This window comes from Anoplopoma fimbria, chromosome 11 (genome assembly GCF_027596085.1).
Source record: "Anoplopoma fimbria isolate UVic2021 breed Golden Eagle Sablefish chromosome 11, Afim_UVic_2022, whole genome shotgun sequence".
Taxonomy (NCBI): Eukaryota; Metazoa; Chordata; class Actinopteri; order Perciformes; family Anoplopomatidae; genus Anoplopoma; species Anoplopoma fimbria.
Window position 1 is genome coordinate 16,019,192 of NC_072459.1, and position 142,393 is coordinate 16,161,584.

The window sequence follows — 142,393 nt, forward strand, 5'->3', positions numbered from 1 at the left end:
AGGTTCCTCTGATTCTATTTAGAATCCTGATCGTGTTTTCCCCATTAGATTCATTGCTGCATTAACTGTTCCATTCATAAAGAAGCCCAGCTCAAAGGTTTTGCTCACTGTCACCGTTGGATTTGCATAAAAGCCATACATAATATAGAGTCATAAACTAGGCCTGTTTAGGCTCAATGCCTGCAGCTTTGTCGAGTAGAGTATCAGAGAAATGAAAGACAGCCCCTATAAACAGATGAGGGACACTAAGCGGAAACTTTTGTTCGTCACAGCTTTAAAAATGCTAAATTCCCACACGTTCCTTTCATATTTTCCTTTCAATCTCTCCTCTATGTTTACTGTACCTGCACATAAGTCGTTTTTTATGTTTTGCATCAAATTGTTCGCTGTGTGTATTTGTGAGGGGGTGCTTTTGCATTTGTGTCTTTGTATGTACAGTAAATGTGTTTGAGCGCTTTTATGATGAGCATCTCTGAGTGTAGGGAAACGAGAACCTGCGCATGCAAAGATGGATTTTTTTATTTTATATCAAATGCATTCTTTTGTGAATTATGCAATTTCCTCAAGCAAGCCTTAAAAAATCTTTCAAGAACAGAGCAGGATTAGATTTCTTAAACAGGAAACTGTATTTTCCGTCGTAGATAAACTTAAGAAGCTCAGCGATGGAGGATTGAAACTGATGCTTTTTACCACTAAACAGCAGTGAATCTAGCTGTTTGTCATGGTAAAAGCGTCTGCCAAATCCCTTCAGGATGTTTAGAGGAAAGGGAAGGTGGATGAGTGGAGGTGCTGCAACACAGTCTGTCTTTTCATAAGACAACAGTTAGCTGATCGCACTAAAACAACAGTAAGGCTGCAGCTAAAGCCACTGCAAGGAGATGATCAGAGGAGAGAAAAAAACGACAAACCTGGAAAACATGTTTTTACCCTAGTAAACAAACTCATACAGCCTCTTCGAATTTTGCAAGCATTTTTGTCTGGTATTTCTTTATTTTTACAACATACTTTTGAATCGATACTGTAATTATCATTCTATGAGTAGAAAAAGGCTGAAGAGCAAACAACAACATGCATCTCCTCTCTCTTTGTACTTGAAGTCTTTATTTATCTTCCCCACCAAAAATGAATAGTGGTTGTGTCTCTTCAGAGCATGAAAAAATGACAAGCACATTTAAATTTTTCAGATTCTCAACAAAGCCAGGGCGATCAACACAGAGCTCAGAGTGCATTAACTGGGTGAGTCCGATCATAAACTATCTGCATTAAATATGTAGCTTCCGAGCTACAGCTTGAATTTCCGTCTCTCTATTTGCTTTGAAACGAAGCCTACGGCGCATGAGAACTGCATTGTGTGTTGACTCAAACTGGGAGTGTCCAAACAGAAGCTTAAAACGGTTCAATTTCAATAACCTGAGGTGTGGGTGTGAGCTGCAGCCCTTTAAACAGCCTAAACCACTGCATGACCAAGAATACAATCAACAATATAATACGAATACTTCTCTCATGGCACAGAATGGAAGTATACTCAAAAGGTGCCATTTGTAAATGCCTTCAACTACTAAATATGCTCTCAAAGACTGCCATCTAGAGGCCCTGTCTGATATCAAGCGTACTCACACAGTTTACAGCTTAAATGCTCTAAGCACTCAAGGCAAGTCGGGAAAAAGCACTAGATACCACAGTAACAGTAAAATGAAATAAAATGTATATAAACAGTGTTCATTGAGTTGGTTTAATGGCTTTAAGCAGAACATTTGTTATTGTGTCCTCAAAAGCCTCCTCATTATTAGCAGACAGTGGTAATAATATGGCTCCCCCTGCACTCCTGCTGTTCCTGGCTCTAAACAGTTCTTGACATCCAGCAGGGATTAGCTCACTCTGCATCTGCCCTGATGTTTGACAGGCTGGTAACAGGCGCCTGCAGCCCGGTCGTTGGAGCTCAATTACAGGCCTCCGTCTCAGTCAGGTTCCCCACTAGAGAATCTGGGGTAAAACAATGAATACATAAGCCAGGGTTGCACTGTTCTGCATGTTTTGTTTTTGAAAAAGTTCTGTGGGGTCATTTTTCGCAGACTGTCCATTATTAGTTTGGATGAGATGTGAGGGTCAAAGATCATGTTGTTCCCAGCAGGCTTTGTTAATTGTCTCATCGTGTTACTTTGTTGTTGTGTAATCTTTCATCGTGCAGATGTGTATCATGTAACAATACAAATAACCTGAGGGAGAACACTCTACAGTTCTTTCTCAATGCCTCTAAGGCTGTAATAAATATTGTTATCGAACGTAATTCAATTGAATGAATTAAACCATTAAAGAATGTTGGCATTTATGTAATCATCCGTATATCCCAATATTACTTTGAGGCTGTTTGAGCCATGTTGGTTTTTAAAAAGTTGACTTTTCAGAACAAAATGGATCACTTTTCAGTTGCAAATCTTACACAGATCTTTATTGGAAATATTTAGTTTTTGTTTGGGCTGAACTGTCCCTTTAACAAGAAATAAATGATCAGTGCAATGTTGTATGCAGACAAAAGACAAACAAAACAAAATAAGACTTTACAGATTTTTGAGAGAAACACACACATGGAATGAACCTTCCAACTGTACAGGGCACACATTAGGTCGAAGCATGTAAACTAAAGGACAAGAGCGGTGATTATCACATATACTGTATGTCATGGAAATTGAGCTGTCCTTGTTGTGTGAAGATCCAAGATAATAATTCAAACACCCACACAATGCTACTACTTAATGCTACTAAATCACAACATAATTCTAATTATGAACCCACAGAGAATTATTACCTGACTTTGCTGTTCCCCTCAGGCTACAGAGCTTTATAACAAGGTTCAGCTCATTGTTTCCATTATTCCAACCCGCACCTTTACCGTTCTCACAGCATCGCTTTCAGCTGTTCTCATCAAAAAGGAAGCATTAAAATCCTGCTGTACGATACGTGCCAATTACTAAACAATAGACAGGCTTAGCTAGTGAATATAGTGAAGCATTTAGCAGCTAAAGAGTCAGACTTTAGCGGATACATAAAAGAGAGTGAATATTGGATTTACATTCATCAGGAGTCCAGAAACCAAATTCCCAATGAATGCTTATGTTATCCATAGGTTACTTTGTGCTAACAAGTTTGCCATAACATCTTAAAAAGTGACATTATGTCAGCTTATTTCCGCTGCCTCCAAGTTTAAATTATCTGCAATTAAATAACTTTCTAGAGACTCAGACAGGTGATCATCTATTCAGCAACAACATCAACCACCAAGAGTAAGCTAGATTTCAACCAAAAGCCCAGCTCAGTGTTGCAGACTCTTTTCCAATTAAAAGTAGCTAGCAGCACCAGCTCCATAAGTCCATATATCTAAGGACAGCCCGTCCCTTCATGTCTCCCTCCAAAGCCAATCCCCCCAAATTATCATAATGAACGTTATTTTGCTGTTGATATTGTGCTTTGTTGTTACCGGTGGCAGCTTTTAGAGCTGGCAATATGCATTGTCTTAATTTCCTGATTCAGATTTTCCCAGCTCCCCCTGGTTGTTTCTCAGGTAGCTCTTCTTTCAAGTTGTCCAGCTGCAGCTCCTGTTTTTTTTATTTTTTCTTCAGGGATAAATCTTTCTGGTTCTTAATGTTGACCTTCACAGGCTCCTTCGCCGTCCTCGTAAAATAACTGTAATATATTTCTGCCTATTGTCCCTCAAATTATCAGCTGGTGGTGGAACAGGGTTGTTCATGCTCTGCATTTCTTTGAGTTTATTCTGTTTGATCGAGCAGCTGATGTCAAACCTACTCGGTGTCATCCAGCTGTAGGGTCAGCTCTGACACAGCAGTGCCAGCTGTCTGGATCTCGCACAACAAAGTAATTACTCGTGTCACACCGAATGACTCGCATCAGTGGGTGCAATCTTTTCATTTTCATCAAGTCTGGCAAAATTCCAGTCTGGAAGTTCTCCAATAAAGTAGTTGTAAGAAAAAAACATGTAAAAAAATATGTTTATAAATATATACATCTCTAAAACCAATGGTATATCAATAATTCATCGATATTGGACACAGACTCCAGGAAGCTGACTTTCTCTGGCCACCAGCTGTCATCATTGATGCTGCTGATGAATGCTCCTTCATAGGAACCAGTGAAGCTGACACTGTCAGCCACGTCTTATTCCCACAGCCCCCAGCAACACTATTAAGTCTGCCAAAGGAACCAGCAGTTGATGTACAGATGCCCTTACCCGCTGTCCTTCCAACCACTCTGCCAGGTCTCTTGGCCTTAACAGTCATCGGCTCCCTCGATGAGACGACCAGCAAAGTCTCCAGAGCCAAAACCTGTGACTGGAGACACAGCTGCAGCTTTTGGGTGCGATCACCACTGCAGAGAGAGAAAGGTCTCTGAAATCATCCGTCTCGGTTCTAGAAATATACAGTATATACATGTATACATGGGTGTGCCATATATATTTTCTAACATCCAAGCTAACTATACCTAACGTTAGATTTCCATTGTGGCATTGGTGGTTTGTTACTTTTTAATTTGTTTGAGGCAGCATGACCTCAAAGTAAAACTGAAACACTTTTTAGACTCAGTTCTACTTTTACTTTTTATTTTCATTATCATCATTGTTAAATTGTCAAGCTATAATGAGACAGGTGTATTACTGGTGCGTTTGCAACGTACAATTACTCTGATATTTAATTTGGTTTCAATAAAAGTCAGTTCAAAAGTATTCCTGGCTCCTTTTCCTCAATCTACAATATTTGTCCACAAAACTATCTAGCAACTTACTACTGTGAGCTTATACATAACAACATATATATCTGGAGAAATGTCCAGAGATGTTCCCTTGTCCATTACCGCGAGCAGTTCCAACCCCACAGCATCAAGTCATGCCACTTCAGTGTCAGCACAGATCGTTGAAACTGAGGCCCATGGGAATGTGTTCAGATCAGCTGAGTTGAGGCATCTCTACATGTTGTGTCATTGAGATGCAGCATTGCTGAGGGACAGGAGAATAACCTAATGGCCTCATGGACTCCCTTAAAGGATTCCTACTGATAACATACTCCACAGTACTGTTGCTATGAGATGCCATGAGCTACCAATTCATTTTGTATTGTAAGCTTTAACAGTGACTGACTGTAATTTTTAGCTATTAGTCTTTTATATATATATCATTTTACACTCCTTAAAACTCTAGAAACTTGCCTGAGAATCACTTTTAGGTTTTGTTCAGAATCAATGTAATCCAGTGCTTGTTGTCTTTAAATTCATCCATTGGTGCAAAAAACAGAAACTGCTATTAGCTAATTGTGCATATTATCAATGTTTCCAGTTTGCCAAAATGTAAACAGATATCAGGTAAAATAACGTTGTAGCCCAATCATTTTCTCTAGACTACACATATACGATTACAGATTAGCTTTTTGTCTCTACACAAAGATAAACAACTGCGGATCAGCAGAAAACTTTGAATTAAACATTAATATAACATGCAACCTTTTTTTTCTTAGAGATGGCAGTCTCGTTGGTTAAGTGCTGCTACTGAGACTATATCACATTAAACCAGTAGAGGGCAGGGTTTCCTAACTGAACACAAACTGATGTACTGTATATTGACCGTAGGTATTTCACTCGTTTACTGATCCCCCAAACAAATTGTTTGCTGAAACATTTGATGTAATTTGTCTTAAACAATTATGATGGATATTGTTTTTCCAATCATATCTTGCATTCTGGAATCAGAAATGTTTTTTGGCCTGATGTAACAGTAAGGAGTAACACAGAATTGAATGAGATCAGAAGGGGGTGGGGACGAGGATGACCCAACATGTAGAGAGGAAGAAGGTCACTGAACACACTTTCCCACCCATCCCTGCCAGACGCACACACACATACATACATACACACAAACACAGGCCCACCCTGCAGTGTTGTATTTGCCAGATGAGGGTGTGATACATGACTGCTGTCACTGCTTCCTTCACTACACCAGCACTTGTGCAGCATAGCAACTGTACCACAACATACTGCTCACTGAAGATACAGTGTAACACTACCTGAGGCACAAAGCAATGCCATCTGCACCGCACCCGAGGGAAAGGAGTGTTTAATCAAATACTGACAAAGGTTAAAGGGTACTTTAGCCAGGATGAAGCTGAAACGCTGTTAATGTATTTTAGTGAAGAACATGAGCTGAACTGAGTACAATTTGCTTCTTTCATGTTATGATTGGCTAAAACCAAATATGAACCAGCTCAGATGGCTTTTATTCCTCCGACAGTCTGGATAAATAAAAATAAGCAACAGCCGACAAATCCAACTCTAGATTTAATTATATAAAATATAAAACAGTATATCAAAATACATACAGTAAATGGTGTGAGAGTAGGCAGAATGTGTTCTCTCAGATGGTACAGTAAGTCCACTAAGTTCTGACAATGGCATAATTATAACACATTATATAAATACACATTTATATCCAAATCTGAAAGCACTTAACAATGGCTTTATCGTCATTCAAGACTGATCACAACATAACCACATTTTCACGATCCAGGCGAAAAGATAACACTTATATCTTTGTGTCGTTGCTCAGTGTTTATCGCTTGTCTGCACAGACAACTGTCTGTCTGTCTGTCTGTCTGTCTGTCTGTCTGTCTGTCTGTGTCTGTCTGTCTGTCTGTCTGTCTGTCTGTCTGTCCGAACTGGATGTTAATAAAAACTTTGCCTCGATTAGCTCATCATGTGATCATGAGGATTGTCTGTGTTTGGATAGGGGAAAGTGCTGAAGGACTGTTCAAAAATAGACAATACTAGGAAAATAAATCTCCCTTTCTGGGCGTACCCACTCATTGTGTCCCATCTGTAACCTCTGACCTCAAACGCTACGACTCACATAACCAGATCCATGCATCACGCTACACTCACTTTCCTGTCTTTATGTACACATTTAGAGGACCCTTTTCCTAGACCAAACATGGACACATACATGTATCAACTTCACACTGAAAAACAGTCTAAGTTGCACATGTGCTTTGCATACGTACTGTATATTGTCAAATTATGCATACAAACTGTACATTGTCTCGTTAATGGCTCAAAACAGGGTTAAGTTTGAGTGGCTGCAAAACAAATCGCATCAGGAGAGTTCAGGGGTTCAGTAATTGAAATGACCTTGTCTTTGATCAACACAAATACTGTCCAAAACAATGAGAGTCAACACATACACACATTTTGACTTTACCTTTGCAAGCTCAACAGCTTTTGTCATCATAACCCTGAATACTAGGTTCTTCAGTTAAAACCAAGCTCTGTTTACTGAATGGTTTGTGCAAATTGGATGTGACCAACAGATACATGTTCAGATCTCGAGTGGAGATGGTGAAAACAAAACGTTTCACAGTACGTTACAGGAACTTATTATAACATAGATCGTATCACAGTGTGACTCTGTTAGCATCGGGGAGGTTGTTATTGACAAAATCATTGTGATGCTACTGATGATATGACATTCACTCTTAATCAGTGTCATCTCCTCTAAGGTGTTCCTCCGTTGCTGATATCTCAGATATCTCATTACTCTGCAAGGTCACTGGTGAGATGAAAGCGCTGCTGCGGTGCGTGTGTAAACGAGCTGTAGCCTTCAGGTTGGGAAAGGGAAAACATGATATCCTCGATGATTTTTGAGCCAAGCAGAGATTTGGGATTTTCAGGAGCTGCCATCCCCATTTTTGGTTTTGAGCACCACCAGGCTCACCATGATGGGGATCAGGCAGATGGGAGTTATCACGAGGGCAAAGATGATGACTGGTGGTGGGTCGCTTAGCTCCTCTGAGGGACAATCTTTGAAAAACTTGGAGTGAATGTTCACAAAGGTCTGTTCCACCAGCGGGTTGGGCCATGGGATCACTAGACAGTCAGATATCTCCTCTGTGCAAAGGCTTAGGTTACTATATAAACTGCAGGGTGGAGACAGGAAGTGTGCAGAAGATGATTCAGACATCAGCATATATTTAACAATATTTTTAATGTTAAAACCAATTAACTGCAAACTTACCCGCTCACATTGCCCCAAGTGCACCAGTCAGTGCTGTTCAGTGATGCCATTGCCTCATTAAAATTGTTAAGACAGGTGTGGTCAAGCAGAGTGAAAAGGCAATCCATTGTTGGTGCACCAAAATAAAAATCACAGATGTGGCAGAAATCCGTACAATGGTGAGAAATATTCCCACAAGCTGCATGAAATAAAAGAGTTGGACAAAGAAAGACATATTGAAATTAGAAAATAACGCTAAAGATGTGCTAGACATTTTCAAAACATGCCCAGTAAATTCTAGGTCTCACAGAATGACATAAGGTTGTATGACTAGGATTATGTTTTAAAGTTATGTCACCTACCAAACTGCATCGTAGAGTTCCCTTGAGTGGCATCTTAAACACAGAGGAATAAGATGTTTAGATTGAAAACTTTACATCAAGAAGTAAAGGCAGTTAACATAAACCCTGTTTGAATCTGTCATGTAAAGTCTTTCTAATCTAGTTCATTAAATAAGTTCGTCAAAGACATACATCCTAGCAAATTCCAATGTTAAAGAGTATTTCAGTCTGTCGTAGCTCATGAGTTCCTTCACATGTCTAGTACTGAGGCAGGCATTTGCAGCTGTAGTAGGGAGACCACACACTCACCGCAGAGAAAGGAGAGGAATACCCCAATGAAACCAAGTGCTCCCTTCATGTCAGAAAAAATGAATAAAGGTGCGTTTTCCCCAACCGGCGACCATGTATAATAAACCTAAACTTCTTAGACTGTGTACAGCGAGGCATAACAGGAAACCCGACAGGATGGAAGAGACGCAGTGTAACCTTCGGTTACCAGATGTCCAAACAGTGTTACCCGCGGTTACCAGATGTTCTCCGAAGATCTGTCTGACGGCCCTGCGCCTTGGCAGCCGCTGTTCCCCTCTCCAACACACGTTTCCTTAGGATTTTCTTCCTTTTTTTAACGGGGTGGAGGCAACACAGATTGTCCTCTCCATTCTCCCAAATAAAAGGGAGCACACCCAAGCTGGGCTGGACTCACATCTGAAAACCCTTTACTCTTTAACTCTTGTTCTGCTTTTTAGTCTCAGTTTCTCACAGTCGAAGGCCTGGCCAGCTCACAGCATGTGATTTATTTGCCTTTTGGGCTGCCTCTGCCAAATAGGAAACATAAGTAAACATTTAGGGCTTAGCTTTTTGGGGTGGATGTAATCATGACTCTGCAGTGTGAGCTGTGTAGACAGCGATGATTTCATGTTAAGCTTAATTAATACAGAAAGAGTAGTTATTATTCAGTCCTGACCAGCTGTTTTAAAACTTTTTTTTCTGTCTGATGATTGTTCTACATCTGTAATGTAGTTTCTCACTGCCATCACCCACCACTTTAAAGAGCACTGTGAAAGAGGTGGTTTCATTGATTGAATGAAAAATGGAATGTAAGGTTGTTTTCTCACGACCAACTTGTTAATTTATGTCACTGAATCCACATGTTGGGCCTCTCACAACATCTGTTTGCCGAGCAGCATTTTGATTTAGTAATGACATCAGGAAATGTGTCTTTTCAGCAGAGGAGGAGCTCAGAGTTGGGGGAGTTGGCAGGGGAAGGAGGGGGGACAGTCAGGGGAAAGAAAAAAAAAAAAGAAGGCACAAGAGGAGGAACAGTGAAAGGGGCGCTGCTCCAAAGTTCCAGTTGTTTCACAACCCGGAGTTCATGCGTTGAACACAGACGTTGCATGGGGTGAATGACGAACAAATTCAGGAAGTTGAGCCAGGTGGGGTCTGTTCATAATGAGGTTTAAGTTAAACTTTGACCCAAAACCCTCCATGGGCCTAGTGTCTACTGCTGTTGACCCCTCACTGGTGGAGACCTCCCCAGGAGTTTGTGTTGGATTCTCATGATAGTACACACGGGGAGATCTTGGCAGAAACCAGTATCTCTGTGCTCTGTGTGTGTCAGTTCCAGGCCAAGCAAATGAGTTTAAGGAACTGATCCAAAACAATACCCCAGTGCACACAACTGTATAATCACTATTTGTAACTGTAAAATATAGAACATGTTAATAACTTTCATATATTTCTGTTAAATTATTAAAGTAAGATTAAATTTAAAGCCGGACGATTAGCAGATTTAAGTATTAAGGGAGCAGCAGACATTTAGTTCAGAGTCTATAATTAAGTGTAAAAAAGAAAAGAAACTGTAATCTTACTGGCAGTCATCATCTTTGTTGAGTGATACCCTGTAGAAAAAGGAGGTGATGTTAGTCAAGGTATGTGTGACCATGTAGCCTCATTAATTTTTTCTTTAAAATACACATATTGTACCTATCGTTGTGGTCGGTTGCGCCGCTAACTTTTCATCAACTAGGCAAACCACTGTTGTGCATCCTGCTTTAAGAGAAATACATTTCAGAACTTGTGAAAGTAGAGGAGGTGAAGGAAATAACAAGGAGTAAGCTGAAGGACGTGAACAGTCAATGCATCCTGCCTTTGTCCGCCACTCTTTTGAGGAAATCTTAATATATTCAACTTAAGGAAATTTCAATTTACAAAACATTCCCACAAGAAAAAAACCCATCTTATTTAATGAGTAGGAGCAAATAATAACGACAGAATGAATCATAAAATCAACTGTAATGACCTGGTGATAAAATTCTCAAAGGTTACTGTAACAAAAATTATTCTTGAAGAACAAATTTGTTGAGACAGCTTGGTCAACATCACTCTATGGCCTTTAAACCAAACTGTTCAAGTATAAAACTCAATCATGAGACCTGCTAAGCTCCTTTCTAAAAGCCACTCAATCATTGAAAGCCCCTAAGCATTCCTCCTGAGAGGTGAGATAGAGGGCAAGTAAAGAAGTTATACCATATAAGAGTGAAGAAAAATGGACAGTATAAATCGTCTACTTACCCCAGATGAGAAGAGTCAGAAAACACCCAGAAATCATAAGTGAGAAGCTAGTGGCTGTCATTTTGCCTGACAACGCTCTGTTCGTCTTCCCTGTTGGGTAGGGATAACATATCTCAACCTTGTTGCAGGAAGGCTCTATAAAACAACAGGAAGCCCTCATTTCCTAGGATGGGCGGATTCACACAATGGGACAGAGAGCCTCTGATAAGGTTAGAACTACTGTGGTCCACTGGTGCACCACCATCCCTCTCTCTCTCTCTTTATCTGTTTATTTCTCTCATCCCACCCTCTGCTTTACAACAGAAGGAGAGAAGTTGGGGAAAGCCCCACCCTCTATTTTTCTCTCTCCCTCTCTCTGTCTTTACCTTTGCCTTTGATTTATGCTTTAATCAATGCAAGCAATATTTGAAATCAATAATGGGTTCACTAACATGTGGACATATAGCATGTGAGCAGTCTTGGACTAAAATTATTCATATTGCAACTACTTATCATTTCTTATATAGATGTTTTAACTGAAATCTATTGCTTAGGAATTGCTCACTCCAATTTCACTTCTTGTCAGCTGAAGGCATCCACTTACACAGCAACAAGAAATAAACTGAGATACATTTGGAATGTATACGTTTACAACCACCAGGGTTGTTTCTTGTATCCGATTTTGTACGTCTGCTCTTCGCAGACGATGTGGTTCTGTTGGCTTCATCAGACCATGACCTTCAGCACACACTGGGGTAGTTTGCAGCCGAGTGTGATGCTGTCGAGATGACAGTCAGTACCTCCACGTCTGATGCCATGGTTCTCTGCCGGAAAACAATGGATTTCTCCCTCTGGGTTGGGAGGGAGTCACTGCCTCAAGCGAGGGCATGTAAATATCTCAGGTTTACTGAATGAGGGTAAAATGAAGCAGGATATGGACAGGCGGTTTGATTCTGTGTCAACTGTGCTATGGGCGTTGGACCAGACCATTGCAGTCAAGAGGGACCTGCACCGGAATGCAAAGCTGTGGTTTTACCTGTCAGGATACATTCCGACCCTCATTGTCAGAGCTTTGGTTAGTGACCGATAGAACCAGGTCTCGGATACAAACAGCCAAAATTAGCTTCCTTAATAAGATGTCTGGGCTCAGCCTTAGAGATGAGGGTGAGGAGCTCAGACATCCAGCGGAAGCTCGGAGTGGAGCAGCTGCTCCTTTTGCATTGAAAGGAGCCAGCTGAGGTGGTTCAGTCTATGGACCAGGATGTTTCCACCAAATGGTGTATGACATTATAAAAGAGTACTAAATCATAATTGATGCAGCAAAACCAAAGATATTTTCGTTTTTTTTCCTAACGTCCCACGGTCGGATTTTTAAACTTGCAGTCTTCAGCTCCAGCAATCACTGACTCAATGACATCACTTGAGGCAACTGATTTTGTATGGCTCCGTCTGAAGCCACTAAAAGGACTCTATAACTTAATTTACTTAGGCAGTAATACTCTCCAAGACCTACTAACAGACTTTCATAGGTTTCTGTTTCTGTTGCTGTAGAGCATGATATTTACTGTCACTGCTTGGGAGTGAAAGTATGTGTTTTTTGTGTTTGTTCTGTGTTACAACATCAGTGCTGATGACGAGCAACCCCTTCCAACCACGTCTAGGTCTGACGTCACGCTGAGCCTCTGTGGTAAAGAGAGGTGGCAGGGATCTCCAGTATGACACTGATGCACTGATGCACTGATGCACTGATGCACTGATGCACTGATCCACGTCACTGAAGGATGAGTGTGCTTCCTCAGCTGCTGGACTTGGGAGAGAGCCAGCTAGCGCCAAAATTACTTCCACATTTCACTTCAGAAAAAGGAGTTTACTCTTTTTTTGTATGTGACGGGAATTTAAATACCCTACAAACAATTGAATTAATCTGCATCAAACTTTCAATGTGAAGTTAAATGACTGAATGGATGTTCCTACAAGGAGGAGCTTGACATGTTTTAAAAAATTCTGTTGGGGGAAGCGGAATAAGTGAATGTTTAATTGGGACATCACTCTTTCAATTCAATTCAATTCAGTTTATTTTGTATAGCCCAGAATCACAAATTACAAATTTGCCTCAGAGGGCTTTACAATCTGTGCACATGCGACATCCTCTGTCCTTCCCTCACATCGGCACAGGAAAAACTCCCCTAAAAAAACCCTTTAACAGGGAGAAAAAAGGAAGAAACCTATGGGAGAACGACAGAGGAGGGATCCTTCTCCCAGGATGGACAGAATGCAATAGATGTCATGTGTACAGAATGAACAGCATAACAGAGATACAACACATTCAATGTATATGGCATAAATGATTCATATAATAAGACTACTTATAATAACAGCAGCAATTATTACAGTAGAATTATAGTTATGAAAATAGGGATAGTAATGTGATTAATAATAATAATCGAAGTAGCAGTGGGTGTCAGTCGGCTCACAGCAGGAGGCACGACTACGGTCCAGGTACCACAACGATTCATGGAAACCTGCAGAACGAGAAAGCAAAAGGGCTTCAGGGTGGAAGTAAAGCTAAAATGCTTAATGGTACAGGTAATAGTAATAGTAATGTGACTAGTAATAATAATGGTGGTAGCAGTCGGTGTCAGCAGGGCCGTAGCAGGATGCACGACCACGGTCCAGGTACAGCCACGATTTATAGAAGCCTGCGAAGCGAGAAAGCACAAAGACTCCAGGGTACAAGCAAGTCAATAAGCGTAATAGTACAGGCAATAATAATAGTAATGTGACTAATAATGATAGTGGTAGTAGTAGTGGGTGTCAGCAGGGCCTCAGTAGGTGGCACGATGACAGTCCAAATATAACCCCGATTCCTGGGAACCTGCGAGGCGAGAAAGCACAAGAACTCCGGGGAAGAAGCAAAATCAGTAATGTGCATAAATAGGAGATTAATACATAAAGATGGAGGGAGAGAAGAGGAGAGAGGAGCTCAGCGTATCCTAGGTAGTCCCCGGCTGTCTAGGCATATAGCAGCATATCTAGGGGCTGGACCAAGGCGAACCTGAACCAGCCCTAACTATAAGCGCTATCAAAAAGGAAGGTCTTAAGCCTGCTCTTGAAAGTGGTGAGTGTGTCTGCCCCCGGACTGAAACTGGAACCTGGTTCCACAGAAGAGGAGCCTGATAACTGAAGGCTCTGGCTCCCATCCTACTTTTATATACTCTAGGAACCACAAGTAACCCTGCATTGATTGAGCGCAGCTCTCTAGTTGGGTAATATGGAACTATAAGTTCCTTAAGATAAGATGGTGCCTGGCCAGTTAGAGCTTTGTAGGTAAGTAAAAGAATTTTAAATTCTATTCTTGATTTAACAGGGAGCCAGTGCAGAGAAGCTAATACTGGAATAATATGATCTCTTTTCTTAGTTTTTGTTAGAACACGTGCTGCAGCATTCTGGATCAACTGTAAAGATCTAAGAGACCTATTAGAGCAGCCTGATAATAAGGAGTTACAGTAATCTAGTCTAGAGGTAACAAATGCATGAACTAGTTTTTCTGCATCGCTTTGAGACAGGATTTGCCTGATTTTCGCAATGTTACGTAAATGAAAAAAGGCTGTCCTTGAGATCTGTTTTATATAAGAGTTAAAAGACAGATCCTGGTCAAAGATAACTCCAAGGTTCTTAACGGTAGTGCTGGATGCTAGAGCAATGCCATCTAGAGAAACTATATCGTTAGATAATTGAATTCGAAGGTGATCTGGGCCTAGTAGGATAACTTCTGTTTTTTCAGAGTTTAACATTAAAAAGTTACAGGTCATCCAAGTTTTTATGTCTGTAAGACATGCTTGAAGTTTAGAGAACTGGTTAGTTTCGTCTGGCTTAATTGATAGATATAACTGGGTATCATCTGCATAACAATGAAAGTTTACTGAGTGTTTTCTGATAATATTCCCCAAGGGAAGCATATATAAGGTAAATAAAATAGGTCCAAGAACAGACCCCTGTGGAACTCCGTGACTAACCCTGGTTTTCATCGAGCTTTCATTGTTTACATATACAAACTGAGATCGGTCTGATAAATACGACTTAAACCAGCTAAGTGCGGTTCCTTTAATGCCTATAAGATGCTCCAATCTCTGTAATAGGATTTGGTGATCAATGGTATCAAATGCAGCACTAAGGTCTAGCAATACAAGTACAGAGACAAGTCCTTTGTCTGAAGCTATTAGAAGGTCATTGGTAATTTTCACCAGTGCCGTCTCTGTGCTATGATTCACTCTAAATCCTGACTGAAAATCCTCAAATAAACTATTGTTATGCATAAAGTCACAGAGCTGATTTGCTACTGCTTTCTCGAGGATCTTGGAGAGGAACGGAAGGTTAGATATAGGTCTATAGTTAGCCAACACCTCTGGATCAAGAGTAGGTTTCTTAAGAAGAGGTTTAATTACAGCTAGTTTGAATGTCTTCTATGAATAAATGCTTCGTACATATAGTACATACAAGAATCCTGCGCAGACCAGCTGTGCAGGATAGTGGAGCACATCTTTAACTTGAGCTTGAAGCTGGGGAGGGTACCACAGCTATGGAAGACGTCCTGCGTGGTACCAGTCCCAAAGACCCCGGGGGCCAAGGACTTCAGCAGCTTCAGGCCGGTGGCATTAACATCCCACCTGATGAAGACCCTGGAGCGGCTGGTCCTTGTGCACCTCCGCCCCCTGGTGATCTCATCTTTGGACCCTCTTCAGTTCGCCTACCAATCTGGCATCGGGGTGGATGACGCTGTCATCTACCTGCTACAAAGATGCCTTTCTCACCTGGAAAAGGCTGGAAGCACTGTGAGAGTCATGTTCTTCGACTTCTCCAGTGCCTTCAACACCATCCAGCCTTTGCTTCTGAGGGACAAGCTGGAGCAGACCGGGGTGGACCACCACCTCACTGCGTGGATCCTGGACTACCTCACCAACCGTCCACAGTATGTGAGGATAAGGGAGTGTGAGTCAGATCGGGTGTCCTGCAGCACGGGGGCCCCACAAGGAACCGTTCTGGCTCCATTCCTCTTCTCCATATACACATCAGACTTCACATACAACTCTGCTACCTGCCACCTGCAAAAGTTATCTGACGACTCTGCAATCGTCGGCCTCATCTCCGCCGGCGATGAGAGGGAATACAGAGAACTGAACCAGGACTTCATAGGATGGTGCCGGCGGAACCGCCTCCAGATCAACTCTGGTAAAACCAAAGAGCTGGTGGTGGACTTCCGCCGGGGTAAACACTGTCCTCCGGAACCAGTGAACATCCAGGGACAGGACATTGAGATTGTGCAATCTTATAAGTACCTGGGTGTTCGCTTGAACAATAAACTGGACTGGACTAATCATACAAATGCACTTTATAAAAAGGGTCAGAGCAGACTCTATCTGCTGAGGAGACTGAGGTCCTTTGGAGTGCAGGGAGGACTCCTGAGGACCTTTTTCAACTCTGTGGTGGCATCAGCCATTTTTTATGCAGTGGTCTGCTGGAGCAGCAACATCTCAGCAGCCGACAAGAAGAGACTCAACAAGCTTGTCAGGAAGGCCAGCAGTGTGCTGGGGTGTCCACTGGACACGGTGGAGGTGGTGGGAGACAGGAGGATGATGGCCAAGCTGTCATCCCTGATGAACAACACCTCTCACCCCATGCGGGACACCCTGGCAGCTCTGTGCAGCTCCTTCAGCCACCGGCTGCTTCACCCCCGGTGTGTGAAGGAGAGGTACCGCAGGTCCTTCCTTCCTGCTGCTGTCAGGTTGCACAACCAACTGCTCCCAGCAGACCACATGACACATGACAATAAAAACATGACAATAAAAACCTGTGCAATACATTACACTGTGCAATAATAGTTCAAATCGTTTTTTCTGTCTGTAAATATAATATTTCAGTTATTGTTGATTTTCTACTGTTTTTTATTGCTTATTTATAATACTTGTTTTTTTATTTTCATTTTTTTTTTTTATCTTGTCTTTCTTCTACTATGTCTCTTGTGTGCACTTTACTCTATGCTGCTGTAAGCCTGCAAATTTCCCCGCTGCGGGACTAATAAAGGATTATCTTATCTTATCTTATCTAATATTTTAAATGACATTTTAAGCTGCTTTGTGACTCTTTTCATCTCCAAGCCTCTGTCAAAGATCATAAAAGCTGCACCATATTGAGTCCCACACTGACAGGTGCCAAGACCAACACACACTGTTTACATAGAACAGAATTAAAAACGTCCTGCTGATAACAGCCATGCTCCCCAAACTTATCTTCCTGTGTGTGTTTGCTTTTGTTTGAATGGAATGCATGGCATAAACATCAGAACCAGAGAGCAGCAAGGATCAAAAGCAGCATGGTGATCACAGAGAAACACACTGAAGCAGTCCTGTTGGTAGAGCATGATATGACACCATGTCGGTTTAGACGTGTGAATGAGCACATGTTGTGTCATGGGATGAAAAGTAGGTGAACAGTGCCATCTTGGGTGCCACAGGAGTAGCATTTCATTTATCTATTTAGGGATTATTTTGAAAAAATAAACAAGACAATAAACCAAACTGTTGTGAATAATAACAGCATAATGTGCATATTGACAGCCTGTGAAATATGATGGATTACATTTTTACAATATAGCCTACCTATATCCCTAAATCAACAACACAGAAACAAATAATAATAAATTAGTTATTTATTAAATATAAATATTGAGGGGATGTGCCCCTTGTTCTTAGTTAGGGAACCAGCATTGAGAAATGACACTTGCTAAATATGTGCCATATCTCAAACATCCTTAAAATATGCAGGTTTTTTTCTGATTGAGGTATCAAAATACATAGCAGATGTTTTCCTAATATCCTAAATTTGAAAGAGAAAAGATTGTGTGAAAATATCCATTGGGAAGAGTGACAGCAATATCACTTTTTAAGTATTTATGGACATCATTTTAGTTATTTGCAAATAGCTTTTGTGAAATGTATGTTTATTTATTTTCTGTTTTCACAGTGTCAGAAAAAGATGTAAGTTTGAATAGATGTATATTGCTCCTTCTACTACTCAGGTCGATCATTTATAAATACCCAACACAAACCCAAAACGTCCTTGTTGTGATGTTTTCCACTTAAGTAAATTAGGGTTTTACGTGGAGTACGTGAAGGCATCAGTGGCCCGAGGACCGTCATCCAGCCCACTCTTTAAAAACGGATGATAAAATGCGTCGGGCTCTCCCTGGAGGAGGAGTGCAGAACAACATCTGAACTGTTCTTCATTCGGTAGAAGTCCGCTGTAGGAGTTTTCAACTACTCAACATTTTTCATTCTCAAAATTTCTGGACATTTATTTAATCTTCACAATCTGCGCAATCGGGGTAATTAGAACTATTATGTGAATATATTTCCGTTTTTGTGAGCAATGTATTTGCCAATTAAAAAAAAAAAAACACTGAACAATTCATGTGATATTAATTTATGTATTTTAACAACTGCATTAATATGCCGATCAAAAAACCTATGATCTCAACCTATAGAGCGTCATGCCCTCGCGCATTTAGATGGCGATCTAGCACTCTGGACAGTTGCATCAGTTCCTGTGTGCGCGTGTAAATGGCTGTGCCGTCGCTGCTGCTCCACGCTACTTTTTTTATTCCCAGGACGCAGAATAGTCATAAATCCTCCTCTGCTAGAAAAAGGCTGCGATCATAATAAAGACGTCACCCTTCCTTGCTCGGGCTGGCTCGACAGTGCGCAGCTATTTGTAAGCTACAACAACAACAACCTCCAGCACCATGCCCATGGATAACGCAGGGATTTCTCTGAGATCCCCTCGCCGTGTGGATACGATATCTGCGTCAGATCCATAGCAGAGACAGCCCTTTAATAATTGCTCCGGATATCTCGACTCGACTGTTTTTAAAAAAAAAAAAAAAAAAAAAAAAAAAAAAAAAAAAAAAAGAGAGACAGGGACTTGATCGCGTTGCAACCTCTTTTCGCAGCGAATAGGACGCGAGCCGTGGATTTGAAGGTATTTAATAACTGCGACACTGGATGTGGAGGCAGACGTGCACACACACACACACACACACACACGCGTCCGCTGGAATAACGTGCTGTCATTGTGGTGGTCGGTGCGTACGTCTTTAAAGTATTACACATTTAAATGGATACTGTGTGTGGCTCGGTCTCCACGGGGCTGCAGCTACAGGAGGACGTAGTGTACTTCATAGCCGTGGCACAAAAAAAAAACGTGTGCACGACTCTCACAGTCCAGGAAAAAAAGAGCGCAGTTTTTATATTTGTACTTATTTTTTATTCTGTTTGAGCTCAGAAAGGGAAGTTGGTTTGCACTAAGGTACTTGTGAAACACAGGAAAACTGTACTACGCACTTTTCTGCTCCGCTTCATATTGGTTTTGTGAAGAGGCACGCCCACTCCTGAGCAATGTGGATCATGACCCGTGCTGTTAGATTATTACAGACCTCACTCATTTTGTTTGCACACGATGGGTCTTGTTTGTTCATTATTTGGTCAGTTGCAGTCTTGCCCTAAGCGATTTAAAGCACTAGTGTGAAACCTCCTTTTTGTTTTGTTTTTACATTAAATGTCAGTTTTGTTTTGCAAACAGAGGGGGGCACTCTTTCAAATGGACTTCACGTTCCAGAGAGGGCGAATGGGGAAGTTTTATTTCCGTGAGAGATGGGGAGGGGGGGGGGGGGGGTTGTACTGACTGTATTATGTAATAAAGACTTAATATCTAACATAAATTACAGAATGGGACTGTTACACCAACGTATACATTATGAGCATACCAACCTCTATTAGTGGTATTATTGAGAACTATTGTGACAGCATAGGTGGTAAAAACTGATAAAGTCACTGTCCACTTGCTATTGAGTCCCACAGGCACTTTGCAAAGCCTTATGGGAATATTATTGGAAATTACTCAAATAAATGTCAAAGATGCAATCACTCTTTTGATAGTGTCCCATGCACTTTTTAAACACCTCTAAGGACATAAGTTGAGAACAGAAACTATCCGGTTTAGTGGAAGATGAATCCTTGACTGTTTTGCCAAATAGTATCTCTGTCTTTTTTTAAGGGGTCATGGAGGAAACAGCTGCTGCAGCCCCCACGCCTGGCACCGGTGCTGCCACACCAGCCCCAAAACCTCAGCCTTCCTCCTTCGTACCCTCCCGCAGCCTGCTGGAGTGGAGACGGAGGGTCAAGTCTGAGTACATGCGCCTTCGCCAATTAAAACGCCTTAAAAAAGTAGAGGAGGTCAAGGTGGGTCAACACAATTATTAACATTTCTGTGTGGTGTCAGGGGCATAAACACACTTATACTGCTTCAAGTATGTTTTACATGCAGCAGTCACTCACTGTGTGTGTTTATGTGTCTTACAGGATGTGTGACATGCTCTTTGTTCTGTTTGATTCCAGACCCTGTTCATGTCTAACAGGCAAAAGATTGAGCAGCAGGCAAATCTCGTGAATGCAGAGTGGTCCAGGCTCAGGATTCAGTCCATCCCTTTGTCAACGTCTGGTGGAGCTCTGGCCAACAAGAAGGTGTGGAGTTAGTGCGTTTGTGTGTGTGTGCTAAAGAGAGTCAAATAATAGCCATTTCACTACATAGCTTCATATAACCAGGGCTATTATAGTAAACTGACACTAAAACAAAAATAAGCAGCCAAAATATATATTCTATAACTTTTATAATATAATAAACTGAAACTAAATAGAAAAAACATATCCTTTAAGATAAACTAAACTGAAACCATATTTCCTGGTCAAAACTAATAAAAATCAAATCAAAATGAATGTGTATTTATTACAGTTTTATATAATATATCTCTACCTAAAAAGAGACACAGCATGAACTCTTTTCTGTGATCAAAATTTGTATTGATTTTCAAGATATGCATTAGAATTCCCGTCAACTCTTGACATTGAACCTCAGAACCACAGACATTTAACAGACTTGACATTCCAGGAGTTGGCACTATGCCTATATTTCAGTTCTTTCTCTTGTTCTTAACCGCAACTACAAGCGTCTATTTATGCTTAAGAAATAAAAATGAAATGAAACTATTATAACTTTGCAAATACCATCCTGCATGTATTGTCCAGCTCTGTGTTCGTATTCCTGCCCAGGCTGCTCTGTCTTTACAAGTAATCCAAATTTTATATTATTGTGTGAATATTTTGTGAAAACACTCCTCATCTCCATCACAGAGCGTCCCCCTTATTAACACCAGTGTACTGCTCTGATTCCCACCTGGTTGTCAGGTGTTCCTGAAATATCTCAGAACAAAGCTGTGTGCCAGAAATGGATCATAATATGCAGCCTAAAAGTGTTGTCGAGCACTGTGGGAGCTCATAATACAAACAGCCTGAGGGCATGACAGCATTTTTCTCTTCCCCCGTGCCGTCACGGTCCCCTTTATTGTGTTTACTGGGTTTATTTTCCCTGTTGGGGTGTCGAGCAGAATGTGTATTCGATTATATAGTTATAAAACTGGCCAATAATACTGAGGACTGCTCTATTGTCTTGTCAACCCCAACTCACCTCTGGTTCTCTTACAGATGTGCACAGTGGAGTTTGGCTTCCCAGAATTCAAAGCTCAAGCCATTGCCATGAGACCACTGTCAACAGTGGCAGGAATCCCCTTCATGTACTCTTGGTCGCCTCTGCAGCACAACTTCATGGTATGACATCAAATAACAATGTTACTTTTGACATTTTTTTCGGCTGTATGTCCTCTGAAGCATCACGGGTGGTGGTGTGACAAGCGCCATCATCTGGTCGCGTACCTGTCTTGATTGGAGTTATTTGCTTCTCAGGTGGAGGATGAGACATTCCTTCACAACATCCCATACATGGGCGACGAGGTGCTGGAACAGGACGAGGCTTTCCTGGAGGAACTCATCGACAACTACGACGGTGTCCATGGAGACAGAGGTGTGTGCTGAATGAATAATGTAGTACCTGTCATACTTTATATCACTGCAACATTACCTTGGGACTTTTTGGTTGATATGTTCTGATGATGCAGCCGATGTCATCTTTTCTGGAAGCATATGGAAAATTGCATATTTAAGGGATTGGAACTTGTCGAGTTCTGACATGTTAACTGTGTCCCAGAGGGGGGGTTTATCAGCGACGAGGTCTTTAAAGAGCTGGTGGAGGCCTTGAGCCAGTACTCTGACCACGAGGAGGAGGAAGAGGAGGAAGCAGCAATGGCGGCGGTGACAGAGGCTGCGACGGAGGTGGCGGTAAAGAAGGAGGACGAGAGAGTGATGAGGAGGAGCTCGGTGGAGGGTTCAGAAGACGCCAAACCTGGTACTGTGGCATTCATCAGGAGGAAGAGGAGGAGCACCACTGAGGGTGAGCAAGTCAGACTTTGTCCCGTGTGAGAACGAGAGGGCCGCAGAACGAACAAGGCCGGTACTGTTCCTCTCATTACACTGTACAGCTGTCGCAAGGTCACCCTGCCACAGCAGCGTTTGCACGGGCATTGTTTACTTTTAAACTGCCCCTGCGTCCCTGCATGGGTCCTGTGTGTGAGGGAACCTGTTTGTCCATGACACTGAGTCGGCCCGGCTCTAATTACAGAACCTAATGACCTCTCGTACCAAGCTTTATGGGAAACTTAGTGATAGTGAAATGGAAGCACACCTTGCTACACAGTCACTCAGGCACTGCTACACAAACACATCCATGAATGAGGGGTCCATGAATAAAATATACTGTTGGTATTACAGTTCTGAAAACTGTTTTCAGTACTGTTGTCAGAACACATATTGCTAACTGGCCTTGAGCATTGGCAAATCTCCTGTACCGTTGCAAAATGTTTAAAAGAACACATTGCACAAGATTTCTTTGTATCAAAACACGATGTGTGGATTAAACTGTGTTATTTGTATAACCGACTCGTTTTCCTTCTGTCTCCCAAAGTGAGGGACTCGTCCAGCAGCAAGAAGGTCCCCAACGATAAGATATTCACAGCCATCGCCTCAATGTTCCCTTACAAGGGCACCACGGAGGAGCTGAAGGAAAAGTAAGAAAAAGTGCAGTGTGGAACTACGATTCTATGCGCACAATGCTGAACAGGCCGTTGCTTAGTGTTCACCATGGAGACGCTAGCTGTTAGGGAGGAAAAGTAATAATGGTGGCTCCCTCTCAGGCTCTCTGACTCAAAGGAGCAGTTGCATCAGCATCTGAAAGGGCTTTAGAAAGGAACACCTACGACTTCACTTCATAGCAATGCTGTGGTAAAGGAGTTTTACATAGGTGATATATTTCTACTAAAACCCTCCGCAGGTACAAGGACCTCTTGGAGCCCCCCCGCCCGGTGAAGCTGCCCCCACTCTGCACCCCCAACCTGGATGGACCCTTTGCTAAGTCTGTACAGCGGGAGCAGTCGTTACACTCCTTCCACACGCTCTTCTGCAGACGTTGCTTCAAATACGACTGTTTCCTCCACCGTAAAGGCTTGATTTATGTCAATTATTATTTCTCCTGCGGTGTGATGTTTCCCAGTGAGATTGTGATAAATACTTATTGATGCACATACCGATGCACAACAGAGAGTCAAAAAAAAGTTTTTTTTCTTTTTCACAAAGCTTTCCATGCGACACCCAATGTTTACAAGAGGAAGAGTAAGGAGATCCGCATAGCGACTGAACCGTGTGGTGTGGACTGCTTCCTGTTACAGGTACGCCAAACTCACAATTATTGTAACCTTATCATGCATTCTGTACGCTTTAGCACATGCTATATCTCAGTGTAAACACTTTCCCCTGTCCTCCTCTGAAGAAAGGGGCTAAAGAGTTTGTGGATCAGAATATGTTGAGGTCACAAAGGTCACGAAGGCGCCGAAAGCAGCAGCGCCCCACCAGCTCCAGCTGCCCTGGACCGTCTGCGTCTGCCGAGGAAAGACAAGAGGGCTGCAGTGACCATGAAACCACCTCCTCCTCAGGTAGGACTCTGATCTCACAGCCAGTGTGTTTGGAGCTTCTTTAGAAACCACCAGGTGCTTTGTCTATTCTAAGCATGTATGAGTGAGTTGAGGCATCATTTATCATAACCTCCCCCAAATCCCTCCCTTTCTGGAAGGTTGCCGGCCCCCTCTGAGTTGCGGCCCTTCAGAAAAGTGAATTTTGGCCGAAGATGATAGCTTGAAAGTCATATCCTACTCTCTCCTTTGTCCCCCTCCCTCCATCTACTCTAAATATCAGCTTTCTCTTGCCAAGCAAAATAAACCAGCCATTAGTTTTGCATGCTACAGCCCCAACATAAACATATTGTTCCCTCTTCCCCCTCCTCCTGCTGTGGTGGTGTTTTCATTTCTTTTGACATCTTCATGTGGAGAGCAGCAGGAGGGAAAAAAAGAGCAATCTCATCCGGCTCTTTTTATTGTCCCCTCCTCCCCTGGACCTCTTAGGTTGTTGTTCATCGCCAACAGTGCCTCACTGGAAGTCTCTGTTAGTTCTGGAAACCGCTCGTGCTCAGCCAGTGACTCAGCAGACTCTGTTTCACGTGTTGAGATAATATGTGGGGGGGGGACAGATTGTTGAGCAGATTAATAAAAATACTCAGTGCTGGAGCATGTGGCCGCGCCAATGCTGCATTCAGCCTGTTGCCAAGCAACATTCAGCTCTCTGCCTCGAGCTGTGGGTGTACAAGCATCAGTCTTGAATATCCCAAAAGCTAAATCAAAGCCACGGTTCCCTGTGTGGCTGTGTGTGTGCACATGCAAAAATAGCACCCAGGAATAGCTTTATGTGTGTCATTGTAGGGTTGTATTAGTATGACTGGGTGTGGGCAGGTAAAAAAAGCTGTCCAAAACCTTTTACCAAGACTAAGTAATAAAAAAGAGGTTTATGAACCGAACTTTTTGCCAAGAGCAGTGATACTAAAGTGTTTTTCTGTGTGTGTAACAGAGGGGAATTCGCGAAGCCAGACTCCCACCAAGCTGCGTTCAGGGGATGATGACGGGGAGCAGCAGGCGGGCTGTGTGGTCCAGTGGAGCGGGGCCGAGGAGTCACTGTTCAGGGTGCTACACGGCACATACTTCAACAACTTCTGCTCCATTGCTCGCCTCATCGGCACAAAGAACTGCAAGGAGGTAACATTGTTCACACACTTAAAGGAATACTTTGCCTACAAAATGGCCATCTGTATATCAACCACTCACCCTGTGTTACCTTTAAGTTTTGAAGAAAACGTAGTTGTACTTGCGTGCCTCCACATTAAGGAAATTGAGATCCCATTTACAACAGCAAGACGTGTTTTAAATATTAAGGGTATAGCGAAGATGCAGATGTTGCTAACTTTGATTTATTCATTCAACGTTAAAAAATGTAATGTGCTCTTACTGACTAATGACAGTACATGAAAAATTAGGGCTTAGATTTAAACAAATTATGTCACATATAGGATGAAAATCTGATTTATTTTTTTAAAGGAATGCTCCACCAATTTAGCATTGCAATCCTACTTTGCAACACAGTCAGACTCATAGTGGATAGTTTAAAAGAAAAACTAGAGATATTATCTGTTTTATTCCAATTATTCTTCTTCGCCAAAACCTGCCACCTACATTACCCACATAGCAGCTAAACCGCAGACACTTGGCAAACTCATTTCTTACCAAATGTAAATATCCCTATGATTATTTTTATTTCCAACTTGTAGTCTTCAGACCCAAACAATGTTGCCACTGGAGGCACAAAATACTTCATGTCATTAACAAGCATTGACTCTTTTCAAGTAATACTCCCCACGACCTGTTATCAGTTTTTGATGTTCCCCTTTAAAATGCCAGATGCTGGAGTGAGATAAAGGCTGGAAATAGATGTAACAACTCTTAACACCTTAGTAGAGCCGAAAGAACACACACACATATAATCCAAACCCGTGGAAAGGGCACAGTGAGAAATAGGAAATAGATGCAAGAGGAAATCTGTACAGCACTTGTGAGTTGTCAGTTGTTAGCTGTGTCATCTGTTTACTAGCTATATAAGTAATGAATTGTAGTTTTAATTGTTAAGTAATGAACAAAAAGTACTTTCTGTAACTGTTGCATAACTAGAGTAGGCAACATACTTGCGTCGCTGATTTCTGTTGTGTTTGGGCCGGTGTGAGTATAATAACTAAAGCATCCTGTGCCTGTGGTTTTGCGGTGTGGATAATTGGGCTGACTACAGAGAGAATGGCATGTGGCACCATAAACAGGGATGCTTACCAGATGTGACGTCGGCCAAATTCTCTCATGATGCAGTCGGTCAGCCTCTGACATTCCCAGACTTAAGTCAAATGAGTGTCATGTGGGCTGTTCATAACAAGGCCTGTGGAGAACATATTATAACTTCTACTGTTCAAAACGTTATACTTTGAAGCACAATACATACAGTAAAGAACAGGTAAAAAAAAAGAAGCAGCCTTGATTGTTTACATGCATCTTTGAAGCGCCTCTTGTCACATGGCCAGACCAATCCAGAGTCTGTATTGGACTGTCTGTCACGGCCATGCTGGTATCCAGAGGGCCACACCCACTGCTTAGCTGAGTGGAAATGCTGAAACCAGCTGCATAGTTATGTATGTATGTATGTATGTATGTATGTATGTATGTATGTATGTATGTATGTATGTATGTATGTATGTATGTATGTATGTATGTATGTGTCCTAGGGAGGAAGCCAAATCTGGGTTTTGGCCTCCAGAAGTGGTTGAGTGTGTTATGTGTGTGTGTGTGTGCTGCAGTGGAGTTTTGATAACAGAGGATGGAGGAGGACGGATTATCTGTGACGTAATCGCGGCGATGTGCTTTTCTGCTTGACGGGGCAGACAGAACATGACACAATGTTATTACAATGAAAGAAAACAAACTTTCTTCACAGTAGTGGACATTTGTAATTAATGAGCAGCATGTGTTGTTGTTGTTGTTGTTGTTGTTGTTCATGTCACTGTCACTTTCCACAGGTGTATGAGTTTGCAGTGAAGGAAGTCCTGATCCATCGTGTTCCTTTGGTTGACGGAGGCATCGCGCCCCAAAAGAAGAAACGGAAACACAGGCACGATATCTCCTGTTGATCTCCCTCGCCTGCCCAACCTTTGTTGAATGACGGAAACATGAAGATAACATGATCTCTTGAAAAAGGGATCTTGGCCCTCAGTGAAGCTCTCTGAATAGATGAATAGTTAAAGTTGTTGCGAATTAAAAGTATTCTGAACTGTTGCATTAGTATTTACACTTTTAGTCTTCACATTTCAATTATTGTTACTTAATAAGCCATGAAAAGTGAGTTCCCTGAATAGGTGTGGAATAAGTTAGAGGAGTTTTGACCCTGTCTTTGTGTTTGTTTAATGTGGCAGGTTATGGGCCAAGATTCAGCTCAAGAAAGGTATGTTCACCTGAATGATAAAAAAAAAAAAACGGCACAACACAACTATTACTACACTATGCATTCTGAAAGATGACGCTGATCACTGTGCCAGTCTGAGGGCTTTGTCCTCTGTTGCTCCAGATAACTCATCCAATCAGGTGTACAAATACCAGCCATGTGATCACCCCGACCATCCGTGCGACAGCTCCTGCCCGTGTGTGATTAGCCAGAATTTCTGTGAGAAGTTCTGCCAGTGCGAGCACGAGTGTGAGTGTCACCTTTTTCTTATTCACCAGTGTGAACAATCGGCAATGTGCTCTATGCTTCTTCTTTCTTAAACAAACAAGACATAAGTATCTTGTTCTACTAGTAGGGCTAAAGGGAAATTGTTTGTCATAACCACATTTTCCACTGAAAGCTTATTTTTCCAGGCCACAATAGAGCAAAGCAGCAGAATGTAAAACGATTCTGCAGTTTTCTGGCAGTGGTCAGAGGAGAAACTGTCCTCTGGCCCGGGATCGGTGGGTGTCTGTTTAATACAGAGCTGCGTTCACAATGTGGCGTTCGCTGCAGCAGCAATGACCTAGAACAGTGTTTCCCGAAATGGCCACATGGTGGAGAAATGCATTTTGTATTTTGCCCTCTGGAGACTTTGCAACAGAGAGAACGGGGACAAGATGTTTGCAAATATTTTGCAATGGTTTTGGGTGAGATGGTTTTGCCTCATTTGTTCATCCGATGAGTCTCCCTCAACTTCCCCCCCCTCCTTCCCCCTGCCCGACTGTTACCTCGCCTTTTCCCGTAGCAGAGGAGAGGAGAGGCCAAACAGGAAGCAGCCCCAGGTTGCACACGTGTGCGCTCTAAAGACTTGGAGAGAAATGAAAGGGATGTGACAGGCTCTGTGCCTGATATACAACATCATCTCCAACATCAGTATGAGTCAGGCTGCTCCAGCTAAACAATGCTTGATGATACAGTCACACAAAACACGCACTGGCTGGGGATGCGGAGGTTTAAAACGGCAAATACATAACGACAGTTTTCCCCAAGCGGAGGCTGCTGCAAAGACATTTCGGTTATTCCTGTCTGATCCTTCCTCTCATCTGCCCGGAGGGTGTTGTGTTTCACTCTGCAAAATTGTATTTCAGCATATCTGCCAGCAGAGGTCTCTGAGTGATGGGCTTCTCAGCTTTTACTCAGCCATTGAGTTTCTGTGCTGCAACTGCATTCAGACGTGGAAATATTTATCATAATCATAGTATGTGTTCTGCCATATCCTTTTAAAGCAGCTGTGTGTCCTAATGTTTTCCAGGCCAGAACCGCTTCCCAGGCTGCAGGTGTAAGACGCAGTGCAACACCAAACAGTGTCCCTGCTACCTGGCCGTGAGGGAATGTGATCCAGATCTGTGCATGACCTGTGGCACTGCAGACCACTGGGACACCAAAGCCATCTCCTGCAAGAACTGCAGCATTCAGAGAGGCCTGAAAAAGGTACACAGGGACGCTTGAAGGTCTAAATGGGTACATTTCAATGTTTCAAACCTGATTTTCTGTTATTCTACAGAGAAGTGGTTGGTGGTGTTTAGTTCACTAATGTATGACTCGTGGAGTCCTAACCTACATGTGACTTCTCCCAGCACCTGCTTTTGGCTCCGTCAGATGTCGCCGGATGGGGCACCTTCATCAAAGAGCCGGTTCAGAAGAATGAGTTCATCTCTGAATACTGTGGAGAGGCAAGTCTATGCAGTTTAGTCAGTTCAAAAAAATCTATTTTTAGGCTCTCAGCTTGATTGAAGCTTTGTACTGACAGTGATTATTATTCCTGTGTGTGTTCATGAGCAGCTGATCTCCCAGGATGAGGCGGACCGACGCGGGAGGATCTACGACAAATACATGTCTAGCTTCCTTTTCAACTTGAACAATGGCAAGTATTCCCCATTCCTCCACTGCTCATAACCACACCACTGTTATTTAACATATTCCTCAATGCACTGTATGTCTCTCGGTAGACTTTGTAGTGGATGCCACACGAAAGGGGAACAAAATCCGCTTTGCAAATCATTCAGTTAATCCCAACTGCTACGCAAAAGGTACCACTGAATCTGTTTGTTTTGCTATGGAGTCAAACCTGAATTTAATTTAGATGACTTTTGTGGGATGAAGGCAGATTTTTCATTGGCTAATGCCCTTTTCTTTTTGCCCTTGAAGTGGTGATGGTGAATGGAGACCACCGCATTGGAATCTTTGCCAAACGAGCTATCCTGCAAGGAGAGGAGCTCTTCTTTGACTACAGGTAGAGTCACAGGCCTTTTAGTGACTCCAGCAGGTTCAAAGTAAAATAAAAAAGCAAACAGGCCGAGCAGTACATTGTGACTACTTTACCAGTTTCCGTAGTTTCTGTACACTTACTCTGACTCTTCACCTTCCCTCCACAGATACAGCCAAGCGGATGCCCTCAAATATGTGGGGATAGAAAGGGAGGTAGACATGAACTAACTACACCTGCTGCCTACCTCCATAACCTCTCCTTTGACTCCTTCAGCCACCCACTAATGCTTCTGTCCCTCTCTGTAGCTCCACATCTAGCTGACGAGTTTCAGAGAGTCGCTGTTTCTGCCCTCTCTGCTGCACTTCTAAAAATAGAGAGTCCCTCCCTGCTGTTTGCCGGTGCTCCCGCCCTGCAGACACCATGCCACCTCCTCCAGTGCCAGCAGCCAGCTCTCCCTCTCATCTGCCCCAAACCCACCCACCCACCTACCTACCTGCTAGAGTGTATACGCCAAGCTTATGAAACTAAACTATTTAAAGTGGAAATACTATTAATCTGTATCGCTTATCGCATCAAGAGGATCACGTTTGTTTGTTTTCATCTTGTTAAAGCAAAGAGGTTGTGATTACCCATCATACAGTGTGTTACTCTCTAAGCAGTTTTGTTACCGTACTTATAGACCGGCTTTTTGTTTGACCTCTCAATACGTAATGCAAGCTTTTACATCGTACCTAATGATGATCAGTGAAATGCATGTGCTGTCTCTTGGATAGTTAAACCATTAAACGATGTTAGCCGCAGCATTAGCTTCAGTCAGATTCTGCTCCGTGCAGTCTCTCAGTATTATAGTGTGAGGTTATCCGCTGCCTGTTCTCCAGAAGAACTTGACCATGTTCGACAGCTTTGTCTGTTCTTCTGTGAACCATTTCAGCGGAGAGCGTCACCACCACATCTTTATGGCGAGATAAGTTATTGTGCATTTATATCATTGTTCTGCAAAAAAAATAGGCAACCAGACAAGAAACCGACTGACTGAATGTAACCTGTGGCAATGATGGTGAAGAGATCTCATCCCTCTTTTCATTTTACGCATTAATAACCCATTCTATTGGTACTCCGAGCAACGTGCATGCACGTCAAACGTTTATCATCATGTTTACATGATCTTGAGGACTTCACATTTTGTGAAGGAAATCATTAATACATTAACAAGTCGCACAGTAAATGTCATCCTTCTAAAAATTAAATAAGTGCCAAATGATTCCACACAGAAAAAGGCTGAAGAAGTGTGGATGTGTTGCATAATTAACAGAGGTGTATTAAAGGTAACCTATGCAAGGTTATGAGCATGAGAAAAAGAAAAATGATCAGTGTTTGACCAAATATAAAAGTCCCCCACATGTGAATGTAAAATATCTTTTTATCATCTTCCTTATTTTTTTTATACGTCCAGATTTGTTATCCACCCTGTTTTTCATTTGTAAAACATTAAAGCCCACTTTGAAAGGAGATCTTTCTCAATAGGGATGAACAAATTGGAGTTTACTGCTATGTACAGTGTCTGCCTATAAAAATAAAAGTTTAACTTTATACATTAAATCATGCTGTTGTAGTCTGTGAGTTTGTCCATGCAAGAAAACATCTCACCTAAAATAACACATTGACAATTTCCTTCAAGCTTCTTTTATTGAGGTGACAGTTTGGCTTTGCCTTGATTTACACAGTAATGGTCATTTACAGTGAAAGTATTACAAAACAAAAATCAAACAGGAAAAACTTAAATTTCAGTGTGATCACAAACACAACTGTAATGATCATTTCTGGTACCTGCTGAAGAGGAATTTGGTTTTCTGGTGCAGAGAAGTGGTCTGACCTGCCTTCTACTCACTCTGGTGCTTTATCGTCGGAGTATATATGATATCACAGGCTATCTGCAGATTCATAGAAGTATGTTAAAGTATAAAGGCCTTTATAACTTGTAATCTTGAAATAAAGTTAGACTCAAATCATGACTTTCTCATAGACCCAATTTAACTTCATGCCCCTTTAAATGTGTTTTTTTAATTTTATTTCTGATGTTAATCTTGGGTTTAACTCCATTAAGCATTAAACAACCCTCAGAAAGTTACACACTTGGGTTAAATCAGCAGATAGCCTGTCTGAGCTAATGACATCCTTCTGACCTACTCCCTCTACTGGCCATTTTTATTCTAATCCCTTTTATTCACAACCTTCAGGATCCATTCAGCAAAGATTCAGCATTCTTGAAATTAACAAACAACTGCAGTCTGAACATGGAGAGGCCGCTCTGAGCTACATCCAGGCCTTGTTTCTACGGTCGGTGCACGGCAATGAGTGAGTTGGATAGATGGTATCAGTGCACATGATTGCTTTTTAAAGAGAGTCTTTTAAAATCAGTACCTTCATGGGCAAACTATGAATACACAAACATCTAAACATCCAGTCAGTCACACCTACACACGCTCCAGGGACCACGCATGATTAACTAGTGATAGGCTATGAAGTGACACTGCTAAGCTGAATGTTTTTAGGCTGTTTACCAATGAGTACAGTGAGGTGTATACATGACACATAAGTTTACTTTTTCCTAACAGGCAACAAAGCATATTTCACAGAAGTTTGTTGCCTTGCTTCTAATATGAACTTTGAGTGGTGATTGTCTATTAAACAAAAACACAAACAATTCTTGGTGTCAGTCACAAACCAACAGCTTCACTCCGTTTGCTCACTTTTCATCATCACATTGCATCTTTCTTAAAAATATAGCCTGTACACGCCAGTTCTTGGCCCGAATCTATACATTTTCATACATACAAGTGCCTTTACTGTTATTACAGTTTTTACATCCTTGCACTGCACAATTTTGCACAGTTCTGCCCATATGTAATGGAAGAAACAGACATTGTTGTGTTTTGGAGGTGTATTGGTGCTACAGAGAACATGTTCTGTACTTTCTTTATCCTGAGCATTTCAAAAAGGTACCATAAATAAGTTTACTTTCAGCGCTAAGCAGCCTACAATGAAAACACCTGAGCAGGTCTTCACTGTAGCGTCCGCTCATACATTACACAGTCAGAGGATTTACATTCAGAGCACTCCATTCAACTGTATTCAACTTATTTTGTATAAACCACAGGAATATAAAAGTCGCTTGACACATTATTCGTATATTCACGTATACACTCATTACATCCTATTTGCTATTGTGCATCTGCAAATGAAACATTAACATCATTGGTGACTGGAAGAAGCTGATATTATTGTATGTTTCTGCAAAGTGCGGTCATGCTCTACAAATGCATAGCTGAAATGTTACAAATGTTTTACCTTTTTTTCACATAGGCCTACACAAAAGTACTTTAGCATCAAGGAGAGCTGCAGCGAGTAATGTAAGCCTGAAGCTTTGGTTGCATCACACATCAAACAAAATTTCATCTTGCCAGAGAAGAGAATTTCCTTGGACTACACAGGTACAATTTTGACTTTCCAATGAAAGCAGCTAAACAAGCAACAGCAGCAGCAGCGGTGACGGCGTGGACGGCTAACTCTCCTACAGCAATATGCAAAAATATTGAGTATGAGTTGGAAGTAAAATATTAGCATTTACACTCTTGTGGTCCTCTGTACATATGTCACTGTGTGTGGGCATGTCTGTGTTTATATGTGTGCTTCTGCACATGGCCACAGGGAGCAGATATTTCCTGCAAGATGCACATTATTGAGGTTGAAAGAATTGTGAGAAGAATGATTTGTTCCTTTTGTTATACTGTTTGTTAGACATATATGCCGCGTCAAACTCTCTTTAGCACCGAGCTATTGGCAGCTTAACATAATAAAAGCGACCAGAAGTAAGACAGAAGGATTGAGCGACTTGGATAAGTAGGTCACCCTGTCCCTGCTGAGCTTCATCATCTCATTGTTTGTTTGGATTCTGCAGTACACCAACAGCCTGTTAGCTCTCAAACCAAGAGGAGTTTCTACATATCATCGCACTCTTCTCTCCGAGGCCCCATAGCTGAGAATGCGTTTAGGAATCTGAGCATACTGTGATCGGCAAAGTCGCTATCTACTGACACTATGGCAATTCTGAACCACTTACATGGGCCATTCTGTATAGGTAAAGCACTGTAATAGGCTGCAATACAACAAATATAAGCTGGTACACCTTTTACAATCTCTATATGTATCATCTCAAAGCTCCATGCTTGTCATTGGGTTCTCACTCTGGATGGATGTTTTTATTCAGTAACGCCAGTTTTGTTTCTGAGATCTGAGTTTTCTTTTGCAGTGGTTTAGTCCACTAGTTCTCAGATGTTCTCCCTGCTCAAATATCAAGACGGATTATAAGGTATGATGTCAAAAATGGCTCCATGAGAGATTGTCATCAAAAGGTATATCTTAGATGGCAACAGATTCATACGGTAAAATATTTTTAGCTTTAATTGATCTCGAAAGTGGCTCAGGGAAAAAAAAGATATCAATAAAAGGGTTAGATTATATTCAACTGATGTTCCTGATCCCACTATGTCTAATCTATACTCTATGGGCTATAATGTTACTTCAGATCAAGCTCGCTCAGATGAGGCACTTCAGTAATTCACCCTGCAATACAGTGTGAGACTTGTTGGCTACTCACGCAATATGGGGCTTGATGTGAACTTTCAACCCTTACCAAAATACATACTATGTAGAGCACCAGGCATCTGATCCCACTCAACCCTGGGAAACAAACACAAACCAAGATGTAAAAAAAGAGAATGAAAGAATTAGAAAACTTAATACAGGTATCTGTGTTGAAGTGCCATTTCACTCTCCCCAACCCCCAGTCCAACCCCACCCACTGTCCCAAAGGTCCTGTGATGCTAGTCGCTCCTGAACTCCTCCTCAATTTGCGGGAGTTTCTTCTTTTCCCTCCTCAGGGTCTCCGTCAGCGGCCTGGAGCTGCTAGGGGACTCCAGGTTCTTGGGCTCGTTGGTGCGGTAGCTGCCCTTCTGCTGATACGCGTAGACGTAGATGCTGTACAGCCCTCCGAAGAGCAGCAGCAGCGCCAGGATGACAATGACTAAAAGTTAAAAATAGCACAGTCAGAGTTAAACTCTAATCCAATGAGGAAAGATGTGCTTCTCGCGATACTGATGAGAAGCAGACACTGTTTGAAAGCATTTTTAATGCTATGTTATTGCATTATGTCATCCAACCTGAATTTAGGTCAGATAACATCTAAGTCTGGTTTCTATCTGGTAGTCCTAATATCATACAGAGAAGTTTATACTTTGACTGAATCCAGCTATTTGTATTTCTACAAACATATTTGGTGCCATGAGATTTGTATTTACTTTGTTTATGCAGTTTACACATTTCAAAAAACACCTGTCATTGATGCAGACTGGCCAGTAGACTACTTGTACTCTCTTAGTGTTCATTGCACCTTTTCATACAGGTGCAGTTCAAGGGAAAAAGCAAGGAGGCTTTATCAATGGAACAGATTGAAAGTAAAGAGATGAGTAGTAAGTATTTAAAGAGCAGGAGAATAAAAAAGGTAGCTATGTAGCAACAATAAAGACAGAATAACATTCTGCCTCACAGGCCTCCACGGTAAACGGAGAACCCGAGCAGCACTGTCGCTTTAAGTACGTGCTCGCAGCGCACCTGCGCAAATTTGAGACGGCAGTGGCGGAAATATTTGAATTGTAAGATTTGGGCGATAATGCGTGTTTGGAAAGTAATCAGCATGCGAATGAGTGAATGAGACTTGGACTAAACTGCATGAGTTCGAGTTTGTAAAGCGATGTTTTGGTATATTTTTCCTGATGTTAAACCTGGCCTCCATTTACTTCTTAACATCAGTGACTTAACCCTTTTGGATTCTTTACTGTTGAGGCATGCGAGAAAAAACACAGTTTTCTTCAGGAATTCAAGGGAACAGGGTGAGTAATTGATTTGAACGATAATTTTAAGACCTAACAACGATCAGTCTGAGGTGTGTGTGGAGGTCTGTGTGGTTATACTGTAGCAGCCTGGCTTTTTAAGGCGATTTAATGAAGGTAAACACAGTGAACGTCCGTGCGTAAAGGCACTGCGCTATGACGCGGCACTCCTCGGAGACTGCGGATTTATCAACATATCAGCCCTCCAAAAAGTCCGTTTAGCATTCGATCGCGGGGTCAGTTAAAGTTTAATAATATATGTAAACTTGCCACAGAACAGTCGATACATAAACTTCACAAACGAGACACAACCTAACCATGTGCGCGCGTCATAGGTACATAAACAAATTGCACTACAACCCTTGTAGTCAGCTGTTTGGTCGACAGCCGGCTAACTTGAATACAAATAAAAATGTCCGAAGGTTGATTGTAAGTGAAGTCAGTGTGAGTACAAGTTAGAAATAACTTACTGAATGCAATCTCACTTGGTTTAGAGTAAGCTTTTGGGACATGAGGGAGATTGGAGCTTTGTAACTGAGAGGTCTGCTGGGTTTGTAAAATTCACAGCATCATCTGATATTTACTGGAGCCAGCCAGACCATATGATGTGCTCTGATCGTTTTGCCCTGGCAAGCATCACACATGAGTCTGATCTAAAAAAATTGTTCTCAGATGCTACTAATTCATACAACAACTTCATATATTGTTCAAGTTCATGTCAGCTTCCAAAATTAATCCAAGATTTGCCATGTGGTCACTTGTTTTATACGACTGTGACCCTGAGTATTCACAGAGCAGCTGCCTGTGAGCCAGAATTATTATTCAATTAAATATGAAAACAGGCCTCAGCCCTTGTCCTCTCTGTGTAGTTTTAATGTCCTCCGCTGTGTTTGCTTGTGTTTCCTGTCACAGTCCAAAGACATGCAGGTCAGCAGAGCTGGAGTCATTAAATTGCCTGTGGTTGTGTTTGTCTGTTTGTAAGCCATCATGTTCACTGTGCAATGGACTGGCCGACTTGTCCAGTGTCTCCTCGTCCTTTATGCCAATGCATTCTGGGAAAGGCCCCTGCACCTCAGATTCATACCCTCAATTAATGGATAAAGAGAACGGATCGATGCTGCTGAGAAGACATACAGCTCCCACACCAGAGCTTAGAACAGCAAAGGCAAACAAATTGTATTTAAATTGATATTGTCACAGGACAGAGGAAGGAAATATATGTGTCTACTATATCGTTGTGACAGAATTTGTTCAATAGCAGTTCTGTTTAACAACTATATTTTTCAGTCATAACCTTTTTATCCTGTGCAGTATATCAGACAGGGATGATGTCTGATAACCAGGGGCGACCATTGTTAGGATGATTGAAAGGTGCACCAATCCTTAATGGCATGCTGATGCCCTGCATTAGCATAATGCCTCTGAATCTGGAATGATCTATTAAACTGAAGCATCTATCAATGATGAACAGTAAACTGGGCCCATGCAGACTAAATATAGCTGATCCGGTAAAGGTCTCAGACAGGGATGGAGCAGAGAGTCTCTGTGCTGCAGTTTAATCCTGAGACTCCGGCCTCTCCTGCTCATCAGGGGGACCTGCTCTCATTTTTTCCATCATCTGTAATACTCTGCTGCAAACCGCTCATCTAATACCAACCCTCCTCCTGTAATAAGGTGCAGAGTTATCATGGGGATTAGATAGTGGAATAAGTATATTCAATTTTTTTCTCCAAAATCCATAGATATAGGGCCACGGTTAGTTTTGTCTCTTGCTAAGACATTTAGGTATAATTTACTTGAATTAATTTCATTCATATAGATTCATACTGAATGGAATCTCCAGTATGATAATAATGCATTAGAAATGTCTGGCTGTTTTATTTTTCAATTAGGATGTTTTTATCAGTTTTGTCCCATATGTAATGCATTTGAGTCAGCAGTCAGACACTCTAATTTAGGATTATAGGATTTTAGGAAAAAAGGAAAGAGAAATTCAAAAGGCTGATTTGTTTCATCTGGGAGAGGAGGGACGCACTGAGCAAAACAGAAACGAGGGAGAGAAGCAGTGCTTCAAAATGAATAAACTGCAAAGTTTCACACAACCTGCCTGATTTCTTTTTTTTTATGCAGCAATTCTATAAAGAAGCAGATCTTACCTGTTATCCAAAACAAGCCTAGGTCATCGTGGATATAAAAATACTCTGAAAGGGAGAGATACAAATATAAATTGATGAACAAGGAATATTTTTCTCTTTTTGTACAGATGCATTATGGAACAGATAAACCCACCTATGGTGGTAAACCATGGGTCCACCTCCCATGGTACATAACCCAGGATAGGAGGGAAGGCGCCACAGTTGGACTCGGATACGTAGCCTTGTGTCGTTACCGGAGGGTCGGTTTCATTTGGACGGAAGAAGGCCTTTAACGGGGCGTAGACGTCGTATCTCACCCCAGATATGCAGCCTATGAAGCCTGGAGCATTATGCCTTTGGATTTCATAGTCAATGTCACCAACCTCTGAAAAAGCGGAAATGGAAACAATAAAACGTCAACAGAGTTCAAACTTTAAATAATGATAATATTAATAATACTGGCAGCAAGATAAAAACATTAGCCCGCGTGTTCTCATCAACAAGTGGCAAATTGGATTTTTACCCATGACTCTGCCCATGAACATGGACTTCGGAGAGTCAAACCTGGCGTCCTCCACTATGATTATCTTTTCCACTATGGGCTCCATGTAATCCACCTGTGGGCAGGGCAAAATAAGACAGATTGTATTACCTTTCTGAGCCAGGCTAGCTGTTTCCAGTCTTTTTGCTAAACCAAGGTGGGTGCACACCAGTCTATGAAAATAACAATCCACAGATCAGCCTTAAACCTGTGTTTTGATGGTTCTGTTGTGTCTGGTAATGTTGACGTAGTGGGGGTATCCATCGGCCAGGTTTCGGTGAGTCAGTTGGAACTTGTGTGTAATGAGCCCCAGCTTATACCTCATATCTACACTACCTATAGAGAGAGGAAACAAAAGACATCAATAACATATACCATTTGTTTTTTTTATGAGTAAGTGCTTTACATCAACCTCTGTGAATTAAATTAATCTGCTGCCCTTTCTTAAGTAGGTCAGACAGATTGTTTCTGAGCTTCCCCTACCGTCCTTCTTGAGGATGATGGCAATGTAGTCTTGGACGAAAGAGCTTATGTAGAGCAACACGGCTGGTGTGTGAACGGTGCTGAAACTAAACTCGATGTCATCTGCTGTGTCATTGTATCCAAGGCTGAAGTTGTCGTAATGCGGGTCAATCCAGTTGGCCCATGCTGCTTCGTCTGATATGGGCTTCTTTCGTATGTTGTATCTCAGCCACGAGCCGATCTCAAAGTAGGCTCCAATGTCTAACAAAAGATCATTGTGAAATAAAATATCAGTTGAAAAGTATTTCTGCATATGATGTAATTTACTATGTGAAGGATTTTGTCATAAACATGCATGATCGTACCTTTATGACAATAGAAACCATCAAAAGCTGTGTTGTTACAGTCACAAGTGTAGCAAGCGTAGCCCTCTATACACTGGCCGCTGTTTCGGCATGGTATGGTCGCATTGAGACACTGTCCAGTACAGTTCCTCCTTATACCCTGCTCTTCATTTACTTTACCCTCAAGATCAAGAGGAACACCGTTCATCCGCAACCCTCGAAGACACCCCAAGAAAGGTCTCAGGGTGCGGTTGGCTGCACCTAGTACAAATAATACTTCAATCAGTGGCTATTCATCATTATTAAACGTTTAGAGAGGATACAATAAGGCCATTGTATGTCATGCCAAATATCCAAGTTCACCTCAGGCAACCTACCTACTAGGATAGGATGCGTAAACTTCATGGTGACGAAGGTCTGACCTGGAAAACGTGTGACAGCCCAAGGCTGATAATCAACCTTGATGCGGGCCAGCTTCACATTAAGCTCGGCTTGAACAAAGTGCCACTCGTTGTCGTTGAGTGGCACAGGGGAGTTTAGTGTCACATTTATGATGCCATCACCAACCATGAATAAAAACACAAGGTTATGGGTGGCTGTAAGACAAAAGATAACATGGATAGGATTTATTTTTTAATATAGTATTTGTTAGATACATCAGTTGTAAGACGAGAATAGCTCCCTGCTAGCAGATGAGTCAACTCACTATTCAGCTCTATCCGAATGAAGTTTCGCAGTTGGTCATCAGAATTCTCTAGGAACACGCCGTGGTCACGATAGGTTTTGAAGTGGAAGGAGATGTCAGCGCTGGAGCCAGGCCTGAAGGTCGGGAAGGTTATGTAGGTGGGCTTGGTGAAGGCTATGGTGTTCCAGATGTTTCCTTTGGAAAACATTGAAATACGTGTACTGTGTATGTGTATAAAACATATATTCTTAACCCTTTAACAAAGCTGAACATCACCGTGTGAACACAACCCATAATATTTAAGCTCACTGTCGCCATGGCAGCGTAGGGGCCCGACGGTGAATTGTGCTTCTGAGCCGGTCCTGTTGGTGTCCCCGACTACCACCTTCCTAACAGGCAGATGGTCTCTGAAGTCCAAGTAGCCCTTATCCGAGTACCTGAAAAGCCACAGTGGGGATGTTAAGGCTTCATCGCCAGTGTAACAGATACAAGATAAACCTGCACAATGTATCCCCTCTCTTACCATTGTCTATAGTCAGCATCACAGTTGCATTGAAACTTGGGATCGGTGCAGGTTTGGTTGATAGCGCAGCCACACTTTTGGACCTCTCTGAATGTTCCACCCCAGTAATAGTGACTCTCATTGTTACGACCAATCCAGTAACCAAAAGGTCTTCCGTCTATTTCGAAAAAGAAAAAATGATGTGTTAGTTTAGTATCTTCTTGTTTTCCATACACACACTACCAAATTAATAAACTGACTTACTTGGGGTGTTTAGGAGACGGGACTTGTAGCAGGAGTAGTCGATCCACTGTTCGCAGTACACGGAGGTGTTGGCTAAAGCAGAGACTTCATCCCATGAGGCGTTCCAGTAGTTGACATTTCCTATATACGGCCGGTCTATTGAACTCCCAGTCACCTTTGTACCATCCACACGGTCATTCAGAATCACTGTCCAGGCTTTATATGCTGTGACGAGGCAAAACAGATATACAGCATGATGATTATATGGTAAAAGAGAACAATAGTGGGAATATTAATGTTAAAGGAAGTAATAAAATGAAAGCAACTGAATTGTAAGAAAAAGACAATGCACACCTTTCCTACACACACCAAAACTGCGCTATCTTGTTTTAAAGCGTTTTTTCATTTATAATGTCTTTTTATAGCATCTTCAAATTCAAATTTCAGGACACATTTGTCATTACAGGAACTAAATAATCTGACTCTCAAGCTTTTCATTAACAAACCCTTGAGGATCCAGCAAATATTGACCACACAGTGCTGATGGAGCTGTATTTGATTAGTGACAGTGATTACTTACCCTTAATTTTGCAGTACACTTCAAATGGTTTCAGCGGCCCGCTGAGATCAGGATCGATAGTGTAGTTTCCAGACCAATACTTGCCGCTGAGTCTGTAGGCCTCACATGACTCTTTATAAACCGCTATTTGGGAAGTGAGATGATCAATTTGTTATTGTTAGGAAGAAATATGGTATGGGCCAAGTGTAATCAACTGCAAAGAAAAAGTTATTAAGGTGAAAAGATTGCCAGCCAGCACTTACACATGTGACACACCTCTCCTTTATAGCCTGTGTTCTCACACAGACAGATAAAGTCATCCCAGGACTGGATGCATCTGCCTTCATGTTCACATGGATTTGGACTACATCTGTGAACAAATGACATGCCTTTACTGAGCATTTTCGATGTTGCAAAAGAAAGACTTGTACTAAGTGTGTAATTTCTCTCTTTCAGTTCCACATTCTCTATTGTTGAGATTACTATTTTTGATTAGAGCCTTTAGATAAGGTTTCATGGGGTGAAACTTACAATGAGGTGGTGAATGCCATCAGCTCTAAAGAAGTGTCTCTCTCTTGAGACTCACAATTCAATGACAAACGCTTCACAAACATCTTGAATGAGATCACATTACTTTAACAACCCCATAAAAGAGCCAAGGCGATTTAGAACTAATGAGTCTTTGTAGGAATGTGTGTAATTTTAAAAGACTATGGTTAATAGGGGTTTATAATTGATAACTTTACAACTCCCATTGCATGAGAAGATAGTTTTGCAGTGCCATATTATATGTTTCCTAATGCAATTTTCCTGCCATTAATGAAACTATCCATATCAGTGATGTATGCTTTATGCTGCATATTCTAAATTTAGTGAAATTTCTTACCGGTCAGTGATGCCACAAGTGCCCAACAACAACTCAGCATAGCGCCCCCACTGTCGTTGCAGAATAAGGTCAATATCCAGCTGTTCATTGTCAATGAAGATATGCTGCATGCAACCGTGGAATCGGTTCAGCTTGGTCTCACACTTCCGTATTGTGTTATTGGTTTTCGGACAACCTAAGTACAGGAGAGGAAATGTATGTATTGGACCGTGCAGATGCTTAAGATCCTTTCAGGAGTTGTCAACAATTGTCATCCCCTCACCTCCAAAAAAGTAGCGGTCTCCTGTCCGAATTGTGAATGGATTGGTGATCTTAAGTGGAGAGCCCTCCTCCTCATCAATTGTGAGGGTCATCAGGTTGTCTCTGGCTGCCAAATCCACTGTGTGCCAGTAACCATCATTTAGCCGGTAGCCTAGAAATCGGAGAAATGCCTGTCATGCTTTGTTTCTACAATCAGATTCAGAACAAAGATCTCATGCATTACTTATCATTGCCTGCACCTTGCAGCGCTTAATAAATTCACAACTGTAAGCTAAACCCTGCCCCCAAACAGGGATTGTCCAATCATAGCTCAACATCCGTAACTATGCATGGCAGGTAATCATAGTAATCATAGCTTACTCTTTAGCTATGTTGGGTATCTAATGAGTTTGTAGGTAGACGTCTTTTTAACTTATGCGAAACCAAAGACACAAGCAAAATTGTAATGTGTTTTTATCTTCTCTAACATAAGCTTCAGACGTTAGCCTGGCCTAGCCTCAGTCTTTTAGCACAATACCATGTATATGTTTAAGACCTGTTTTAAAGGGCCTTTAAATCAACTGGGAACCTTAACAAATGTTTCAGGCATCTCACTGAGTTTTAGAGTTAACATTAGCTTAGCTAGCTAACCACAGCTGATAAAATATGTTAAGTACAGTGTCATTTCAGCAGACAAAATGTTGGCTAGAAATGAGAAGTGAGCTTTTACCTGGCATAGGAACAGTAACTATGGGGCGGGGCTTAGAAACAAATCCTCATGCTCCCAAATTTTGAAATGTTATAGTTTTCTGTCATATCCGTCAAGGCCAAAAACTGCATAAGCCCACCTGCAGCAAACTGTAGTTTTTTCTTCCCAGGCTGGAATATCGTGACGTTGATCTGCCCCTCGCTGAGTCCCAGCTCAAGGGCACCCAGGTCATCAGCAAATCGCGTGAACATCAGCAGCCCTGTGTAGTCCCATGAGCGGAACTTAAACTTGACAAACATGCGAGGCCTCCTGAAATAGCCCGGCACCTGCAGGTAGTTGTTGGGCCCGGCAAAGGTCATGGGTTTGAGCAGAATGTCCCTGCAGGCATAATGCATCTTTTTCTGGGGGTAAAAAAGAGAAATACGAGTTATAGTGCAAATAGTTTCTCTGATATTGTTATTGTTTTGCAAGCATCTAACAGGTGAAGTAATGCCATTTAGTTGTAATTCATGGAGGTTATTAGGACCAGCGATATTAATGGGATGCTGTATTATGGTTTGTATAAAGCCTTACCTTTCGTGGGATGCGGATTTCAGGTTCTTCTCTCTTAGCCTTGTAGATGATGTTGACATCATTGATGAAAACATTCTCCAGGCAGCCCCGGAAATTGGGTGTAGTGGGCAGGTGAGGCAGATTTTGCTCTATGACCCCTCCTACATATAACTAGGATACAGGAATTAAGGCACCCATCAACATCATCAATTACTAGAAAATGAATGCACAATATAAATAAATGCAAATATGTATATTTTAATAAAACAAATGTCCTTCAAGTTGTAAGAAAAATGCATTTAGAAGTATCCTCCAAAGAGGCATTTAGTACATGTATTCAGCATACAGCTCATTAATCATTTCCTTTACTTCTCATAGCCTTCAGTTAATATTTTATACTGTAACTACATATAGATGTGATCCCTTTATGAGGTACCTGCGTGTCCAGATCCAGGTGTGTAAACTCTCCTTTACAGATGGCTGTGACCGTGTGACTGTCCACTGTGAAGTTCACCTGGCGACCGTCGCGCTTTATGGTGACATAGTGCCAGTGCAGATTATCAAGAAGGCTGCCAGCAGTCAGAGTAGTCCGACCATCAACTTTGTGTATTACACTGCTTCCTGAAAAGAAAAAAGGAGGCAAGGAATGGGGGAAGAAAATTTTAAACAATTCCTCTAAATCAGCTTTAAGTAATGTTAAACAAATAAAATGCTGAAATGTGGAGCAGTCAACAATCTAACCAGAAATATATTGAGATCTCTCCCCCAGACAGCTTGGCTTTATTTCAGGACTGAGATAAACCAGCTTCTTTCTGAGATGGATGTCATTGTCACACATGCCAATATGTTCTTCACCCATAACTCAAGATCTCTTCAGTAAATTTCAACTTTATCTCTCCATCAGGCTGTACCTAGGCTGATGTGCAGGTAAAGACGGCCTCTCTTCAGCTCCAAGGTGAAGAGGTCTCCTTGAATCCCCTCACTGTGTAACAGCAGACCATCCTGCTCCAGAGTCTTGAAGTTAATGGCAATGTGGTCATGTAGTGTACGAGACCTCTTTTCCGGGTACATGTAGACCACTGAGTCATCCCCGTTGTACTGTAGTACATAGGAATCTGCAGACCAAATTTCAAAATACATTAAATAGTTCAAAATTCACAACAAATGATGTGATGTCCATATTAGGTAAAAGTCTTATGTAGCATTTTTTTTTAGGTTTAAAGGATTATCAGCGTAAATGCTTCATGGCGTATTTCGTGGAGCTCATCAGATGTGTTTGTTGTGTTTGCATCTAGCGAGTGAATAATGTTTCTGAGTATGAATCAGGTGATACTGGGCTTAATCATCAATTAACTAGGAACATATTGTAGCATATTTGGCACTTAGATTTAGTGGCATTTTATCAAATACGATTAAGCACTTGGATTGTAGAATGTCCCTGGAACTGAATCAGAGACTATAAATCCCTGGGTAGCGTCCATCAGTCATTTTTTACCATAAGAGCAGCCAAACAGCTCCAGCCTCACACCGATCTTCCCTCCGTTCTCTGTGTTCCACGCCAGAGGCAGCAGACGAATGTGTTTAGCAGTAAAGGCGTAATGGAAGACATTCCTCTTAATCTGATAATAATTCCAGTTTGCAGGCAGCGTCTGCAAACAGATGAGAGTGGGGAACAGGGGAGAGAGTTATTGAGTCACTGCAATGGCGTTGGCGCCTTATTAAGGGACTGGAGATGAACTGATGATGAGATTAGCTTCGTCACGGTTGAGAGGGATAATATGCTGCTGTGTCTTTGTTTCAGTGCCATTGACAATGAATTGAATAGAGCACCCACTGAATCAGCTGTAAAGATTACATTTGACTAGTAAATCCCCGCCCCATCCCCGTTATGGCCCTCATCCCGCCCCAACCACCCTGGATCAGTGACACCTACAGAGTTGCCTCCCTGCATGATGTAGGGCGTCCAGGAGTCCGGTCGGTCTCCATAGAGCAGGGTGTACTTGGTGATCCAGTCGTATGAGTTGAAGGTCCCCTGGGTGGCTATGGCCACCAGTCGATACTTTCTGCCCAGGTCGACCTGCAGCCATGGCTGTCTGTCCCTTGGGGATGGGGACCAGCCACTGCTGCCTGAAAGGGGATAAAGAGGAGAGTTTGACTGGAGGGGGTGACAGATACATGATGAAATCGTGACCAAAGAAATTGTGAAATCAACTGAACTTGTAACTCATGGCAGCCATTTTAAACTCCTGTCAAATGTGGGGTAGGGAACACTACATTACATTACATTACATTACAGTCATTTAGCAGACGCTTTTATCCAAAGCGACTTACAGGAAGTGTATTCAACATAGGTATTCAAGAGAACTACTAGTCACCAGAAGTCATAAGTGCATCTCCTTTCTTAAACAAGCGTCTAAAAGCATAAACCAGAGCAAAAGTATAGTGCAGAAGCAAATTACTACGAAAACAATAATTGCAACAGACTAATACGAATACAATAGGTGCTACAAACTAATACGAATAGGATAAGTGCAATAAACGAATACGAATACAATAAGTGCAGCGAACTGATACGAATACAATAAGTGCAACAACTAATACGAATGCAATAAGTGCTACGAGGAAGGCTCAGGGTAGTACTTCATGAAGAGGTGAGTTTTCAGCCTGCGCCTAAAGATGGGCAGTGACTCTGCTGTCCTGACGTCAGTGGGGAGTTCATTCCACCACTGAGGGGCCAGGACAGAAAAAAGCTCCTCTGAGCGACGGGGCAACCAATCGCCCCGAGGCAGCAGAGCGAAGTGGTCGGGCGGGGGTGTAGGGCTTGACCATGGCCTGGAGATAGGAAGGAGCTGTTCCCTTCACTGCCCTGTAGGCTAGCACCAGAGTCTTAAACTGGATGCGAGCTCTTACAGGGAGCCAGTGTAGAGAACGGAGAAGGGAAGTTGTGTGGGAGAACTTGGGGCGATTGAACACAGACATGCTGCAGCTTTCTGGACAAGCTCCAGAGGTCTGATGGCCGACGCCGGGGCTCCGGCAAGTAGTGAGTTGCAGTAGTCCAGGCGGGAGATGACCAGAGCCTGGATGAGCACCTGCGCCGTCTCCTCAGTGAGGAAGGGGCGAATCCTCCTGATGTTGTAGAGGAGGAATCTGCAGGAGCGTGTGACCGATGCAATGTTTGCTGAGAACGACAGTTGGTCGTCCAGGGTCACACCCAGATTCCTCACAGTCCGAGTTGGCGTCACCACGGCATCATCAATGGTGATGGACAGGTCTCGGTGCGGGCAACCCTTCCCCGGGAGGAACAGTAGCTCGGTTTTGTCCAGGTTGAGCTTCAGGTGGTGTGTCGCCATCCACTTCGAGATGTCAGCCAAGCACGCAGCAATGCGTGCCTCCACTTGGGTGTCGCCGGGAGGAAATGACAAGACCAGCTGGGTGTCATCGGCATAACAATGGTAAGAGAAGTCATGCGAGCGAATAACAGAACCCAGAGATGTTGTGTAGAGCGAGAAGAGAAGGGGGCCCAGAACTGAACCTTGTGGAACCCCCGTAGTCAGTATTCGTGGTTCCGACACGGCCCCCCTCCATGTCTGGTAGGATCGGCCTGTCAGGTAGGATGCAAACAGGGAGAGTGCAGAGCCTGAGACGCCCATCCCCTCGAGGGTTGAGAGGAGGATCTGGTGGTTCACCGTGTCAAATGCCGCTGACAGGTCCAGGAGAATCAGGACAGAGGAGAGAGAGTTCGCTCTCGCGGCGTGAAGCGACTCTGTCACCGCAAGGAGGGCCGTCTCTGACGAGTGACCCACCTTGAACCCGGACTGGTGGGGGTCCAAGAGGTTGTTCTGGTGGAGGTAGGAAGACAGTTGTTTAGAGACAGCGCGTTCAAGCGTTTTGGATAGAAAGGGTAGAAGAGAAACCGGTCTGAAGTTCTTGACATCAGAGGGGTCAAGTGATGGTTTTTTCAGAAGGGGGGTGACTCTGGCAGTCTTGAAAGCTGAGGGAAAGCATCCCGAGACGAGAGATGTGTTGATGAGGTGGGTGAGGAAAGGAAGGAGTTCAGTCGCAATAGACTGAAGAAGAGGAGAGGGGATCGGGTCAAGGGAGCACGTGGTGGGGCGGTTAGATGTAACAAGGTCGAGGACCTCGTTAGGGGAGAGGGGAGCAAAATAGGGTAAGATGGGGTGTGGAGAGGGAAGGGGGAGCTGAGGGGGAAGAGCTGGAGAGGGTAGAGAGGGAGAGGGTGGACAGGGAGAGGGGGCTGAGAGAAGGAGGATCTGATATCGTTTACCTTCTTGTCAAAGAAGTTGGCGAAATCATCAGGGAGAAGGGAGGAAGTAGGAGGAGGGGGTGGGGGTTGGAGGAGTGAAGAGAAAGTTTCAAAGAGTTTTTAGGATTGGAAGCAGAGGTTAGGATTTTAGAGCGGAAAAAAGCCGCTTTAGCAGTAGCTAGAGAGGAGGAAAAAGTGGAAAGGAGAGATTGGAAGTTAAGAAGGTCCTCCGGGAGTTTGCCTGTTCTCCTATTTACGCTCAGCCGCTCTTGAGCTCCGTCTATCAGTACGCACTAAGTCCGACAGCCATGGGGCAGGAGGAGTTGGGCGTGCAGGCCTGGAGGTGAAGGGACAGAGGTTGTCCAAAGAGGAGGAAAGGGTGGAGAGGAGAAGATCCGTAGCAGTATCGGGGGATAGGAGAGAGAAGGATTCAGGGTCAGGGAGGGCAGAGGTAACGGAAGAGGAAAGATTAGCAGTAGAACAGTGTCTAGTGAAGATAAGATCCAGCTGGTTGCCGGCCTTGTGGGTAGGAGGAGAAGAGGAGTAGTAGAGGTCAAAGGAGGAGAGGAAGGAAAGCAGTGGTTCTAACTTATCAGTCTGGATGTTGAAGTCGCCGAGCATGGTGAGTGCGGAGCCATCGTCATGGAAGTGCGAGACTAGTGTGTCAAGCTCCTCCAGGAACTCACCAAGAGGGCCTGGTGGGCGGTACACAACAGCAATGGTGAGCTTGACTGGATAAGTGACAGTAACAGCATGAAATTCAAAAGAACACGGGGAGAACTGTGGAGAGACAGGAGAGTATATCCCATTTTGGGGAAATTAGCAGGCCAGTGCCACCACCTCGCCTCGCAGCTCTGGGAGTGTGAGAGAAGGAGTACACATCTGACAGAGCTGCGGGTGTGGTAGTGTTTCCTGGTGTGATCCAGGTCTCAGTTAAAGTAAGAAAGTTGAGGGAGAGCAAGGATGCGTAGCCTGAGATGAACTCAGCTTTCGGCACTGCCGACTGGCAATTCCAAAGCCCCCCTGACACCGCTTGCTCACCATGGGCCGCAAGTACACGCTCTAATGAGCAGGTTGATTTCATCTACTGTACTGTTTTGCCTGGGATTGGAAAACCCTTTAGTATTTCGCAGATTACCCAATATAAAGCTAATTTATTTAGCTAATTGTAGACAACTATACTGTAGGCCTCTATCTGAAAGATAATTAACAAGCAGATATCCCAGATCATTGCCCACAGTCACTAGAAGTGTTCCTTCAGTTGCTAGATTATGTCAACTGAGGTCCTTATTTCTGTGTTAAAGTGAAAGTAGGTTATATCTATAGAGAGTTAACGGTCCCTAAATGAGTTTAGGAGTCCCAAACACATATTGCAGTATCTGTAAATTCATTTTTTGCCACTGGGAGAATTCTCCCGATGGGCATTTTGACTTGTAAAACACAAGTGTAACTTATGACATCACAGTGCCTGCACACCTAACTGGACCGGAGTGGCTTTCAATATTATTAGTTACTGTACACTTGTGCCTTCCCTGCAGTGATAAGTTAAACCAGATGCCGTTAGAAAGGTCTGTAAGGTGAAAGGTGTGAAATCATGGAAGAACTCAAAGACTCCAAAATTAGGAACTTACCATACAATTTGGCAAAATTGGCAGAGTAGAGGAAGTTATATCTGGAGGAGGCCAGGAAGGAGGAGGCGTAGAGGCTGGAGACCAGCGGATCAACACATTCTCCTGCAGTAACAATAAGGAAGACACCAAGGTCATGAGTTATTAAAAAGCACCTCTCATAATGCAGCATTCACATCGCTTTCAAAATGATACAGTTCTAGGCATCAAAGACTTTCACAGCTGCAAAACTTGATAAGAACAAAGCATTTGCAGTTTAATTAGAGGCTACTTCATGCTCCATTAGACATAAAATACAAATTAGTTAAGATCAATCCATTAAATTCAGAGCATAGGGCAAACACATTTAGTTTTTCTGCTGGTAAAGGTATACAGATCGTAAGGTCAAAGATTAATATTCCACAGTAAAGCACAGCATCTTAATGCCCCTCCTTTTAAGTCTAATAAATTGAACGTCCTGACATCTACTCTTGAGCGTGCACCATCTTTCATTTCTTCACTGGATGGGTGGGACGAGTGGTGAAATATGAGACTGAGAGCTACTGATTAAGAACGCCATCTCTGAGATAAACTGTTGTGAAAGTCGTGCAGTTACATCCCCTTCCTATTTCAAAAGAGGTCTGGCCCTGTGTAGTTTTGTGTTGTAGAGGCAGAATAAAGATGTTGCTGCGTCACATTCATTTCTTTGTGGGTGTGTGTGCGTGCTTGTCAGTGTGTCTATAAATATATTTCATTGTCTTTTTTTTTATTTTGTAAGTGCATACAGTTTCATGAGCAGGGAAGTCAAAGGCAGCCACATAATGTAATTTTGTCATGCTGAGATGTTGTTCTGCACGTGGTTATAAGACTGATAGGACCAACACCCATCTGCTCAGGCTCGTTTCTCCAGCCAACGGCTATTGAAACTGACCATAATTCTACCTAATCTTGCTTTTATCACTGCTGGGGATAATGTGCGATGCCCTCACCTCGAGCTGCCAGAGAAACACTGTCTCATTTTAAGTGCCAAAATTGACACTCCCAATATATTTAATATAGATATCTTATGGGTTTTACTAGAATATGAAGGTAGGCAGATAAATTAGAATGCTTTAATCTGAGTGGGCAAAGAACCAACAAAAATAAGGTGAATGTAAGCCGCTCCAATCTGTTCTTCCTCTTCCTTCTCCCTGATTTAAAAACATCCCCTCTAAACTTTTGGAGTTGTTAAGTAGTAAACAGGAGTTCTGTCATTGTAATTTCTGATTTCACAATCACAGAGGTCATGGACCCTTATGAAAAGGCATTAGATAGTGTGTTGAAACAGGAGACGTTAACAGAATTAGTATGCAGGCTGCAGATGGAGCAGGATGAGGAAGGTGCTGCATAGATTCAAATTTGAAATAACTTTGTGAGGGAGCAGAAGACCGAGTGGTCACCGCAAATCCTGCTGAAGTGAGGAAGTGGAGAGCTTCAATCCTCTGCCTTAAATTACACATGAAACATTTGTGGGCCATTATACAGCACAAATACACTGTTTTCTTTTCTTTCATAGTCACATGAGCACGTGTTCTTTCACCTCTCATGCAAGGACAAGCTGCTCATTCAGGTGGAGGAAATGCGCTGAGCAAGCGAAATGTGACCTTGACTTTCTGCCTCTGTCTGCCTCGCCAAGAGGATTTCTCTCCATCTATATCATACAGAATTCCCTGCTATGCTGCAGAAAATCGATACCAGATCTCTGCTGCATCACTCCATTACAACACTGTAGAGCCATTTCAAAGATCCACTGTTCAAATGGCTACTCAAACAAAAGATATTTAGATGGTGTGCTGCAGTTATACAGGCAAAGTGCATTTGCAGCTAATGGCTTATTGTGTATGGATTTGAATCCCTCATTTATTAGTGGATGAGAGGAACTTGACTTGAGCTGCTCCATCCCAGAATACACCAGGTTAACCCAGGCCACGCAGCTCCTCAAGCTCTTCCTCATGGCAAGACTGTCACGCATTTGACACCCCCACCTTTTCAATGCATAACTTCCTTGCCCTCCCTCTGAGTCCTCTCTCTTTTTTATTTCCATTAAATCAATCAATCAATCTCTCTAGCTCTCACTGCGTCTCATTACCTCATACTCTCACTCGTCGCCTTGATATTTTTTACTTCTCCCTGCCTCTCTCCCCCCAAGTGGGTATTGTCATGATGCAGCAGCCAAAGTGTACCTGAAGCCTGTGCAGAGCATCCAGTCATCAGGTTTTCACCCCTCTCCTTGTGATCCTGCATCGCCCTCCCCTCCCTCCCTTCTCTGCACCACACCACACAGAGCAGTTCCATTCTCCATTTATCATTAAGGGGCTGTGGGGAACAGTGTGGCTGTATGGAGCTCTAGCACCACTCTTGCTGAATCATCAGTCTGCTGTACGTGTAGGCTGGTCTGTCTGGGCTGACATGTCTTTACTGCTGGTTACATGCAGAGAGGCACCTCCTCTGCCCGTCACTAGCCTGTGATGCGTGACAGCTGAGGATTCAGACAGCAAACACTGTGTGTGTGTGCAGATGTCAACTGAATTCAAATGTCCACCAATAATATATCAAACTACTGCTGCAAATACTGCAGCAGAGCAGCGCATAGGGCTATCACAAATATATGATGCTCTGTTAAAGGGGTTTTAATAAATCATTCATACCAAGGCCAGGATCACAGTGGGTGGTGTCTGCCATGCAGCAAATCAGAATCACATTTAGACTGAAATTCAGGCCTCAAACAGCTTCGTGTTCTAGTCTAAAAGAACAAAACAGCCAACTTTCCACGCTAAGCAACATGCTCTTCCTTCTAGATATCAATTCCCGTAACATGGACCAAATCTCTTGCTGCTCGTGCTGCTAACCATGACAGATTGCACAGAGCATAAATTTGAGATTTATGCATCACATCTTCCCGAGTCAGACACACACTACTTACTGAGTGAGCCTCAGCCCCACCCCAGGTTAGGTCACTGTGCTTGGGACATGAGGCTCCATTTCAGTTTGGCAGTGCTCCACGGAGCAGATATACAGTCAGCCTGGCCAATAAAATAGCAACAGGATCTACAGCAAGCCAAACCCGCAGGCCCACACTTACTGGAAAGCATTCTGTGATCCAATGATGTTTACAATCTTCCACTCTATTGCAGTCTTTTCTGTTCCTTCATATATTATTAACTACAGTAAGATAGCACCCTTAACTTCTCAGCATGCCTTGTACCAGAGCTTGTAATCAACAGCATGGCATCATATGAAAACTGTTTCTATTTCCCTGGAATAACCTAAAAGAAAGGGCTCAGAAAGGTGCACAATATGTAAACACCCAGAATGTATACTGTGAACCAGGTTCAGCTGGAAAATGCAGTTGTCTTACAGAAGTCACATGACTGAAGCATCCCACCTCACTGATCTCCCACTGATATAAAAAAAAATGAGTCACGCAAAGCGCAGTATGGGGTTAATTAATTAGTCAGGGCCCTGTGAAGTCATCCTGACGCTGACATCACGCATGAAGCTTATTAGTATGCATAAACGCTCTGTAATAGAAGGGAGGATGGCACCTTTTCTTTTTCTCTCTAGCCCAAATTTAGCCCCAAACGCGGCCCCACCTGTGCCCAAACTAAGCCCACCGCATGACTGCTTCACTGATCTAACAGCGCGTCATTATTTCCCTGCTAGGTGAATCCAAGCTTGTCGTGTGCACGCATGATGCAGGTATTCATGTAGAGGTGCACGGGCTTCCCAAAAAAAAAAAACTACTGCAGTGGGCTGGTCCGGTCAGGACGCTGTGCCCTGCTGCCATCCCCAGCGCCACTTTGAAAACGTGTTCAGCGCATTTTTCACCTCACAAACAGCAACACACACGGTCATAGAGATTTGAAGATTATTATGTCAGAAACGAGATAGAATCTCGATCAGCAACGTGCTTTGCAAAAAAAAAAAAAAAAAAAAAAAAAAAGTGTTGAAGCCTCGCGGTGCAGAAACTTGCGTGCTGGCTGAGCGAAAGCACTGCAATGCAGAGAGTCCAGCGCGGTGGGGATACCCATGCGCACCTTCCGCAGGACCGACGCGGCTTGCAACCACACTTTTTTTTTTTGTGATCCCCACATAACAATGCTTTGCTGAAATAACAGTAGCCAAGACAATCAATGACATGTAATGATCTGTGCTTCGAGGCTGTCTGATTTCATCGCTTTTATCGTTGTCCTTTAACGATCTCAACACCTCAGGCTACACATTTTGCCCTCCAGTGGTATTTTCCACTTATAACCGCATGTTATCTCGCAACTTTTTCCTCATATGATCAAACGATAAACAATATGCAGATAAGGCATGCATACACACTTTCGCGTATTTTAATAATATTCTAGCAGCCGATAATAGAGGAACAATTGCTGTTTTACAAGACTTACGTGATGAGCAATGTTGAAAACCCAAAAATAAGAGGCATATGCTCAGTATTTTGCAAGTCATCCTTCACTTAGGACACGTTTCTCCGCACAGGCTATGTTAATAAAGATCGTAGATTGTCCTGCAGCGTCCTCACACCCCCCTTTAGCCCAACTTTAACTCGCGCAGGTCCAAACTCCTCTTCCCGGGATCTCGGGCAGCCTCTACCGGGGCGGGGACGCGCATCGGATGATTTGTTAAAGCAGAGTGCTTGTAAACCAGCTGGAAGTGCGATTGTGTTGCGCCCCTCCTGCAGGAGACTGGATGCACCAGGAGACAGGAAGGGGGGGATGGAAACTTTTACAGTCTGTCGCAGAGTGCTAGTATTATTCCAAAAACAATTGAGAAGAATATTGTCTTCAATTTTCAAATAAGTCCTGTGGAACTGGTCAAAAACAACAAATTTCCACCTGGGATGGATCATGCGCTATAGAGTCCTCTTCTCTTCTTCCCTGGCATCTCAAATCTTCCCTTGGCAGACTTTTTCTGGCTGCTAATTGGAGTGCACTGCGCAAGGAGGTGGTTAGGAAGTCTTTCTCTCCAGGAAAACAGATCTGACCATGAACCCCAAAATAAGATGGAAGTTTGATATCCTGTTTCAGAACCCTGTAGAATGATAATCACGGCAGGCTGCACAGCTCTGCAGGTCGTCTGTCTGACCTTGTCAAGGTACTCTGTTCATGCCAGTTCACAAACATGCCCAGAGAAGAACAGGGTACACAATGATGATGCCAGCTGTGCCTGAACTCAGACTCATCCCCATGCACACACACACACACACACACACACACACACACACACACACACACACACACACACACACACACACACACACACACACACACACACACACACACACATACAACACAACACACACAGACACAGAGGGGTGGGGGCGGGATGAGATTGAGGCATAGAGGGATTTGTGGCAATGGGTGGCACATTGACCACAAAATAAAAAGGCTTTGGGATTAAGAAGTGGGTTTATGGGACGGCAGCGGTGATGCAAGATTGAATGCCTGGGCCAGCGTGGGATTTACAGTGTTTTCAATCAAATCAGATTGGTGGTTTGTAAGCTCCCTGCCACTGGCTCCCCCCCTGAAAAACCATAAGAATATAGAATTATATCTGCAGAGAGGAAACAATAGTGAACAGAAGAAAATGACAGTGGAATGTAAATTCGGACATCAAATCTCTATTTTTTTTATCTGACAAGAGACAGAAACGAAATTATTTATCTCAATTGCTGTGGAAAGCAATTCCTCAAGTGTTCTGGATATATACAGATATTTTCTCATTACTGGTGTACAGTGATCCATATTATTTAACAGAAAGTCTAAAAAAAGGTGCAATGACATTTTTAAGTGTGTAATTATTCCACACAACTGTCATGTGACTTATCATACACTAATTTCCCCTATGTCAAAGGTAAAACAACATGCAAACAGCATTATTTTATTTCTTTAGTGAGTTGTCTCTGTTAGACTATTAGACAACATGACTGAAAGAGTTTAAAACCAAATGTTGTCGTCTGATAGCTGCTGCTCTGTTATCTTCAGACAACATGTGCAGTTCACACAAACACACAAACACACAAACGCCCTCTCTCCTGCACATCTGCACCTAGCTTATGGATGTGATTGTTGTGGTTAGGCTGGATTGCCATCTGTCTCCCTATTGACCTTTTATATTTGACCTTATAGTAACCATAGAGACCGGTTCAGAGGAGTCCTAATAAGGTCTGGTTGGGGTTAAACCACACATCTGGGGGAAAAACAACACAAAGGCTCAAGTGATAAACTGATTAACAAAAGCGACCAGGGGCAGGATTCCTGGCAAATGTAATTGAGGCTTTCCAACGCCCAACCTCACCCACAAAGTAATGTTTATTTTGGCATCGCGTTTGCTGTAAAACATAACCAAAATATATAAAAATCAGTCCTACAATCCTTCTTATTTTCATTAAAGGTAAAGTTCTACCAATGTTCACAATGTTTCAAGGCCAGAAGAAAAGAAGGTCTGTATAATATCTTAAAACAAATCAGAACACTTAATAAATTCACCTAATATTCAGTTATCACTTTAGGATTTATAAATAACTTATTACCATTTTACATACGAGTGGATAAGTAGCTTGTTTAAACCAATAAGTTAAGTTTAGTGGAAACATAGATTCAGTCTATAAGTAGTAATTAAAAGGAAATGTGAATCATAAGTAGATTCTTTTATTTTTAAACTAAAGTGGCATTTCTGCTGTTGTTACCGAGTTAAACCACAACTAACCACTAGATGTCAGATTAAGCTCAGACATGGATCTCTGTTTCTCACACATGATGTCAGCTGCTGAAGTACAACTCTCCCCCACCATCTATTCATCGCTTTACTTTATTCTGCAGGCCTTAAATGATGTTTCATGCTGCCAAAATGCATTAAAACCTGCACATTAAATAGACATTATTTAAAAATTCAGAGCATTAATATAGCAGCAAACCACTATTTGCTATCTAAAAATATAGGAGAGTAATGTCTACCTGAGAATGAAGCTGCTCTACCTCTGTATGTGTAGTAGTAGTATTCTCTGTGCTTTTATGTACATGGACAGAATGGCTGTGTGTGCTTTTGGTGCGTTTTCGTGCATGTGAGCTGGTTAGCTGACAGCCGCAGCTCGCCACTGCTCTCATATGGCAGTTGCAGCTGATAATGCTATCCTGACCCACACCTTTGTCCCAGAAGCCTAGAACACATCCACTGGTTTCCCCCCCAGGAAAACACTATTAGCTCTGTCAGCACTTTCACTGTAGTTTGCACTTTTTAGCGCTGCTAGCACCATCAGCTTTGATCCGCCGTCAGTTGTCGACATGTTGAGAGCCGTTGAGAGGCAAACAAAATTATCCCAATCTCGGCTCTTGCCCCTTTAATTCTAAATGAATAACGTTGTTTGGGTTAAGAAATGAGTCTGACAGGAAAATAGGGCAGATCGTTTAAAAGCCAAATGTGCCATTTGCGAGTTACTGAAACAAAGCTGAAAATATGCACATGCACCAAGAGATATGATCTACTGCTATTTTTATTCCACTTTAAACTAATTGAAACACACACACACACACACACACACACACACACACACACACACACACACACACACACACACACACACACACACACACACACACTCAGGTCATACTCTCTATCTTCCTCTAACTTCTTTTAAAAACACACACATGCACAAAAAACTCACAGGTGACCCGTGAGGGCCTTGTTTCTCACAGGGATTTTTTTTTTTGTGGGATCAGATTGTACTTTAGTTTGCCCCCATTAGCATTGTGTGTGTTTTTCCATGGGGGTGCTACTGTAGGCTACACTGCATAGGACATGTGCTGAGGGTACGAGCACGAAAACACACATTAACACTTTGCAACCTCACATATAGACATAAACCGCTATGCCCACAACCACTAGTACACACTCACAAACAGGGGTCAAGTTATGACTCAGGCCCAGATGTTTCCAAGAGATAGTGTTGCTGATGTGTTATTATGGCTGAGTGCTACTTGTCATGAAGATGATGGATGAAGGAAGTTTTGTTTGGTGAGCACTGGCTGTATTTATATGTACCTGATGTGTCAAACACAAAACAAAAATTTGGGATTTCAGCAGGATTGTTTTCTAGTTAGACTCTATGGCAGGTGTTTATTTTGGCCACCACCTATGGGAACCTGATGTCTCTGCATACTCGCGGGTGAGCTGCTGTAAACGGGGCCAATAAAGCAGCTTGCTCTCAGGTGTCCATACAACGGTATGACCTCCTGCTGGTGAGGGCCAATCTGAAAATAAGCCCAGCTGGGGAAGCCCAGACTGAAGATCTACCCCCAGTGTTAGCTCAACTGGTGTGTCCAAGACAGCTGCTACAACCTGTTCGACCACTCTGCAGGGTGGACAAACAAACAAACGTAGTTTAGGACACAGACCGGGGGTGATGGGAATGTTACAAAACCAAGAGACAGTTGCTTCTTAATTTATTGTATTATAGTTTCACACATTAAGGCACAAATAACAGCCTTAAAAACAACAAAAAAAAGACCCATAAAAGAGATTAGTAAAATAATTAAAATAAACTTCTGCTGAGGATATTAGCTAAAAGGAATAGTTCAATTTGGGGAAATACGTTTATTTTCTTTCTTGCTTAGAGTTAGATGAAAAAAACGAATATCACTCTCAAAACTACATTTATATTTTGCTGTTTTAATCTGGGTTTCTAGATTTATGTTCTCCCATATTGTAATCGTATTGTTTTGCATTATTGTCTCTCTTTTGTTGAAGTGATTTTTTGCAAATCACTTCAACATAAAGCCTTGTTTATATCATGACATTATAAGAGATTTAGCAGTAAGAGATCTATGTCCTCCATCCAGTTTGAAAGCTTATTCCTTTGTTTGTACCTAGCATCTAAGCATTCTAAACTCTCATCAGATTTCACTTAACTACGTTAAAACAACCAATTGATTTGTGTTGAAGTACAGGTTATGACACCCATTGCAGTTGATTTATCCACAGAGAAAGATATATGCACAGTGACAGCTCCACAAAGACTATGGCATTGACACCTGCATTAGGCTTAAATACCAAAAACAGCTGCGTTTAGTGGAGATGCATGGAGCTGAGACACTTTTGTTTCTCATGTTTGCTGCCAACATGAGCACAGACACACACACACACACACACATAGAAAAGCTCACACATACACAGATGCAGAGCCACAGCCAGTGAAACACACACACACACACACACCACTGGTTTGTGTTTCCCTCACGCAGCAGACAAGCCGCAGTTATTTAGTCTGCCTCCCAGTTTGTTTGCCCACTGTCTTCTCTCTTTTGTTGCTCTGCCTTGGGCTTTGTTTGATGTGAACTGCTGACTGTAGCAAATGACAGTTGCAGCTGGGAGGATGATGAGTGAGGATGAAAAAGGTCACGCCAAGTGACAGAGCATGAAGGTGTCCATGTTGGATAAACAGCCATGTTTCTGCGTTTGTGTTCAAAAAGCTGACTGGTTCTCTCATTCGGTTACAAGAGGACACTGGGAAGTCGTACAAATTAACTTGGAAAAGAGTTTTCTCACGTTTGCAAGCAGGCGTAGAAGTTCTGCTGGCTCATTTCTACAGTGTACTGTGTTATGCACACACACACACACACACACACACACACACACACACACACACACACACACACACACACACACACACACACACACACACACACACACACACACAAACACAGTGAAATATCTGGCAAGACATGCAAACTGTGTCTTTCCCTTCCCCAGCTCAGTTCCATGCAGTAAAGTACCTTTGGCAGCAAGGCAACAGAACGGCTTGTCCTCTCCATGTTGGGCCCCTCTCCACTCACAGCCTGCAGGTGGGGTGGGGGTTGAGGCATCAGGAGGGCAGTGATCCATACAGCTAAAAGAGGGGAGGACCTACTTCTTCCAACAGTTGTAGTGCAAGAACTAAGTGTTTAAGACCAGTTTGCAATGATGTCATATTGAAACCTTTCTTCAGAAAGTCTGAAATATCCGACCTCGTACAATCAGAAACTCCTCTGCTTCCTCCGGTCAAAAAGAGAAAGAGAGATCATTAGTTTGTGGTTGGAGTGGATATTGTGCCTGATGATGAACCATTGGTGAGCAGGCCAAGCCCATGGGGGAGTTTGTGGTGTACAGTATGTGAGTCAGGATGTGTGTTGGGGGGGTGCGGAAATAAAATACAGCCCCACTCCTTGCAGGGTTCAACCTCTAGCATCTATGAATGTTGCTCTTGGAGGTCACGGCGCCTAGCAACAGCCTGGATCAAGTCCTAAAGGAAAACTGAGACAACACACAGTCAGACACACACACATACACAGTTTATATAGTAGCATGCATTTTCCTAAACAAATCCAGATTGAACTAACTTTGTTGACATGCTATATGATGTGGACCCCGGAGTACAGAGTAAAGTGCGGGACAACAGTTTCACTTCTTAGTGTGCATGTGTCTGCATGACTGGTTATCTGAGAATGAATCGCTGCTCATCTAAAAGCCGCAACGCTATATCTTTTTCGTCTATTCACGGCCCTAGTTCTCTTTTTAGCCAATAAGCATGGTTGTGACTGTGTGGTCTAATGTGAGAAAAAAGCAGTTAAATAATGTATGTTTACATCACCTTAATGCAAAACTCATCGGAACTTAAATTTATAAAGGCCATGAACTGGTTTATCTACCAATGCAAGAGTGATGTATGTGCCTGAAAATTTTTTCAAACAAGAGAGGTAATTATGCAGAAGATTAGCTTCCGGTTCATTGTCACTGGCGCCTTGGTTTTCTTGATTCTTGCCTTGAGAGGTCCTGTATACCATAATGTTTTAGGAAGATCACAGAAGTGCGCAATTATGTTTTAGGGTGGGTTTCCCTGTAAAGACACCCAGATACATTCTCGCAAATTGGACCAAAGGAATAGCAGTTTACTCAGTTGCTCTGTGAAGGTCTGCTGCCCAGATTGAGGTAAAGCAGTTTTTTCCATATTCAGTAATTATACTGCTTGTACTGCTTAGAGCCACTCTCGAGGCTGATATCTAAACACAGGAAACAAGAGCGAGACCGAGCACAGACATACAGGGCTAGACTCCCTCACGAATAGCAGACCGTTTCCAATGATTCTACAAATCCCTTTGACATAACCATCTTTCAGTAGTTCTTGATGTTGAAAATCCAACACACAACTTTGCCATCATTTGCACATAAAGATATACGTACCCAGTTTTATCATTCTTAGCTCTGGGTGCATGAATGTGCTTCCGTGCAAAAGAGCACTTGTGCACATTTATAAATGCAAGTGCACACAGACACTTTTAATCCAGCACAGGTTCAGATTTTGGCAATGTTTCATCAATTCTGTGTTCAGCGTACTTTCACACAGTCAGCATCCTAAAAATAGCTGAAGGACTTTGGCTCTCTGCCCAGCCTCTCTAACTGTCAATAAGTTATCTCCCTCGCACGAACACTCAACGTTAAAACCTACAGTACCACAACCATTAACCACCTCAAACACCAAAAGTTAATTGTACACTGCCTAAAGTATGTGATTATACTCCCAACTTTCCTTAAAATCAAGGAAAAATGAACAGGAATAAGGACAGCTAACTTGATTGTTCACTGCCTTTTTAGAAATCCTTAACTAGATATAAGATAACTCATTGTGCACTGGTGTTTGGGGGAAGCCTATATGTTTTTGATTTATTTCCTCTTTGATGTCAAAATACCAGACAACATGAAGGCATATCTTTGCCGTTTGTTTGAGTTGTAGGTTGTTGTGTCTCCTCTTAAAGCTTTAGTCTCAGCTCTCCTGGTTTTTTATCTGCTCTGGCTGACTATCCATTGGTATCAATCCCCCATCTATCTCTCTGCCTCTCTGATTCCAGTACAACTCCTCCTTACTTGTCTTTTGATGACGGTTACAGATAACAAGGCTCCTATTATTTTCATTTTCCCCCCCATCCTTAGGTATGTCTGCTTCTCAAATGAGTTGTGGTGCAGAGCTAAAAAAATCTGAATTATGTAACAACATTAAATTTTAATGGATGGTCCCGTTTTGTCCAAATGCTTGCAGGCTTAAATCTTTTTAAAGGTTTATGATATGATGTTTCTTTGACATTTGCAAGGTGCTGCCCACCAACAGCTGCTCTAGACAAACAACCAGGACTTCTCTTAAACAAACACTCACAAGGACTATGTCACTGCTTGTGTTTTTTTCCACAATGTAGTAGAAAATTAGCTTGGTTCTGTAATATGAGGTCAATAATGGATCCATAGTTTAATGGTACCCAAGACAGATGCCTCAGTTATCGAATAACACTCAGTCTCTTAAAACTGGAGATGCCTCCTTCCAACACAAATGTTCATCCATTGCACAAGTTATGCAGGCAGTTTATGTGCTGACAGGCTGAGCCAGTGTGTGAGTGTCTGGAGCGTTAAGGGTTACTGTAATGAAGCCAGGTGAGGAGGGGAAGGGGGAATGAGAAGGGTTAACTGGGGCGAGAGGGTCAGAAGTTGAAGCTGGGAATGTTTTCTCCAGCCTGGCCTTTCCTTGACTGCCACACAGTACCCAGGCACAGATGTGCCCACGGGGTTGGAAACACCTCCCTGTGTTGTCCCTGATACCGATAAACACTGCTCCTGAAGAACAGTAAGAACGAAGGTGCTGGAAAAGGTATTGATGGGAACTCAGCTGCGTGTTTAACAATCTTTTTTTAATCTGGTAACAAGAGTCTGACTCTGCAGCAGGGTGTGTGTGTGTGCAGTTGAAAGCAGATCTTTCCAATTTCTTTATAATTCATTTAAATAGATGAATCTTCCATCATCATTTCTTCCCATTTTCCGCATTTAAAGCCTGTCTGTCACAAATGATCCACTTTCACAGCTGGATGTTTCACAGTGGGAACTTCAGGTCAAGTGGTGCGGTAGTTAAAGGGCTCCACAGCAGCCCTATCCCATTACACAGGCCGACAGCCGTCAAACAGCAGTCCTCTGTTCACTAACCCAAAGCCTAAATCTCTTCTGGACCTCTACACACTGGGCTTGGGGGTGAAGGGGGTGGTGGCACGGCCGGATGAGGGTTAAGTCCAATGCCGGACACAGCGGGGAGGAAATCCTGTCTGACTCTTGGGTGAGGGGTCGCTGGAGGTTAGTTCCTATCCTAAATCCTTAGTCTGGGGTTGTCAGATAAACTCTGACCTTGGACCGGTCTTCTGAAGAGAAAACTTGTGTAGATCACCATAGACAGAGCAGCTGTCTTGAACAGACACAGAGCTTGTTATTGATTTCTAAAGTATGTGCCAGCAGACCACATCGGAGGCCCAGTTTCAAATAGAACCTCAGATGCAGAAATCCCACAGCCCCTTCAAACATATCAAAAGATTTGATCAATCACCAGGGAACATAAGAAAGAAAAACTTAACACACAGCCACACAAATAGGAATCATGCAGGGAGCTCCTCGGCGGACTACATTTCACATCCCTTTCTGTTGACAATCAATCTGGTTCACCAACATAAGAGTGTGGCTGCGATGTGGGCTGCAGTGAAACAGGATCCTGCAGGAAGAAACTTTAAAGGGGAAAGACTGAGAGACACAGAGAGAGGGAGAGAGAGAGAGAGAAAAGAGGGAACAGTGCACTGCTCTGCTCTGTCTCTGATCAAGTTGACATGTGCGACTTGCGTCTACTCTACGTCTCCGTTGGAAACCCCACACGCCAATTTCAACAAGCGTTGTTGTGAGGAGTGGCAGGCAGGATGTGGGTAGGACCAGCCAGAGATTTTGAAAAAAAAAGGAGAAAGTCACATTAACACCGCAGTTAAGATACCAAAAGCAAAAGAGTAATGTCGACTTCTATAATTTGCAAGAATTATAACCTTATTCCCAATGTTTTACTCCTTGTTGGAAATATTTGGCCGAATTTCGCAGCTCCACCACATCCAGCATCAACATTCAATCGTGTTATAAGCCTTCAATAACTATTCTTGTATTCCAGATTCACACTTTCCTCTCATGTGGCTTGAGTTTATCCAGCCTGGCTTGTGTTCTGGGAGCCCAACCAAATAATTTGCCCTTCTCCTGATCTGGTGCCTCAACCTGACACACTGTATCAGGTTATCTTGCCTGTACCCAAATGTGTGTGTATGTGTGTGTATGTGTGTGTGTGTGTGTGTGTGTGTGTGTGTATGTTAATGGAGAGTCATGTGTCATCTCCTGGAAAGAGGGGAGGTGAACGACAGAGGAGGGGGAAGAGGAAGACAGTGAACGAGACTGAAAGACTAGGTGATAGTTTATAAGAGAAACTAGGAGAATATCTTTACTTTTTCTTTTTCTCACTCAATGATAAAAAGGCAATAGCAGACGGTATTTGGGTAATGGTTTTGTGACTGCGTTTTGAGGATTGTGCTGCTGACATGCTATTTGTATTGACTTCAGCTCTTTCAGAAACCGTGTGGAGGGAGGGCTTTTTCTCTTTTTTTCACTTTACTAGCGTGGGCTGAGGGAGTGCGCTCTAAAAATAAAACATATGTTCCTCCAGGTCTGTGGGAGCAGGGGCCCCCAGCGTATTGTTTTGGGATATGGGGGAGGACAGGGAGGATCTGGCCTAGAGAGAGAGATACTGCAGAGTGGATACAGGGAGAGGGGGCAGGGCTGCTGTACTTTCAAGAAAAGAGTTGAGAAAATATTATCTCTTGCATATGAATGTGTGCAAGCTCTTTTGTAATGCATACATGTCAAAAGAAAAAGGAAACTGTAATAAAGTAAATTCTATTCAGTTGTGCAAATAGCCTGCTCTCCTATCCTGTAAGCATTGGAGGTTGAAATGTGGGGCAGTGTGTTTGTTACTTGAAAGTGTCTGAGTGTGTCTCAGATGGGGTGAGGGGCGGTCAGGATTACTGTCCATAATGCTGAGGTGCAACCATGAGGCTTTTTATTGATTTACAAAGCCCTCAGGGATCCAGCAGGGATAAGGGTTAAAAGTATCTGAATGGGCAGCGTGCTTATTCATGCACACTTCAGAAACATATAGTGTGTGCCTATGTGGGGGTGTGTGTTTTGTGGGGATAACTGAATCAGAGGAGCGTATCCATCAAGCTAAAGTGGGAGGACCAGCAGCTTAGAGCTCTTTTTGGTGAGGAATGAGTTAAAGCCAGCTGACTGAGCTGTGTGTGGGGGAGTTAGCACAGAGCAGAGAAGGGGAAATGAAGGGATATTAAGGGAGAAATAAGCATGAGCGCCAAGGGGGCTGCATATACAAGGTTCGGATATATCACGTGTCTGGATTTAGCACCGGTCCTCCTACCTCCTACTGCCGAATCTTTGTAGACTGTTCAGCAAAGTGGAAGAGGAACGAGTGGGGGAGGACTGTGTGCATGTGCATCCATGTGTGCATATGTGCGAGGAAAAAAAAAAAGTACGAGAAAGAATAAGATATGCAGAAAAAATAAAGAGGAGCATGGAAGAGCTGTAACCAAATACTGGAGTTAATAAGAGATTTTGTTACACGATCATATCTGATCTCCCCTTCAAATAAAGTTTGTTTTAAAGTCAGTCAGTCATCCTGGACAGCAATTTTCACTCACTACTGATGTAGATTGATGTTAAGTAAGTAAAGTGTAGTAGGCTGTAACACTTTAAACATCTACCATGCAATATATCTGACAGCAAAGGGAATATTTATAGTGATATAGTGGTGGAAAGTCACTAAATACATTACTCAAGTACTGTATGTACGTACAATTTGGAGTCCATTTTATACTTTGTAATACTTCCACATTTTAAAAGTACTATTTACTCCATCAGCTTTATTTAACAGCGATAGTTAGGCTACCAGTCACTTTTACAGATCATGATTTAACATATAAACATGTGATCAGTTCATAGAATATGATGCATTTAATATATTAAACAACCAAACAAGTAAAGTAACAAGCTACTATACTATACTACTACTATTCAAGCACTAATTAAATAGCACAATAATGAAATAACACAGCATAATAATACTACTTCATATTTACAAACGTCTGTTGTGAGTGAAACTGAATTTTGAATGCATATTTTAATTGTAATGAGGTGTAGTACTGCTACTTTTATTTAAATACATGATTGAAATACTTCTCCATCATATTAGTACTGAATCAATGATTCTTCACTATAAAGTGCAATAAGGTGATTTCTAAGTTTTTTAATCTAGTCTTCATTCTAATTGTATAAAATCTAATTAAAATAATACCCTGTGTAAATAATACAGCAGTGATTTAAAAAAATATATATTCTTACTAATGAACACTACAGACATTATCAGGTGTTCTGGATGATTTGATTACTAACATCATCCGTAATAAAGGACATGTGACGCTCTGTCAGCGTGTCGTAGGCGTTTTCATTCCGAGGAGTGTCTGCGTTCAGCCAATCACAACGTAAACGTGAGGTCGGGGGCGTGGTCGCTCCTCCCACACTATCCTGTCCCAGCTGCAGCACGCTTTTGTTCAAACTCAGAAGTCAGACAGTCTGTCCTTTACAGAGGTGCGCGCCTTTACGTTTCTCACCAAACGTATTGAGAAAAACGCTTACACCCAACATCGTCGCTTTAGTCAGGGGCAATCAACGTGGTGTTCATTTTCAACCCAAAGTGCCAGTTTCGGAAACTAAATTTGTTTTTCGGTGTACTTTGCTCGCGTAAAGTTGTTCAAGCAGGGACATCAAAGGTGTCCGGTGTGGATTTTCCTTGAACCAGTTCTCTGTTGGTTTGGCTGGAGTATGACTGCTGCTGTCATGTACAGTTACTAGACTATCTTTGACAGAAAGAGAGAGAGAGAGAGAGAGAGAGAGAGAGAGAGTAAGCTTATGCTCCCCTTCATCCTCCTCGCTGGATATCTATGGAGAGGGCGTCCCGTGTGCTCTCACGCAGCTCTTGGAGTTACTTGCGGCCGAGACAGCACGGTAAATGTTGAATCCACCGACCTGGATACCAGAAGACGACACACGTAACCTCATTTGAATGCCTTTGCAAGGAGTTTGCTGGTTTCTGTGCTGCAGGCAGGGCTTCAGTTTGCTCGGACGAGACTATGGGGAGAAAGAGGAGGAAGAGTCTTTTGAATTGCGCAACAAGGAGGACTTGACTCCCAATGGAAAGGTAAAAAAAAAAAAAAAAAAAAAAACCTCCACCTGCACTATACAGCTCCTGTGCATGCATACTTTACTGACACAGTTCATAGCGTAATTTAATTGAATATATACATTTGTGATGATATGTAATGGCTATAAAACTGCCCTTTACAACCTTGCACACTATACATTGAACTTTTTCTAAAGCGGGTTTTGTGCAAACAGATGTGTTTTCAGTTCTTGTTATGAATGATAACTTTTGAAAAGTCAATATGTATTGGAACTTAAAGGTACTATAAGAAATGGAAACTGTGTTCATAAGATATTTTTTTTACTAAAGTTGCAAGCTACAGTGTCCACATGTTAGCTGTTAACTTTTTTTTTTTGTGGGAGTTATAAACTTGTTAAATACTAGCCTGTGATACTGATGCAGGATAGAGAATGTGCTGCTGCTGCTGGCCAGCTTGACGTTTAGCTTTGCACGGTCTTGGAGGCTTGGGCAACATTGAGCAATCTCTCTCACACACGCACACACACGCACACACACACACACACACACACACACACACACACACACACACACACACACTGATGCAAGCTGTAAAAAACCCAGTGTGTTGAAGTGATCCTGTGAGTTTGGCCTCCGTTCGCTCAATTGCAAATAAGACTGCGGCCTTGTCTTCTCTGTAATGTTAGTCATCTGATCGGGCACTGAGAGTTCAGCATTGTCCACCCACTTGTGAGGGGGCATTGTTGCCTTGAATTGAGGTAGGCTCTATCTGTATGACCCAACGTATAGCTCTTTATGTACAGTCTCTTGGAAAAATCACCCCTTTAAATATTTATTGGAGCCGTGTGCTTTTTCCTCACAAAAGACTCACTTTTCATAAGGAGAATGTTGGGCCTTTTTAACATGCATTATGTGTTGCATGGTGTCAAAGGCCTAGGTATTCTACACTAAAAGCATTGCCTTGTAGATGAAAGTAATAGCACCTAGAGGCATAACTTGCTGCTTATCTATTTACTGGACCCTTTTGTGTGCTTGCAACCAACCAGTGGAACACCACACAGAGATTTGCATGAAAACGTTGGGAACAGATATATTTCACACAGTTATTGCCTCAACAGAAATCTAACCGTACCAGCAGCCGCCAAGATAAGAGCAACATCTGTTGCTCAGGGGTATCCAGAGTGGGGCTGGTGTGTAGCACTCTCTTTCTTGGCAAACATCCCTGTCTTGGTCGTAATGTGCCATCTGCCTGGCACTTGGCGGTCAAAGGAACCCAACTGCGCTGCATATTCCCGATCAATATGAGATCATAGTAGCATGTCTCAATGTAGACGCCTGATGGCCCTTTCAAGTGAAGACGCAGAGATCTCCTTTTTTCTGTAACGTTCCCGGATACCTGATCCAGGATTAAGATTCCACTTTTGCTCCATCTGCAGCATTGTGCTCCTCTAGGTGGCTTTGGTTTAACGTTGGTTTATTGAATTGTTGATGTGTCGTTTGGAGAAGAGTGGGGCTCTATGAGATTATGACTTTAATTGAGGTATTGCGTTTTGTCCTGCCTTTTTAGCATCTCTAGAAGATGAGTCCCATATGACACTGCTGCATTTTATTCCTGGGGCCAGTTCAAATTTCTGAACTTGTTTAATTTCTACGCAATAATAAGTCCTAAAACAAAGCTATCTCTGTCATTGATGGCATTGCTTATGTATGGCAGTGCACAACTGGTTCATGTGAACTTCATACGGCTTCCCTGTCCTTAGAGCTCGTCTGCCCCGCAGTAGTGTTGCCTCACTGATTAGAGTGTTGGTTCTATTGATTTCTTGCTCATAAATATTCATAAATTTGAAATTGACTTAAAAAGCCATAAAATAATAGTCTGTCTGTATTAATGTGATTGATATATTTCCCTTTGAGGAACAGTCTTTCTTAATCAATCACAAGGTTATGCCTGTTCAGTTTATCAGATTACTTTTCAATGAAAGGAACAGCTTTATTGACTTATTGTTTACCTAGTAACCAGAGTAAACTGTCTTTTTTTTGTGTTTTAAGTCCACCCAGGTGTTCTTAGGTTATTGATTATTGATTCCCTGATGCTTACAGATAATCAATCCACTTCCTCAAATCCTGTTTTCTCTTTATCTGTGTCTCTGGTTCATGCTGGGTATTGTAATTCTATGTCAATAGTTCACGCTGAGCCAATAATCAAAACCACAGCTGAGCCATTCATAGCTAAGCTACTATCCAACTGATACTATTTGGCTTTCCATGGTGTCAATGGATGGGATGGTGCGTAGGGTTGCAGATGGTCGACAGTGAGTCCCAGGGAAATCCCCTCAAGGCTACGGTCCATCATTTAACCAGAGAGCTTCATCTCTGAAGCCACATTTTCAGAGAGCAGGTCAGACCGCCCTGGTTGTATGTGTGTGTGTGTCACTTTTGGGCTTCGTAACATTGAAATACTCCATTTAGTCGGCCTCTTTCCAGCTCCTGCCAGGGTTGACCACAGTAACCCACAGGTCTGGTGGAGTCTCCCTCACTCAAGACATCCAAAACCCTAACCACCATCTCCTGCACTGTTTTCCAACCAGCTGCCAGAGGGATGCCACGCTGCGTAGCATCCACAGCACCAAAGCCATAGACGACACCCTGTTCTTTGCCAGGATTCTTTCTCACTGGGGTTGGAATCATGAGTCAGTGCTGACGTTTGTGCAGGCTTGGCCCTCAAGAGCACAGGGCCATGTCAGAACCATTTCACTGCATGTTTACAGTCCTCATTCAAAGAAACTGCTCTCTAACAGCTGCCCAAACAGTCACACAGAGCTGAATGCCTCCAGTGTTGGGACAGCGAGGAACTAATTTTAGGACAGGACATCCGTCATTCTCTCTCTTTTTCTCCATGTTTCCACTGAAACTTTATTCAGTTTTTATCCAACTTTAAGTCACATTAACCAATAAACTACCACCACCTGAGTGTTACGGCATGCGCAGTCGTAAGTGTGGGCACGAGTATTCCACTGCATCCTGTTTCTTGGAACAAATGGGCACAGTCCGGCCTTTTTGGAGCGGGTCCTGTTAAACGTTGCTACTGCCCTCTGTCTTCATAGGTGTCACGGTACGCTGGTTTATATTTGGTTTCCGTTGCGTCGCTGCCTCACCACCTCCAGGCCACACATCTGGTCTTCAGACCGACACTGGCTGAGCCCAAGCATTTCCTCCTGGTTACTCAGCCTCCCAGGAGAGCTGAAGGGGGAAGAGAGAGAGGGAGAGAGAGAGAGTAGATGGGGGTGGGGGGGAGCGAGAGCGGAAGTCTGCCACGGAACGAACACATCACGGCATCTTTCCCTCTTTCCCTCCATGCTCTGCTCTAGTCTGGAGTGATTCATCCGCTGCCCGTCCAAAGGGAGAGCTTTTGCCAGGGCTCTGCATCGCACGCTATCCTCGTTCCTCATCCCACAGCCCATTAACTCTATTGGAAAGCTATTTTTCTTTAAATCGGTGCGTTTTGTCGAGACTTACTCCAAATATTCTAACTTGATCTTCCTGACCCATTAGTTTATTGATCCTCTGATTAGTTTATATCATGGAATTACAGCTTTGCAGTCGTTGACGTGATTAGTATTGATTTGTCATTTTCAGACATGGCTGCCTGTCTGAATGTTCTTCTCTGGGACTGCTGGCTCGGTTAAATCATTTCTGGCCAAGGGAGAGTTACCGTGAACACTCTCCTCCATTCACAAGGCGCTTTCTGACACTGTTCAGTTATTCTTGCCCGTCTGGTTTGACATTTACAGTCGGCTACCTCACCCTGAGTTAAACATTAGTCGAATCTCATTCCATCTGCCTTTTTTATAAATATCACACAGACTCTATACTAGCCTTTAAATTTGCAGTTCATGTTTTCTTTGTTATTTTTGAGCAATCCAAGAAGAAGCAGGAGACTTTGTTTGCAGGGCAAGGGCTATACTTAGGCTGGTTTGCCCAGTAGTAAAGTGTGGTGTGTGAACTGTAAGGGGCCCAGAGCTGACCTGGATAGAGTTTCAGGTAGGCCAACACCACCCGAGCCGGGCCGGGGCAGCCACAGGAGCTGGCTCAAGGCTGTGGCTCACAGAGACAACAAGTCAGGACACACAGTGCTGCCCCGCACACCAGGGATTCTGTCCAAATTGCACACAGGCAAGCTCTGATCTCTGATGGGGTTTTCCAAGGTCTTGTTGGGAATTCAGGGGCCTGAGCGCCGTGAAAGGAGACATCCTTCCCTATCCTCTGCTTAACAGGGGAGTCCTGGAATGAAAAGTTCATTGTTCAACCCATGAAATTTGATTTTACGTGTCTGCCAGTGGCAGCCCCATTTGTAGTCAGTGGAAGCACTAAACCCAGTTTCCATACAAAACTGACGTCCAAGAAAGGGGAAATGTGATTTGATATGAGCAGCTGGCTTACAGTTGAGATAATTTCTCTAACACTTAGCTCATCATTTGTGGCTGTGTTCATCAGATAATCAATGTTAGTACACCATCATTTTACCCAACAAGGTGCTGTTATACAACCCAGGGGCTGTATCTATTTCCTGCTAGTTTTCATCAAGCTTGTGACATACTTAACATGTGGATAGAAAAGATGAAGGCAACAGTTCCTGTTATGAGTACAAAGACTGGGGTTATTTTAAGGTTCACAACCTTCTCAGAGAAATGACTTATCTGAATAAAAGCCTTTTGGGGTTTGCTGGTCGGGGTGCATGCAGGCATTACACAAATGATTCCTCTGTTCCCCACTCCTATATTAAATGAGACTGTTTTGAATGCCATAACTCTCCCCACCAGCTCACCCCTTGCAAGTGAAAGCCAAGCATTGCAGGAACAGAGCAGCTATGTGCTGAGACTGCCAGGAACGGCTGCACGCTCTACTGTAACATGGCCACTGAAGGCAAACTACTGAGGGGATCACTTCAACCTGTCGACTAGCTCAGGACAGACTGCTGTTTGTGTTGCATTATCATCTATTTACCCCATTCTCTCCCTTCTGTTGACAGAGTCCAGCTGAAGTGACTGTTTCTCAACCAACTCGCACAGCCAATGGAACAAATGGGTAAGAGAAGTAGAAACAGATTTCTTTTTTTTAAAAACCTGAATTTTAGGAAGTAATTGTTCCTTATTTTGCTCATATACTTCCTCTGAGTGCCGGGGAGTTCTGTATCACCCGGCAGGCACATGCGTAAGTACAGGCCAATCACTTGATTTTCACTTCATCTGCAGTGTATGCTATCCCTCATGGGGCACTCCTCGTGTGTCTAGTCATGCCAAATGTGTCTAACCACAAATCCGGCCCGATGTGTGCACATACAAGCGTTACAGACTCGCATGTATATTGATGTGTGACATGTCATTTGAGCTCGCTCAGATGACATTTCCAAGCTGCAGTGGTAATTTGATTGCTTATGGATTCTGCCGCTGTCAGTTTTCCCTCATTAACCTCTTCACTGTTTGATTTGCCATTCGAAGGTTTGTCGCGGCTGTTGTTTTGGGGCCACATTGGCCAATCGTTTGTCAATCTTCAACCTAGAATGTTGTGATCAATTACAGGCTAACTCTGTCCAGCATCGGGATTGGCAAATCCAATCACTTTTGTGAGTTAGAAGTATGTATACTCAAACCGCTCGTTACAAGGAACCTCTATGAGTCTCTTGAATAATGCAATTCAAATGGTCATGTGGTTGACAAGTGAATGCTAGTGCCAATGAAAAGGAGTGATTCATGGATGGCTAGATCCAGACTATTAGTGCAGGGCTGTGATCTCAGACAGTGATGTAGCCAGGCTCTGCTCCACTCCATCGCTGGCATCTTGCCCTTATCACCCCCCCCAACCCCACTTCCCCCATCTGCAATCTCTCCTGTACATCTGCCGACTCACAGGCAATGAGTCACAAAGCTCGACTTGTGGGACTATCAGACACCACATATGAATAGACGAGGGTCTGCAACAATGCTCAACAAGAGAAGAGCTGCACCGGGACGTGGGTAAGGGAGCCAAAGAAGAGGCATTTGGTTGCAGTCATACAGGAGTAGCTCTCTCAAAAGGCTTGAGGGAAAGAAGGAACGGAAGAAGGAAGCAGGTAGGCAGGCTTACTGGACAGGGTGACTCAGCCCTAACTCAGCACCACTCCTAGAAGAGGTGTGGCTCGGATGTGTGTCACTTCTACATTATACTGGAGGTGGCCCCGGGCCACAAGGCCTAATTAACTACTGGTTTTGAAGGGAGTGTGTTAAAAGCCTGGCTGTAATTATCACACTGAGTGCAGAGATTAAAGAGCATAATATGTGGTCATTACCTGGCCAATGACTGGACACGCCCAGCACTTCAGCTCTATGGAGGGAAAGTCAAGCCCGGCTCTGATAAGTCGGACATTGTGACGTAGCAAATGGTTCCAACAGACAGGGCAGCTCTGGTTTACATTATTTTATTGAGCTATTGATTTGGACAGTCCAGAAGATGACATTAATCTCAACTATTAGTTTGAATAACGGCCCAAATGTGATGGGGATGAATGTGAGGGATTTACGTCTGTCCTACTAGACTGAGGTTAGTATGGTAATGCTTAGATAATTCATCGTGCTGCCAGCATGTTGTGGTTAGGGAAGGAGCTAGGCCGGCCTCCGTTAATACAGAGCGGTGGGTACAGACACATGTGAGTGTGAGCCATTTCAGGGCTCACCCTTGAATAGTTCTAATGGAGTATCACCAATGTATCTTGTATACAGTTTGCTCACATTGTGTCAAGTTCAATTTTGAAACTACCATGATTTGTGTGTGTTATGCATTTTGAGGCTTCCATCAGGATTTATATTACACAAACATAGCTGCAGGGCACATGAACAGTCGACTCTATTCATAATTTTTCCTCATATAATAAGAGTTATTACACACAGACGAATGTGATCAAAACATTTGGCTGACACTCAAGCTAGTGTACATTTTCAGCAACAAATCGGAAAGTTTTGTAAATTTCTTTAATATCCACATTTATTGAGAGACTTTTTTTTTTTTTTTTTTTTTTTTAACAAGATATACTTTTATCATTTTGATAACTGACATTGGACTCCATTAGCTTTACGAGATTGGACATGGCTTTAATTAGTAACCCAACATGTTTTTTTTCAGGGCATTTGAATTATTGATTGTTGTCAGGTTGTAAAACAGATGTTTAACAAATATAACAAAAATGTTTTTAAAAAAAGATTACCAACCCAAACTGTAGGGACAAATCCGGAGAGGCTGGAAACACAGTTTTCAAATGATAATATTAGTTTGGCCTGTGTCAGAAGTCCTGTAATAGATATGTTGTGTGTTTGCTTTGACCTCTCGCAGTCCCAGGAAGCTTACTGAAGGTGCGGGTGATGGACATATCTCTGCAGACAGGCGGCACGTGGTCTCTCCTGTCTGTCTCTCAGTCAGCATAAAGAGCCAAGCAGCTTGCTCCCTCCTGCTGTGCCCACACTCCAATCTGTACTACATCATCATTATTTTTTCATCCCTGCTTTCTTGACTCTCAAGGTTCTTCTCATAGCCGGGGCAGAGATACAGAGTACAAACTGTACCAGAAGGAAAGAAGACACTTGAGAACTTCTCCATCTCACTTTCTCACCGTTTGCTCCGTGCTCTTTTGTCATTAGCACCCCCTTCTTCTTTGACAGCTTTATACATTCTTTTTTTTTTTTTTTTTTTTTTTTTTTTTTTTTTGATGTGGCTGCCAGGCTGCAATGGCTGAAAGAGACCAATGTTTCAGAATGTATTTCATGTGTGTGAATGTATGTGTGTGTGCCAGAGAGAGTGTGGGCATGCATGAACCATGTGGATGTTTGTGTGAAAAGCTTAGAAGTGGGCCCCTGGTAATTGCCTGTCTGAGTGTCTGTTGGCCTGTCTGTCAACCATCACATACTGGCCCTGTTTACAATATCAGCAAATATAAAAAAAATAAAAGTTTGAATTCACTAAAGTCACACCATCAGAGTGACTTCAAACTAAGAAGTCACTTACTCTCAATCATAAAATATCTTGCCCATCAACACTCTCCTTCAGTCACAAACTCAGACTTCCTGTCAGAGACACTCCCCCCCTCCTTTTTCAAAACACTACTTTTTTTCCCCCTCTGCCTAGTTCAGAGTTTTTTGGCAGTGGTCTTGAGTAAACAGCGTATTTTTAGCTGGGAGGTCATATAGGCCCAGTCTTAATCACCACATTCCCATTTTCCCACCAGCCCAGCTTCAGCTAGAGGCCCATTGAATGTGGGGGAGGGGGATCAAGACTTTAGAGGAATGGATTTCTGCGAAGACGAACTGGTTTTTAGTGCTACAGTATGACCCACTGTATTTTATTTTAAACGAAGGTCGTCTCAGATAATGTTATTCATCCTTAGTGCTTTTTCAGATGTCCAATAAATGGCTGTCATTTGTGAACAGTTATATGAGGCTGGGCATCAACAGGGTTTGCTGTCCAGGCTCATCAGTCCCTGCTGAGGTCATTTGTTCGAATGCCTTTTGGACCAGACATTTCATCCATCGCATAAATCTCAAAGTGTTTCAGTGACACATCCACACAAGGGTCACTTTTGCAACTGTGCATGTTCTTGTGGTCACAAGGACCCGCTTTGTGTGCTGGAACATGTCTCCACTGTTTCCACTGCGGTCATCAAAGCCCGACAGCAAGGACACAACTTTTCTGACTTTAATTAGCGTCTCGGCATTTTGATTAGACCCCGGACTGAAATCAATTACTCATCGCTCCAGCAGCCACCACCAGACAGGCACTCGCAAACTAATCAACTCGTTGCGGTGCTCACACTTGGTGTTTTTAAGTGTGTCACCATTATTGTCACCATGAAAGGGCTGCAGACAATATGCTCATCAGCTGTGATGACCTGATTACAGTATGTACAGTAGGAACAGTCCATATGCTGTTAATTTGAGTCAATCTGCAGTTTAAATAATGCTGCATTCAGGCAAAGTCACAAGAATGGGAAGAACAGGAAAACCTCGCTTTAATCAGACTTGTGCGTTAACATATGGTTACCCGACTATTGGATTAGCTGCTTTTGTGCTGTTGAACATTCATTAACAAGTAAAACCAGTATAAACAAACTTTTCATAGCTCCTTTTAAATTATCTGGAGAGTTGCAAAGAAAAATTGATTAATCTTTCAACGGAAAATTCATCTGAAACTATTTTGATAAACAGACATTTTTAAAGCAAAAATGCATCACATTTTCTGGTTCCACCTTCTGACTTGTGAGGATTCAATGCTTTAAACTGAATATCTTTGGGCGTTTGACTGTTGGTCAGACTAAACAAAGCTACGGGAAAGCCAAGCTGGCATTTTTCACTATTTTCTGACATTTTAAAGAGTCGCAAGAGGAGTTGCCCTAGGTGAATCAGTTGTATTCGTGTTATGGTAACTGCCTGCTGTAAGGCTTGGCAGCTATTTTGCCAAAGGTTTGTTTACAGTACTATAGTTGTTTTCACCAAGAGGGAGATATTGTTGATGTCGGATATTCCCGATATCTCAGATTTGGAACTACGTGGTTAGGCTAGTGTGAACAATTTTGCAATTATTTTTTAATAGATTTATCATGAGCAGAGCCACTGATTCCTGAGATATTTTTGATAAATGAAAATTCGGCTTTCAACAATAACTGCAGTTATGAAAGAAAATTGTTTTATTTGTGAGCTTTTAAAGCTCTTGCTCCTGCTCATCTGTAAACAAGAAATCTCAACAGCCTTGAAAAAGCTTACTACCCAACCTGACCTTGTGTGCTTTCAGCTCTTGTTAGGACTGTGTGGGCGTGTACAGACTGCACTTGACTGACATCTCGCCTGTTCTACTGTTGATTTTGTCCCACCAGTTAGGGCGGGACAACGTACACCTTTATTACTCTTCCAAGTACATGGGATTTGGTGACCTCATGTAATTCCCAGTAAATCTACTGTGCAGTAATTTTGGCAGAACAATATTTCTAAATAGTTTCATCGGGATGGTATGACTATTTTTTACCTACTGTCAGCATGCTTGACATTGAATGATTAGGGCAACAGGTTTCTAAAATTGAGAGTAGAAAGAGAGAGTCCAGCAATACCTGAAGCTACTGTATACAGCAGTTGGCCTGGTGTTATTTGTAGCCCCGATGTCTTTAACTTGTTTTCTTTCACATACTTTTGCTATGTTGCTCTCTCGGTCTTTCTCTATTGACCCAACCATATTGTTATTGTGTTGTTTAGGTATAAAAGAGATGTGATAATGTATGTGTGACTTTGAGCAAATAGAGAACAAACAAACTAGTATTGTGACAATTAGTGATTGTTGATGTTGAATCTTCAGCCACATATCAGACAGTAAAAAAGGGCCTCCTTTGCTTTCACCATACAGTCTCTCACTTCTATACAGCGACTAGAGGACATTAACACTTACACATCTGCACAGGATGTAAATATATGCTTCAGATTTGTCAAATCTATGTGGTTGTACTTTTGTACTTCTTTTCTGACTCTTCTTTTCACGGCTTCTCCCTCTCTCTGTCTCCTTCTCTCTCTGAGAGAGCTCTATTCTCCGTGCTGTCTAATCCCCATGTCAAATTGTTTCCTGCAATCCACAGGAAGTTGCCCAGTGAAGGCCCCACCGTCATGGCCTTTGCTGGGACTTCTGGGAATGTGGGGGCGGTAGCATGGGGGGCTGGTGGGGGCTGAGTGGAGGTGGATGTTTTAGGGCTGCTGGACAGCTGTGGAGATCCAAAAGCCCCCATGTAAACATCAGGCTGCTTTTTAGAGCACAAAGATCGGACTGGCTCTGCTTGGGCAGCTCTTTTTAAAGGTCAGGCTAGTTTGTGATGCTAAAGGTCAAAATCTGTATATTTTCATCCCTCCTCCTTGTCTTTGTGGCCTAAAAGAAGCACTTAAGTATTCTAGAAGTATTTCAGGTTGAAGATGGAGGCATTTTAGTCAGGGTCTGTTCAGCCGAATGGCAAAATGCCTATAATTTGTAGAAATCTGCACACATGAGAGCCAAGTTTTATTTTGAACTCAAAGAATATATCTCCAGGATGTAAAGCCATGTGTACCACATGACTTCTTCAATTAACTGTACATTTGAAAGTCACCTCTTTAATCTGTAAGCCTGCTGGTTCAAATCCAGCAGCTTGTTTTGATGTTGGTGTATGCTAAATTGCTAAAAGGATTGCTTTTTATTGCTCTTGACATTTTGGATGCAAGCCCATTACAGACAATAACAATAATCCAAGGAACATATAAACACCTGCACAGCAGGCTATATTCTCCAGTCGAAGCATAGTTTTTCCATAGATCTAAATCCTCTCTCATTTGGGCTACATATAGATTATCTCTGCGTGTATGTCTCCGTTATGTAGCCGGGGTTATTAACAACCTCAAATAAGAGGCGCCGTGACATATCTGTGTTTATTTTAATGCCTATCAGTGGGGTCTGTTGATGCAGGGACTGTCAGACGTCCCCATAGGCTTCTGCTGCGGGCGAGCCGGCTTAGTTATACAGCCTGACTGAGTATAATGTGACTCCTTGAACCAGTTCACATTCACATACAGAAAAAACGTCCTGCAATATAGAGTTTCACAAGTCTGCACATTAGCTTAAATTAGAAACTAAAGCCAATCAGTTAGGATCTACAACAGCAAATACATTTATTAACATGTATGCATTCAAGCATAACAGGCACAACATGATAAACCATGGTATAGACAGGATCAGGTCAGCAGCGTACACAAAGTGAAAGGAAATGGCTTCTGCAGTCATGTAAGCTGAGTCAAAGCCGATAAGGCTATATTTGGACCCATTGATTATTGCTGGCTTCCGTGAGGAGGAACCTTCCTGAATTATCAGGTCAATAAGGACGTAAATCAGCTGGCGAAGGAGTAGGTAACAGGAGGCCAAATATCCCTTGGAGGGAGGGCTTCATTCATTTCCTAGGCAATGATCCCAGCAGGAAGAGGTCAGGAAGGAAGGAGGGGTTTGTCACTTGTAACTCAGATGCTAATTAGACACAGGAAATGGAAAAATAAACGAGCAATTAGATAAATAAACGAAGAGAGATAAAACCCACAAACACTCTAATAGACTTTACTTGGGCTTTGGACTGAGATAACAACGTCTGAATTGGTCCACAACCTTGCCTGACCAGATGTTGAAGCATCATTGTATATGGAGGTAGCTGCAGATGTGTTCGTGAGGCACTAAACAGAGAAAGAAAGGACAGCGGTTCAACAGATTTACAGATGTTTTTGATGTTTTCTAGTTTTAACTATCCCAGGCTGTGACCTCTTGAACCTTCTGCCTTCCTCTGACCGGTGAGAGCTGGCTGGCTTAGAGTCTGGCCGGCGTCACTCTGTCACGTTTATTTTCAGTCGCTCGCTCTGCGCGGCGGCCAAAGTGATAAAAGAGAGGCAAGCTGTCCACAGTGGCGTGGTATGTATCAGTGTGTGTGTGTGTCTGTCTGTGTGTGTGTTTGTGTGCTTGCGTGCTGCTAGAGAGGGAAACTGGGAGAGCGCTGGAGGACAGATATTCATGGCACTTCTTCCAGTCCCCCCTTTGTGACCCCCACCATAGAGTATCAGAGAGGCTAGTAGTTGGCACAGTGTCACATGGGGGGGGTTCCACAGCCAACTGTGCGTCTCCGGCCCAATTAGCTATCCAATGGGAGGGAGTAGTCAGGGGAAGACTTGAGTTGAGAGGGAAGCAGTTATTTACATTCTCTCTCTGCTCCTCTACACAGGCACACTGTCTCAGAGGTGTCTGAAGAGATGAAGAATCTGATCATCGAGAAGAATAAGATGGGCCTGGAGGAAGACCCTGAACTGCTTGTCAAAGGTGAGTCACATGACCGCTTCATCGCCCGAAGACATCTACCTGCCATGTTCAGTTGGGGTGAGAATTGTCATTCGGCTGAAATAATGCTAATGCTAAACATTCAGCGGTTCCAGCGTCTTGAATGCAAGATTTTTTGTCTTTTTATATATATTAATGCAAATCGAATATCTTTGCGTTTTGGACTGTTGGTTAGACAAAACATACAATTTGAATACATCAGCTTGGGCTCTTGAAAGCATCTTTCACATTATTTTTCTTTTTACACTTTACACTATAAACATTTAATACTACTACTTTGTCCCTCAGTTAATAAATGAGGTCTTTGCAGGGCTTGGTTGATGCAGTGCATCACATTACGTATTGCATATATATGATTACCCTAATTATCTCCTAATACGTCATAGCTCCATGCTGGGCTGTCTCCCTGAAGCCAGCTCCTCTCTGACCACATGTGGCACAGCTGCTCCCACTCTCCCCTCGTCCCTCTGTGTTTTAATGAAGGGATTGCTACTGGCATCAGGAGCGCCATCTTGGGTGTCTAGTGCTTTTGAGGAATGATCTCATAGGATATTTCTGTGTGAATTTTTTTTCTTTTTTTTTTTTCCTGGCCTGCTTCTGAAAGGCAGCAGCAAAATGCCAGCACTTGGATATGTTACGTCCTGTTTGGAATGGCGTTAGTCAGATTGCCTAATTCTGACAGCAGTTACTATGCGCCCCTGGCTAGTGCCCCTCCCTTACTTCTGCCCCCTCTCTGCCCCTGTCTCAATGTTTGAGGAGAATAGTTTCCCTCCAAAACAGAGGACAGCTACTTTCGTTGGGCCATTGATTGTCACTTGGGATTCATCCTTCAACCGATCACACTATTACAGCCACCACAACATCTCAGGGAGTTAGATAATCCCTCTTCTTTCCGTGCACAAGGATATGTTTCAACAGTTCCTCCATTCAAATAAAAAGAAATCAGCAGCTGAGGCTGTATACGGGTTAATACACCCCAGTATCTAAAATAGGCCAGAAACATTGCAGATATAGACCAATGATGGGAGGATGAATTGTAAAAGCCACTGAGTGCTGACAGGAAGATATGTTAAGAAGACATGGGTTTATTGACATATCCTTGATGATAATGATTCAAATGAGCTGCATGTTACGTAATACAGAGATTCTCATGCTCTGTTTATCCAAAAGGGGAAGCAAAGTTTAGTCAAGAGTTTATTGTACAAAAAAATAAAGTTTGGGTCCATTTATAATTCATAATATGTAAAAAATATGATTTAATAAAGATCCATCTGACAACATTAGCAGACCTAATAATCTTTGGTTGTCACCACTATTTATGTAAAAAAAAAAGTGTAGACTTTGACAGGGCAAGGTCCTGATTTTAAACGGTATTTACAAACATTTTAACAGGAAGTTAATGTTTTGGCTTTTGGTTCAGGGGCTGACTTGAAAGTTTAGTTTTTAAAGAGGAAAATGTTTGCCTGAAGTGATAGTGCTTCAATTTGATGTTCCTAAATAGGTTAAATCAGTGAAATGCCAGCATGCATATGCCTGCGGCTCTGTGCATGATCACATTTCAGAATTGAACTTTGAAGTGATGGGACTTTTCATTACAATGTCATATGAAAATTAATGGAGCAAACATACAGTACTCCGAGAGTGACAGGAGGTTTGCAGTAAAGAGATGGAAATGATGAGAGAGAGAGATTGTTTGCACTATCTGTGTTTGGGGGGGCAGGGCATTAGGGGTCAAGGGTCACAAATGAAACAAATTAAGGGCGAGCCGTGGCCCCCAGGGGAGACATTAGCAGGCCACAGAGATGGGATCCAGATGGGAGACCATGGGAGGGGTGTACAGGGTACCGTGCTCCTCTTTCTCTCCCTTTCTGTCTATTTCCTTTTTTGCCTTTTGTTCATCGCACAGTTTAAAGTTCCCAAAAAGAGCAGCATCTGTTGGACGTCCCATGTCTGTGACAGAGGCATCGAGGTAGCAGGCATGCCCTTCTCTCCAATGTCTCTCACCCAGTCAGCTTGTCTGCCTCCACCGTCGCACATCCAGTCTGTCAGCAAGCTCAGCCAAACTTACCTCAAGGTTTTTATTTATCCATTTCACGATGGGTTTTGATGCTGTGCCCCCCTGATGTGGTGTTAAATACCTCCAGGGATTTTGCTTTCGGCTATATTGGGTGGGTTCAAACTCTCCACTTATATCATATAGAAGCATTCTTAAACAGGAAACATAGCCAGAGAGGCTGAGCCTTCGCCCCCCTCCTCTCTCTTTATTTTTATTTTGGAGTTGCAGTGGAGGCTTTTCACTGCTTGGGAAAACCACTTTGAGACAAGGAAGAAAAAAACAGGGTGAGAAGAGAATGGGGGAGATCAAAGTACATAGGAAGTAAGTGAGAGCAGAGGGAAGAAAAGAGGCTGACAAAATGAACGCTGTCTGACAGGTGGCACACAGCTTGCTAACCAAAGAGGAAGCTGCGTACTGGCGTGGCGTCATTGTCGTTTTCACGAGGTAGGAAGCTAAAGGTACTTTGCCTAATTGTTTCTCTAAAACCACTCTCAAATATGGATCCACAAGCCATATGAACACACATGCAGCCACCCAACAAATGGCACACGTCAGTCTAAAGCATTGACTTGCCCCTTCAGCTAGTCCCACCCTGCCTAGAATAGAACCAGGTGGCCTGCTTTGGCCCTCTGCCAGCCTCTCCCTCAGCCCTCTGGATGAACTATGACCCCTACCAGGACTCTTCAATCCTCCTCTGTCTTGTTTCTCTCCGGAGGGCATCTAGACAGAACTCTTTCAAACTAGTTTATTTATCTGCTCTGGGATTAAATATTTATAAGGAACAATTTGCACACGTGACTGAGGGGGGGAAAAGAAGTTCACTGCTGTGGAGCAGTGGATCTGGGCTGTTGCAGTCTTTCCAAACCCTCAGGACATTGGGAACACAACAGTCTTGCATAGTAGAGCCAGGCCTGGCAAGGCCAATGGGCATGCCTAAGAGCTAGCTGAAGGCATGTCTGGTTTACTCTCTTTGTATCTCTCTGTCACACTGTTCCAGTACATCTCTCTCTCTATTGCCTTTTCTCACTCTGTCAACCTCTAAAGTGGTAATTATGTTGGCTGCATGCAGGCCTTAATGCCTATGCCATTAGCTGGCTGTATTTTTATCCCCTAGCATTTACCCCAACAAGGGAGTCTCATACAGACTGCTGCAAACTTTATGGACAATTACATGCCTTGGGGATTATTCTTAGTGAAGACATGGTGTGGGGGCACTGGTTTAGTAGCTCCATTACTAGCCCACCTACCAGCCAAACCTTTCAAGGGAAAAGCTTGTCCTGGTGTGTAGTTAATGTGTACATAAGGCCTTGTCTGAAGGCATAGTAAAGGGTGTGCCAGAAGTGTGGATTATAGGTGTTATATTTGAAATTCAGAGCATTACTATAGAAGCAAACAACTATTTGCTTTGTAAAAAAAAAAAAAAAAAAAAAAAAAGATTGAAGTAGCTCTCCCTCTGTGTCTTTTGTCTTTACGTAGCCGGTCCAGCTGGGTGTGCATATTAGTCTGTGTGAGGCCAACTGGGTAGCTAACAGCTGACCCTCTGCACTGTGCCCATCTTGCGGTTACAGCTGATAACGCCGTCCCGACCCTAAGGCTTGTTGCGGAAGTGTAACGCCCGCTAACCGGTTCCGCTCAGGCTAACACTCATAGCTCTGTCAGCATTGTTGCCGTTGTTTGCACTGTTGGTAATGTTGAGAGCCGTGTGGAGGTAACCCCTCAATCATAGATATGCTTCTGTTGAATTAAAATGCATTTTCTTTACAACTTAATTGATGCTGGCAAAGATTGCCCCAAGACTCAAAGCAGGTTGTAATAAATGCAATAAGTTGCTTTAACTTTGACTTTATTTTGTTAATTAAACTAATGGTGTAAAGTATATTTCTCAAGGGTAACGTTTCATAAAAAGTATTTGTTATTCATACCAAAACTAGGGTTTCTGCATAAATATTTATAAATTTCAGACTATGCCCGGCCCCAGTGATGTATGTGCTGCCATTGAGAGCTGAAAGTTAGTTGATTCATCTGTTATTTTCTCGATTAGTTGTTTTTCTCTATAAAAGATCATAAAACACTGAAAAACGCCCACCACAATGTCAGATTTCTAGATCCCAAGGTTCAAACAGCCCAGAACATTAAGATATTTGGTTCCCTATATCTACAACAAGAATTTGAAACCATCAAATGTTTAACATTTTTGTTTTGAAATTTACTTAAACCATGTAATAATTATCAAAAATCATGCTCATTCATTTTCTGTTCTTCCATGAATTGTTTCATTAAATAATAATCATGTAAGAGCCACTGTGTTTTTTTTATTTTGAAGTTGACCTGTCATATGACACATGTGCGTATTTTATTTAAAGGGTGGCTGTTACGGGAGGTTCGAGGAACCTGGATCAAGCAGCGTCGGTACTGGTTTGCGCTAAGCCAGGACTCCCTCGACTACTACAGTGGACCAGAGAAAGGAGCCCGCAGACTGGGAACGCTGGTCCTCACCAGCCTCTGCTCTGTCATCTGGCCAGACAAGCAGACATACAAGGAAACCGGTGAGGAGCTCAGCTGACTCATGCTCATGTATACGTGCCCGTACTCTGTGTAGAGTCCAGTAAGACCTGTGTTAATTCCCTATGCGTTGTTGTGATCATAGACATTTTTGATAAATTGTCCAGGTTTTTTTTTTTATATGTGAGGGACTTCATGTGCTTCCCTTTCCCTTCCTATATGTGCTGTCATTCTGAGTAAGTTTGGGAAGCCCCAGCTTTTTTTGGTCCAAGATGTGGCACAAAGTTGGTCTAGAAACCTCACTTCTGAGTAATCAACAGGGGCTTCCCGCTTCCCTTTCTGGGATGAAAGAAGCAAAAGACATAAAGAATTAAGAGGAATTTTTTTTTTCTGTACGGGAAGAGGCACAGGCATGACTTGTCCTTTTTCAAAGCTGTATTACTCAGAAATGTCGTCCTCTGTCTACGTTTTTCTGCCTGCCCATCTATGGAGGGGGATTATGTCCTGCTGACTTCACCAAACCGCTTAAAATGTCCAAACCATTGTGTAAACCAAAACCCAAACATAGTTTTCACTAAGTGAATATGCCAGGCAACTTTTCTGGAGAGAAGTGCACTTTGAATGGTGGCTTTGTCACAAGCACTATGGGGAGTTTCACTACAGAATTACTTTATGTTCCTCTTGGGTCACTGAGAAAGTTGCACGAAGCATTTACTTCCTCTGTGTATTTTCAGGTTCTTACCATGAGATATTAGTTCCCTTTTAAGGGTTCCATCTCTCGTCATTGAAACTTTACAGCAGAGTTAATGTAATGAACCAAACAGGTTCAATGATGGCAATGGCAAAATTAAGAGGTTGTAAAACCTCTTCATTTTGGGTTTCTATTTCACCAAGAACCTTAACAAAGAAGTAAGTGGTGCCAAGTCACGTAGCAGGAAGCGCTGATGGGGCTTGCAGACCCGGCCAGGCTGCCTAGGTTACATCTAATACTTCCTCTGCACAAGGAGGAAGTGCACCTTTTTATAAAAAAATAAATAAAAAAATCCAAGAGGAGTACCACTGAAGGGTTTGTCACTTGTGTTCTAGCTCATTGATAGTACATCTGATATTGTTTGGCTATGGCATGGTTTTAGGTTCCTCTCAGGCTGACCTTTGATTCTCACTGAAACCGAGAGAGGAAGTCAGGGAGAGGGATTCACACCAGATATGCGGTGTGTCCCATGCAAAGACCATTTCACTGTTCTGTTCTCCATTTACTTAAAATTACCCTTTCAGATGAGTTGCAGGTTGAATTTCGAGTGCCAATAATATAAAATGCTCCGCTTTTGTGTGTTTGTGCAAATTTCTTCCAGGCCACTGGAGCATCACAGTTTATGGGCGGAAGCACTGCTACAGGCTGTACACCAAGCACTTCAACGAGGCTGTGCACTGGGCATGTGCCATCCAGAAAATCATTGATACCAAAGCACCAGTGGAAACACCAACACAGCTCCTGATTCGAGACATAGAGGTGGGCCATGCAACACTGACACACACACACACACACACACACACACACACACACACACACACACACACACACACACACACACACACACACACACACACACACACACACACACACACAGCTGCTCTTGCTCTTTTCTGTTACCATGGAAACCACACGGCCTCATTGGCCCAGGAGTCCAAAGTTTCCCCCGCATGCTTTCTCTTTTGAATGATCTCATCTTATTTCCACCTCACCGGGACAGGACATAATAACAGACCTGAAGCAGAGAGGTCATTTCAAGATGAAGTTAGTTCAAGTTATTGGTTGCTCCGAAATTTTTTATTACTGGGATTTAAAAGGATGCTTTTTGCTCTACCTTCTCACATGGAAGGGGAGTGGAGTGTATTTATAAGGGACAGCCATATTTTTAGACCAGCGGTTGCTAGAGAACACAGCATGCTGGAATCTCATTGAGCAGACAGATGACGCGACTTGCAGGCCCTGAGGAGAAGAGAGGGGCAGTATTGGCAGAGGAGGTGTAGGAGGGCTTGGCGTGAAGCAGAAGGGCCTGATAAGCAGTCGTTTGCCTGGCCTCCTGTCTCGGTAATCTCGCCAACGAGTCTCTAATCTCAAAGAAAGTGGTTAATCTGCTTGCCTCCGTCTGCCCGTCTGCTTCGCCAGGAGGGGCCAAGTTTGTAATATGGAAGAGCCTAGTAGGCCTGCTTTTAAAGTGCACCTCATTCATTGTTTTGCTTTTCCCACCTGAAGTCTCTTCCTGGGTCTTTCTCTCTCACACGGTCTCTCTCAGTCTGTTGCTTTCTTACTCCCTCACCTTTACACAAAGGCACACTTTCTCAAATAGACAAGGTAATTCCCCTCTTAAATGTGAGATTAGAACTGCAAAAAATCAAAGAGAGAATGAACAAGGGAGGCTGTGTGGGAATAGGACTGCTCTCTTATCTTTTAGAAAGATTCATGTTCCAACCACAGACACAAGGGATAGCAGGGATTGCAGTGTTAGGCTTGGACCGTCAGCCAGAGGCCATGTGTGAAAAAGAGAAAAATTAAGAAGATCTGAACGACAGATTAGATTGGTTTTAAATCAAGTATCACGTTTAGAAGACAAAGGACAAGCAATGTGTGAAATTATAAGCCTACCCAGACTGCCCGTTGTAAATATCCATCACAGTTAACACACAGACGTCCTGGCCCAACTCTGACCTACTATAATTTTCGGTGCACTGAGATATTATCAACGACATTTCAGGTGCACACAGTTTTGCTTTTACCTGTAAATAAAGCATTTAGATAATTTAGCCTTCTGTTTTATAATCTGACCGCTTGGGTTTCTTTCCTCCACTGCCATTGTAATTTGCTGTATCACCAGATCTTAGCAATTTATTCTGTGAGCACAACGTTATCATATATCTAAAAGAAATGGAAAAACCCAAGTTGTAATAAATAAGATTTATTATTTAAGAAAGGGAAAATTAATTCTGAGAGTTATATGAGAAGACACTCACATGACTGCATGCTATCTATAAAACTGTCAGTTTCAAGGCTAGCTGTTTCCCTGTTTCCAGTCTTTTTGCTATAGTGTTGAAATAAGGTAGCTAGCTGCTGGCTTTAGCTTCATGTATACCATCCAGACTTGAGAGTGGCTTCAATCCTCTCATCTAACCTTTGTCATGAAAGTGTATTCCACAAAATGTCAAACTATTGCATCTGTCAGGAGAAGACCAAAGGGAATAAGAGACAGTGGGCCTAACCCTGTACGTACAGTGTATGAATTTCATCTGGGATGTGCTGTATCCTGCTACACATGATCCACAGGGCAACATCTCGTTCCCACATTTCAGACAAGCCTGTCACTAGCGTGCACCAAACGCTTCAGAAGAATGTGTCAACTTTACCCCACTAAGGAGGGGGGGAAGCAGGCTTGTCTTGTAGCCAGAGAGAAAGGGTGGCTGGTTCGAGGGGGTTGCAGAGACAGAAGAGAGCCAGAGCAGTGGCAACGTTACTAATGAGCAACAGGTGCTAGAGGGCAGTAGCATGGGAGCCATCTGTACCGCTGGAAGGCATCCACCCACATAGGCAGCGAAACACACACACACACACACACACACACACACACACACACACACACACACACACACACACACACACACACACACACACACACACACACACACACACACACACACACATAACGTGTCAGTCGTGCTGGTGTGGTTCGCTGGGTCATCACATGACCTTCCTGCTGCTTTGAAAGTTGCCAGAGCTGAATTGTGACCCTGGTCAGACCGACCCCAGTCACCCCCGACAGACAAACACACACACTCGATCACCCGCTCGCTGACTTGCTTCCAGGTTGGCTGCAGGCATATTGAGTGCAGATGAAAGTTTGTTCTTTACTGTGTCTATTGATGTTATCGTCACAATGTTTTTTCACTTGTGTGCTCTAGGAGAATAAATTCAACCCAGAGGTAGTGGAGCACATCTACCAGCACAATCCCATCTTAAAGTACACCCAGGGCCCCCTGTACGCCTCTCTGCTGCCCTTCCCTTACGGCAGCCTGGAGCACACATGTAAGTAGTTAACTTATACACATCACATATTATCATGGCTATCATGTCTGAAGTTGCACTAGTGTTGTCGAAAATATTGACGTATTGATACATATCAGTACTGATTATTTGCAATGGTTGCAAAACTTGTTTTCAGCAGTAGCAATACACCGGTTCCAGCTGTGCCTTTTGCCCTCTTGTCTCGTTATTCAGCTTTTTTGTAAAAATCGTATGGCTTCAATGTGCATTTTTCCCATGGTGTCAAACACAGTAGGGAATATCAATATTTTTGAAGGTATTGTATCGAAGTAAGAAATTCCAGTATCGTGACAACACTAAGTTGCAGGTAAAAATGCTAGTAATGATAAACTTAGTTTTACAGACAACTATGAACTTGAAATTGAAGTGGGATTTGATCTTAGAGCTGATGGTGGATTTTTTCTTCATGCTGTTGTAAGACTTAATTAACAGTTAGTTATGCTATTTAGCAGAAACAAACCACTCAAACCTGTATGCATATCCAGTAAGCAACCATTTTCTGTAACTACCGTTCAAAGGCTTTATTGCTAATTGGAAATAAGTGTAATAACTGTTCTGTTTGAATTTCTCAGAGGCAGCTTTTACCGCTATGTAATGCAGGACCTTCTTGGCATAGCTGTTTCTAGTGCAAACAGGGGCACACCTCAAAACTAAAAGTACAATATTATGTATTAAATTATAGTATTCTAGCTTAAATGTCTGCTGCGACAAAATGTTAGTACCATACAGATATCATGAAGAAGTTAAAAATGGAAAATAAAATCAAAGTATAAGACAATGTTTCACTGTTCCTCTTCCTCTTCTCTCCAGACCACAGTGGGAAAGGCTATGGCTCGGTGCGTGAGGAGGCCGTGAAGCTGTTCAACTGCCTGCAGCAGCTGGAGTCGGCACGGGAGCCGGTTCCCATCATCCAGGGTGTGCTGCAGACCTGTTTGGACCTGCGGCCTCTCCGCGACGAGGTCTACTGCCAACTAGTGAAGCAGACCAGCTACACCCCTGCCCCGTACACCGCCGCACACCTCCGCTACTGGCAGCTTCTCACCTGCATGAGCTGCACCTTCCTGCCTGGGCCCACTGTGCTCAAGTACCTGCGATTCCACCTTAAGAGGTGAGATACAAAGAGGATACTTGAATGTTGAAGAGGTGATACAGTTGACATTAATGTTTTTAAGTATTACAATCATCAACTGGCCACAGCTTATGTCTAAGCTTTTGAAGATAAACTTTAGCTTGGATTTATTTAGGTCTGAATTTGCATAGATGAATCCTGGGAAAAGCTGTTTACATATCTCATAATTAAAAATGGAAAATGTTCTTTTGCTGGATATGATTTGTCCCAATGGGAAACATGACTTGTTGAAGACAGCTGGATAAACACTACAGCGAATCCCTCTGTTGACAGTTTAAAGTAATAGAAACCACAGTTGTTATATTGCAGTGTTTGTTTTTTTATATATTAATGAAAATAATTTTGCAAAAGTTGTAGCAGCAAGATGCAATCTCAGTCCCCTAAGAATAGTACATTGGACCAGGAGTCAGTGGTTAGTAATGAGGAGGAACAGGTTGAATGCTGGGTGAACCAGTAGTGTGTAGTAGCAGGGAAAATACGGGGTCCAGACAGTGGACAAAATGCAGGCGCCAGCACCGCCACCCACCAGTTTAGATATAGTAGCGTGATATGCCTTCACATTGTTAGCGTGTTCCCCGGACAGATCCAATGTTTTAGGGCTGGATTTACAGGTTCTGAATTAGCCTCTCTGTCAAGCATGCTAATCTAAGTTCCTAACAGTGCTAATCTCCTGCTCTGAATTATCTGTCCAACGCCATTCCATCAAACCGCTACAATTTTCTATCTATATGTCTGTAATGAGTATTACCCTCTAACAGTTGCATGCAATGTCGATTCATAATTACGCTGTGGGACTCGCTGCCTGCGTGTTTTGATGCGTATTGCCATCGTTCTCACGCACCCTCTCACTCTGTGGATCTGTGCTGAGCCTGCAGCTGGGCAGAGCTAAGGCTGGAGCTGGGAAGTGCGCCCAGAAACCCTCCTCCTCTCCTCCCAGACCCTTGAGAAACCCCCCCAGGGAATGTCTGCTGTCAGAGAGAACAGACCAGAAGAAAGAAAGAAAGAAAGAAAGAAAGAAAGAAAGAAAGAAAGAAAGAAAGCAGAGAAGGGGGCAAGAAAGGAGGAAAGAGCAGAGAGGGGTAAAGACAGGAGAGTATAGGAACGATCACGCAGACTCAGTGGAACATTCCTAATTATGTTTCAGCAGGGTAAATCCGACCCTGTGGCCATATAGTTATGAGAGAGCAAGACATATGAGGGAATGAGAGGGCCTCTCTATGTCCCTCTTGCTCCTCTCTCTCTGTCCTCCGTTTTTTTTTTTTTTTTTTTTTTTTTGAGACGGTCATAGTATGATTGTTTCCTTCCTATTTTTCACTTTGTTTACTCAAGGCTAAGCTCATAACTCCCGTCAGGTTATATTTCACACCTTTCACACTGCGCAAAGTGTTTGACACTTCAGGCTCCAGTCGGAGTGTGTTGTGTCTGCTGCCTTTGTGTCCCCTCTTTTTAAAAACTAACAGCACCCACACTCACCTACCACTCCTGGACACTCCACTGGGGGAAGTGGCAGGTCACTACAGTTCACAGGAGTGGAAACACCTTTTCCTGTTTCGTGCGCTACCCAAAGTCAAACATGTTTTCTTTGCCGTTTTCCTTTTTCTTTGAAGGATTGGGAGATGTTGAGCCTTTTTAAGTCCCTAAGAGCTAAAGTGAGAACATTTGTCATTCCTCGCCTCATTGACTCTCGAGCATTGCCAGCCCCCCCAAAAAATAAAGACCTCGGTTGAATCAAAAGGATGACGCAAAGTCCATAATCATAGCATAACACTTTACAGACTTTGAATCACTGTTAACATCATGAGCATTAAAAAGTTCTCCCTCTTAAGTATTGAATATCATTTTTGCTGGCAAATATCTAGGAAGACTAAATGTGCTCACACACACACAACAAGTATCCACCCGTCTCACCCCCACTCTTTCTTGCAGGGTCCAGAGCCAGAGTCCTGAGTCTGAGATGGATAACTATGCGTCTTTCATCAGCGAGGCTCTGGAGAAGACCAAGTGTCGGGAGTGTGTGCCATCCTGGGAGGAGATCCAGATGCTGATGAGCCGACAGGAGATGTTGTGCACTGTGCACTATCCTGGCCCGTTGTCCTGCCAGCTCTACATCAGCTCGCACACTACAGCCAATGAGGTTTGGGCACGTTTAACTGTATTCTACTTTATAGCACTACTTTCCCAATCTTTCAGCTTCTCGCACCTTCCTGTTCAAAAATTCTAGCATAATCTGGCGTCTAGTGACATTACTTCACCCTGATAAAACAAATTGCATTTCTGCCGCTTATATTTTCTCTCAGGTGGTTCGAATGATGCAGTTGAAGCTCGGCCTGCAAGAGAGCAAAAACACGTTTGCACTGTACGAGCAGAATGCACTGTGGGAGCAGCCGGTTGCTAGCAGTGCTCTGATCGCAGACATCCTGACCAGGTTTGAAAAGTGATTGTCCGTCTTCACCCTGTAAAAACAGAGCAGACAGACACCAAGGGTAGTCAGACACAATAAAACCAAGCAGACAGACTCGCTATAAAAACACCTTGTCTCGGTCTGGCAGGAATCTCTTATCTATGTGTCACCTGATAGATGAATGCAAACAGAGCGGCGGATTGTATATTTATCTTCGCTAGTCTAACTCCCATGCTGAGTGTTATCCAGTATCCTTGCTAACTGGTGACCTTGTTTGGTCTCGTTAGTCAAACATGACACCTTGCTGGGAAACTGGACTTGTGTCACTATTTCTGTCAGCAAAGCCAGCCAGTTGCTGGATAGCCAAGGTGAAGCTGATGTCATTTGGTTGCACAAGGCAAAGTATCGAATTAAAACGATAATGCATCCGGCTGGAATAAAAGGGACCTTTTTTGTTTTTTGTGGACATCTATGTCCTCATAGTGCTGGGTAACAGAAAATATGCAAACAAGTAAACCGCAAAGTCACTAAACAAAAATATTCCGCATTGAGGAGGAAATATCTTGTAACATATTAACATCTATGCTCCTAATTCTTGGTTTACCATTTATATATTTGTTCCCTTTCTCTCTCCTCTGTGCAGCCTCTCCACCAAAGAGTCGGAGTCTAAATCCCAATGGAAACTGTGTTTCAAGCTCTACTGCCTGTTGGATGCTGACAGCATATCAGTGGACAGCATTGAGTATCTCTTCCTCTTTGAGCAGGTAATGGAGCAGAACACAAGTCAGAGGGGCAAAGTCCTCCTTGGAGTGTCTTTGGTAGGAGAGGCCATTTCAGTGCTGATAATGAGATATAATTTATTGTTCTGCAGTGACTCATTCCTCACATTTCATTGCATTATTATGTTTCTTCTTAACAATCATTAATACCTTGTGGGCTGTGATTGCATTAAAGCACAGTGTATAAAAAGGCATGACTAAGAGCACTGGCTGTAGTGCAGAGGGGGTAAAAGGCAGCCAGCACTGGCTTCATTAGAACATTTTTCCTGAGGACTCCCATAAAAGAGTTATGGGACAAAATAAAACAAGGTGTGGTAGAAAGGATTGATGGCAGGACTGAGGCAATAACTGACAAATTCTGTTGAACTGACAAATTCTTTTTTCGGCTTGTTTGGTCTCTCCCTGTTTGTCCTCACTTTGGCCTTTGCACCGCAGTGCCATGAGATGGTGGTGCGTGGCCAGCTGCCAGCCTGTGACGAGGACCTGCAGGCCTTGGCTTCCCTGAGGCTTCAGTGTCTGATGGGTGACTTCAGCACACATGCCCCCTGCCCTCCTCTGGACGAGCTTTTCCCAGGTCACATGCTGGAAGCTCGAGTGATCATGTCCCTTTCTGCACCCCAAGCCTTGCCTCCTTGCCAGGTGGGGGCTCAGGACTGCCCCACGGCACAGCGCTTCCCCACGGGCCTCCTGGCAGGGACGCTGTGGAGCCACACAGCTATAGCGGCGCACAAACAGAAGGTGGAGCAGGACATGCGTTTGCGGAGCCGGCTCAAGGAGGAGGCGGCAGCGGTCATGGGATCCATCTTGGAGCGATGGAAAGATCTGGCTGGCTACAGCCGCAGGGACAGTATGGCTGCCTACCTCACAATTGCACGCCAGTGGTCGGGCTTTGGATGCACACTTTATGAAGTGGACTTCTACATTGTGAGTATTGTGAGGTCTGCTTTAGTTTTCTTGTTGGACTGAAAGGTTTTACTCCCTCACTGCTGAGGAGACACTTAGACTCTTGAGATGAATCAGAGCATAACTGTGAGCTGTTCTGACATCTGCTTACCTTTTCCTCCCCCCAGAGTTCGACAGGGAGTTTTTCCCAGAAGTTGTGGCTGGGTGTAGCTGCTACATCCGTATCTCTATATCGGCAGGGAGAGGCAGAGGCCCTGGAGTCCTTCCCTTACGGCCAGATCTGTTCTTACGGCGTATCTGACAGCAACACCTTCAAGATCACAGCTGGGGATCGGGATCTGCTGTTTGAAACCACAAAGGTATAGTTGCTCACGCCCCAGGGTTAGCATATACACTCTGAAGGTTAAAGGAAGGTACATCTCCCATTACTGGAGCTGTTTCTCCTCTGAGCTTCAACACAATCTTTCTCCACTGTGGTCAGGATCCAGGTTGTGTACAGTGGAGGGCCAAGTGGCCTTATCACCCGGCAATGTTCTGTAGAGTAAGTGAAAGAAGCACGCTGTCTGCTCATGATACCCCCCCTCCTTCCAGCTCTCTGACCCACTTTAAAAACACTCATTAATTTGGCCTAAATAGAGAGCTCACAACCCTCCCCTGCTCTCCAACTGATGCTAACCACCGAAATTCTAACTTCCTGGCATTAAATTGCAACTGGGGGGTGAGTTTTATTGCAGTGGTTAGATTAAAATATTAGGCAACGTTTCTCAGAAACATGGATGTTCTTCCAAACAGACTTTTTTTTTTTTTCAGCGGAGAACAAATCTTGCCTTTCACAGGGCAGATTTGCTTGCATCTTCCCACGCAGAACAAAAAATCCCTCTGTGATCTCTCATGGGGCACAAAAGTGGCTTTTATTTATTTATTGGACGCACAGGCGAATTGAAGCAGAGCCCAGTAAGGCTCCTACTTTTATGAACTTAAGGTCTCATATTGCTCTGACATGAATGTGCAGGCGTTTAGAGCTACTAGGCAGAAAAAAGAAAAAAAAAAGAGAGAACGAAATGGCAGGGGGGTGATTATGGTTGGGCCTGGAGTTAAGGGTGAGGGCGAGATTTGCTGCTCGTTCAAGGGGTGACAGTTAAAGTTGAAGAGTAGGTGTAGGTTTTTAAACTTGGAGACTGTTTTACTCTATGGTCTCACACACCATGTTTAGACAAGCATTAGCAGGACTAAAGTAAGGGTAATGGTGGCTTATGGTGGTTTGTTGGTCATGTACGCCAAGGTCAGGCTAACATAGAGACAGATGAACTCAACAGTGACCTTATTTTTTTTTTTCTTTGCAACAGCTGCATGATAAAGTATGTAAAATATGATCACATAAGTGATGAAATATCCATATACATGTAAGGAACTATTTTTCCTAATCAAGGGGTGTGTGTGTGTCCTCCAAAATTTGCTAAACAACATCATCCTTGGCTTCTGGAGGATCCAGCTAGATGACATCATCCGTCTCCACCCTCCTGTGACAGTGCCAGACAGACACTGAGACTGCCACCAATCTGACCTCTCTCTCTTTTTTCTCTCTCTCTCTCTCTCTCTCTCTCTCTCTGTCACAGCTGACTGAGATCATGCAGCTGATGAATGCGTATTTCAGTGCCATCCGTCGCCAGCGAGGCAAAGGGGAAGATGCGGACATCACCATAACAGAAAGCACAGAGGTGGGATTCCATCACCTGGCCTCGACGCACAAACACACCCTCATGGAGCTGCCCTCGCACCCAGTTTGAGAGGGGACCCATGCCCGAACACCCCCGACGACCCCCCCCCCCCCCACCACCACCACCACCACCGTCCTCCTCCACGTGGCCCCTATGAGGCCCAGCCCCGGTCCTCAGGACACCACGCCTCCTCCACTGGGAACGGCACGGCAGCCAAAACAAAGAGAGGGCTGTTTTCGCTCCCCATCCATGAAAATAAACCCTTGCCGAGCTTCACAGCTGAAGGAGCTGGCCGATGGAGGAGGGAGGGAGGGGCTGGGGGAGGGGGACGGGAAGGCAAGGGGGTTCTGTTTTGCAAGTGAGGCCAGAAAACCCACAGAAACCAATGCGGCTGCTGATGAGCTGTCACACACCCTCCACCCGATCCTGTCACGCAACCACCTCTGTTACCCTACATGGCAACACCCCCCCCACCCCACCCCACCCCAAACGACCCTCCCCCTCGACAATGTGAGACGTTGGCGTGAGCCTTGCTGCATCAGGGAGAGATGGCATCACGAGAGTTCGGACTTATGGTAACAATAAGCTGTGGTACTCCCCCCGTGATGGTATGGCTTACAGTGAAAAACACTACTCTCTCTCTCTTCTCTCTCAAAGTGTGCCATATTTGTGTTGCCTTTCCTAGAAGGCGGTCGTCCCTCATGCACTGCTGGAATAGTGTTGAGAACATTCAGTGCCCCACACACACACACACACACACCCCTGTCTTTGGCTCTCTCTCTCGTTTTTTTTCGTACACACACACTTACTCACTCACTCTCTCACGTGCCCTTATGCTGACATGTTCATCAGAGACGGTCAGTTTTCATAAGGTCTCAGCCCGGTTTGCATTACCAGGAACTGTTGATGCAGTCAGCCATGTGAACTTGGAACTGGAAACAGATGTCGAACTCGAGCTAAGTCACTTTGGCTGCCATCGCCATCTAGACTCTTACCTATGGGATTATCAGTGTGTGCGTGCGTGTGCGTGTGCGTGTGCGTGTGTGTGTGTGTGTGTCTATTAGATCAAGAAGACCGTTTCCTGGATTACACATTCAGGATCTGATTTGATTTTGTCTCACAGAAACCAAAGGATTGTGGAGCTGTTTCTACGCTGTTTCCACCAAATTCTTTCATGTGTCCTTTGTTGTGCTGCTTGTCTTGGCTGTAATCCTCGACACGAAAAACTTGGTTAACACTTGACTGATTGGATAATTTTGCTTATGTCAGTTACTATCCTCCTCTAATGCAGCTCTAATCTGCTGAAAATAACAGGTGCTTCTCTGTTTATAATTGTTATTTTCACAAAATATATATGTGTGTGTGTATATATATATATATATATATATATATATATATATATATATATATATATATATAGATATATATATATAATGGAAGTACACATAAAACCCCTTGTCAGAGATCTGGATCATTTAAGAAGTGACGCCATATTTACCACGCAGTTCCCAATCAGTACCCTGCTATTTAAACAGAAAACATTTTTTAATCAGGCCATGGGTGCTTTTGTAGTATTATTTATGCGAACTTTGCTATTTTTTACCGATTTTACTTTATGTCTTAAATGCAGACCCCAGATGTGTTTTGATATAAGGTTAACCAAGAGCCATAACTGCTTTTGGTTCTGCTCCTTAAAAGCAGTTCAGATGTGTAAATCCTGTGTAGCTCTATCTTTGTGTTCACTGTTTGAGTATTCTTTTGAAGCCAAAGTTTCGCCAAGTCATGGGTTTGAGCATGGACCAAAGATTCTTTTTTTTTTTTTTTTTTTTTTTTTTTTTTTTTTTTTTTTAAATAAGCTTTTATAACAAGAAATGATTGTAAAGCATTAAAATCCCCCGATCTATATTTGACATTTACTCATTTTTCTTTAAACTTGAATGTCAGACAAATACGAAGACATCCTGTTGTATACATTGTATGCCTTATTTTAAATGTAGTAGATTACCTTTTAGGAATTTGATAGATAGGCTTTGTAAATATCATTTTAGAGTACTGTCTGCTACACAACCCCCATGCGATAACCAGCCTCACCATGAAAGGCCTTGACGAGTCATTGCACAGTCAGCGCCGTCTCCTGCTCAGAAGCAGGTCTTTGCTTTTTTTACTGCAGCTGCAGGCAGCTCCGAGCTACAAGTATGAAAAGCAAATAAATCAAACTGCGGATGTTTGTTGCTTTGTATTAAGCTTGTTTGTATGCTGCATGGTACCTTTTTTAAATGTAATGTGTGTGTGTATAGTTAATTGCACTATTGTTTGTTTATAACTAACTTGAACGTGCAATAAAAATTATAAATACTGTATGTAATTAATAAAAACAGCACCATTTTACCATATTTTGTGTTAAGTAGCTTTGTTTAGCCTCATCCCTCATTTCCTTTTTCATTTTCAGAAAGTGCGCTTTTCTTGTGCCTCGACTAGTGAAGCAGTGCAAGACTATTGTTTTCAACCAGACATTTTATGAAAGGCTGAAGTTTGGCGCCAGCAGCAGAGCTGAGAGCTGCCTTCCCCTGAAGCTTTTCTGGTTAAAAACAATAGCCGGTTGAGCAAGCGTCGCTAAGTGCCTCTACGTTCCCCTGTGGTAATGAGCCTTAACTGACTTAGATGAACAGCCACCAGAACACTGCAGCTCCAGGTGAAGGAAAAGGGGTGCTTTATCATTTTGTAGATAGGTTTGACTAATGGAAAGTCAAATGACCTTTACATACAACAAGTGAGCCTTCAGGTAACAACAGAAAACATTTCAAATAGAAAATGTGTTTATTTATCATTTCAAAACAGGTCCAACGAGCAGAGCAACATGAAACGGTACATTAAGTTAATACAGAGAATGCCAGTGAACCAGCTACTCTTTAAAGGATATTTACAGGCATAGAAATGAAGTGTTAACATGAAATCCATCCTTGTACATCATGTTCATCCGTGCAAACTGTTACTTTCTCTATTTACCTGACAACCGCTGTTGAAATGTCAACATCATTTTTGGCTCAAGCCCAACTTCAACTTGACATTCTTGTTGGTCGTGTACAGCGGCAACAAATGAGCAGTGTGTATCAGCAGCAGACAGACAGACAGTACATAGCGGCGAGACAGAAATGTCTGCGGTGCCTGTATTAACCATCATGCATCACAGTCTGTCAATCTTACTCCCATTATTCAAGGCAATCATGTCTTGGGCTGTGGACGTTTTACTGTTGATCTACTGCACAAAAAAGGAGTAGTTTTAAAAAAAACAAGGCAACAGGTTGTCTGACATTGCTGAAAAAAATAGGCTACAAGGCAGGAAAGCTGAGTTAAGGAAAATAAACAAAAAACTATTAACAGACTTTTATAGATTGTTTTGTACAAGATATATTGATGTCTCTGCACAGACTTGCATGAAAAAAGATCTCTTACTTTTACTTTGCTGGATTGGTTATAAGGATTGTTTTTTATTTCAACTGGGTTTGAGAATCTCATGGATGTGATAAAGTTCAGTCCATTTTACTTTTTGGTTTATGTTAATTACAGTGGCTGCTCCCACTCATCCAGTCTCTTTTCAAATTTGAAACATGGTCTACTATGCAATGATGTAACAATCCAATAAATATATTTTTTTTTCCCCCAGAGAAGCAGGTATAGCCAATTACCTGTCTTTTTGGGACACCTATATGTAGGAGAAAATATTCTGAGTAAAGAAATTGAGTTAAGCATACTAGCAAGTAAACTAGCTAAGCATGTATGCTGACTCAGTTGTAGGTGAGATACAAGACACCAAAGTCCGTTCACTGTTCTTGCGTGCCCCAGGATATGTAGTCAGGCCGCGTGGCCGCACTGTACTCATCGATCAGCTGCTGGACCACTTCGCGAGAGTTGTCCAGCTCGTCAAAGTTTTCCTTGAATATGTCCTCTTTGCGGAACTGCTCCAGGAAGGCTTCCCGCTTACGCAGTTTGTCGTACTGCCGGCACGTCCGCTCAAACAGCTGTGGGACAGCAACAAAGAGGACATCAAAACAAAACGCAAGTGATAAGTTTCAGTTTCTTGAACTTGAACACTTTGTTTAGTTTTTAACTTCTATGTTACCAGAAAGGAAAATGAAATGTATGACTTCACTGAAACTTCCTTGGATGACTGCATTTCCCCTTACTTAAATTTAAATTTGGGCATTATAATTTGACGGTCTGTAGAGAGAGTTAGTAATTTAATGACATCACAAGGCTGCATTTTCCCTCAACTTCACAGCTCCTGTTTTAAACCAGCAAAAAGAGGAATTTGACAGGATGGCGATCCATAAACCTAATTTTTGTGGTATTCCCCTCAAACTGCTGCTACTGTTGTGGTTAAACATCAGTTTTAGGATAATGCATATACTCAAGTATTGGCTCAGAACAAAGACAGGTTTCAACTGTATAAATACACACTGGAGGAGAATGTAACAGAAAAGACTGCTGTGATGCAACACTTACAGAGGAGATACTGGTGTGGTTGGCCATCATCAGGCCGCTGACTCGGTGGGCCGAAGGCAGGTACGGGGACTTCCTGGACAAAGCCACCTGGATGCTGGCGGGACCCCAGGGAATGAAGCTGGCAAGTTTACGCTCCCGGATCCTTTGGAGGCTTTTATGCACCTACAGTAGAGTACGAAAAGTGATTTAAGCTGTTTGGAATTCACAGAAAAGGAGATTGACGCCTTATACGCATGCACTCGTACCTGCGTGGGGTCGACCTCTCCCTGGATGATGTTGAGGATGGCGATGTAGCAGTGGCTGGGCTGCCTCTCTCGTCCTGTGGACACCATCACGTTCTTGGGCTGCAGAAGCCTCCTCATCACATCCAGTACCGTGGTCTTCCTCACACTAGCAACCTGAGACCCCGTGCATTTACTGATTACAACATCTTAGGGACTATCAGTATTTTAAATGTTAACTGCTGATTGCAAGATTTATTTCCTTTACAATCGAACTGATTCTCTGATTTCACTCACCGACTGGTCAGTAGTTAGCGGTGTGTAGCCAGTCATAAGGAAGTGGAGGCGGGGTGTGGGGATGAGGGATGCAATCAGGCCAATAAGGTCGTTGTTCATGTAGCCCGGGTAGCGCAGCGTGGTTGTGCTGGCAGACATGATGGTGGAAACCTGTGTGTACGAAGGTACAGTACAGCTCAGACACAGAGGTTTAAATATACTACAATCTGGTGAGAGCTTTGCACAGAAGTTATAAGGAGTTAAAGCTGGGCGATACAGTCATTCATTTCAAAATCTCCATGTGTGGCTCCTGTCAAGCAAGCTGACGCACCAGTTCAGCACAGCTTTGTGCAACACGTTTCCAAGAAAGCCGAAATCCTGTCTGGCGTGCAACGGACTCGCCAAACGAGTTTATGAATCTCGTCAATTTCAAAGTGAGCGACATGTGTCTGGTACAGCCTGTCTCGACGTTTGCCTTTGTTTGCATACAGTCTGGCAGTCAGGCCATCTAGAAGGCGAAATAAAACCTGCTGACTGACGAGCTGTAAAAACAGCTGGAGGAGGTAGAGGTTGTAACACCCACCAGCTGATTGATCTGGGAGAAGGAGGGGTTCTGGATATGCAGCCTGTCGGTGGCGATGCGATTTAGAGCCGTGTTATCCAACACCACCTGATATGCAACACACAGAGGGAGGGAAATTATTAGATGTCTGCAGCCAAACAACAACTTAGTATCTCAATACACTGCTACTGATGTTAAAGAAAGAGTAAGCATATATCAGTGTAAGGATTCTTAAAGAGGAACACAGTGAGCTGTTGTTAGCAGAGCTGAATGTAAAACACACATTGTACAGTTGCAACAGGGGAACCAATTCTTTGGCAGATTCTATTAGCTGTCTGGCTAACTTAATCAACATGAGGGCCTTATGCAAGACCCTGGAGGAAGTAGGTAATAGAGGGAAAACACCATTAGACTGCTGGAGCATCACAGACTAACACAATCACCATTCTAAGACTGAGTTTTATTAAGTTTGATTGCTGGCACTGCAGTTTGCTTCTTTATTAGTCTGCCACACAACCACTGAGGCGGCCTAAAAAGTGTGATTGTCTAATAAAGGGAGAAGGAGTTCCTTATTAGAGGGAGTGGTATTGAAGATATTTAGAAATTTAATCTAAATTATCGGTTTGATGCCGACATTGGTTATTCTTAATTATATTTTTGATAAATATGTATGGACGTGGTCACAGTAATGTAATGTCATCAAGAGCTACTTATGTATTTATCCATGTTCCTTTCTCCTTTCACCTTTTCTTTTGTTATTGTATGATATCTAGTTGTTAACCCTGCCTACATGTAGCTAACTGTCACCTCCCTATTTCTTTGTTTCTAATTAGGGGACGTTATTTAAAAGAATGTGAGTCTCTAATTTTTTGGACTCTGATGAAGCTGCACTTGGCACGTTAGCCTTCAAATAAATTGAGTTGCTTTAAATCTGTAAGCTCCAGAATACTTTGGAGCTATGGTCAGAAGTTTTCCTGATTTTCACAAATTAGGTCAGTGGATTTTGTAATGACTACAGTAACTGTAAAGTGCATCGCAAGATCACGTTCATGTGTCACAATTACACCCTAACCAGGGCTTGCATAAAAGTGTGTTTTAAGCCATCTTGTGAGGATATTTGGACGCTGTGGCTGCGTTGTGAAGCAAACAGAGCAATGGGATTAATCAACACCCATTCATAAGTGCTGCTGCTGCTGCTCACCACGCAGTCTGCATTCTGGGTGAGCCTCTTCAGTGTGAGCAGGGAGTTGTACGGCTGAACGACCACGTCACTCATCTCATCCTGGTTCGGGAAAACAGAGTAAGTCTGCACCAGCTTCTTTGGGTACCTGGAGATCAGAATATAAATTATTCAGACACACCAAGTAACAAGAAAAAAAATTTTGACCCCCAAAAAATTGAAATTGTTTCCCAAAACAAGTTGCATTTTTTGTTTGTTGACCTGTCATTGAGTTTCTCCAGCAGATAGGAGCCAAGCCCCGAGCCTGTCCCCCCAGCAATGGAATGACACAGGACGAATCCCTACAAAGAGAAAAAAAAAAAGTTAACTCACAATTTCACATTTACAGCTGCAGCATGTGCCACGTGTGTATGAAGCTTACTGTGACTCTACTGATACAGAAAGCCAAATGTGTGTGGGTGAGCAAATGCCTCCCGTCCTTGGCAGTTATATAAATGGGAGAGCAGCCCCACCTCACAAATAGGCTCCCTCTCTCCCCCCCAAACACAGCCCTGTAATACCTGCCTTCTACGCTCGCCCGGCTATTATCACCAGACGTTCTACACGCCACACCCTGCCAACATACACATGCTCACGGCCCACCTTCTTATCCGATGCACACATGAGTGCACACACTAAATAATAATGTGGGGGTCATAATGTGAAAGAGTTACAGAAATTGCAGACCTTAGAGAGGAAATGCGAGTGTTATTTTATGGGAGGGTGGCAGCTGAATTAAGTTCACCAAAAAAAAAAAAAGAGGCTAAGAATAATAGTGCAGCGTGGCTGGGGCTCTGCTAGTTTTAAGATGTCAGGCACTGGCACCATTTTAACATAGTTTAGATCAAGTCATTCATTTCTATTTTACCGCAATAAAGATGCAAGTCATGTTTAGTACAATCAAGTGTTCCCTGATATTATTCAGCTCATGGATGAATTACTGAGCTACACCTGCAAAATGTCACTGTAAGACGCAAAACAACCACGAACAAGTTGTTAGCGGTTTGTTTGAGCTGCTTTCAGTCTGGGTGCCGTGCTCCTATATAAGAGTGGGGGGTTTATTACATGTTTGTGTCCATTATTGGGACAAAATCCCCGCTTTTTCCACAGGTTCAATCCTAAATTAACTCATCCCATTAACTACAAGCAATTATTTTTTCTTGCATGTTTGTGGGCTCCGTTTGGGGTGAGAGTGTAACTTGACTATACTTTTGTAATATTTCTGTCTACACACAACAATATCACATTACTTTTAAATCATTTTTTTATATTCCACACAGCCACAGCCCCGATCACTCCCAGCCCCAAGGACAGTCAGTATGTGATGAACAACAGACTTGCCTCCAGACTGTCACTGCCATCTGCCTCCCGGTCAATGATGTCAAAGATGTCTTCTTGGATTTTTTTGCCCTAGAGGGAAAGGAGAAAAAAAAAAAAAAAAAAAAAAAAAAAAAAAAAAAAAAACTTAAAATTTTAGATGCATTACTTTTTTATTTGTCCAGGTTACAAAAAGAAACATGTCATTCCCAGTGATCACCTGTGAATATCCACTGGCCCAGTTGTTCCCAGCACCTCCTCCGTGCTCAGAGAGGTAGATGTTCTCTGGGTTGTAGAGGTTTGCATAGGGAGAGTTGAGGATGGAGTGGATCACCCTCGGCTCCAGATCCAGGAGAACTGCGCGGGGGATGTAGTGCTCATCGTCAGCCTGTGGAGTTTTAGGAATAACCAGGAGTTACCTGGTGACACTGAAAAAGTCTCTGAGATGCTGTGGAAGCTTGCAGAGTCTGAGTTACTTCAACTCACACTACAACCACTCCACCTAGTGGCACATGATGTTGTTGCACAAAAGACTGAACATACAAGCTTTTAGGATGAGCAGAGAAAGATGCTCCTTTAAGTAAGGCACGGTGTGAGGGACAATGGAGAGAGAGACGTTCACTGTCTGCACGAGTTACCTGATAGAAGAACACATCCTTTCTGTCGGTCCCCTCGGTCGCAAACTCCTCCACAATCCCCTCTGGACTGATGCCATGCTCCGCACACAGCTGCTTCCAAAACTCAAACCCAACTGCAACACGGAGAAAGAGGAGCAGGTCAGCACAACGTTAGGTTCACGTTAATTAGCCGTCAATAACTGTGGATGTAATAGACAAACAGTATACACATCAAGTCACTTAGCTAGCGTTAGTTGACGCCTTTGCACTGCAGATGGACCTAGCTAGCTAACTTAAATGCTGTACATTTGGCCAACGTTATAAGGTTCGCATGTGAGAAGAGAGATAGCAGTCTTAAAATGAATTCCGTCGTTCACGTACTTTGATTTCCACACTGTCCAAGCTGGAGCGTTATGATTTCCCGCGGCATGTTCAGTCTCCAGTTGCTCCTTATTTAGCTTAGCCTGCTAAATAACACAATAAAAGTCGACCACTGCTGCACCTCCAGCCCGCTCCTTCCCGCTTGGTGCTGATGTGACGCTCAAAGCAGACTTCTTCTACTGTTTGTGGGAGGGTTGCTAAGCTACATGGAAGGTGAATACCGCCGCCTGCTGTATCGGAGTTTGTCGAGTCAGGAAGCAAACTTTTTTTTAAATTTTTTTAATTAAGTTTTATTTTGAAAGTCTCTGTCGGAAGTATCGATGTTTCTACCTTGACATTCCCGGATTTGAATGAGTGTTCATTAATTGCCCTCCAGTGGCCATTCTGTGTAACTACATGTTTTTAAAAGAGGATTACAACATGTAACAAACCAGTTTTAAAGTTTATGTTTATGTTTATGTAAAATTATATAACCTAAGTATGGGTGTAATTTGAATATGGATTTTAATAGACCACATTTGGAAGGAGCTGAGTAGTTGTATGACTGTGTCATGCAGTGACAAATGCTGTTATACAGCAGGTGAGTATTTAAAATTTAAAATTGATACATAATTAAATTAGTTAGCTAGTTTGTTGTTAATGCTTGTTCTGATCATAATAATCAGAACCTGCTGTATTGTAAATATTAAATATTACATTTTAAATACTCACCTGCTGTACATGGTAAAGTTTTCATTCCTTTTGTGTATTTTTATCTTGTATATTGTTGTTATTGTGTTTGTTGTTCGCTGCTGCTGGCTGGCTGAGGGCTACCAAACGGAATTTCGTTGTATCACTACAATGACAATAAAAACATCTTTATCTTTATCTTTATCTCTTTATCTTTATTCTACCTCTAGGCATCTATCTATAGTCATCAGTGTTTCTGCCCTCTTGTGGTCACAAATCGTAACTACATTTGAAAACCACTAATCAAGTTGGACACAATAGCATAGTATTATTTCCGGTTAAATCAATAGAAATAAAGCCATGATAGTAGGGTGTAGTTATACATTGTGACCACTGGATGACACTGTAGACGGATTACAAATACTGTTAAACCTTCAACTCAAGCGCAATGCTTCTTACACACAGGCTATGGTGCCAAGCCAAAAGACAGACACAACATGTTCCGATTCTTCATCTAAAATATGTACTATCATTATGTTAAATAACACAATATTGAAGAACATTTTGTAACCATACCTGTGTTGCATTTACGGGTCACAGCTTGACTGACTGACATTTCAGTGATTTAGAACACATAGAATGTAATCACCCTCTTATTGCACAAAAAACGTAATTAATCGAACAACAGGGCCTCTGAACAAAATATAGACTTTATTTTCTCAACTTTATTTGCAGAAAAAAAAAGAAAATGGATCCAAGACTAGTTTAACCTTAAATAGGTTTTAATAATGACTTGCTTGACATGTCTGTCAACAAAATCAAAGGATTCCCATTCCACATGAACGCAGCATGACGCGGGGCTTTAAGGGATTCTGATTGGCCCGTTTAGGATTCAGAAAAACAGGTTACGCCATATTGTCAGCTTCCGAAGAGAGCGTTTCATTTCGTCAAAAATGCCAAAATAGTACGTGTCAACTTATTTTAAGAACATTTAATCACTGTGTTTGATAACATGCTTGCTTTTATTACAATGAGGTGTTTAGTGTCGGACGCTACCACGTTGATACAGCTCGCGTGGCTATGAAAGCTCTGTAAGCCGGTGTAGTTGGTGGCGCTGCTCCGTGGCGCTCCTCATGTACATGTTTCCACTAATGCCTCTATTTGACAGGCTGACTTTATCGACTCCGGACGCTAAAATGGCGCAAATTGGTGCAGCGGAAGACGCAAACGTGGATGATGGATCTGTCCAGCAAGGGTCTGGTGTCTGCCTGCGAAGTCGACCATGCTCCAGCGAGAGAGACGGCCAGGTACGGGCTGTCAAAGCTGCTCTTCAGTCCAGGCTGGGGCCCTACGAGCCCGTCCTGACCTACCTGCAGTCCGTCCTGGTGTGGGAAAGACCTCTACAGTGCGTGCTTCTCTACACGGTGGTCAACGTTGTGTTCTGGTGAGTTTAAACTCGAACTTTGGTACGATTTTGAAGGCAAACTCTGTGTGTTTACCCGACTTGTGTTTACCAGTGTTATAGCAACCTTCGTTTACATAGACTTGTTTGATTTGTGATCACAAGCAGCTGGTGCTTTTTATACACAATGCAAATGCTTCACCTGTCGGTTGAAGACAAAACAGATGGCCGGCTAGTGGCACTATTTATAGACTCTACAGACACTTCTACCTCAACCTTAACGTTGCTCCTAACCGAACTGTTTCCTTAATCTTGATAACAGCGTGGTGCCGTGGATTATCCCTTTGACAAATGTCAGTGTTGTTGTTGTTGTTGTTTGAGTGTTTGAGGCTGTAAATTTAGGTTACATCTGCAATTTACATGTCAGTGTGTTGTCACCAAAGAAGTTAATTTTAGTGAGGTACAGCAAATCTATGAGGCAATAAGCACATGTCAGTGAACAGCAGTCTATTCCTATATGTCTCTGTTTTTCCACGTGTGATCAGCCTTAAACCAGAATTGTACTCATTGCACTTATGATCTATAAAAGGTCTGATATATATTTATGTAATATTCATATGTGCACCTATTTCTTTCCAAATACAGTACCAGTCAAAAGTTTGGACACATCTTCTCATTCAACTACTTTGAAGAATCTAAAATATAAAACATATTCTGGTTTGTTGAGCATTTGTTTGTTTACCACATAATTCCATATGTGTTCCTTCATAGTTGGATGTCTTCAATATTAATCTACAATGTAGAAAAAAAAATAAAAATAAAGAAAAACCATTGGATGAGAAGGTGTGTCCAAACTTTTGACTGGTACTGTACCTCTTTATTAATAGTCATGTCTATTTTTTACCTCTATTTGTCAAGCTTTGTTGTGCTTGGTACTAACCGTTCTGTCTGTGCATATTGAGTTCATGCAAGAAAACAGGATCAAATTCCTTGTATGTGCAGCGACACTTGGCCAATATGGTAATTCTGATTCTGACATCCGATGGCAATTCGCATGGAGATGGGGAAGCATTTTTCACTGAGGTTGTCTTGTTTATCCTTTTATAAAGCACCAAGTGGAAAATGTATATATCAGACAAAATAATTAAATCCAATACCACAACACAATGAAATGCATCTTCAAAAAGTGTTGTTTAAGTGGGTTTAAGTATTGGTCAACAGGTCCGTTTTTAGGCTTTGCATCAATTTGCAGTACAAGTACATATTGTTGTGTTCGTATATGGCTAGTTTTATTAAGCCATTTGCACTTCATGTTTTTAACTTCACTAATTGCACCCTACCCCAAATACCAACACACTTTGCTCTGCCAAAGAAACTCTTTGCTTTGTTAATCTCTGCTGATTGGCAGAATCATGTAACAGTGTTGTAGTCAAAACCTTTTGAGGTCTTGTGACCTGAAAGTGGAGCAAAACATTGTGATTTTAATTGTTGAGGCCAAAGGAAGTGAAAGTGGACAACATACCTTCAAACATGGAACCACATTAAAAAATACCTGTGATATCGCAATCTAAACTCAGCCTGTAGCTTTTCCATTGTAAGGGGATAGGAAATGTAATTAGTAAGTACCATCTGTCCCTGGTTGATTTCTATGCAAAAACTAATGAGTGTAACACACACTGAGGGAGGGGTAACTTCCCTTTTTTCTTAATTCTGCATAAAAGATACCGTAGATCACACTTGCAGGAGTTGTGGTTTCATGAATTTGAATATGCTGTTGAATTGTGTAACTTTGTATACTCTTGCTACTCTGTCTGTATTGTGCTGTCTGTTCATGTGTTTGCTCTGTTTTTATTCCCCTCCAGGTTCTTTGCCCTGACCTCACTGCGCCTGCTGTTCCTGCTGGCTTCTGGTCTGGCTGTGGTTGTCTGTGTTGATACCTGGAGAAATAAGATCTGGCCAGAGATTGGAGGTGATTTAAGTTGTTTTATGGGGGCTCTTTTTTATCTCTCTAACAGACTCTGGCATGTTCTGTACTTACTTTCATTCCTTCTTGCATTAAATGTAGCATAGATTATTCCCTAAATTGCAACACGTATGTCATTGCGACATATGTGTTGTTATAATAGATATGTTATCAGTCAGCAGCCCTACAATCTGGACTTTGCAAAGGATTTTTAGTACATCTGGAACAGTTAATATCCTGTCTTTGAACTTGTGTTAAACACAAATTGTATAAGAGATAAAGAGTGGAGAAAAATTTAGGAAGAAAATGCAACACAGTTTGGGCTACTTTTTATATTTTGCACACTCAGTCTGTTTCTTAAAGTGATGAATGTTTTCTCTCTACACAGTCAGAAACCTGGAAGAATCAGAAAATGAGAGGTTTGTTACTATAACCAACTGCCTTAAGATATTATGACAACAATAATACTTGTTTAATAAGTAAAATGCAGATAACTGTGTTAATCATTTCCTCTTTTCTTTTCTAGCTGGGGTCTGGTGCAGCCCGACATCCTCAGTGTGCCTGAACTTTGCCACCATATTGCTGAGGCCTGGGTCAGTGCAGCAGTCTTCACATCCAGTGTGGTGCAGTTCAAACATCATAACCCTGGCAAGGTGGGGACCACACACAATATGAAAAAAAAGCAATATATATATCACATCATCTGTTTTTGATATGGTAACACCTTTTTTTATTATTATTTAATGTCTGTCACATTTTATTTTGTAATCATGCAAAATCTTGAGTATTTTTGAAGTAATTCAGGTTGAAATCTTAGTAATTTTGTCAGACTCATTAGTCTTATAATTTTAGTCATTTTAGTCATAATAGTGAATGAATGTAGTGAAGTGAGTATTAGGTGCTGACTTGACTCCCTGTGTGTTGTTGCTCTGTGTCAGTTCTGCATCCTGACCTGTGGAGTGTTCACCTGTTTGGCTGTGGTTGGAAGCTGGATTCCTGGATTGGTGCTCTCCTACTCTGCTGGTGAGTCCCAGCAGTTTATTCAGTTCTAACTACAGATCCAGGCTCCTTCACAGGGCCACGTTGGCAGGGAAACTCAGCTTGGCTTGCCCTATTAAAAATACATGGGTGGGGAAACCAGATCTGTACCAGTGCCTAGCCTGTGAAGTGATTAAAGCCGGGATGAGGCACACAAGGAAGGAGTGAGGGAGGGAATGGAGCCAGGCAGAAAAGCTAAGGAGGTCAGACTGAGTGCGGGCTAATCTCCTAACCTCTAACCAGCGTAGACTGAAGAGCCGTGGAGGCAAGAGTTGCCAAGGCCTTCTACTCTGACGTCTGAAACTATCCACAGCTGCTCTACATGTGAGCCCCCACCGTCTGTATCTCTAATGAATCTCACACAGGCTTGTGTCTTACAGTGATGAGAGTAATCTAGGAACTGGATCTGTACCGAACATAAACAAACACAGCTTATATCAAACCGTTTTTGTACTTAACAACCCCCCCAAAAAAGTCCCTCCTATTTTATAATGACAAGTATTCTTTTCCTCTCCTTTAGTGTGGGCTACTCTCCTGGCTCCTCTGGGAGCCTATCACAGGGTTTTTCAGCATGTGTGCGTTAAGCTGGATCCGGTCCTGCAGCGACTGGACTTCAGTGTCTGTGGCTACATGATGTCAAAGCCTATTGATAATCAGTGTAAGTATTGCATCACACTTCATTTATTTATTTTTATTTTTTATTTTTTTAATTGCACCACTTTTTATATTTTGAACTTTCTGTTGGCTGATCTGACACTGAAAATGAAATAAAAAAAAAATAAAGTCTAAACCACAGATGAACCATGAATACAGTAATGTTACGTGAAGATAACTTTGACTCGAATTTTACAACGCGTTATTCTTCTGAGCGTCAATGTTTGATCGAATAACAATTCAACGTGCTATGGATTTTATTGTGTTAGATATATGTGATGTCTTCAGGCTGCTCATTTGTAGCCAGCAACCCATCCATTTTGACTGAAATTACATATTGTTAATGCTTAAGTGCCCTCTGGTGGCACAAAACCTCGACTTTGGTTCCACTTGTTAAACTGATTACACCGCACTGTACGTGACTGTTCCTCTCTGCAGTCCTGCGGAGGAAGCCTCTCCGTGGTTCAGCCCCAGGTGAAGACAGTGATAGCGAGGAGGAGTTGGCTGCTTTCTGCCCAACAGTAAGTCCCTATTTCTCCCAAAGTCTCTTGATATTTTAATTAATCCACTACTAATGCTGTAGATATTGATTTTAGGGAGCATCTTACAATGCCTCATAATAATATATTATACATACATATATCTCTTTGCATATTTTCTAGGGTGTGTATATATGTATATATATATATATATATATATATCAACATCAACTTCAATCTTCCGTCTCTCCTAGTTTGATGATGCTATTGTAGCTAAAGAACTTGCTATGACCGACTCTGAGCACTCTGATGCTGAGGTGTCCTACACTGATAACGGAACATTTAACCTATCGCGTGGCCAGACCCCGCTCACAGAAGGCTCTGAGGGTAAGCATGCAGATATTCCAGATTTTCTCTTCCTTTATTTTATTTTTTTATTTTTATTGTCCCTCACTGTGTCCCTGTGTGTATTTTGGTCAGATTTTGACAGGCACAGTGACGCTGAGGAATCATTTGCTCAAGACCTCCCAGACTTCCCCTCCATAAACCCTGATGCCACTCTGATGGATGACGACGATGACACAAGCATAGGCCTACCGAGTCTGGCTCTTTCTGGGCTGGCTAGTCACCGGGCCTCAGTGCTGGATGTAGATTCTCATTATGACTCAGATCAGGAGGATCTGGATGCAGAACTTTCTCTCAGTGGCCTGCCCCCTGCCTCTGATTTCGCTGGAGACTTGGCCGGAGTCATCGCCAGCAACATGATCCAGGCAGCGCTGGCTGGGGCATTGCAACCTAGGCCTCCTAGACATCGCAGGGAAGGCCCTCCCAGGGCTGGAGCCCACCGAAGCTACCGCAAGCAGTCCAGCTCAGAGCTTGACACAGACTGGGATGGAGAGGACTTTGAAATGCTGGATCAGTCTGAACTGAACCAGATGGATCCCCTTGGAGGAGGAGGGAGTACTAGACGGGGAGAGAGCCAGGGGCCTAACTTCTTGTCTAGCCTGCTAGGTAAACCACAGTAATTTGTTTGTTTGTGTATGTGTGCGCGTGTGGGTGTGTGTGTGTCTGTGCCCGCGCAACTTCATGGGCAGTGTTCAGGTGACGAGCTGTGATTGTGTGAAAGGATAATATGTTCCAGCAGCCCTACTTCTAATTGGCATCAGATAATCACTGTGAAGACATTTTTTTTTTTTTTTTTTTTTCCTACCTTTTCATACTCTTTCCTCCCTACTTTTAAACCCTGATCATCCAGACTGAGCAATAGGTAATGTAAGAACAAACATTACACACATTCAGACATTATTAAACCAGCATTATTGAGCCATCTTCCAGTCTTGTAATTATTGAGTTACAAGTGTACTTGATTATTACTAAAAATAAAGAACAGTGCCCATAAAATCTTTTTTACCATACAGGGCTATTTAACATGGGACCAAATATGACATTCCTGTTGGTTGAGCTGAGCCATATTACTTTGATAATGACACTATGGAACAGCATCACATGTTAAAGTTTCTTTAGTCGCTGGAATAGTTGATATGGCTAAATAAATCCCTCATTTGTTTCCATCACATTTTGTAAAATAACCAGAAAGTCATGTTGCTGTTGATATTATTACTCTGCTGTAATCTGATAGCTGATTCATTTTGTTACAGGTTTAAGGATTTAAATTAACATTATTTAGACTCTTTTCAGCAGTTGTGAATTTGGACAGTTATCCTCATCCATGATGATTATGAATAGGATTTGCATAACAAATTACATTTGTCTGTATGATTTTCTTTACTTTTTTTTTTTTTCCTTCTCTTCTGTCTAATATATTGGAACATCTTCATGCATTTTGGAAGTTTTTTTTCTTTTCTTTAAAGAGTGTCCCATCATAGTCTTATGATATCTGACCTGGAGTAGCACTTAATCTTATGTGTGTTGTCATTGTATTAACGAACTTGTGCCCCAGGAGGAGGTCTGTTTCTTTTTTCTATGGGAGAATGTTCAGAATATTTTTCATTTCCCTGCCTTTTAATGCAGCACAATAGCATATTATGTCCGCGTGGCCACCTTGAATGAGCCCTCAGCTTTGTGTGTTTCATTTTCAAAAGAATTTCTTTATCTTTTACCATATTTTTATTTCATGTAATTGACAGTCATGCTGAACTTTTTAAGAGAAAAATCTGATATTCTTCAATACATAGATCTTTTACTATTTTATTGGGGGGACATGTTTACATCAAAATTGGGTATAGAAAGTTATCCTTATATCCTTCTTTAAAAGTGTTAGTATATAAAGGTTTGATGTGGCTTTTGATGGACAAACCATGTCAGTATGACAGAACTTTATGGAGAAAATGGCACTTAAAACTGAAATGAGCCACAGTTGAGATTTATTGAAATGCGATATATCAGAGTCTTAAAAAATGCTTTTTAATAGATGCATTGCTGTCTTTTATTTGTGATATTTTGAGGTGGAAATTATAGCAAAAAATATTATTCAACACGATAGAAAAAAATGGCTGGATCCACATTTAGGAGCTGAAGTAGTAAAACTGTGCACTGATAGGAGTTTGCTGGGATTTTTTGGCTGAAAAAAGAGCAGGTTCTAGTTGTTTGGCTTTGGTCACCTCAGTTTACAAAAATGTTGCTATTGCTTCTCCAAGAAGAGTCAGTTCCTCAGTGTGAGTGATCTGTAGTTAGTTTGATCATGTAATGTGCATAGTAGTGCATCTTCTTCTCTGTAACAGGTTTTGATATGTTTTGATGTGCAAATCTTATTGAATAAAATGTTTGCAATTAAACATTTCTTGGGTATTATTTCAAGTGACAGGAGTTGAAAGACATTTACAACAGAGTATGTTGTAAAAGGTCATAGTATAATATGTGGATAAAAAAACCTGATAAAGGTCATACTATAGGCCAGTGTTAGAAAAGTCATAGTATTTAGCTTGTCGAAAAAAGTAATAGTCATATAGTATTTCGAAAAGTCCCAAGTTAAAAAGGCGCCCAGTGGGTCATCCTTGCCAGATGTCGAACCAAGTCATCCTTTCTAAGTAAAGGATCCCCAATCAGAGGATGGCTGAGCTTCTCACCCTATCCCCTAAGGGAACTCCAGCCACCCTTCAGTCCATGATCGATGTGTCCTTGGGCAAGACACTTAATGACCATAGGTGAGGATAGGAACGAAGTCATACTATAGTATGTCGAAGATCGAGAGCTTTGCCTGCGGTCAGTATCTCTTGTCATGAATGTGCGGAAAAGTAAGGGTCCTGATGGTCAGGTGGCATGCTTGCATAGTAGCTCCTGTCAACAAGTGTATGAATGGGTGAATGATTAGTAATGTCAAAAGTAAGTGACTTTGAGTTGAAAAAAAAAGACATTTGTTGAAAAGAGTATGTTGTAAAAGGTCATAGTATAATATGTGGATAAAAATTCATAAAAGTCATACATTTACCATTTGAAAAAAGTCCAGTATAGCTTGTCGAAAATAGTCATAAAAAAGTCAAAGTCATTTTAGTAACAAGTATGTAGACCTTCAAGGTAAAATAACCTGATGAAGGTCTATAGCTTGTTACTAAAATATATTTATAGCTTGTCGAAAAAAGTCATAGTATAGTATGTTGAAAAGTCATAAAAAAGTCATACTATAGTATGTCAAAAAAAGTCATAGTATAGCTTGTCGAAAATAGTCATTAAAAAAATTATAGTACAGTATGTTGAAAAGTCATAAAAAAGTCATACTATAATATGTCAAAAAAAGTCATAGTATCGAAGCTTGTATGAAAATAGTCAATAGTATGTCAAAAAAAAAAGTCATAGTATAGTATGTTGAAAATTCATAAAAAAGTCATACTATAGTATGTGAAAAAAAAAGTCATAGTATAGTATGTTGAAAAAAAAAAAGTCATAGTATAGCTTGTCAATATAGAAAAAAAACTCCCGCACACTTGCGTATAAATATATTTTAGTAACAACGTTTCAGTACGTAGACCTTCATCAGGTAAAATAACCTGATGAAGGTCTACGTACCGAAATGCTGTTACTAAAATATATTTATAGCTTGTCGAAAAAAAGTAATAGTATAGTATGTCGAAAAACGTTAAAAAACGTCATACTATAGTATGTCAAAAGAAAAAGTCATAGTATAGTATGTTAAAAAATTCATAAAAAAGTCATACTATAATATGTCGAAAACAGTATAGTATAGCTTGTCGAAAATAGTCATGAAAAAGTCATAGTACAGTATGTTGAAAAGTCATAAAAAAGTCATACTATAGTATGTCAAAAAAAAAGTCATAGTATGTTGAAAAATTCATAAAAAAGTCATACTATAGTATGTTGAAAAAAGTCATAGTATAGCTTGTCGAAAATCGTCATTAAAAAAGTCATAGTACAGTATGTTGAAAAGTCATAAAAAAGTCATACTATAGTATGAAAAAAAAAAGTCATAGTATAGTATGTTGAAAAAGTCATTAAGTATAGTCATCGAAAATAGTCATTAAAAAAGTCATAGTATAGTATGTTGAAAAGTCATAAAAAAGTCATAGTATATATGTATGTCAAAAAAAGTCATAGTATAGTATGTCGAAAAAAAAAGTCATAGTATAGCTTGTCAATATAGAAAAAAAAGGTCATAGTAAGTATAAATATATTTTAGTAACAACGTTTCAGAAAAGAAAAAGTCATAGACCTTCATCAGGTAAAATACTGATGAAGGTGATGAAGGTACGTACTCGAAATGCTGTTACTAAAATATATTTATAGCTTGTCGAAAAAAAAGTAATAGTATAGTATGTTGAAAAAGTTTAAAAAAGTCATACTATAGTATGTCAAAAGAAAAAGTCATAGTATAGTATGTTAAAAAATTCATAAAAAAGTCATACTATAATATGTGAAAAAAGTCATAGTATAGCTTGTCGAAAATAGTCATAAAAAAGTCATAGTACAGTATGTTGAAAAGTCATAAAAAAGTCATACTATAGTATGTCAAAAAAAAAAAGTCATAGTATAGTATGTTGAAAAATTCATAAAAAAGTCATACTATAATATGTGAAAAAAGTCATAGTATAGCTTGTCGAAAATAGTCATTAAAAAGTCATGGGAAGTACAGTATGTTGCAAAAAAGTCATAAAAAAGTCATAAAATGTCATAAAAAAAAAAGTCATAGTATAGTATGTTGAAAAATTCATAAAAAGTCATACTATAATATGTTGAAAAAAGTCAGTATAGCTTGTCGAAAATAGTCATTAAAAAAGTCATAGTACAGTATGTTGAAAAGTCATAAAAAAGTCATACTATAAAAAAGTCATGAGTATAGCATAGACCTTCATCAAAAGATAACCTGATGAAGGTTGAAAAGTCATAAAAAACGCTGTTACTAAAATATATTTATAGCTTGTCGAAAAAAGTGACTAGTATAGTATGTTGAAAAAAATTTTAAAAAAGTCATACTATAGTATACGAAAAAGTTAAAAATAGCATAGTATAGTATGTCATTAAAAAAGTCATAGTATAGTATGTTGTAAAAAGTCAATGTATAACGTTATAGTTTGTTAAAAAAGATTATATTGAACAGCCATAAAAAAGTTTAATGATTATGTTTCACCAATGGTGCAGTGGTTAGCAATCTGTCTCCCATGAAAATAGTCATTAAAAAATCCTGGTACTCTGGTCAAATGTTTTCATAAAAAAGTATATTTTAGTAACAACGTCATAGTACGTAGACCTTCATAAGGTAAAATAACCTGTCATGAAGGTCTAGTATGTTGAAAAAGCTGTTACTAAAATATATTTATAGTATGTTGAAAAAAGTCATAGTATAGCTTGTCGAAAATAGTCATAAAAAAGTCATAGTACAGTATGTTGAAAAATTCATAAAAAAGTCATACTATAGTATGTTAAAAAAAAAGTCATAATATAATATGTTGAAACAAGTCATAGTATAGCTTGTGAAAAAGTCATAAAAAAGTCATAGTACAGTATGTTGAAAAATTCATAAAAAAGTCATACTATAGTATGTTGAAAAAAGTCATAATATAGTATGTCGAAAAAAGAAAAAAGTCATAGTATAGTTGTCAATATAGAAAAAAAAAACAGTCATAGTATGTTGAAAAATATATTCAGTAATAACGTTTCGACGTAGACCTTCATCAGGTAAAATAACCTGATGAAGGTCTACATAGTACAAATGCTGTTACTAAAATATATTTATAGCTTGTCGAAAAAAGTCATAGTATAGTATGTCGAAAAAAGTTCAAAAAAAGTCATACTATAGTATGTCGAAAAAAAAAAAAAGTCATAGTATAGTATGTTGAAAAATTCATAAAAAAGTCATACTATAATATGTCGAAAAAAGTCATAGTATAGCTTGTCGAAAATAGTAATAAAAAAGTCATACTATAGTATGTTGAAAAAAGTCATAAAAAAGTCATACTATAGTATGTCAAAAAAAGTCATAGTACAGTATGTTGAAAATTCATAAAAAGGTCATACTATAGTATGTTGAAAAAAGTCATAGTATAGCGAAAATTGTCGAAAATAGTCATTCAAAAAAGTCATAGTACAGTATGTTGAAAAGTCATAAAAAAGTCATAGTATAGTATGTTGAAAAATTCATAAAAAAGTCATACTATAATATGTTGAAAAGTCAAAAAAAGTCATAGTATAGTATGTTGAAAAATTCATAAAAAAGTCATACTATAGTATGTTGAAAAAAGTCATAGTATAGCTTGTCGAAAATAGTCATTAAAAAAGTCATAGTACAGTATGTTGAAAAGTCATAAAAAAGTCATACTATAATATGTCGAAAAAAGTCATAGTATAGCTTGTCGAAAATAGTCATAAAAAAGTCATAGTACAGTATGTTGAAAAGTCATAAAAAAGTCATACTATAGTATGTCAAAATAAAAAGTCATCTATAGTATGTTGAAAAAAAATTCATAAAAAAGTCATACTACAGTATGTTGAAAAGTCATAAAAAAGTCATACTATAAGTATGTGAAAAAAAAAAAAGTCATAAGTATATGTTGTTAAAAAAGTCATACTATAGTATGTCGAAAAAAAAAAGTCAAAAAGTCATAGTATAGCTTGTCAATATAGCTTGTCAATAACAAAAAACTCCTGCACACTTGCGTATAAATATATTTTAGTAACAGCGTTTCGGTACATAGACCTTCATCAGGTAAAATAATCTGATGAAGGTCTCCGTACCGAAACGCTGTTACTAAAATATATTTATAGCTTGTCGAAAAAAGTAATAGTATAGTATGTCGAAAAAGTTTAAAAAAGTTTAAAAAAGTCATTGTATAGTATGTCATACTAGAATTCATGAAAAAAGTCATTCTATAATATGTCGAAAATAGTCATTAAAAAAGTCATACAGTATAGCTTGTCATAAAATAGTCATAAAAAAGTCATAGTACAGTATGTTGAAAAGTCATAAAAAAGTCATACTATAATATGTCGAAAAAAGTCATAGTATAGCTTGTCGAAAATAGTCATTAAAAAAGTCATAGTATAGTATGTTGAAAAATTCATAAAAAAGTCATACTATAGTATGTTGAAAAAAGTCATAGTATAGTATGTCGAAAAATTCATAAAAAAGTCATAGTATAGTATGTTGAAAAATTCATAAAAAAGTCATACTATAATATGTTTGATGAAGGTACGTAGACCTTCATTAGGTAAAATAACCTGATGAAGGTCTACGTACAAACGCTGTTACTAAAATATATTTATAGCTTGTCGAAAAAAGTGATAGTATAGTATGTCGAAAAAAGTTAAAAAAAGTCATAGTATAGTATGTCGAAAAAAGTCATAGTATAGTATGTTGTAAAAAAAGTCAATGTATATCACGTTAGTTTGTTAAGTCAAAAAGTCATATTGAACAGCCTCGAACAAGTTTAATGATTATGTTTCACCAATGGTGCAGTGGTTAAAAATCATCATGTATAGTATGTGTTGAAAAATCCTCATACTCCTTGTTCATCTTATGATGTATGTTGAAAAAAGTCATTTTTGTCATAGTATAGTCATTAAAAAAGTCATAGTATAGTATGTCAAAAAAAGTATTAAAAAAAGTCATACTATAGTATGTTGAAAAAATCATAAAAAAGTCATAGTATAGTATGAAAATAGTCAAAAAAAGTCATAGTATAGTATGTATGTCATAAAAAAGTCATAGTAGAGTATAAAAAAAAAGTAAAAAATAATCATAGTATAGTATGTTGTAAAAAAGTCAATGTATGTCATGTTATAGTTTGTTAAAAAAAAATATATTGAACAGCCTCATAAAATAGTCACTATAAACAAGTTTAATGATTATGTTTCCCAATGGTGCAGTGGTTAAGCAATCTGTCTCCCATGTGAGTGGCCTGTGTAAAAAATCCTGGTACTCTGGTCAAATAATTTTAGTAACAACGTTTAAAAAAGTCATACGTAGACCTTCATCAGGTAAAATAACCTGATGAAGGTCTACGTATAGAAATGTTACTAAAATATATTTATAGCTTGTCGAAAAAAGTAATAGTATAGTATGTCGAAAAAAGTTAAAAAAAGTCATACTATAGTATGTTGAAAAATTCATAAAAAAGTCATACTATAATATGTCGAAACAAGTCATTGTATAGCTTGTCGAAAATAGTCATTAAAAAAGTCATAGTACAGTATGTTGAAAAGTCATTAAAAAGTCATACTATATATGTCAGTAAAAAAAAAAAGTCATAGTATAGCTTGTCGAAAATAGTCATTAAAAAAGTCATAGTACAGTATGTTGAAAAGTCATAAAAAAGTCATACTATAATATGTTAGTAAAAAAAGTCATAAAAAAGTCATACTATAGTATGTTGAAAAAGTCATAATATCGTATGTCGAAAAGAAAAAGTCATAGTATAGCTTGTCAATATAGTCAAAAAAAAACTCCCGCACACTTGCGTATAAATATATTTTAGTAACAAGTCATAGACCTTCATCAGGTAAAATAACCTGATGAAGGTCTATAGTATGTTGAAAATGCTGTTACTAAAATATATTTATAGCTTGTCGAAAAAAAGTCATAGTATAGTATGTTGAAAAAGTCATAAAAAAGTCATACTATAATATGTCGAAAAAAGTCATAGTATAGCTTGTCGAAAATAGTCATTAAAAAGTCATACTATAGTAAAAAGTCATAGTATAATATGTTGAAAAAGTCAAAAAAAGTCATAGTATAGTATGTTGAAAAATTCATAAAAAAGTCATACTATAGTATGTGAAAAAAAAAAGTCATAGTATAGCTTGTCGAAAATAGTCATTAAAAAAGTCATAGTACAGTATGTTGAAAAGTCATAAAAAAGTCATACTATAATATGTCGGAAAAAAGTCATAGTATAGCTTGTGAAAATAGTCATAAAAAAGTCATAGTATAGTATGTTGAAAAGTCATAAAAAAGTCATACTAAAAAAAGAAAAAGTCATAGTATAGTATGTTGAAAAATTCATAAAAAAGTCATACTATAGTATGTTGAAAAAAAAGTCATAGTATAGCTTGTCAATATAGAACAAAAAACTCCTGCACACTGTTGCGTATAAATATATTTTAGTAACAACGTTTGTACATAGACCTTCATCAGGTAAAATAACCTGATGAATAGTATGTTGAAAACGCTGTTACTAAAATATATTTATAGCTTGTCGAAAAAAGTAATAGTATAGTATGTCGAAAAAAAAGTTAAAAAAAGTCATACTATAGTATGTCGAAAAATTCATAAAAAAGTCATACTATAATATGTCGAAACAAGTCATTGTATAGCTTGTCGAAAATAGTCATTAAAAAAGTCATAGTACAGTATGTTGAAAAGTCATTAAAAAGTCATACTATAATATGTCGAAAAAAGTCATAGTATAGCTTGTCGAAAAAATAGTCATTAAAAAAGTCATCATAGTATAGTATGTTGAAAAAAAAAATTCATAAAAAAGTCATACTATGAAAAGTATGTTGAAAAAAGTCATACTATAGTATGTCGAAAAATTCATAAAAAAGTCATACTATAGTATGTTGAAAAATTCATAAAAAAAAGTCATACTATAATAGCTTCTGATGAAACGTAGACCTTCATCAGGTAAAATAATCTGATGAAGGTCTACGTATGTTGAAACGCTGTTACTAAAATATATTTATAGCTTGTCGAAAAAAGTGATAGTATAGTATGTCGAAAAAAGTTAAAAAAAAGTCATAGTATAGTATGTTGAAAAAAGTTAAAAAAAGTCATAGTATAGTATGTGAAAAAAGTTAAAAAAGTCATATATAGTATGTTGAAAAAAGTCACAGTATAGTATGTTGTAAAAAGTCAATGTATATCACGTTATAGTTTGTTAAGAAAAGATTATATTGAACAGCCTCGAACAAGTTTAATGATTATGTTTCACCAATGGTGCAGTGGTTAAGCAATCTGTCTCTATGTAGTGGCCTGAAAAAATCCTGGTACTCCTTGTTCATCTTATGATGTATGTCAATATTTTTGTCATAGTATAGTCATTAAAAAGTCAAAGTATAGTATGTCAAAAAAAAAAGTATTAAAAAAAGTCATACTATAGTATGTTGAAAAAATCATAAAAAAGTCATAGTATAGTATTTTGAAAAAAGTCATGGTATATATAGTATGTCGAAAAAATCATAGTAGAGTATGTCGAAAAAAGTAAAAAATAATCATAGTATAGTATGTTGTAAAAAGTCAAAAATGTCATGTTATAGTTTGTTAAAAAAAATCATATTGAACAGCCTCGAACAAGTTTAATGATTATGTTTCCCCAATGGTGCAGTGGTTAAACAATCTGTCTCCCATGTGAGTGGCCTCAAAAAAAATCCTGGTACTCTGGTCAAATAATTTTAGTAACAACGTTTCGGTACGTAGACCTTCATCAGGTAAAATAACCTGATGAAGGTCTACGTACCGAAACGCTGTTACTAAAATATATTTATAGCTTGTCGAAAAAAGTAATAGTATAGTATGTCGAAAAAAGTTAAAAAAAAGTCATACTATAGTATGTTGAAAAATTCATAAAAAAGTCATACTATAATATGTCGAAACAAGTCATGTATAGCTTGTCGAAAATAGTCATTAAAAAAGTCATAGTGAAAACAGTATGTTGTCGAAAAAAGTAATATAAAAAGTCATACTATAGTATGTAAAAAAGTCAAGTCATAGTATAGCTTGTCGAAAATAGTCATTAAAAAAGTCATAGTACAGTATGTTGAAAAGTCATAAAAAAGTCATACTATAATATGTTGAAAAGTCATAAAAAAGTCATACTATAGTATGTTGAAAAAAGTCATAATATAGTATGTCGAAAAGAAAAAGTCATAGTATAGCTTGTCAATATAGAAAAAAAAACTCCCGCACACTTGCGTATAAATATATTTTAGTAACAACGTTTCGGTACGTAGACCTTCATCAGGTAAAATAACCTGATGAAGGTATGTACGTACGAAAAATGCTGTTACTAAAATATATTTATAGCTTGTCGAAAAAAAGTCATAGTATAGTATGTTGAAAAAGTCATAAAAAAGTCATACTATAATATGTTGAAAAAAGTCATAGTATAGCTTGTCGAAAATAGTCATTAAAAAAGTCATACTATAGTATGTTGAAAAAAGTCATAAAAATAGTCATTAGTCATAGTACAGTATGTTGAAAAGTCATAGTAAAAAGTCGAAAATAGTCATAAAAAAGTCATAGTATAGTATGTTGAAAAATTCATAAAAAAGTCATATAAATGTTGAAAATTCATAAAAAAGTCATGTATAGTATGTTGAAAAATTCATAAAAAAGTCATACTATAATATGTCGAAAAGAAAAAGTCATAGTATAGCTTGTCAATATAGAACAAAAAACTCCTGCACACTTGCGTATAAATATATTTAGTAACAACGTTTGGTACATAGACCTTCATCAGGTAAAATAACCTGATGAAGGTCTACGTACCGAAACGCTGTTACTAAAATATATTTATAGCTTGTCGAAAAAAGTAATAGTATATAGTATGTCATAAAAAAAAAGTTAAAAAAAAAGTCATAGTATAGTATGTCGAAAAATTCATAAAAAAGTCATACTATAATATGTCGAAAAAGTCATTGTATAGCTTGTCGAAAATAGTCATTAAAAAAGTCATAGTACAGTATGTTGAAAAGTAAAAAAAGTCATACTATAGTATGTTGAAAAAAAAAGTCATAGTATAGCTTGTCGAAAATAGTCATTAAAAAAGTCATAGTACAGTATGTTGAAAAATTCATAAAAAAGTCATAAGTCAAAAAAATACATAGTATAGTATGTTGAAAAAGTCATAAAAAAAGTCATACTATAGTATGTTGAAAAATTCATAAAAAAAAAAGTCATACTATAATATGTCTGATGAATGTACGTAGACCTTCATCAGGTAAAATAACCTGATGAAGGTCTACGTACCGAAACGCTGTTACTAAAATATATTTATAGCTTGTCGAAAAAAGTGATGTATAGTATGTGAAAAAAGTTAAAAAAAGTCATAGTATAGTATGTCAAAAGAAAAAAGTCATAGTATAGTATGTTCGAAAAATTCATAAAAAAAAAAAAAGTCATAGTATAGTATGTCGAAAAAAGTTAAAAAAGTCATAATATAGTATGTTGTAAAAAGTCAATGTATATCACGTTATAGTTTGTTAAGAAAAGATTATATTGAACAGCCTCGAACAAGTTTAATGATTATGTTTCACCAATGGTGCAGTGGTTAAAATCTGTCTCCCATGTGGGTGGCCTGTGTTCAAATCCTGGTACTCCTTGTTCATCTTATGATGTATGTCAACATTTTTTGTCATAGTATAGTCATTAAAAAGTCATAGTATAGTATGTGAAAAAAAAAGTATTAAAAAAGGCATAGTATAGTATGTTGAAAAAATCATAAAAAAGTCATAGTATAGTATTTTGAAAAAAAAGTTGGTATATAGTATGTATAAAAAAAGTCATAGTAGAGTATGTCGTCAAAAAAGTCAAAAAATAATCATAGTATAGTATGTTGTAAAAAGTCATGTATGTCATGTTATAGTTTGTTGAAAAGTCATAAAAAATCATATTGAACAGCCTGAAAAGTTTAATGATTATGTTTAAAAAAGTCATATGGTGCAGTGGTTAAGCAATCTGTCTCCCATGTGAGTGGCCTGTGTTCAAATCCTGGTACTCTGGTCAAATAATTTTAGTAAAATGTTTCGAAAAGTCGTAGACCTTCATCAGGTAAAATAACCTGATGAAGGTATGTTGAAACGCTAGTTCTAAAATATATTTATAGCTTGTCGAAAAAAGTAATAGTATAGTATGTTGAAAAAGTTCAAAAAAAGTCATAGTATAGTATGTTGAAAAATTCATAAAAAAGTCATACTATAGTATGTTGAAAAAAGTCATAGTATAGTATGTCGAAAAATTCATAAAAAAGTCATAGTATAGTATGTTGAAAAATTCATAAAAAAGTCATACTATAATATGTCTGATGAAAATAGTCATAAAAAAGTCTATAGACCTTCATCAGGTAAAATAATCTGATGAAGGTCTACTATGTCAAAAAAAAACTCCCGCTGTTACTAAAATATATTTATAGCTTGTCGAAAAAAGTCATGTATAGTATGTCGAAAAAGTCATAAAAAAGTCATAGTATATAGTATGTCATAAAAAAATAGTATAGTAAAAAAAGTCATAGTATAGTATGTGAAAAAAGTTAAAAAAGTCATAATATAGTATGTTGAAAAAAGTCACAGTATAGTATGTTGTAAAAAGTCAATGTATATCACGTTATAGTTTGTTAAGAAAAGATTATATTGAACAGCCTCGAACAAGTTTAGTGATTATGTTTGAAAATGGTCAGTGGTTAAGCAATCTGTCTCCCATGTAGTGGCCTGTGTTCAAATCCTGGTAAACCTTGTTCATCTTATGATGTATGTCAAATTTTTTGTCATAGTATAGTCATTAAAAAGTCAAAGTATAGTATGTCGAAAAAAGTATTAAAAAAAAAAAGTCATAGCATAGTATGTTGAAAAAATCATAAAAAAGTCATAGTATAGTATTTTGAAAAAGTCATGGTATATATAGTATGTCAAAAAAAGTCATAGTAGAGTATGTTGAAAAAGAAAAAAGTCAAAAAATGTCAAAAAAAAAGTCATAGTATAGTATGTTGTAAAAAGTCAATGTATGTCATGTTATAGTTTGTTAAGAAAAAATGATATTGAACAGCCTCGAACAAGTTTAATGATTATGTTTCCCCAATGGTGCAGTGGTTAAGCAATCTGTCTCCCATGTGAGTGGCCTGTGTTCAAATCCTGGTACTCTGGTCAAATAATTTTAGTAACAACGTTTCAGTACGTAGACCTTCATCAGGTAAAATAACCTGATGAAGGTCTACGTACTAAAAAACGCTGTTACTAAAATATATTTATAGCTTGTCGAAAAAAGTAAAAAATAGTATAGTATGTTGAAAAAAGTCATAAAAAAGTCATACTATAGTATGTCGAAAAAAGTCATAGTATAGCTTGTCGAAAATAGTCATTAAAAAAGTCATAGTACAGTATGTTGAAAAGTCATAAAAAAGTCAAAGTATAGTATGTTGAAAAAGTCATAAAAAAGTCATAGTATGTTGAAAAAAGTCATAAAAAAGTCATACTATAATATGTTGAAAAGTCATAAAAAAGTCATACTATAGTATGTCAAAAAAAAAAGTCATAGTATAGTATGTTGAAAAATTCATAAAAAAGTCATACTATAGTATGTTGAAAAAAAAAAAGTCATAATATCGTATGTCGAAAAAGAAAAAGTCATAGTATAGCTTGTCAATATAGAAAAAAAAACTCACGCGTATAAATATATTTTAGTAACAACTCGTAGACCTTCATCAGGTAAAATAACCTGATGAAGGTCTACGTATATGTTGAAAAAATGCTGTTACTAAAATATATTTATAGCTTGTCGAAAAAAAGTCATAGTATAGTATGTTGAAAAATTCATAAAAAAGTCATACTATAATATGTCGAAAAAAGTCATAGTATAGCTTGTCGAAAATAGTCATAAAAGTCATACTATAGTATGTTGAAAAAAGTTATAGTATAGCTTGTGAAAATAGTCATTAAAAAAGTCATAGAAAAAAGTCATAAAAAAGTCATACTATAGTATGTTGAAAAGTCATAAAAAAGTCATACTATAGTATGTTGAAAAAGTCATAAAAAAGTCATAGTATAGTATGTTGAAAATCGTCATTAAAAAAGTCATAATAGTCATACTATAGTATGAAAAGAAAAAGTCATAGTATAGCTTGTCAAAATAGAAAAAAAAACTCCCGCACACTTATGTATAAAAATTTTAGTAAAAAAGTCGTAGACCTTCATCAGGTAAAATAACCTGATGAAGGTCATACGTATGAAAGTGCTGTTACTAAAATATATTTATAGCTTGTCGAAAATAAAAAAAGTCATAGTATAGTATGTTGAAAAAGTCATAAAAAAGTCATACTATAATATGTCGAAAAAAGTCATAGTATAGCTTGTCGAAAATAGTCATTAAAAAAGTCATACTATAGTATGTTGAAAAAAGTTATGAAGTATAGTATAGCGAAAATTGTCATTAAAAATAGTCATTGAAAAAAATACTAAAAAAGTCATAGTATAGTATGTTGAAAAAGTCATAAAAAAGTCATACTATAGTATGTTAAAAAATTCATAAAAAAGTCTATAATATGTTGAAAAAAGTCATAGTATAGCTTGTCGAAAATAGTCATTAAAAAAGTCATAGTATAGTATGTTGAAAAGTCATAAAAAAGTCATACTATAATATGTTGAAAAAGTCATAGTATAGCTTGTCGAAAATAGTCATTAAAAAAGTCATAGTATAGTATGTTGAAAAATTCATAAAAAAGTCATACTATATATGTCGAAAAAAAGAAAAAGTCATAGTATAGTATGTTGAAAAATTCATAAAAAAGTCATACTATAGTATGTTGAAAAAAAAAAAAGCTTGTCATAAAAAAGTCATACTATAATATATTTTGATGAAAAATAGACCTTCATAGGTAAAATAACCTGATGAAGGTCTATGTGAAAACGCTGTTAAAAAATATATTTATAGCTATGTCGAAAAAAGTCATAGTATAGTATGTTGAAAAAAAAAAAGTCATAGTATAGTATGTCGAAAAAAAAAAGTCATAGTATAATGTATATCACGTATAGTTTGTTAAAAAAATGATATTGAACAGCCTCAAACAAGTTTAATGATTATGTTTCACCAATGGTGCAGTGGTTAAGCAATCTGTCTCCCATGTGAGTGGCCTGTGTTCAAATCCATACTATAATATGTTGAAAAATGTCAAAAATGTTTTGTCATAAAATAGTCATTAAAAAAGTCATAGTATAGTATGTGAAAAGTCATAAAAAAGTTATAAAAAAAGTCATAGTATAGTATGTTGAAAAAAGTCATAAAAAAGTCATACTATAGTATGTTGAAAAAGTCATAGTATAGCTTGTCGAAAAAGTCATAAAAAAGTCATAGTACAGTATGTTGAAAAGTCATAAAAAAGTCATACTATAATATGTCGAAAAAAGTCATAGTATAGCTTGTCGAAAATAGTCATTAAAAAAGTCATAGTACAGTATGTTGAAAAATTCATAAAAAAGTCATCATAGATGTTGAAAAGTCATAAAAAAGTCATACTATAATATGTTTGATGAAGGTACGTAGACCTTCATTAGGTAAAATAACCTGATGAAGGTCTACGTACCGAAACGCTGTTACTAAAATATATTTATAGCTTGTCGAAAAAAGTAATAGTATAGTATGTCGAAAAAAGTTTAAAAAAGTCATAGTATAGTATGTCGAAAAAAGTCACAGTATAGTATGTTGTAAAAAGTCAATGTATATCACGTTAGTTTGTTAAGAAAAAATTATATTGAACAGCCTCGAACAAGTTTAATGATTATGTTTCACCAATGGTGCAGTGGTTAAGCAATCTGTCTCCCATGTGAGTGGCCTGTGTTCAAATCCTGGTACTCCTTGTTCATCTTATGATCTATGTCAAAATGTTTTTTTAAAAAGTCAAAGTATAGTATGTCGAAAAAAGTATTAAAAAAAGGCATAGCATAGTATGTTGAAAAAATCATAAAAAAGTCATAGTATAGTATTTTGAAAAAGTCATGGTATATAATGTAAAAAAAATCATAGTAGAGTATGTCGAAAAAAGTAAAAAATAATCATAGTATAGTATGTTGTAAAAAGTCAATATATGTCATGTTATAGTTTGTTAAGAAAAAATGATATTGAACAGCCTCGAACAAGTTTAATGATTATGTTTCCCCAATGGTGCAGTGGTTAAGCAATCTGTCTCCCATGTGAGTGGCCTGTGTTCAAATCCTGGTACTCTGGTCAAATTTTTTTGTCATAGTATAGTCATAAAAAAGTCATAAAATGTCAAAGCATAGTATGTTGAAAAAGTCATAAAATACTATGTCGAAAAAAGTCATAAAATAGTATGTTGAAAAAAGTAAAAAAAAAGTCATAGGATAGAATGTCGTAAAAAGTCATAAAAGTCATAGTATATATATAGTATGCCGAAAAAGTCATAAAAAAGTTACAGTATAGTATGTCGACGTTTAACTGTTAATGTGTTAAAATGTACGTCTTAAAAAGTCATCGTATAGTATGTCGAAAAAAGTACAAAAAAAGTTATAGTAGAGATAGTTTGACACTTAACCCCCATAAAAATCCTAGTTTGGTGTATGTTTGGTGTGTAATAAAAGAGTCATAACGTGTTAAAAATATTGACTAGCAAGATTGCAGTAATTTAGTTCCAGACAAAGAAATAGTTGGGTACATATCCCGTGTAAAACGGTACATTGTCACTTTTAATCTTACGGATTAAACAATTGTGATACAAAGTAGTAATTCTTGGGTAAATGGACAGATTTCCTGTGGGTTGATATTTTTCTTGCTTTTAGGCATCACTTTAAATAATTAAGACCTACATTTTCATTAATGAATTTTCATTTTGAAAACCAAATTCAAGACTGCTGCAAGAACAATGCTGCTCACTTAGGTACTTTAAATAGTTTGAGCCGATTAGTTCTGTCTCGGCAGCGTTTGCATCATTATAGGTCCACCCGAAATAACTGTGTGAAGGCATCTTTAATAGCTCAATGACTTAAACGTGCAATAAGAAGGCAAGATGACATTATATGTGATGTGAGATTTCATTTTAATATAAAATACATAAATAAAGCATCTGCAGGTGGCATCAGGAGCATGTGCACATATTCATAAACAGACATACTATATGTTTCGGACTCAAACACACTAGCAGGCATACAATTCACCCCACAAAATAAAGCATAAAGAAACCAAATGATGGATTGTTGCAGCCATTTGAGAATAAGGTACATAGATCGTGCTGGGACCAATGCCTGCAGTGAAGAAGCACTGCAGCAGTTCTGTACTTAAAAGTTAACCCTTGAGGCACTGATCTAGAACTAGTTAAACCGAACATAACTCATCTGTTAACCATACAAACAAATCTCTGATTTTAGATCAGCGGAACCACAAGTCACTATATTCACTTAGATATGTCTGTAATATGGTGTTTAATATTCCCATTAAAATCTGCGGAAAACAAACAGATATTACAAAATAAACTTCCTTTTGTTCCAAAACAAGAAAATGTAAAGCAACACTTCAAAATCAATGTCTGTCTCAATTTTTTAAAACCTGTCAAAGGTTTTAAATGATGAATTACCTTTTCAAAAATGGTTACACTACATTTTGGAAATAAAGTCTTCAGCGGTTTTTGCACTCCTCTCCCGCAGATAAACTGAGCTCTCAGCTCTGTCCCCACCTATAATTTGGATGTGCACCTCTGCTCAAGACTTCTTTGGTCAGTTAAATGTAACTGTTCAATAATTGACCATCCAAAGCACCTTTACATGGAAGTTCAATTTTGCTAGGTTGAACTCACAAAAAAAGTATCTCAGATCAGTGGACAAGTTAGACGAGAGGAGAACAGAAAAATCAATCAGACTCTTGAGAAAGGGCCTGTTCTCATTTCTTTGAAGGTGCACAGGGTAAAGACACAAACATACCATGTGCTGTATAGTCTGCACAACAGGAAAATATATGTATAAACCAACATTCTTCAGAAATAATAATTATAGTGCTGTTTTCTCTTTAGTCCCTAAATGATGAAAAAAACTAAAAAACAATACAAACTGTAAAATCAACTTTAATCTGCCTTAAACTTCCTCAAACGAGCAGCACAAAATGGCAACAAGCATGAAGGAGGGACTCCTGCAGTTACCAGCACTTAAAGGGTAACTTTGGTATTCTTCAAACTGGACCCTATTTTCCCATGTTTTGGGGTCAAGGTAACCAATGGGTACAACATTTTTTTTTTTTTTTTTTTTTTAAATTGGTCCGCTATTACCGCTGCAAGACAACAGGCAAGATTTCAGAACGAGACTTCTCCTTGAGTGAGACTCTTTCCACAATGTCAGACACTTAAAATTACATTGCGGCCTGTGAGCGGGTGCCGTCTACAGAACTTCCCTCAATACTGGACCAATTTCAATAAATGTTGTCCCTATAAGTTAGCAAGGGAAAATAGGGTCCAGGATGTAAATACCATAGTTACCATTTAACCCTCCTCCACTGAAAACTATTGACCATGCAGCACGAGCCACGTGAAAGCAGCAGAACAGATTGATATGTTAGGGCATTCAACTTCCTTGAGTTTTTTTTTTTATAAAGCCCCGTTACACCTTAGACCTATTTATTTTTTTCTCAAAACATAATTCTCTTCTTTCATTTAACAACAGTATTCAGACTTGCAGCTAGAAAAGCTTGTAGAAAAAGAGTGATATGTTGCTGTTTGTACAAAAGACAGCCAACAGCTTCTTGACCAGATGAACTTTCACTGATTTGGATGTTGTGCTAAACTTGAATCGTTCTTTGTAGGCCGACTCTGATTGTAACCTGTTGGTTAAGAGGCTGTCAAACAGCAGCGCTGAGCGGGAGGGGGGGGAGGAATCAGAGCTCAGGCAAAGCTTGGTTAGGCATAGACATCATTATCATCATCATGATCATTATGATCATCATCCTACTAGTAGAAAATGACATGGCAGCGAATAAATTTGATACATGAGCGTTTCTGTGCGTGTTTGTCTATGCAAGGGGAGTTTTGAAAGCTCCCCAGGCGTGGAAGCAGCGGCTGAAGCAGTGAGGCTCGTTCCCCTTTCGCACCAGTCGCAGCTTCCTAGGTTGTTCACTGTCCTTAGCACGCATGTGCTGGATGTAAACCTAGAGAGGAAAAGGATTAGTAAGATGTGGATATGGATATTTGACACCAAAAAAATTGATTTACAAACATACACACAAACAGAAAATTGTCGTGCACATATACACAAACTTTTCACACAGTTTTTCACTAACCTGGCAAGCTTTGAGACTAAGTTTGATCTCCACCTGGCTGGTCTGAGTACCGACCCACATGTACACCTGATGGAAAACAAATAAATAAGGAAAATTAATAAAAAACAATGACCAAGTAATACATGTAGACCTTAAGATAAATGGATGATTAATTGTTACCTCTTTGCCGTTGTCCAGCAACATGATATCATCATCGGCCAAGTCGTCCTGACAAAAGTCAGAGCACTTCTCTGACACAGAAAAATAACCCTTCTCATTTGAACACCTGAGGGAGGGAGCGGTATGAGAGGAGATAGAAATAAACAGTGGGGAATTAAAAACCGAAGGAGAGGAGAGATATGAGAGAGAGGGGAAATGGATACAGAAAGATGAGAAAAGAAGTTGGTATTAGTATTGCATATTAATCACTCTAAACGCACTTTATTAACTATAATGACTACATTTTACCAACAGATAATGTTCACCCACCTGAAGAGCCGAGCGTGTTTCATATAATCTGCATCTTCATCGTACTGCTTCTGAGAGCCAATCCCCACCCAGAAGAAGTTCTCTGGCTCCTCCCCCTCATTAATAACCTAGGAGACACACTTAATGAAGCTTGACAAAATACGCTTTCATGCAGAATCTATTATTGAGAGACAATAAAAAAAATACAGACTTTTCTTTTTCTCTCAACTCTTGTTGAGCATATAGTTTTTCTACTCACTTTACAGAGAGGAAAGGGGTCCGTGTATTTAAATCATGCAAATACTTTTCTTTTAGGGGAATAAATACATACGTGTATTTTTAGAAGTAAATTCAAGTATTTCAGTTATCCAAGTAGTACTAAAAATAAATTAGAAAGAATTTACATTTTCTGATTCAGATATGTTGTTGTTGTTGTTAAAATCTTTAAATAGTTGATTATTAACAATAACAAACAGTAAGGGATGAAAGCATTGAAACTGTCAGTATACAGAAGTGCAGAACACAGTGTCTTTATACGCTGAAAAGTAAGAGACGGAGTAATTGAAATGGCAGTTTAAAGGGAAGAGACTTATATTAATGTTCAGCTCAGCTCAAGTGAAGCGACGAATGAAGTTGAAATTTCTTTTGAGGTGTGAGCGACAGGGTTATTGTGTTTATACTAGTATTTGTTGAGTATTTCAAGTTACACAAACACAGACACGTAAATGAAACGATTCGACATTACAATAGGAATATTTTTCTAAAGTACACATGTGCACATAGACCTTTACCTGTTTGCTGTATGTTTCATCAAACATGCTGTTCATGATGTCCTCAGCCAGTTTGGCTTCGTCAGGGTCAGCAGCTCTGCCCACCCAGGTGTAGACGATGCCCTGATTGTCTGTGCTCTCAAACGGTACCTGCAGACAACATATACAGTTAATCAGCAACCTGGCAGACTTTTTTGGTCTTTATTCAAGTACAGAAGTAGGAGGAGACACAGGAGATATCTCTGGTGGAACTCAATACAAATGAATGTTATAAAGTCATTACTGTAAGATTTAAAAAAAAAAAAAAAAAATCACAACCTTGAGAATGAAGCAAAACTCTGAGTTGAGATTGCTGGAATCTGTTCCAATCTGGATGGTTCTATGAGAGAGATGAAAGGTTAAAAAAAAAAGAAAAATTAAAGAAAAGAACTTCAGGGGAACTCATAAATCAGACTTCTCTGGATGAAGCTTGTGTGAGAGTGCTGGTGTGCGAAAATCTGATAAATGGCGATAATTTCACTACGTCTACCTGCTGCAAAGTGCGCTGCCATTGGTGCGTATGTGGTAGAGGGAGGGCTGAGCAGAGTCAGTCTTCTGTTTCCTCTTCCCTTTGTGGATGATAAACTTCCTCTTGAAATGGGACAGGAACTTGAGATTCTCCTGCTGCTGGGTCATACGCACCACCTAAACAGCAAGAAAGGCTATGGTTATCAATTCAGCACAAAATTGTAAAACAAATTAAAATAATTTTATGCTTTAAGTTCTGTACAATAATCCAAGAATGAAAATCTATCAAGATACCTTCAGTTTTCCAGGGAAAAGACTCTCAAACTTCTTCTGCAGCGAGAAGGTGAAAGTGAGCCAGCCCATGTTGGAGGCCTGCCTGCCCTGCCAGAAATAGACAACACACTGGAAGTCCTCCTCGGGCTGTTTGTCCTCTTCCTCCTCTGCTTTTACTGCCGCTCCTCCTCCTTCACCGCCTTCACCCTCCTTCTTCTCCTCTTCGTACTCAACAGGCACCCAGTATCTACGAAAGCAGAATGAGATTAGTGCAATACAATGACTCACTTTGACAGTACAGTTTCAAGTTGAGCAACTTCTCTTCTATGTGTGACTGCACATATGTTTTCTTATTAAGGTTGGGCCCTGTATACTCCATACAATCTCTGTTTAAAAACAAAAAAAATACATTAATTTAATACACTAGAGACCATCTTGCGACAGGATCACATTAAAGCCCCGTACACACATACAGGTGTGTTTCCCATCATTTCTACCTCCGTTTGATTCTGGACTTCATTGCACACTCATACACATCCCTACCTGCAGAGGAAGACGTAGCAGTCTTGGGTGTGGAAGTGCCCAAACTCCTCCTCAGGTAGGCGAGCAAACTTCTTTCCCTCCAACACAAATCCTTCCATGCCATCCAGATCCTCATTCCACTCCTCCATCAGCTGTTCAGCCTAGACAGAAAAGAAGAAGTAGAAGTTTGCTTAATTCACCTATGAATAGTGAGTGTGAAGGAAAAGAATAACCGTGGGTGGGTTGTTACCTCAGTTAGGGGCATGGCTGGCTGCCTGGGAAGGAAGAGGGCTGTGAGGTCAGCTTTCATCTGGTCTTTCTGCTCTGCATCCTTCTTCACCTGAGAGATGGATAAACACTTACTGTGATAACCACACACAAGCAGCTCAATCTGGAGGCCACACACACACACACACACACACACACACCTTTCTGGTTCTTGGCCATAGCATATTATCAATTACTATTTTATGAGCTACTTGTAGCCATTGACTGGTAGCATCAAGATTTAGAATTTCTTTTAAACAAAATCACACACACATATATGCGTCACTGACCTTGGTCTGTAGGTTGTCATTCTTATGAACAGTCTCAGCTGCTCTGGTGTAGTCCACCTTCAACACATCATCCCAGTTCTTAAACTTGGACTTATACACCTGAGTAAGAGGAAGAAAAGCAAATACCATTAAATGCTACCATATGCAGAATATGAGGTTACTTAATATTAGCATTCAACCGATGTGTTTACCATTGTACTGGATTTGATATGCACACATATTATGCAGGTAGTACTTCACATTCTATTCCTGGTCCACTGCTGTTCAGTCTCAACATCAAATACCTTCTATTTGTCATGAAGTTGAAATCCTAAATGTGCGTAGATGACACTGCTGTATTTGTGCGTGGCTGAACCAAAGCAGATATTGTGGCTAAGCTCACCAGTTCAATGGCTCAGGTCACAACATGGCTTAAATAGTGCTGCCTCAAAGCACTTCCATCACTGCCCAGCTTTTAAATTGGAATGACCAAATGAAACATGCAAAGTTGTGCTTAGTATACAGAGTCATTCATGACTTAACTCCACGGACACTTGTAGTCTATATTTATACTAAGCGTGCCACTAGCGGGTCTATATGAGATTGCACTATTCTGTTGCGGAGAAGTGCCATTAGCCAGTCAGCCAGGTTCAATAGAGTGGAATATAATTCCAATTTAGATAATACAGCTAAACACTTATAGGTCTGTCAGTTACAAATTAAAACAATTAAAGATTAATACATACTCAGCAGTAAACTCTCTTTTTGTTTCTGTTATCTATAGGTCCTGCTTATTTGCAGTGTTGTTATATATATATATATATTCTACCATGTGTATGTCATAATTTGCACTGTCCCTTCTCTTAAATTAACTACACTAATAAACTAAACTAATAATGTGTAAATAAACCACAACAAAGAGAAACATTACACCTAAGACATTTTCTTCCCTCCCACAGAATTGCACACAAGTGAACATCTATTTAAATGCAAGACTATAAGTGGCCAGTAAGGTGTATTTATATACTGCTAGACTAAACAGCAGACCCAAAACAGCAGGTAAAGCAAGTGGATGCTATAGATTTTCAAAATGGATTTTGCCATCATGACATTTTTAGACAGCCTCAAGACTGCAGCAGCAGTATTTGAAGTGGTGTGATATTACCTGGCACTCAGTGCCCTCTAGGTTGCGGGTGACGCAGGCATGTTTGGGCCGATGCAGCATGGAGCAGATCTCCTGACCCAGTTTTAAGGCAGCGGCTCGGACGAGACGTGGAGACTTCCTCCCGATCCAGATGAACACATCAGACCAGCAGTCCAGGATGTACACACACTTTGTGTCCAGCAAAGATTGCACCTGAGGAGAGGGATGGAAATATGGAGGAAGATTGAAAAAAAATAGAAGTAGGAAAAATACATTTTAAACATTTTGTGGCATTCTTTCGGTTTTATAATCATGCCTTCTAGTGAATATGCAGCAGATGAACATACCAGTCTCATCTCTGGCGAAGTGTCCAGTTTTATCTTGTGGTCTTTGTGCTCGACTGACAGCTTGTAGTTGATCTGTGGCAGCTCCAGGTAGCCCAGACCCAAGCCCACCTACAGGACAATGATAAAGAAAACATCAGAGAACTGTGTTTTGAATTTACTCTCTAGCAATGCTTTCTGTTATGACATTTAAGAGTGCTCCCATTGTTGTGTCGCATAGACATTTTGTTAGTGAAGCACCTGTGCATAGGTCACAAACTATTTGGCTTTTTTTCATATTTGTTTATTACATCACAAAACAAATAGTATAAGGCCAACAAACATAAAACACCACAACAAATACATCTCAAATGAATTAGGTGTATTAACATTCAAGTCCATTCGGTGTATTAACATTCAAGTGCAGGCAAAGTGGATACAATAGAATTTTTTTTTCCAGATAACCCCCAAATTCATCCTGTATTAACTACTCCTATACATCCTCAAAACAATATAATACTCACCTTTAATCCCACATTCATTGGGATTAAAGGTGCACTTTCAGTTCACTTGTGAAAAGTTAGTTCAATTCAGTTCAATTTACTCGCATATAAGAATAAGTAAAAAACAAAATATGGGCCTATAACTCACAGATTTTACCAGTTACCTGTGAGTCACATGATTCCAGGCATGTTTTCAGAAGGTCAGTCTGGGTAAGTTTACACCTACTGTAGCTTGAAACTAAAAAGGACATATGATCTTGGTCTGAAGAACTCATGAATTAATTTCTGTTGTTTCAGCAAAGGAGTAACACACATTTTTGGTATTTGGCCTATCCCACTTACTGCACATCATGGGCCAGCAACAAATGCACAGTTACACGTGACTTTAAGCCTGTGATAAAGCAGAAAGCTCAACATTGAATCCTCAACACCTCCTACAACACTGACCAATTTGACTTACACCTACACTACCATAATACTGCATGTTTCTATCTACTGTAGACCACATTAACAGGATAAAGTTAGTCATGGAGAGCAGTACTGTATCCAAGCTATTAAAGTAAAGACTTACTTTGTATAGTTTAGGTCTAACGGGAGAAAAGTCATCTGGTACGTGTTTCTTGATCTCCTCTGGTTGTCCTCCCAGTACCTCCCAGAACCCTGGAGGCTCCTGGTTCTGCATGAGGGTTGTGATCTCTGCCTTCCCCTTACGCTCATTCTTATTGATCTTTTCTGCAAATAACCTGAAAGATGAACACAATGCACACACATAGATCACTATATTTAAGTTTTCTTCATGTTAAATTGTGACTTGAGATTTCATTACAAGTGGCAATCAGTGTGTTACTTAGTGATTTTTTTCCTACCTCGCCTTCGTGGTGCCACTGAGAGTAGCGTTGGCTCCTCTCCAGATAAAGATGTCCATCCCTGTGTCCAACAGGAAGACATACCTGCCAAAAAGAAAAGGACAGGATGTCATGGACATAATAAAGCAGCAGGAAAAAATGAACTCCAAATAGCTGCAGGTCGACAGTAATTGCAGTGATTAAATCAAATAGAGAGAAAGCAGGGAGTGTGTGGCAAACTATACAAGTGTACGTCATGTGGTGTACAAGGAAGAAAGGGTGTGCGAGAGTTACCGTGGGTCGAGGGAGGAGGCCTTCACAGGTACAGACTCCAGTCTGATGTTTTTCTTACCGTAAACTCTGTACAACCTGAAAGACGCACAAAAGGATTTATACCTGATTAAAAAAAAAATATCCAGACAAAGAGCATCTCATTTTAATTAATTACAGCTAAATGTGAAAGATATAAGCTGGCGAAATTAATTCAGAGCAGCTTTTTGAAAACAAAAATTAAGTTGCAAACGTTTTTCTGACAAGATTACAATAAATGAAAGCCAAAGATAAATAACAACATACATTTGACACAACTTAAATAAAGAAGACTAACAAAATTATCATGAATGAGTTTTCTGAAAAAAAAAATTCTTTAGCTTACTTGACAGAATAGTGTGTGTCCTCCACAGTGTAGAATCCGCTGGCTGTTCCTCCCTCAATGTAGGAGATCTCATTGTTAAACACCTGCACATTAGACAAAAAGCAATTTAATAAAGCCCTTAGTGGTTGGTTGTTCATACTGATATGATAGAGATAGTTACAGTACCGTATGCAATAAAAAATAAATAAAATAATAACAATATATTTAATGTTTAACTGTTAAGCACAGTCATTTTCCCTTAAGCTAAGCTTTGATTGACCAAAAGTTTCTTGATAGTTACAGTTAATTGTGTTGATCTGTGTGCACCCTGATATATTAGCACTGTAAGCATAGTATATTTATACATACAGCACTGAACTCCTCGCTCTCATCACCCATCTCCTCCCGTATCGTCCTACACTCTGCTCCAAGGAAATTTCTGAGGTTGACGGCATGGATGGCAGAGCCGGCCTTCTTGTCAAGCGTGGCTTCCTGGCCGATCCAGTAATAGATATGCCAGTTCAATGCGCCGTTGTCATCCAGGAAAGTCTACAAATCGCAAAAGAAAGATGTTTTGGGACACACAGTCCATGAAAACTTACAGATGTTTCAGTTGTTGCTAAGAATGATCCATGTTGTTTGATTATTCCAATTTGTCTGATGATAATCAAAGAAATGACAGTCGGTACAATCTACTGACACGCATCTCCTGTAAATGATGTAGGATTTGATGTGTTACCTTGAGGATGATGTAGCAATCAGCCTCATAGAACTTGCCATGGAAAGCTTCGTCCACTGGCATCGGAACGAAGTTCTCTATCTGCCACACTGTAAGACCTGGAACCTGTAGGACGGGGAAACAGAAGAGATATGTACACTGATATCTATACAATGCAAAGAAGAAAAATCTAATTTGGCACATTCAGCGGCACTTTGGTTGTTTTTAGATGAGGAATGAGAACACACACACACAGCGAGAGAGAGAGAGAGAGAGAGAGAGAGAGAGAGAGAGAGAGAGAGAGAGAGAGAGAGAGAGAGAGAGAGAGAGAGAGAGAGAGAGAGAGAGAGAGAGAGAGCTATTACCTGCCCCACATCCTCCATATAGAACTCCGAGTAGTCCAGTTGAGGTTTCTCTAGACTCTTGTCCCAGCGCCTGACCTTTAAATCTGCATATTTCAAATCCCCGTTCTCCTGCAAAATTAGCAGATTTCTTGGTAAATAAAAATGTAAATAAATCCTATTGTGTTTATTATTCTTCCCATGGGCTCTGTTGACATCCTTCTTTATCTTTTCCCTTACCTCCATGTTCTTCTTATCTTGTGCAACGTCACTCATGCCCTTCAGCACCTGCTTTGCCTGATCATCCTGAGAACAGTCCTTCCTCCTCCTTAGCCTCATTTTCCTCGCCAGGGGATCTCGGGGGCTGGCTCCTAGACACATGCACACACAGAAATGTAAGCCTTTAGAAGATACACAAGTTTTACTGACAGAAGAACAAAAGGCACTGGTACTGTATGCATTGATTTACCTACTCTACATACAGTTATAGATATATAAAACACACATACCTCCTCCAGCAGCAGCTACAGTAGCAGGTGAGGCCCCAGCCAGACGAAGCTGGTTCTGCAGGGAAAAGTCAATGTTGTACCACTCTGCTGCCCTGTCGACTGGTTTAGGAGGCATCACCAGGTTGGGGTTCTCACGCACATCCAGAATCTACAGAGAGATATATTGATAGATAAATAACTGCGTTAATCATTTCTTTAAACAATATGAATTTTTGTGGAGATTAAGTAATATACAATGAAATATATGTATTAGAGGACAACATTGGGACGTAACAGAGCACTAGGTTTTATTGCTATATCACTTCAGGTCCATATATATTTTTTTATATTCCTAAAAAACATCACTATACAGTTACTATTGTATGTAACATAATAGTAAATTTACTTTACACAACTGTATCCTATTTCTTTCTTATATCTATTGTGACATACTTGTTTTGAGCTGAGGTATGAAAACGTGTTCAACGTTTTCTCTAAAGTAAACAGGGAGTTTACAGCCACGTTACTCCTCTGTAATACACTGTTACAAAGTAATCAAACCTGCATTAATCCTTCATCTACCCACCATATGCTGTTCAAGTACAGTATTATTTGATTACTTTACTAGTGCTTTAGTATTGTACCTCTAAATCAGTCAAGAAGTGGATGGCCTCAGGCAGTGTTACTAGGCGGTTTTTATTCAGCACCAGCTTCTTCAGCTTGCCACACCTAGACAACAAAACAAAACCACATATTCACACAACTACATATTGAGTGGAGACAAAATGTTTCTCCACACAAATTGGTACAGATAACCAATATATTTTTACATAGCTGGTACATTTGGCTTATAAAATTAACTTTAAATGATTCTTCATGAAGATTCAGCCTTTTATGGAAACATGTTCGAATCGAAATTGAAAAAATGTTAATGACTTGTATCAGCCAATTTAAAAAACATGTCAGTGGAGCAGTGCAGAATGAAATTTGCATGATTTCAACTGGTGGCTAATCAATCACAGCACCCTCAAACTTTTTGTTAAACTCACCTGCAGAGTCCCTCTGGAATGAGTTCCAGGTTGTTGTTAGCGGCCATGAACTCAGTGAGGCTGGACAGTTTGCCCACGCCTGGCGGAACGCCATCAAAGTCCAGTTTGTTAGAGTTTACATAGAGCTTCTTCAGTTTGGCCAGCTTACAGATTGCAGACTGGATGAAGACACACAAGCAAATTTAAACCGTTAAAACATTTTATACAAATTATAAATGGAAAGGCATCTAAATAACAAACTAAATATAGATTGCTCTTTTAAGGGTTTGATCACCCAATTCCCATATTTCTCTGTATTCAGCCATACAGATAGTTTGCAAAGATTTTGAGATATTCATCTCTCATATTTCTGCCACCACCCAAATGGAATCAAATTTCATTTGTGGTTGAATATTGAAACAACTCCATCTTCACAGCTTTCTAAACACTGGTAGTAAAAACAGCGTGGCTTCTAGAGACAGATGTATAATTATGATTTTTCTTACGGGCAGTGAGGTAAGCTGGTTGCGGCTCAGGTTGAGCGTCTCCAGCTGAGTCCACTGATCAATGCAGAGGGACAGTTCTGAGATCTGATTACTGCTCAGGTTGAGTCTCTTCAAACTGCTCAGCGAATAGAGGCACTCTGGCAACCGAGTCAGGTCGTTACATGACAGGTCCACATCTGGGAGAGACAGAGGGAAAACGTGTTCAAAAAAAGTATGTTTCCCCAGATAGAGAGCATGATGAAATACGTGCTAGGTTGCACAGTCAATGTAAGAAGGAAAATGTCCCTAAATAAGTGCAAGATACAAGAGAGTGGTGTGTGCGTGTTTGATACCTGCTAAATGTGTCAGACCCTCCAGGCTGGTCGGCATGTTGCTCTGGGTCCTCTGGGTGTTCCTCAGGTGGAGAGTCTGTAATGCCACCATGGCTGGCAGTTGGCTGCTCAGACAAACAGAGATAAGGAGTGGAGCATTAAATGAATACATATTTCTGTTTGGTAACACAGAATAAACAAAATCACATCCTCTTACCGCAGTTGGGCATGCATCAAGGGGTTATTGTTTAGTATGAGTGTCTGCAGGTGAACCAGGCGTCTCATCTGCGGTGGCAAGCTGTCCAGCTTGTTGTCGCTCAGGTCCAGATACAGCAGGTCTGTCAGGTTGATAAACAGCTGGTTGGGGATGGAGTCGATGCTGTTGTGGCTAAGATTCAGCACCAGCATGTTCCTGCTGTTCTCCAGGTCCCTTGGGATCTCTGACAGCTGATTGTAACTCAGGTCCTGGAGGAAATGTATTATTTTTGTAACAATTAAAAAAGAGGGAAAAAAATAATAAAGGAAGAATGTTGTTGAAAAAATTCAAGTGTTTGATAAGCAGAGAAGGGCGGATTGTGAGAGATAATTTTATACCAGCACAGAGAGGTCATCTAGCTGAAAGATGTCATCAGGGACACCAGAGTTTTTCAGGTTGTTGGCTCTGGCTACCACCGCCTGCACACATAGTGAAACACATTTAGGGCTCTATCATAACTACACATTTGTACGAGTAGAAACTGCCCATACTTAACGCATTAGATTGGCAGCGCTTATTCTTATTGCTAAAGGAAGAAATCGGCATTTGCTTGATGTGTATTTTCTAATGCATGTGTGGGTGTCAGTTACCCGAAGATTTGGTAAGCTGGACAGTTCTCCATGCAAAGTGGTCAGGCTGTTGTGACTCACTGAAAGATGCTCCTAAAGAAGGAAAAACAGAGGTTTGTTTACAGACACACAGTGCACTTCACAAACAAAGTATTATCTAAAACCCAGTAAAAGCGCTCTACAAGGTGCCCCGGTCACTGCTGTGGAATGTGCTTTTTGAACAAATGCCTATTTGTCTCTGAATAAAAATGATTTCACTGCAAACAGGATAAAATCAAGGCAGATAAACAAACCCCAGTCACTGCGACTCCTAGCCATGATAACAGACTAATCTTATTAACCTACACCTGGTAAGATCAAGCATGTTTGCATGGATCAGCTTTTATCCATGGCCTGCTGATTGCATTTTTAGATATGATAATCCTATCAGAGTTATTGGGGATTAAAGTATGGCTGTGTGTGTTCTTAATCAGGTGAGGTTTTACTGTTGAAATGTATCAATCTGCTGATGTGATGTCCTTTTGTTACCCACACATCAAGTAAAAAGGTGTGTTATCGACAATGCAGTAATAACTGGCCCATCAAATAAGATGAATATAGGTTGAGACAAAAATGAATAGTGCAATTAAAATAACCGTTGCCAAATAAAATACGGAACATTGTTACCATTACTGTCAATATAGAAAAAAATACTACTGCTATTGTGGTTGGGGTAAAACAAAATATCAAAAAAGGGGAACGAAGGGTGTCTATTCATTATACTGAAAATGATTCGGTGACAGAACACAAACACCAATGATATGAGTCAATGCCTTTATATTTAGAGGCGTGAGGATAAGCCAATATGACTAGCAATATGACTCTCACCAGCTTCTGCAGAGAGGCCAGCTCCTCTGGGAGGTAACACAGCCCTGTCCTGTTCAGCTTCAGCCATCGCAGACTGCTCATACACTTGACATGCTCTGGAAAGTATCCACCCTGTAAAGACAGATAGGGGAGAGAGGT

The 142,393-nt window shown here is 40.7% G+C and overlaps 7 protein-coding genes across 16 annotated transcripts in view; 3 read left to right on the forward strand and 4 right to left on the reverse strand.

Annotated features, from left to right (window-relative positions):
- Nucleotides 1-6,321: 6,321 nt before the first annotated feature.
- ramp2 (receptor (G protein-coupled) activity modifying protein 2) lies at nt 6,322-11,073 on the reverse strand. Of its 3 annotated transcripts, none has more exons than XM_054607561.1 (6): nt 10,957-11,073; nt 10,369-10,431; nt 10,254-10,283; nt 8,407-8,439; nt 8,066-8,243; nt 6,322-7,967 (listed from the first exon to the last, which is right to left on the reverse strand). In XM_054607561.1, exons 1-6 carry the CDS (start codon nt 11,015-11,017, stop codon nt 7,718-7,720), a joined length of 615 nt encoding a protein of 204 aa, XP_054463536.1. In that variant the 5' UTR covers nt 11,018-11,073; the 3' UTR covers nt 6,322-7,717. The 3 variants fall into 3 exon arrangements, with proteins under 3 accessions (XP_054463536.1, XP_054463535.1, XP_054463537.1); XM_054607560.1 differs by having other exon boundaries at nt 10,369-10,434; XM_054607562.1 differs by lacking the exons at nt 10,254-10,283; nt 10,369-10,431; nt 10,957-11,073 and adding an exon at nt 8,695-10,130.
- A 7,100-nt stretch (nt 11,074-18,173) lies between these two features.
- On the forward strand, nt 18,174-31,191 carry ezh1 (enhancer of zeste 1 polycomb repressive complex 2 subunit). Of its 7 annotated transcripts, none has more exons than XR_008531587.1 (21): nt 18,345-18,969; nt 20,044-20,228; nt 20,385-20,510; nt 21,528-21,650; nt 21,786-21,903; nt 22,087-22,329; nt 22,900-23,002; nt 23,266-23,429; nt 23,568-23,659; nt 23,761-23,923; nt 24,888-25,072; nt 26,929-27,020; nt 27,322-27,350; nt 27,474-27,599; nt 28,645-28,823; nt 28,970-29,065; nt 29,175-29,256; nt 29,342-29,422; nt 29,541-29,665; nt 29,768-29,813; nt 29,907-29,921. XR_008531587.1 is itself a non-coding variant. In XM_054606912.1 (21 exons), the coding sequence occupies exons 2-21, from the start codon at nt 20,049-20,051 to the stop codon at nt 29,916-29,918; spliced, it is 2,325 nt and encodes a 774-aa protein (XP_054462887.1). In that variant the 5' UTR covers nt 18,345-18,969; nt 20,044-20,048; the 3' UTR covers nt 29,919-31,191. The 7 variants fall into 7 exon arrangements, 6 of the variants coding, with proteins under 6 accessions (XP_054462885.1, XP_054462887.1, XP_054462888.1 ...); XM_054606912.1 differs by having other exon boundaries at nt 29,541-29,625; nt 29,907-31,191; XM_054606910.1 differs by lacking the exon at nt 18,345-18,969 and adding an exon at nt 18,174-18,316 and having other exon boundaries at nt 29,541-29,625; nt 29,768-31,191.
- A 3,292-nt stretch (nt 31,192-34,483) lies between these two features.
- Nucleotides 34,484-53,799, reverse strand: cntnap1 (contactin associated protein 1). The gene is made up of 24 exons (XM_054607007.1): nt 53,715-53,799; nt 49,303-49,404; nt 45,341-45,534; nt 44,903-45,056; nt 44,319-44,522; nt 43,844-44,028; nt 43,429-43,578; nt 42,995-43,256; nt 42,169-42,318; nt 41,907-42,081; nt 41,284-41,390; nt 41,042-41,164; nt 40,483-40,686; nt 40,240-40,396; nt 40,026-40,153; nt 39,738-39,911; nt 39,409-39,627; nt 39,053-39,292; nt 38,709-38,948; nt 38,434-38,561; nt 38,208-38,301; nt 37,839-38,069; nt 37,706-37,750; nt 34,484-34,684 (listed from the first exon to the last, which is right to left on the reverse strand). Exons 1-24 carry the CDS (start codon nt 53,773-53,775, stop codon nt 34,485-34,487), a joined length of 3,927 nt encoding a protein of 1,308 aa, XP_054462982.1. The 5' UTR covers nt 53,776-53,799; the 3' UTR covers nt 34,484.
- Nucleotides 35,303-95,021, forward strand: plekhh3 (pleckstrin homology, MyTH4 and FERM domain containing H3). Of its 2 annotated transcripts, none has more exons than XM_054607006.1 (13): nt 35,303-35,549; nt 71,469-71,524; nt 79,224-79,318; nt 83,756-83,938; nt 85,247-85,404; nt 87,849-87,972; nt 88,801-89,098; nt 91,046-91,253; nt 91,417-91,544; nt 92,164-92,284; nt 92,735-93,223; nt 93,370-93,561; nt 94,819-95,021. In XM_054607006.1, exons 1-13 carry the CDS (start codon nt 35,505-35,507, stop codon nt 94,987-94,989), a joined length of 2,268 nt encoding a protein of 755 aa, XP_054462981.1. In that variant the 5' UTR covers nt 35,303-35,504; the 3' UTR covers nt 94,990-95,021. The 2 variants fall into 2 exon arrangements, with proteins under 2 accessions (XP_054462981.1, XP_054462980.1); XM_054607005.1 differs by lacking the exon at nt 35,303-35,549 and adding an exon at nt 65,810-66,457.
- A 2,718-nt stretch (nt 95,022-97,739) lies between these two features.
- tubg1 (tubulin, gamma 1) lies at nt 97,740-104,187 on the reverse strand. Its single transcript, XM_054607260.1, has 11 exons — nt 104,017-104,187; nt 103,657-103,769; nt 103,239-103,406; nt 103,043-103,111; nt 101,924-102,003; nt 101,684-101,810; nt 100,504-100,590; nt 99,942-100,091; nt 99,669-99,821; nt 99,424-99,585; nt 97,740-98,939 (listed from the first exon to the last, which is right to left on the reverse strand). The coding sequence occupies exons 1-11, from the start codon at nt 104,063-104,065 to the stop codon at nt 98,742-98,744; spliced, it is 1,356 nt and encodes a 451-aa protein (XP_054463235.1). The 5' UTR covers nt 104,066-104,187; the 3' UTR covers nt 97,740-98,741.
- Nucleotides 104,188-105,564: 1,377 nt separating this feature from the next.
- retreg3 (reticulophagy regulator family member 3) lies at nt 105,565-113,010 on the forward strand. The gene is made up of 10 exons (XM_054607617.1): nt 105,565-105,649; nt 105,854-106,129; nt 107,950-108,056; nt 108,439-108,469; nt 108,577-108,703; nt 108,989-109,073; nt 109,609-109,746; nt 110,181-110,263; nt 110,476-110,608; nt 110,702-113,010. Exons 2-10 carry the CDS (start codon nt 105,882-105,884, stop codon nt 111,244-111,246), a joined length of 1,497 nt encoding a protein of 498 aa, XP_054463592.1. The 5' UTR covers nt 105,565-105,649; nt 105,854-105,881; the 3' UTR covers nt 111,247-113,010.
- Nucleotides 113,011-128,428: 15,418 nt separating this feature from the next.
- flii (FLII actin remodeling protein) overlaps nt 128,429-142,393 on the reverse strand; it is a 15,337-nt gene continuing 1,372 nt past the window's right edge. The window contains exons 2-31 of the mRNA XM_054607814.1: nt 142,256-142,366; nt 141,410-141,481; nt 141,158-141,238; nt 140,781-141,028; nt 140,585-140,688; nt 140,253-140,428; nt 139,768-139,925; nt 139,363-139,447; nt 138,740-138,887; nt 138,471-138,601; nt 138,255-138,362; nt 137,911-138,015; nt 137,541-137,720; nt 137,193-137,275; nt 136,832-136,906; nt 136,559-136,642; nt 136,264-136,435; nt 135,214-135,321; nt 134,888-135,079; nt 133,744-133,842; nt 133,437-133,526; nt 133,208-133,347; nt 132,686-132,911; nt 132,414-132,568; nt 132,203-132,263; nt 131,906-132,034; nt 131,136-131,242; nt 130,827-130,932; nt 130,668-130,733; nt 128,429-130,535 (exon numbers count right to left, since the gene is read on the reverse strand). Of these exons, the coding sequence (XP_054463789.1) occupies nt 130,401-130,535; nt 130,668-130,733; nt 130,827-130,932; nt 131,136-131,242; nt 131,906-132,034; nt 132,203-132,263; nt 132,414-132,568; nt 132,686-132,911; nt 133,208-133,347; nt 133,437-133,526; nt 133,744-133,842; nt 134,888-135,079; nt 135,214-135,321; nt 136,264-136,435; nt 136,559-136,642; nt 136,832-136,906; nt 137,193-137,275; nt 137,541-137,720; nt 137,911-138,015; nt 138,255-138,362; nt 138,471-138,601; nt 138,740-138,887; nt 139,363-139,447; nt 139,768-139,925; nt 140,253-140,428; nt 140,585-140,688; nt 140,781-141,028; nt 141,158-141,238; nt 141,410-141,481; nt 142,256-142,366 (3,735 nt within the window). The 3' untranslated portion in view covers nt 128,429-130,400. The remainder of the gene's footprint in view (nt 130,536-130,667; nt 130,734-130,826; nt 130,933-131,135; nt 131,243-131,905; nt 132,035-132,202; nt 132,264-132,413; nt 132,569-132,685; nt 132,912-133,207; nt 133,348-133,436; nt 133,527-133,743; nt 133,843-134,887; nt 135,080-135,213; nt 135,322-136,263; nt 136,436-136,558; nt 136,643-136,831; nt 136,907-137,192; nt 137,276-137,540; nt 137,721-137,910; nt 138,016-138,254; nt 138,363-138,470; nt 138,602-138,739; nt 138,888-139,362; nt 139,448-139,767; nt 139,926-140,252; nt 140,429-140,584; nt 140,689-140,780; nt 141,029-141,157; nt 141,239-141,409; nt 141,482-142,255; nt 142,367-142,393) is intronic.

Coding starts and splice junctions, on each gene's coding strand:
- ezh1 (XM_054606910.1), top strand. CDS start 20,049: ATGGAGGAAACAGCTGCTGCAGCCCCCACGCCTGGCACCGGTGCTGCC. Junction 20,229..20,384: donor AAAAAGTAGAGGAGGTCAAG/GTGGGTCAACAC, acceptor GTTTGATTCCAG/ACCCTGTTCATGTCTAACAG. Junction 22,330..22,899: donor GAGGAGGAGCACCACTGAGG/GTGAGCAAGTCA, acceptor TGTCTCCCAAAG/TGAGGGACTCGTCCAGCAGC.
- plekhh3 (XM_054607005.1), top strand. CDS start 66,323: ATGCCTTTGCAAGGAGTTTGCTGGTTTCTGTGCTGCAGGCAGGGCTTC. Junction 79,319..83,755: donor CCCTGAACTGCTTGTCAAAG/GTGAGTCACATG, acceptor TTTTATTTAAAG/GGTGGCTGTTACGGGAGGTT. Junction 93,224..93,369: donor ATGAAGTGGACTTCTACATT/GTGAGTATTGTG, acceptor TCCTCCCCCCAG/AGTTCGACAGGGAGTTTTTC.
- tubg1 (XM_054607260.1), bottom strand. CDS start 104,065: ATGCCGCGGGAAATCATAACGCTCCAGCTTGGACAGTGTGGAAATCAA. Junction 103,770..104,016: donor TGGACAGTGTGGAAATCAAA/GTACGTGAACGA, acceptor TCCGTGTTGCAG/TTGGGTTTGAGTTTTGGAAG. Junction 99,586..99,668: donor GAGAGGTCGACCCCACGCAG/GTACGAGTGCAT, acceptor ACTCTACTGTAG/GTGCATAAAAGCCTCCAAAG.
- retreg3 (XM_054607617.1), top strand. CDS start 105,882: ATGGCGCAAATTGGTGCAGCGGAAGACGCAAACGTGGATGATGGATCT. Junction 108,057..108,438: donor GATCTGGCCAGAGATTGGAG/GTGATTTAAGTT, acceptor CTCTCTACACAG/TCAGAAACCTGGAAGAATCA. Junction 110,609..110,701: donor GCTCACAGAAGGCTCTGAGG/GTAAGCATGCAG, acceptor TATTTTGGTCAG/ATTTTGACAGGCACAGTGAC.
- ramp2 (XM_054607560.1), bottom strand. CDS start 11,017: ATGACAGCCACTAGCTTCTCACTTATGATTTCTGGGTGTTTTCTGACT. Junction 8,440..10,253: donor AACAAAGATGATGACTGCCA/GTAAGATTACAG, acceptor TCTGTGTTTAAG/ATGCCACTCAAGGGAACTCT. Junction 8,244..8,406: donor GAACTCTACGATGCAGTTTG/GTAGGTGACATA, acceptor TATTTCATGCAG/CTTGTGGGAATATTTCTCAC.
- cntnap1 (XM_054607007.1), bottom strand. CDS start 53,775: ATGACTTGCAAAATACTGAGCATATGCCTCTTATTTTTGGGTTTTCAA. Junction 39,628..39,737: donor CATTCGGATAGAGCTGAATA/GTGAGTTGACTC, acceptor TTTGTCTTACAG/CCACCCATAACCTTGTGTTT. Junction 39,293..39,408: donor TACGCATCCTATCCTAGTAG/GTAGGTTGCCTG, acceptor TATTTGTACTAG/GTGCAGCCAACCGCACCCTG.